This window comes from Scomber japonicus, chromosome 14 (assembly GCF_027409825.1).
Source record: "Scomber japonicus isolate fScoJap1 chromosome 14, fScoJap1.pri, whole genome shotgun sequence".
NCBI classification, from domain to species: Eukaryota; Metazoa; Chordata; class Actinopteri; order Scombriformes; family Scombridae; genus Scomber; species Scomber japonicus.
In genome coordinates, this window is record NC_070591.1 from 15219548 (window position 1) to 15362923 (window position 143376).

At 38.0% G+C, this 143376-nt stretch overlaps 2 protein-coding genes across 2 annotated transcripts; one reads left to right on the top strand and one right to left on the bottom strand.

The window, feature by feature from the left end:
• The first annotated feature begins 32807 nt into the window (after positions 1-32807).
• LOC128372429 (VPS10 domain-containing receptor SorCS1-like) lies at positions 32808-73304 on the top strand. The gene is made up of 27 exons (XM_053332470.1): positions 32808-33527; positions 47515-47582; positions 48189-48288; positions 48507-48665; positions 50656-50729; positions 53353-53417; positions 53996-54114; positions 54455-54544; positions 55464-55643; positions 57379-57525; positions 58869-58971; positions 59285-59361; positions 59991-60082; positions 60221-60328; positions 61100-61217; positions 61368-61501; positions 62549-62662; positions 62919-63090; positions 63422-63608; positions 64472-64605; positions 64714-64837; positions 66059-66171; positions 67077-67211; positions 69909-70008; positions 70317-70425; positions 71455-71609; positions 73246-73304. Exons 1-27 carry the CDS (start codon positions 32808-32810, stop codon positions 73302-73304), a joined length of 3756 nt encoding a protein of 1251 aa, XP_053188445.1.
• Positions 73305-78233: 4929 nt separating this feature from the next.
• On the bottom strand, positions 78234-121139 carry sorcs3b (sortilin related VPS10 domain containing receptor 3b). Its single transcript, XM_053332479.1, has 27 exons — positions 120360-121139; positions 103619-103686; positions 100127-100226; positions 99795-99953; positions 99538-99611; positions 98653-98717; positions 97923-98041; positions 96073-96162; positions 95633-95812; positions 95034-95180; positions 94232-94334; positions 93749-93825; positions 93536-93627; positions 92634-92741; positions 92247-92364; positions 91936-92069; positions 91257-91370; positions 90466-90637; positions 85345-85531; positions 84904-85037; positions 84406-84529; positions 84001-84113; positions 83536-83670; positions 82912-83011; positions 81872-81977; positions 81593-81753; positions 78234-78298 (listed from the first exon to the last, which is right to left on the bottom strand). Exons 1-27 carry the CDS (start codon positions 121062-121064, stop codon positions 78234-78236), a joined length of 3750 nt encoding a protein of 1249 aa, XP_053188454.1. The 5' UTR covers positions 121065-121139.
• Positions 121140-143376: the final 22237 nt, after the last annotated feature.

Genomic DNA, 143376 nt, shown 5'->3' on the forward strand with positions numbered 1-143376 from the left:
CAGATGCTCTGGTACCTTCTGCCAGACGGCAGGTGGGTGAATGGTGTGAGGAGGTTCCGATAAATCCAAGATATGGGATAAATCCGGGAGACACCACCATAAAAAGATCTACATATTAATCGGGTAACTGAAATTTTGCATCACTAAGGAAACGCAAAATAAATCAGTGCATGACAATGATAGAAACACAAGCCTGAGCCATAATGTTCATGGGATCTCAAAGCTGTTTTCATGGTCATAGTCAAGTCAGAAAGAAGCTCTCATCTCTAACGTGGTAAGTCAAGTTAATTTGATCAGTTCCACTTTAGGTTTTACTTGCCATGGGTTGAGATTCTCCTACTTTCAGCAACCTTCCTGGTGCATCAGCACAAAGTAGAAAGCAAGCTAAAGCCAATTGATAACCAACAACTGCGTGGTGGAAACTGAAAAACAAAAGATAACTTAGAAAGAAAAATACTGACAACAGCAAACTGCATTTCTTTGACTAGAGCAGACCCAAGGAAAGATGATGTTAATGGGAGACTTCAAACTATGACAAGGCAGAAAAAAAAGGTTTGGATAAGAGAAGGCGAGAGTTGTCAGCGTATTGTGCTAGATGAAGAAGCATTGTGTGAACAAGAGTAAATCTATGGCACCCACCTATTTTCATGAAATTGACACTGACTTTGACATTTTCTTTTTTTCATTGTTTCTTTCATTTCATTTTTTGTGACTTATTGACAGAAAAATCGCACACAATTAGTATCAAGACCTTCTATTGTATTTTTATGACCCTTCATATTAGTGTTTTTTTTATTTTTGTCATGGTGATGCTGTCTTGACACGTGAATGTGAATAGTTAATTGGATATTTTACTATATATATATATATGTGGGCATTTGCCTGAGGAGTATCTGCAGTTGTTTGAAATGTCTTAGATGAGGAAAAGGGAGCTCTGATTGAGTGTGCAGGTACTCCCTGTATCTAGCCAGAGTAAACCCAATAAAACCCATAAAGTCAATTTATATCTCTTTCAGAGGCACATGTTGCTACTGTTAGTTTCACACACAGATATTGCACATAGATATTACACTAAAAATTAAAGCACAGTATACAAAATATTATGGGAAACCATCAAAGAAAGTCTCAGATGCAGATTTTAGTTTCTTAAAGTAGAGCTAATCGGCTGATCTGATTTAAATTGCTTTACTGATTTCCTTTATGTTAATGAAATGTTGTTACTGCCTTAGTACATTGTGCAGTAGTGTGAAGAAAGGAAAGAATACAAACAAATATTAGATTAGATTTGGTTGGCAGGAACTCAATATTAGAAGACTCTAAGGATCAGGAGCACGAGGAATACAATCAGGACATATATTTTTAACAAGGCTTTGCAACTTTCCAACAAAAAATGTTTTGTTCAATCAGAGAATCAACCTCAGCTGGGCCTTAAAAAGCATGTCAAGTGTGGTTTTTGGGAAGTTGTGAGCAAAGCCAGACATTACATTTTTTTTTCATGCCTCATTTTTCACCATAATTCTGGGCTGTTTCATTCTCAGACCAATAACAGTAATTTCAAGACATTAGCAGTCATTATTTGTATTACAATAACTGGGTGACATCAAAAGTTCTAAGTGATGGTATTTTGGTTCATTGCTTATTATTATACTTAATGACTCCCATTTTAAAGACAGCTTCCAATCCCAAAAACTGATATTTCCATTTGATTGACATCTAGCAGCTGTAGTAATTATGACCCGCAGATTGGAGGGGATTGTTAAATAGATAGATGGCAGAAAGTGGACATAACTGCAGGGGAACACTGTCACTTCCAATGTCATATTGCCAACCACGAGTCAGGACAGTTTTTTAAAATGTGTAACTACGATTGTGATGCAATGACGAAGGAGGCTAACTTAAGTAAGTAGTAGCTAACTTTAAACGACACCACATTTCAAGTTATCATTTTATTAATTTTTTTCAGTGTGGAACTTTTACATATTAATGAACATCCGTTGCATTCAAGCCCTTGAAATGCCAAATGAGTCCACAGCTACTGGAAGCCTATCACCTCCATTCTCACACTGCCTGTTTTGCCATTAGTCATGCAGCTCTGCTAGGCTTCCCAAATGTTATCGGACCGAATGGATCAAATTCTGATAGTGAAACATCTCATTTCATAGAGGCTGTGTGACATTCAAAACAATTTATCCAGTTTGACTGCTGCAATAGTAGGTTACAGCCATTGGCATAGGCTACTGGCCATCAGGCATGCTGGGACAAATCCTGTTGGGCCAGTGGACTGTTTAAAATATCAGTTTTTACCAGCCCTCCCTGGGTGCCTGTCATTCTGGGTGTGCATGAGAGCATGCTGCATGTCTGTGTCAGACAATCACAGCCAAGCAACCCCCTTTACCCACTGTTAGAATTCCTCCACTCCAGTTTTAACCCAAACCATAATCTTTCGCAAACCCTAACAATATGTTTTTGTGTGTCAAAACCTAAACTACAGCATTGTCACACAATAAAACATAATTAGTGATTTGTAATGGTTTTGGAATGTTGCCGGTAGAAGTGGCATATTAAAAAACATTCCCATGGCTCGTTCTTGAGTGCATGGTACGATCGACCTATTTGGTCATTTAATTATGAGGCTGTGGTGTGAAACAGTCTGTCTCTTTCTCTGGAATCTGCAGAATCTCCCGTCTACTGTTCCAGCTGACATGGGGGAAGACGATTATCTAAATTCAGCCTGCATTCTCAGGTACCACAAATGTCACCACAAAGTACTGCAGGATAAAAAAATACAGACTGCTTTCAACTATTGTTCCTGGGAGCACTGCAAAATGTTATCTCTCTCTTTTTTTTGCAGATTTCTTAAAAATGAGAGAGAGATTTATTGAAACACAGCTGAAAGTACTGGTAAAACTCAGAGCTGAACATTTACATTTTTATGATGATTAATTAGCAGCAAAATAACAACAACTTTGTCTGTACTGGCAGGGTTGCCATAGTAACCAATGCTTGTCTGAGGCAAAATTAGGATTGAAGAGTGAAGGGTGCCAGATAACGTCCACTTTTGCAGACAAGAGGATGATGTCTGCAATATGCATGAAAAAGAAAATCTAGTCTAGGAGTTTAGTGAAATACAATGAGGAGACGTTATGCCCTCATAAGTGAATATAACACCAGTTACTCTGCTCCTTGAATGATTGTTCTGTCTGGAGCACAAGGTAAAGGGTCATTGTATTTCCTCATTAGCCAAAGACATTCTGTATTGAGATTGAAATCACCGTTTCCCCTCCAACTATAGACATGTATGAAATATTGGCCATAACCCTTTCAGAGTTTAGCCAGTCCTCCCTGATAGCCATCTCTGGTAATTATACTTTGGCCACTGAGGGGCCTCTTTTTTTAATAAACTCAGTCACCCTTAAACCTGAGTACAAGCTAAATTGTGTGAAGCTGTTGAGATCAAGAGAGATAACTTCACAGTGACCACTGGGAAGCCTAATTTTTGTTTAATTCTGTGTAATTCTATTAAAAATGTCAAAATATTGAAATATTTTGAAGGAACTGCAGTATTTTTCATACCCAAACAGCTGCACGTTGTCTGGACCCCCAAAACCTTGATGTAATCATGGATCACATTTCATATTTTTCTCTTCAATGCTCTAAACATTTCCAGAGATCAAATGTTCCTGACGCTGTTGTCTGTGTGGATATTATCAGTCTGCAGATGATAGAACTGAGTTGATTTTTCTGCTTGCTTGCTCTCTTAGTGTTTACATGATGGACATTTGGACCAGCCATACGGCTGTTCAAAGAATTATGTAAATGCCCACACTGCTGAACTCCTGTGAATGGTTAATTTCCAAACACAAGCAAAAGTTACTGAATACAGAGGAATATAGGTGCTTCTGCAACACTGACAACAAGAATTTCCCTACTCTACTCTTGTTTTTCAAGAATATTGTACATTAAAATGCACATTTGCATTAGACCAAACTTGCATTTAAAGCTTTTGCAACAACCTGACGAGGAAGGTTGGAGGGAAACGTGATGTTGTTTCACAAAGTTATTGTTTTGTATATTCGCACAGAATATATGTCATCACAACTCGCTAAAAATGGTCCCGCCACACTCCCACAGCAGGGTGGGTGGCATAACACAGCACACTTTGAACCTGAAACAATTTACATTATTACAGTTGGAGTGGTGCCTTCACAGCTTTTGGGCGTAGAACTGCATCAGCACACACACGCACGTAATCATGCATGCATGCACACACACATAGATATACACTGCATTGGTGTGGTAAGAGACAGACTTTGTTTACCTAAGTGGAGGAGTTGGCTGTGGTCCCCACAGTTGTTTTCTTTGGATGGCCTCCATGTTGGATATCTAGTGGTTAGTGTGGGGTTCACTTTAACTGAGGCTGAGGTAGTGGTCTGGCTAACAAATCCTTGGTATGTTGTCACATTCAAATCAAGACTGTGGGAAAATGAAGTGGTGATAAACTGCTCACATTTATGCTAAAAGATGACATTTACTACAAACATAAAAAAAATAATCCAAATTCAGCTTTTGGGATTTTATTGAGTGCAATAAAAGAATGCCATTTGTTATGGCATTCAGTCAGTGAGGAGGTGGTTAATGATAAAACTTAATCTAACGTACAATTCACAAAATGAAAACTGTGTAAAAGTGCAAGCTGGAACAGGAACAATCTATTGCTTGGGTGAAAGGGTTTGGGTCACGACCTGCCTTTTCTGTTTTATGGCTGTCTATAACTCACATCACCAGGCACACGTATTATGAAATCCTGTGCTGCCCCAACCCCACACCTAAAGTCAACAAATGCTTGTTGAGAGTAATGTTTCTAGAGGTTGACATTAATAGGAAGCAGCTGTTAGAAGCCTCTGCAGCTGGAGTTGATGGTGCAGCTGCAGACAGGCAGTTGAGCAATGATCTGCTATAATGTTATATCTATTAAAAGTAATGCACCATATACACCATTCATAAACCATTTCTTTTTGATATTATATATTTTTATATGTTTACATGGAAAACATAAAACAAACACATTAGAGCATGCTGCTAAGAAATACCATTCTTATGGAACCTGAAGTGTCCTTTATCTGCTATCAGAATACTGACAATAATCTTGTACTCTCCAAAAGCTTTAGAGCCCACAGATCACAAAATTGCACCATGCCACATAACTTGTTTGCTTTTATCTGAGCTCCAGTGTATGCCTGCTTTAAAGGATAAAAAAGGTTTTAAAAAAGTATACAACTTACAGTTTTGGTGGATTTCACACTTTTCCTGCAGGAGAATTCCCCTCGTTTTACTTCAAACTCCCACAGTTTCACCATTTGCTAGATAGCTGTTTACATTATCACTTTGAAGAGGGTCATCTGGTTTTCCCTGAAGAGAGGCAACTGCTGCTTTGCCTCTGATCTCCTAAACTCTCTCGACTCCTCTGTGACAGGGGCTGCCTATTCTCACAGGAAAGCAAAGGAAACTTGTCAGAGGAGGTTTTAGAGACCAAGCTAGCATGCAGATGGGACTGGACTGAAAATATGGGTGCGTATGTACTTTGTTGCTCCGTCTGTAATTCTGGCTAATTTCCCTAAATCACATGTGATTTAAAGCACTTCCATAACTGGATCTTTTGAAGATAACACTAAAGGTTTTATTAAGCAGAAATGACTCACTGCTTTTGTATCTAACTATAAATGGAGGAAATCTGCAGCAATCTCCTGCCAGTAGCTCTATGAGGCATATTTTTCCTCTGCATATTGAGCAAGGCTCATGTTCTAAATTTTACTGTCGAGGAGGACATTGCACACAGTGAATGCTTGCCCGCTATCACCTCCTCCCACACACTCTCTTACAGTGAATGAGTAAGATATGATTCTCACCCTCTTTACTGTGCCACCTGAATACATCAGGCGTCTGAAGAGTGCATGCTATTGCTGTGGAGAATGTAGAAATGATAATTAAACACATTAGGTGGTGAATTGAGTATAGTAACAAATGCACAATGATGATAAATGACATGACAGTATGGTAGATAGTAAACCTTGCATGTCTATTATAGGTGGATCAGGTTTGTCTTTCACTGACAGCAAGAACCCCCAAAGTATGAAATATGTTAATTTCTTATGCAGATTTCAGTTAGTAGAGTGGCCAAGACTGTGTTGTGATATTGCTCACATTTATGATCTTAATAAACATAGTATCCACTTAATGAAAATCCCAATCTGCTCTGAGGGGGAAACCAACAGGAAACTGTCCACTGATGATTTTATTTGAGTTGGCACCATCTGATGAGATAAATTTAGAGGTTTCTCTTTTCCCACCCACTACGCTGTTGTTGTTGTCTCAGCACGGGCTGATAAAACATTCATTTCCTGAGCTTTCTGTAATCATGGAACCACACCCACAGGACGTCCCCAGTCAAAGAGATCACCCAGTGAGTTCAAAGGTCGTGGTCCAATGAAGACAAGTTATTAAAATAAACATTGAGATGGCGAGGCCTCAAAAACTTCCTCCATACTGCCATAACTTTGAGGAGTTATTGCCTTTCTTAAGCCATATACCTGTCAATACACACACACACACACACACACACACACACACACACACACACACACACACACACACACACACACACACACACACACACACATAGGACTGAGAAAGTTTATGATATGATTGTCAAACAATATTCCTACACTACACTGCCATCTAGTGAGGACACAGCAAACATAATGACAGTAAAAGACGTCCCCTCTCCTCCTGTCACAAACACTTTGTTGCTCTCCCTTTCCCTCCATTTCTCTCTCTCTCTCTCTCTCTCTCTCTCTCTCTCTCTCTCTCTCTCTCTCTTTTTCTTCATCTTGCTCTTTTCTTGTATTCATTTTTGGACAGGCGGAACCAGCTATCTGGAAAATCAAGAAAATAAGAAGCTTGGGGCAGTGGAGGCAGGGAATGTCACTCTCTGGCTGGTAGCTGTGGAGCCAGAGCTCCCTTGCCTCAGATTTTGGCAAAATAAGCGTTTGTTTCAGTGAAGAGCATCTTTCAGATACTCTGTACTGTTGACATGCATATTAGGGTGGAACCATGGGTACACATTTCCATGACTTGATTCTATGGGATCAAGACTCTTGAACTGATTTAATAAAAATAAGACAGAAAATTATTATTTTTTAAACTGACCCATAATCACAACCAATGGTATAAATACAGCATGATATCAGATATTTACAATAAAGGATACACTGGAAAAGTTGACCCTTCAACTGTGTTATGCAGAGAAAAGGTCTTACAAACATCTTGAAACACCTACATAAATTTTTAAGACTTGTTTTCATAGCAACTGTAACACCTGAAAATAGCTTTTATTTACCCCTAGAAACCTTTGAGTATCTGATTTGTGAGTTTGTATGTGTAAACATTGGCTCAATATATAAAGGATCTTTTTCAAGCCACAGAGAAAAATAGTGATATGATCACAAAAATTGGCTACAAGAAAACATCACGCATCAGATAAGGGAACATGTCAGGTATGTTGATGTAACAGATATGACAAAAATGACACATTAACCCTGCTGTGGTTTCATCTGACATAGACTAGTGGTTATATAAGTTCCATGAAACCTTGAAATGCATGTATGAAATGAATGAGAACTCTCTTCAAGGAGTAATTAAGTAATTACTGGCCTAATATTATTTTGCAGTAATAGGTTTAAGTGTGATGAGCAAAAAAACAGAGAGCTGCAAGTCTTTCTATGAGGTATTCACAACTCATGACAAAATGTAATGTCACAGACTTTTAACAGGCTGTGAGACTAAAGAGCAGTCAAAAGAGCCGTGCAAGAGACTTTTCAGCAAGAATTTTAAAGAGGGAAGCATTTGTACTAGTGACTGCGACTTGTCAGAAGCACTGGCATCAGACCTGAGCAGCACGCCACGACGTGAAACCAATTACACACACCTCTGAAAAGGCTGATATGTGTAGTGCATCAACTTATTAATCTAGCAGTGGGAGGATGATCATCTGATAGTTGAGGGTTTTGACAGAGATAGTGTGGGACAAATGAGGCGCCTCTTGTCAGGGAGAAATGGTGGAGATGAGGGTTCTGCTTCTCTCTTGAGCTTCTTTTATTTCAGCACCAGCAGTCTTTGACTCTGCTGCTGTTACTTAGCATGGAGCCCAACAGTTTGTAAATAAATTAAGGCTTCTCCCTCGGGGCTACATACTATGGCCTTTGTATTCAAGACTCTTTGCAGCATGCCATTCTTGTGTTGCCGTCTTGTCATTTAAACACTTGCCAAGATGTGTAATGTTGCTTTGGTCATTTACACCAATGGCTCCTTATACGGCATTTGTACTGAAACACCCAGATAGGATGAAAATGTTAATCAGACTCCCCTCATTGACTGACTGGAGTGCTCTTGGCTCCCTCTACCTCCTAACCAGAGTTCACTTGCGGCATTGCTTGCCACACAGTGAAAGAAGAATGGCTCTTTTCTAAAAAGCAAAGCCCAACTGGAGTTTCACTTAATGCTGGAAGAAGGATACAGTGCTGTCAGACCAAATTCCCAAGTACTTGAAGAGGCTGTCTCAGGCACAAAGCAATTAACTGCTGTTGTGGTTGTGATAGGGCCAACTGGGATGCGCTTTGTCTTTAATTATAGATAGATTTAGTTCTTTATTGATATTATCATAACTGATTCTCAGCCTTCATTGTCTATCATTTCTGCTGTATATTATTTTTTGCCTAGATCCTCCCACAATATTTGGAACTTTTCACTTATGTAATGGGATTCATTACCTGTGTTTCAGGTAATTTTCTTGACAACAGACAGCATCAATGAATTAATATTTTAATAGTAAAAGACCCACTCTTAAAATGACCCAAGGTAGCCTGATGGTTGTTGCAGATACAGTGTAATTTCATTCTGCAGTACCGTAATAAAGACAAAAATAGCCCCTATTTCATCAAACAATTATGCCCTGTCATCTCAGACAATACCAATGAACTTAGACAGTTTCACTCAGGAGGACATGAGGCAATTTCCCTAACTCTAGCACTCTGGCTTATCCTGTCTCTGAATTCTGTAAAAAGCTCTTCATTTCATCACCCACTTCACATCAGGAGCTGCCCTCAAACTCTCCTCATTTAAATGGAGACTCTACCTTCGCAATGCTTGCACATACACTTACAGAGTCACACAAACACGGCCTCGTACATATATTACCCTCTACACTGCGCCTCAGATTGACAAAGGCAGCTAGTTTGAGGAGCCACAATATCTCCTGAGGTGACTCCGAACCTTAATTACCCCAGGAACAGAGGCATAGATGGATATCTGAGACAGTGCCTCACTGAGTGCTGCACTGCCTAAAAATCCCTGTAAGGTAATTACTACCTCTGCAAAGAATCAGGAGGCAGGGGTAAAGAAAGGAAAGCAAACTTCATTATAAAATGAAAAGCATTAAAAGCATATCCCCTCCTGTGATCATCATCTCTTGTCCTGCAGTTCTGCAAACCTGGCCAAAGCCCAGACTCACAGAGGCATTAGACTTAGTGGTATCAAACTGAGAGGTATTTAAAGACCTCAAAGCTTCGCCAACAATTACACCCGTAGACATCATTTCTATCATGTCATTCATGAGTTAAATTGATTCTTCAACCCTGCAAACATACCTTTAGGATTTGGAATGAAGCCTCTATCTCCCTTAAATTCATAGTTATGGATTAAAACAATAACTGTCTAATGGTGGAAATCCTAGATCTGGAGAACTACCAAAATGCAATCAATTGTTCTTTGGCTCAAGGCCTACCTGTCCAGCTAATATCAACTAAATCCATTTGTACATTTGGGGATATCGGGTTGACAGATGAATATAATAACAAAGAGGCAAAGACTTAAGTGTTAGTGAATGTAATAATGAGCATATCGGAGATAAATGTTTAACACATGCTGAGAAACTTTCTACATTTTCTAGGTCAGTGGATGGGCTCTAACATTGTCTTTTAAAATATAATTATTTTCTAGTTATTTCTAGTAGAATAATAAGGGGATGTGTCATTAAAAGTTGCTTTCGCTTACTTTAATGACTGAGATGATGATGTGGATGATCAATCCTCTGAGAGCTGTAATACTTTGATATGGCATATAAGTTAGCTGTAAAAGTGGTACAAGAACTTTCTAATGTAACAGAGTGTTAAGAAAGAAATTTAATGTTGGGATGAGTAAAGCAGATTTTTTCAGAAACTGTGTAATTTGTTACCTTTTTATTGTCCCCAGAGTGCTCAATAATTTGTTTGATCTTCCTGGGGTTTTTTTCAAAGGAACAAAAGTATTTGTGATATGAAACACTACATTGTGTTATTCACATAACATGTCAGGTCATTTTTATTCATATCTGCCAGATCAAAAAAACATTTCAATGGGGTTTCAGTGGATGGAAAAATAATATTTTAGACTTCAGTGTCCTCTCAACACCTAAGCTTTGAATAACTACATCTGTCCTTCTTAGAAGAGGTGTTACTGCAGAGGCAATTACTTTTAAAAAACTAAACTTTGTCTAGTTATTCTCTCTCCAAGATCCTTGGGGAGACTGTTCAGACTATTATTCAACATGTGCGCGTCAGCAGCGTCAACTCGTACCTGAACTTGATCCCTAGGTGGCACTTGACTTGATGATCAGTGAATACTTTCAGGTTTTTCACAGTGCAGGACAACATAATGTCACTGTAGCACAACCATTCAGCTCTGGGCTACATTTTGTGAGAGGGGCACAGATATAAATGACTAATCTAACCTGCAGTGTTTTTTCACAGAAGCATACTTATAGCAACAGTTTTCACTGCTAGGTGTTCAAATAGGACTACTCACCGTTAAGAAAATAAGAAATGTTTTGGAGGTATACTTGACTTTAGTCCCTTTCTGTGGTTCTGATTTACATTAAGAGTCCATATCAGCTCTGTAAGGCCATACACAAGCTGATGCTTTATGATAAATGCCAATTGTCATCATGCCAACATAATTATTCAAAATGACTATTTTGATAAGCTGATGTTTAGCAGGCATAATGTTCAGCGGAGGCTGTTGGGAATGTCATCAGATATCAGATATTTGGTTAGTTATAACAATTCATCCTGAGGGGGGCATGAATGTATGTACCACTTTTCATTGCAGCCCATTCAACAGTGACTGAGACATCATTAAAAAACAAAAATATCAACCTATTGTTATGGTGGCACTAAAGGAAAAATCATGGAATCACCAAAGTTAATAAGATACACCTTCTGGGGACCATGAATATCTGTTAAAATGTTATGGCAGTCTAGACAAAAGTGATAAATGAACCAGCATAACAACACTCCCTATGATCATGCCTCTAGTGTGGCTAAAAATGATGATTATTTGCATTTTTATTTGTGGATCCTCTATCAAACTGGAGTCTGGTGACATCAGGTTGCAACACTAGATGAGTCATTTTGAGATAAAACAGTGTTCTCCTCTGCTGGGTTTTTATGTTTTGACCAACAAAAGCTGCACTGCAGGAGAGGAGGTGCTGGGTCTTTGTAATCAAATTCAGTCTGACTTGTTTACGGCTGTTGCCCATGCAACTTTAAAGATGAAAGAAGAGAGGGAGTCACATACTTTTGAGGTAGAAAATATGACCCTCAATGCAGAATTGAGCAAGCTCAGTCTCCTGACTTCAAACTTCACTTAATTTTGGCCATATTTGACAGTTTAGGTTCCTGGATACAATTAATCTCTAGCAACACAGAGAAATGACACACTCAAGAGGAAATGGGAGAATAGACTTAATGATTTTGTCCTTCGTTGAAAGGATTGTTACACCAAGTGTGAAACCCTTCAGTATCAATATTCTGGAGATTTTTATTATTCACAATGCGTTGATGCAGCTGAATTTTCCATGACGTTATAGATTGCTTTTTCATACAAGATAAAGAGCTGGACATAAGGTTAAAATGTATTCTGAGGTATGGAGAGAGTCAAAACGCAATGTGGATGAATGTATCCGGTGTATTATCAGACAATGCTCAATCATATAGTCCAAGACAACAACAGCAAAATCAGATCTTTTATATGCCATTGTAACTCAGTATTTCAACATATAATGAAATCCTTTCAACGAAAACTAGGTCAGTTTTTAAGAAGGCATCCTCTGTGGCCATATACACGAATTAAAGGACTTCCTCATCAGGATTTACTTGTTCATTCTATTATCATTCATCTTTAATAAGCTAGACTGCTGGCACAGGTGGCACTGGCGTCTTAACAGGCCTCTCTAAAAAGTCCATCAGATAGCTGCAGCTTATTCATAGTGCTGCTGGTAGTGTCCTCACTAAGACCAATAAAGTGAAACATATAATTCCACTTCTCATCTTTTAATTGATTTAAAAAAAATATCTGCTACATTATGAACCGTCTTGGACAGACCTCCCAGAAAACTCTACTCCAACTCTAATTTAAAAAAAAAAAAACAAGACTTTCAGTTTGCCACTTATTGTGCTTTATTAAATCAAATCTGGTACTATTCATTCATAATTTTCATAGTAATTATCCTGTTAAATCTATTAAACTGTATATTATTTTTCTAAATCTTCTATTGTATTTTACTCTTTTTATATCCTGCTTATGTGTCTTGTTACACCACTTTGTGTGTCTTTTAGGCCTTTTCTTGATACCTTTCTATAACTGTTAAGACATGTATTACTTTAATTCACCATTAGTTGCCTAGACACTAATAAAAAAAAGTTTGGAGTAATCAAAAATATATCTTGTATCTTCCTTAGCCTTGGTGCAATTTGGTGTTTTCATAGGGAATATGTCAATATGTTTTGAGATCTTAACTTATTAGCATGAATCTTCATTATCTGACCTTCAGTCAAAATGTAAATTTAAAGTTAATAAAGTTCACATTGATTTTATGATTTACACTATGGATTATTTGTTCCTTATAATGCCTGGCTGCAAACCCAAATGTTGAATTGGTATGATGTTTTCCCAGTGATATTGAGTTGTTTGGCACTGTGGATTATGTTTAATCAACATCTGAAAGATTGTACACTCTGTGTGTTGTGTGTAGTTTACATGTGTATGGTCTGCCTCATGTTACACAGGCGCTCTGAAAATGGATCGAACCTTACATTTACTTCAGCTTTTGTACATGGTCTCCTGCTGCAATCTCCTTTGTTTTTCCGACTGGAAAAGGCAAGATATAAAAACCTGCGAAGATCTTTCCCGATAATTTACAATAATGAATGTAATAGACGGAAATGAAAGCCCTTTTGGCTCATAAAATATAGCCCAGGTACCTTGTGCTCTTGGTTGTCATACTCATTATCACAGGGGAACACGGTTAAATGAAAGAATTAAGGTCATGACTTCAGTATCTTGGCTCTGATTCATGTTGGCCTGCTGTCTTGGGATTTGAGCTGTGGCTCTTTGAAGACCAACTTCAATCATTTTAATGAGTTCATCATATCACTGCTGACTGAGATGTCCCTGATGTCACTGCAGCGTCCACACTAAATATATTCTATTGTTGTAACCATTGATTTTTTCCCCCTCTGATACATTTATTTTTAATGAGGCGAGTCGCCTCCTTGCTCCTCAGAGACAATCAAAAAATTACACACATACAGTACAGTCCTTGGTGGCGCTCACCGCTCACACACAGCAAAGCTCTATAGGTTAAAGGGGAATAAAATCCCAAAAGAAAAACTGCACTCTTCACAATGTGCCCTAGTATCACCAAAACAATGCATTGCTCTCATGGAGATAATCATCATGTTTTTTCTTTATGTTTACTATTTTCTACAGTTGCAAATCGTAAATATTCAACCCCCTCACCTCAAAAGATATTATAGTGATGTGTATCAAGGTTAATGACAATGAATAACTAAAAACCTCATTAAACAACAAAAAATATTTATTGATACATGTTTGAGTTATTTTGACAACACAAATTGACTTAATTTCGAAGTTCAAATGAAAAACGTAACTATCTTTGCAAATGTGCATGCGCAGTATTGTTAAACCCCAGCTTCAGTACTTTGTGGAGCATCCTTTAGCTTTTATAACTTTTAAATAATCATTTTTTAAGTGCTGACAAGTTTCTTACTACCTTCAATCGAAATCTTTGCCCATTCTTCACGTGCAATAGCCTCCAGCTCACTAATGTTTGACAGCATTTGTGCTACAACTGCCTTCGTTAATAAATCCCACCAAAGATTTTCAGTCGGATTTAAATCTGGTGACTGAGAAGGCCACTGCAGGACATTCAAGGATCTATTTCTCAACAAAGCTTTGGTTGACTTGGAGGTGTGCTTGGGATCATTGTCTTGCTGGAAAGTCCAATGATCACCAAAGTTCAATTTCTCAACAGAAGGCATTATATTTTTCTTCAAAATGGCCTGTTATTTCTGGGAATCCATGATGCCTGGTACACGGTCAAGATTGCCAGTCCCTGCCACAGAAAAACAGCCCAACATCATCAATGACCCACCTCCATGCTTAACCATGGGGATGGTATTCTTCTGGTCATAACCCTGGCCTTTTGCACACCAAACATACCACTGGTCCATATGTCCAAACAGTTTTAGTTTAGTTTCATTTGTCCATAGAACTGCCTATCCAGATTCCTCCTGGACTATTCTAGTTGACTTTTGATGTTCCTTGTGGTCAAGAGTGGAATGTGTCTTGGAGTCTGGCCATGAAGTCCTTGTTCATTCAGTGCTCATCTTATAGTTGCCACTGAAGCACTTTCATAAGGTCATCCTGTAGGTGTTTTGCAGTAACACGGGGGAGTTTTCTTAGTTGTCGTGACTAAGTTGCTAAAGACCCTTGATGAAATTTTGCGCTCTCTCCCACAGCCAAGCAGATTTGCAGCTGTTCCATACGTTTTAAACTTCTGTATAATGCTCCCAACGGTGTCTCTTGGAATGTTAAATTTTTGGGAAATCTTTTTATACCCAAGGCCCTTCAGGTACAATGAGATCATCTCCTCTCTTAGCTTTTGTGGAAGCTCCTTTGTCTTACACAATTGCAACTCAACTTGAAAACCTTCATGGGTTAGGTTTATATATGCATCACATCTGAAGCAAATTAAGGATCATGAATGAATAATTGTGACATCTTGACAAAATATACTGTTACATACAAATACTACATCATGGATTTTCTGTGTTGATTTTCTGTATCACTTAACTCATAAAGAAGTCATCCAATGCAAAATATTGCTCTTTGAAAAAAACTTTTAGTGATAAATCCTCACAATCATTGGGGGGTTGAATATTTCTTATTGCAACTGTACATTGTAGAACCAGACTGAAGGACAGACATGAAAACTATTTAATATTTTATATTTCCTTAAAAGACAGAGTGTTTGCTTTGATGACAACTTTGCACACTATTGGCAATATCTCATTCAGCTTCATATGTTAGTAATAATGCAACATGTGGACCCAAATGCAACAGATTGAGACAGGTAAGACGTTTAGAAAGCTTTATTGCAAACCTTAGCTCTGTTGATAGGAATGAAAGGTGGTTGCGGGATGGAAAGGCAGGAGAGCACAAGGGGCTGAATGCAGGCTGAGCAGAGCAGCAGAGAGGGAGTGAACCTATGGCTGAGCAGGCAGGAGTAGAGTTTGTGCTTGGAGGGGAGCAGAGCGGTGAGCAGGTAGACAGAGGGCTGGCTAGTGAGTGTGGCTGTAGAGGAGTCTTGGCAGGCATGCAGATGTCTGTTGAACGGAGTGAGCTGGCTGGCACTCGAGGAGGAGTTCTGGAGCACAAGGAGACACACACACAGACACAGTGAGAATAATTGAAGAGCAATAACACGCTGGAAAGTTGGCCTGAGCATCTAAGTACCACTATGGGTGAAGAAACAATCTGGCAAAGCCTGGAAGACGAGCCTTTTACACGCTGTTTTAACATTTAATAGCTAGACTGGATATATATTGCATATATCTGTAATTACATTTTTCCAAGTCAAAATGAACATTTCAGATATTGACAGTGACATTCTTTCTATCCACAATTGTCATTTCTGATATCCACAATATCAATCTGCGTTATACAAACATCACTTTTGCAATTCATGTGTATTAAGCTTTCAAATTCAGATATCCACAATTACATTTTTGACTAGTCAGCATAGCAATAGAGATATCTGCAATGACATTCTTGCCAGCAGAAATTTTATTTCAAGATATCTAAAGCTTTATTTCTCCTAGTCAAAATTCAATTCATGATATCTTTAAATCTTTAAAAAGTATGAGTGGCCATTTTGACATTCATATGTATTGCATATATCAATAATTCAATTCTTCCTAGTCAAAATGATCATTTCAGATATCCACTACGTCATTCTTCCTAGGACAATGACATCACTTTTGCCATTTATGTGTAATGGGCTTTCAATTTTGGATGTCTACATTTACATTTGTGATATCTAGGATGCATATTCTGGATATCAGCAACATAATTCGTACCAGTAAATACTTCCATTTACTCCCATTCTACCATTTCAGAATATCTGGTATTCCGGATTGTACCTGTTTAGTATCAAATACATCACCATAAAAAATAGGAAAATCTCTGTGTTCTACTGGATAATGGCTGAACTGTTCTGTCTGAATGATTCAGACCAATAGTTCTCCTACGAAGATTCTTACGTGATCACATGATCTTGCAATTTTGCGAATCCAGCTGCCTTGCAAAATAAGACAGTGATTGCCAGTGATAGACGGATGGCTCAGTCAATCACCAGTATTTTTGAAAGTGCTTGCCCTCTTTTCAAAAAGTTTCCAAGGATGACCTCCTAGGTGGTTCTGTCTAACAAACCATCTGGCGTGATTTTTTTATCTGGTATTTTTGGTCAGAAACCAAGGTGTTAGATTTATTAAATGTTGGTCCTGATGACGACAACTGAGGAAACCAACTTCTCAGATGGTTTTATGTGAAAGACCATCTGGTGTGTTAGGTTAGCTAGCATTTGCTAATTAGCACCAAACACAGAGTGCAACTGAGGCTGTTGGGAATATGATTATGTTTGCAGGTATGATTGGTCAGAAACCAAAGTTGTTAGATTCATGAAATTTTGGACCCGATGATGTTTCTTGAGGAAACTATATTCAAATGGTTCTGTGTAACAAACCATCTGGTGCATCAGGTTAGCTAACATTTATTTATTAGCACCAAACACAGAATGCAACTGAGGCTGGTGGTAATATGATTAGCAGGTATTTTTGGTCAGAAACCAAATTGTTAGATTTATCACATTTTGGACCTGATGATGGTGCTTGAGGAAAAGTCAGAGGATAACCAAAGTTATTACAGTTCATGTTGAGAGGGACATAAATGTGCATATTGAAATTTCATGGTAATTCATCAAATAGTTCTCAGGGCATTTAAATGACTACCCCATGATAGGAATCACCATATGGTGACCATGAATGTCTGTATAAAATCTCTACTCAATCATTTTTGAGATTTTTTGGGATACAGTAACATTCAAAAATGTGAACATGCTTTCTTATTCAAGTGAATAAAAAGGTGTGTCCAAACTACTGATTGGTACTTTATGATGGGACCAAAGTGGTGGACCGACTCACATAAAAAAAAAGAATGCATACATTGTTTGTATTCAATTCAATTCAATTCTATTCTATTCAATTGTATTTATTCCCCCATTTATTTGTCCATGAGGAAGCACTTGGTGACAATGACAATTGTTTAATGGAAGGAATACTTGAATCAGGCTCTAGATGGATGGCCATCTACCTTGAGTGGTTGTGTTGAAAGAGAAAGAGGGAGGGGGAGAGTGGAAAGAAATACATAGAGAAGCAACAATAAGAACAATTATAACAAAACAAAACAAAAAAATTATATGATAATAATAATCATAGCAAGCATGGATGTCAAGCAGGATCACAGCAACAATTTATTTATATGTACAAGGCAGCTGGACTGCTCCAACAAAATTACAATTACAATAAAGACTATTCTATTCTATTCTATTCTATTCTATCTATCAGATTCCTTACCGTGGTGCTGGAGGCCAGGTCAATGCCATCTAGAGTAGATATGTCATTAGATAATGTATTTCTAAGGTGTTTAGGGCAACGCATAATAACTTCTGTTTTGTCTCAGTTCAGCAGCAAAAAATTTCTGGTCACTCAGGTCTTTATATCTTTAAGGCATGCTTGGAGTTTAGTAAACTGATTGGTTTCATCTGGCTTTATTGATAGTTATAGTGTGGGTTACATATGATTGTTTCTGAGTAATATTACCCAAAGGAAGCATAGTATTAGCTCAGGCACTGAACCTTGCAGAATACCATATTTTTGAATACGTAATTTTTGAGTGCATAGAGGATTCATCTTTAACATAGACAAACTGAAAGTGATCTGATAAATAGGACATAAACCAGCGTAATGCAGTCGCTTTAATGCTAATTAAATGTTCCGGCCTCTATAATTGGATGTGATGGTCAGTGGTATCAAATGTAGCAATAAGATCTAACAGGACAAGTACAGAGAGAAGTCCGTCTGATGCAAATAGGAGGTCATTTGTAATTTTCACCAGTGCTGTCTCTGTGCTGTGATGTGCTCTAAATGCTGATGGAAAGTCATCAGATATGTTATGCAGAAAGTCACACATGTTTGGTGAATCAAGAGTAGGCTTTTTAAAATGAGGTTTAAATGACTGTGGTACATAGTCTGTTACTAATGACAGATTGATCATATCTAGTAAAGAAGTGCTAAGAGTAAGACTTCTTTAAGCAACCTAGTTGGAGTGGGGTCTAAAAGACGGGTTGATGACCTAAGTTAGTTCAGGAAGGTCTGTTTGAGAAATATATATCATGTTTTACAGCTGTTTCTAGGGTCCCCGTGTTTGGACATAAATCTGTTCCTGTTGAGGGCAGGAGGTGATGAATTTTGTCTCTAATAATTACAAATGTATCATTAAAGAACCTCATTAAGTTATCACCACAGAGAGCTATAGGAATACTTGGATCAAAAGAGTTATGATCCTTTGTTAGCCTGGCCAAAGAACTGAAAAGGACCCTAAGACTGTTTTACTCTCCTCTATTAATGATGAGTAATAAGTGGCTCTGGCATTACAGAGGTCCTTCCCATATATTTTATAACTATCTTGCCAGATTTAGCGAGATTCTTTGAATCTGGTGGAACGCCAAATCCTTTCAACTTTTCATGATATTTGCTTTAATTTGCAGGTTTGGGAATTGTACCATGGAGATAACATCTTTTGTTTTATTATCTTGTTTTTTAAAGGGACAACAGAGTCGGGTGTCCTTCGCAGTGAGCCTGCAGCACCATCAAGAAGATGAGCAATCAATTTGGGAGGGACTAAAGTTAGCATAAAAGTCCTCTGTTGTACTGAGACATAACATTGAATTTAATGCTGATGGAATTGCTTCGTTAAATTCAGCTACAGTGCTATCAGATAGACATCTAGCAAAGACATTTTTGCCCAATGGCTTGTAGTCCAGTAATAGGAATTCAAAAGTTATTAAGTAATGGTCTGACAAAATATGATTTTGTGGAAAAACTATTAAATGTTCAATTTTGATTCCATATGTCAGAACAAGGGTTCTGATGGCTGAAACTCTAGAAGAACGTAAGTATTAACATGACTGTGGGAGTGGATTTGTTCAGACTAACGTATTCTTCATGGCACAGTCAGGTTTCAGTAAGACAAAATAAATCAATATGATAATCTGGTATTAATTATTTATTAATATGTCTTTAGGTGACAGAGATATGATGTTTACGTGTCCACATTTTGCCAACATATTTTGTACTACTGCATTAGTGGTGGTGATCAGACCAGGTCTTCCCCAGAAAGTCCACGAATTGTCTGTAAAGCCCATGTTGTTTGCTGGACACCCCATCGAAAGCCAAAGATTAAATGATGACATGCACCTATACATGTCATCACTGGTCAAACTAGGCAGGGGCCCAGTGAAAATGTTAGTAACCTCGGATTGGCGTAATCAACAGTCAGTTCTGCTTATTTCTAGCCAGCAATTTAAATTTGATTCTATGTCACCCACTCTGACTCCAGGAATACATATGGCTATGGCTGCCGGTGTTGCTAACTTTACATTTCTCACCATGGAGCTGGCAATTATCAGTGTCGGTTTCTCAGCAGGTGTGTTGGTGAGTGGGGAGAACCTGTTAAGGAATGTGAACTGGAGCTTCTACATAGGACTATGCTTCCTTCAGACAGTCACCCAGCCATCAACTGAATGTCTGCATAAATTGACCCCATACATGGTTGTGACCATGTAGGATGACATATGATAATTAAACAGATCAATCACTATCAAATATGAATGTAATATAGTTCATTATAAAGATGATGATTTATTGATGTTATCCATGCTTGTATTAGATCAGACTCATGTAATAAAAGCATGAGTCTGCTTTTATTACTCATGTAATAAAAGCATATTCACGCACAGAGAAGTAAACTAACTTTGCATTTGTAAACTGGTGTGATAGCTACTGTTACTGATCATTTTAAAATAATTAATGTCTTACCTGCCTTTGAATGACGTAATCAAAACCTCCATGTGCCTGGAATCTAACAAACAATAAATTCCAACTTTATCTCAATGCAATAAATAAAATAAACTATAATTATAACTTTAGATTGTTTTTTTTTAATATCTGGGCAGTACACTCAGCACCACTTTAATCATCAAAAGGGCAACATACTTTGACAGTGCCAATGATTTTGTTTGTGTGCCTTTTTTCTCTTCACAAAAGATCTGTTTGATATCACTGTAGAACAACCCAGACAGCATTTCTTTTTGTTGCTTAAGCACACCCATGTGAAAGTCATATTTTATTTATAACATCTGAAAAGTGTGCCACAGAGAAGAATCTGCTTCCTACGTCAGGCTTCTAAAAAACTGGATGGTGCTCATAAAAGTTTCAGCTCCTTTCAGAATGGAGACTTCAGACATGTTGTCTTTAATTATTTCATTTCATATTGAAAGTTTGAAAACATTCACTGCACATCTAAAAAGGGGGAATATTTCTGGGTGCATGCGGAGGGTGTCCCCTTCTGGACCTTCCATCTCCATTCATAAATCATAGAAGAAAGGTTGGCAATTCTCCAAGTTTCTCCCTGATTCAATTGCATTCTTGTTTGTGTCAGATGTAAGCTAACTTGTTACATGCTAGCTTTTCAAACCCCTCACACAGAGTGTAAATGTCAAACAAATACCAGTCTTTTTCACGGTGCCAATGGCTACTTCAAAGTCACACTCTAAGTGCAACCTTCTTCCACAAAACTTGCTGCTAAGGGGTCTCTGAAGATTCTTGTCTGGATTTCAGATTAAATTAGAGTTCTTTCAATTATGAAACCATATGGAAATGTATGCAATACTTGTGAAACTGTTGTTTAGGCTGACACTAATATATCCAATGTTATGTCACACTGGCTTTGTAGAGTTTTAATGTCCACAAATGTATGGTCCATGAGATGTGTATGAACATAACAACGCTGCAATTCATCATTAGGAAGAGTTTGCCCCAAAATTTGTAGCTTTGATGCCAGCAATATTTCCAATGCTGTCACATCAAAAATGTTCTGAGCAGCCACTGAACTCTGATTGTCTCCCATGTGAGATGCTTGTACCTCATTTGTGACATGTTTTTTTTTATTTCAGTCACAACAAAGTGTAGGAATGAAGCTGTATAATGATGAGGTCATACAGTTAAATAAAGTATCAGTGTCATCTGCTTAACACTGAATACTGATGCTTCCATTAATAGAGATTCTATTGACGTCACAGTGCGACACCTCACACAGATTAATTTGAACATACATAAGATTTGTGAATACATTTCTGATGGCCTTAGCAACTATCTCTTCTCTCACACCTCCGATAAAATTCATCCGAGGAGTCTGCAAGCCTTTGTGTGTGCTTTTCACAGAGACAAATCTCAGAGGAGCAGCGGCACGTTGTGCTATGACAGTTGAGCTTGGGACGTCGAAGTCTTGCACTCAGTCTTCTTTTTTTCTTCATCTTTCCTTTTTTTTCTTCCCTTGGCTACTGAGAATAGGCTGAGTCTTCCCAATTAGCAGATTTCTGAAAAGGTGTTGTGACAGTCAGGGAATACAATTTACAGTTGTTAAAGCTTACTGTATCTGAAGACGCTGTCAGTGTCTCACAAAGATAATATTAAGCTTAATAATAATCCAGAAAACCGTATGAAGTAAAGTGTTGCGATGATTGATTGGACATGTTTGGATCAAAGGTGGTCTAATCCTTACAGCACATCTGTCCAAGCTGCTTAAACACCCCTCCTGAAATTGCTGTCTGCTGCCAGATAATGTAGACCAGTCGCAAATCACACCTGCCTACTTTAAACTGGTGGGGGACCTGCAGCGCTTAGCCAAAAGCAGGAAGAAAATTTACAATAGAGAGAGTGAAAAAAAGAAACAAGAGATTGGTGCAGCTGTTTCCAAGAAGTACTGTGACTCCATTTATTATTACCTAACAGGAGACAATGAACAATGCATGGATGAAAAGTTGAATATTGAAATTTCACCCATCTCACAAAGTTATCTTATGGAGTGTCTTCATTAAAACTGTGTTCACTACTTGTAGCAAATTAAAATTGCTTTATCATACTGGTAATTTCTCAACATTTGTCAGAGAAAAAAACATTTCATCTTCCACACACACCATCTCTGAATCAAATATGAAAGTGGTCTCATCATACCTCCCAGGCCATGCTGTGAGGCAGCTGCTATAACATCCTGCCAGTGGCATCGGAAGCAAAAAACTCTGAAGTATTGATTTCTAATGGTGGCTTTAATCTTGAATGGCAGCTCTCTGTGAATGCTATTATGTGAAAGCTGCTCCAATGAACTCCATTGATTAATTTGGGCCTTTGAAGTGGCAGCTGTGGGTCCAGTAAGTATATTTCTTTTAATACTGATACAGAGTCAATATGTGGCCTTTTCCACTATTGTCCACAGCTTTTTTTCTCCATTCAGGGCTCAGCGTGTCTTGGCAATGATGTAGCGATATAAAACAGGTCTGTCAATGTAACACAGAATGACATGTCCTCAATAGTTACTTCCTCTTATAGATTTGTGTTGCCAAAGAATTGTAAATGCGAGCACATATTAGTTAGAGTTTGGCAAAGTATGCTGCAGTGCAGACCAGTTCTTTCTAAGAGCTGGGAGTAGCAGTGAAGGGACTGACCTATATGAAACCAGCTGTGTTGTTTAGACCTTCAAGGCACAAAATTAAAACCTTCATAAGTGAAGATTGACAGCACAGTTTTTGTCTGTGCTTGGGGATTCTTGGCAAAGTGCTGCCAAATGCTGTACCTGTGTCCCTGAGCTGCAATGAAGGGTCAGTGTTGGAGGTGGCCACCTCAGCTCAGTGTAAAATGGCCAGTAAATCACAGGCGATACAAGACAGCATGTGTGTGTGTAAGTGTGTGTGCGCACCAGAATATGTGTTCAATCTTTTACAATCCATCTACACAATGAATGCAGGATCAGCCAGGAGATTGTGCATCCAGGTATCAGGGTAGTCTTTGCGCACTGGTGAATGTTTATGTTTGCCAACATTTGCATGTGCATGTCTTTGTGCAGGTCACCCTGAAGCTACTAGACCAGATGTGCAGGAGTCTGTATTGTGGGGAGTGTTGAGTGGCTCCCTCGCTGACTCTGCAGACTTGGAACAATGCACACAGGTCTCTCCAACTAATGAGCTCTCTATATAGAGAGCACATAGAGAGAGCCTCCACTCTGCCTACAGTTTCAATCAGGGCCTCCATATCTGGGGAGCAGAGCTTTTTATGCTTGTGCTGGCACTGGACCAAGGAACTTGATACAAAATGCAAATCAGCATTGAGTACCTGAGGTGGTTTCAGTTTGTTTGTGTCACAAGGTGGAGAGTGACAGGTTCATACTTAGGAATGCAGGGACAGCACTGTTATTTTTGCTTTAGACAAATAGATGTGGATTCACGGGTTTGCTTCTACAGGATTTTATTACAAAGTACTTCCATTTTCATTTCTGTGACTACAACCAAAAGTATATAAAACATGTTTGAAACAACTTCATAGATAAGTTGTGTGGATGAACATACTGGATCACATTTTCGCATCACAGCACAAAGACAAAAATGAATAATCTGTTTTAAAGTTGCATGCTCGTTGTATTGGAAAGTGCCACTCCCCAATAGGCTGTTAAAACCGTCTCAAACAAATATAGGTTACAGGGGCTTAGAGAGTGACGCAGCACCCCTTGGGGCAAGTGTCCAGACTTCTTACTGAGAAATGACTCTACATTATTCATTTCACCTCTAATGTCTTTGTTGTGCAACAGCGCTTAAAGCAGAATAGGACTTCTCTACCTTAACTCATGAGATGCCTAACTTTCAATTGGAAGCTGCCAAAACAATCAGATAAAGTTCACTCAGTGCATTTAAAAAATCTGAAAATAGATTTTTGTGTCAGCTGGAAATATATGATAAAATTGCTATGGCAACCCTGTCTCATCATTATTAGATGCACCACAAGGGGAGGGGGAAATTTTTTTATCACTAACTATCTACCACCAACAGGAGAATGAAACCCAGCATATGCTGAAATCTAGTCTTCCAAATACTGAATATGGCTCTAATGAGTCAGGAAATTGTTGGCTTTTAACCTAGGGTAAATATTTTTACCTGCCTAGTGTTTTTAACCTCAGGTGAAACAATACAAAACACCACACCAAATGTTTTTGGACTAGTGGATACATTAAGACTCACCTAAGGTTGGTAATGATGAATTTTCTGCACAGCAGGCAGTTTGGAATGCAAATCCACTCTTATGCTACCAATCATAGCCTGGTAGCAAAATCATAAAATATTCATTTTCACAGGAACCCTATTCTGTGGTGGTGCAAAATCCTCTGCCTCTGATGGAGAAGTACAAAGATAGACTCACATACCCTACAGTGTTCCTCTGCCATAACGCGTACCTGTCAGGGAAATTACAAAGACTCGTAAGCTTGTGTCAGATTTCAAACGCCTAACCTTTCTGTCTTAGGTTTGTGTTTCTCTGGCAGCGCTAAATATATGAGATGCCCTCTAGTATCTTACAAGCTTGCTGTTTTGATCTATGAGGTTATGATATAAGCTTTGGTTAATAATTGATGTCTGGAAGGATGTCTCTCTCCGACTCCTTCATACGACTCAAAAATGACATTCCTGAAAATAAGAGGGGTCTTCTGCAGGATGAAATATTTCACTTTGTGAATCACTGATGCTCTGTGTGGGAGTTCCCACCCCTCCTGGCTCCCTTGTTATTGTGCAAAGTTCAGTGTTTTTAAGTTTCTTGTGGCCTTTAGACTAGTAAAGGCTTTAGAAAGGCTGCGCTGACCTCATTAGTGGTTACTGGCTAGCACATGAAGCTAGTGATCTCTGTCCAGAAGTTTCTATCTGTATGCTAAACAACATAAATGACCTTCCCCTTTTCTCATATGTGTCTCTCCATGACTAATTAAGTTAGGGAAAAGGGGACTCAAATACAACTGCTTTGTGAGGAGAAACATGAGAACAGTATGGTGCTGCCAAGGGATACTACCAAAGAGTGTGTCAGCCAGTTTAAAGAAATTATCTGACATTTATGGGAATGCACTTCTCTGCTTACTGGCTGGGAGTTAGATGAAAAGATCAACACCACTCTTATGTTTGGTCGGTAAATTTGAAGCTACCACCAGCAGCAAGATTGCTTAGCTTAGCATAAAGACTGGAAGCAAGAAGAAACAGCTGGCCCAGCTCTGTCCAGAGATAACAAAATGCACCTACCAGCACCTCAAGCCTAGAGTTCTCTAATTAATACAATATATCTCAAATGTTTAACTATTGAGCAAAAAGCAGACACCACACTAGATAGCATATCTATGGGATAGGATGTTCCGTATGTATGAATTTATATTTACAGGAAAAGGTGGATACCATCTGAAGGATGAGAAAATAGGCAAAGTTGCAGTAAATATGGGGAATACTGGTAGTATATGAAACAGATTTGTGATGTTATACATAGATAGATTAGGATGTCGCAAAAGAAAATGGACTTGATGGGAAAAAGCTCAACCATTATTTAACATCAAGTGAACCATTGCCATCTGATGAATATGTCAAACTCATAATTGTATTGATTTTTATTCAGTTATCAATAGCACAACAGAGCACTGCAGCTTTTATGACTTTCTCTTATTTGCAAATTGAGGAAACAGTTTGCATGGGGACATTTATAATTTATAATTACAAGTCTGTGCATCATGGTTGTGGTTCTGTAGCTGTGGGTTGATGGAAAGTTGATATGAAGTGAAACTCCCACTGTGCAGAAAATTGTTTTACTCATTCAGCTGAAGGATGTTTGGGTTTATCCTGAATATCTCTTAAATACAGCCTGAGAATACTTTTCAAATGTTTATCCAGTTTATTGTAATGTTTATGTGTGGAGTTAATGCTGAGTTTTCAATAAGGCAATAATTTTAAATATGAGCATGATCGTCATCACATAACCTTTAATGATGGACTTCTCAAAGTTTTAATTACAAGCTACTTCAGGAATTTTTTGGCCGGCTGTGCAAACATTTCAATACTTCTCTCAGATATTAATGTTTACAGACAGGGTGTCTTCAACTACAGGTTCAGTTTTTTTCTTCTTTTTCCTCTTTTCAGGGATTCAAACACCTGAAGTCATTTCTCAGGGAATTAAATTTGTTAATCTAATAAAGAGATGAATCACCTTGCCATCATTTCCCAAGGTGTCCATTTTTATAGAGCACAATAAGACATGGAGCAATCTGCAAACTCTTCAATTACTTTTTCCTATATGGAGCACTGAATAAATGAGTTAAACGACTTCATGCACTTATTCAGAGAAATCTATCAGCACTAACATATACTCTAGCTCTATTGTACAGGTTCACAAATTTGTTTTACAAAAATTGTAACAATTGTAAGAACATTTCATCTCTGAGAATTGATGCATGTGGTATAGAAATGGGATATTACGATGGGACATACCTCAGAATGATGAAGTGTGTCAACCGCTGGGATATTACAGACTGTTTTATTTTAATAGTAATTAAGGTTTTGGCTCAGACATCTGTAATAGGTTTATTTGTTTTTTCATATATTATTCGCATAAAAGGTATTAACTATAAAAGGTATTTGCAGAAAGCAAATATAATGACATTTAGTTTTTTTAATAAGGCCATATTATGCTAATATTGTGACATTTTTAATTTATTAGGGACTAGAAAATATTTAATTTACTCAAGAGAAATGTATTCAGGCTTATTTTATTTTACTTACTTTTAATTATGTCCTCTGCAAACAAAATTCATCTATGCTTAATCCAATAATCCATTATATCATGTTTCGTGCTAGACTTTATCAAGATTCATTCCCCACTGAGTCTTTTTTAAAATTTATTTATTTTTTAGAACACCAAGTTGGCAGTCAAACACACAGACACCAACCAACACAACAAATGCAATACAATTTAATTGGTGTGTTTCTATATGATATACAGTAGCTTACCTAAAAATATGCAGAAGCTATAAATGGATCTGAGGGAGTCAGTTGGTAATGCTGGCAGATGTGATTATCAATAACAGCAGCACTGATGCTGTGAATAATCAATACCTTTAATATGGAATCACTGTTGTGCTATATTTGATCCTGTGCTAAAATGACCTCTGCTTATTATCAAAAACCATATATATAAGTAGTTCATGTTGGATACATAATGTGAAAACCTTTAAAGGATAGTTTGAAGTCTGTTTTAAAACAACAGTCAAGTGCCCATATGAATACTGAAAGAGGTTTTCCTTGCTGTTATCATTCCTCCTGTCCATACTGACCTTTAGAAGATATGCATACAATGTAAGCAATTGGGGGTCAAAATTCACAGTCCTCATTATGACCCAAAATGTATTTTTAAAAAACCATATCTGGTCAAATAAAGTTGATATCTTCCCCAATTCTTCCACAAGTCTTTTTAGTAAAAACATCCCTCTTCGTGTCTCAACTGAAGTTTTTTTCCTGTTCAGCTGTGGTGGAAGTATATATTTTGTCCCCCCATTACTTGTATTGACAGTGAAACATGAAGGTGGTCAGTATGAAAAGAAGGAATGATTACAACATGAAAACATGTGTTAGTGTTCACATGAGGACCTGACTGTTGTTTTAGGACAGACTTGTGAAATTGTGAACCTGCCCTTAAATGTACTTTGCTTTTACTTTACTTGGCAGAAAAATTCATGCAATGATAAACAAGGTAGGGAAGTGTGTCATCTATAAAAATATCACAGGAATACAGTAGTTGCAAGCTGCTCTAATCTTATTTGTTTGTTACATGACCAGTAAACTTGCTTATACTTGTACTGTACAGCATTAAAGGTACCTTTTTAAAAAAAAAAAAAAAAAAATGCCCTAAATACATAATTTGATATATTTTACTATTATTCTGCTCATAGTTAAAAATTGTTCATACCTGGCACCCCAGGCAAAATTGAATTTCTTCTGATTTTATAAGCAGGACAGACCTTTAATGAGCTCAGACCTTACACACTAATTTAATAGGTGTGCTAAGGTCATCGCATTTGGCTTCTTGACAGAAGTGTAGCTTGTGAAACCTTAATTTTCTTATAATTTCTTAAAATTATGTGAAGAATTTGCCCTTTTAAATGTGGATCAAGAGGACTTTGCAATAATATTAAGCTTCTGTTGTTATTCTGAGCTACTCTGAGGCAAATTCGGACAAATACAGACTATTAATAAATATATTATTAGTGTATAATCACTTGAAAATAAGAATCATGTTTTCATTACCTTAGATTGAGCTCTCTATATCTACATAGTGAGCAGGTCCTCTTCCACAGAACCCGCCAGGTTGCATCGCCATGTCTGGAGTTTTGCGGCCAACCCCACCCTTGTTCAGTTGATTGTAATCTGCAACCTCACACTGGACCTTTAAGCAAAAGAATTGATATTAATGTGATGGTGAAGCAGTACTTGTATGGGGAATCCCACCTCACTGTGCTGAATAAATTATGAATGAAAGGTCAGTGTATTAAAGCTACATCTACTGTATAAAATGAACAAAATGAATTGAAGCAGAAACTATATGAAGTATTTCAGTTACTCAGTAGCAAGTTACCATTCAGCAGACAACAAACCTTTCACATATATGAAGGTGTAACAAAAGAGTCATAGGAGTCTTATCAAATGGATACAGTCTGCAGCATTTCACTGGGTCAGAGTATTTAACCTGCTGCCTGTATTGCTTTTCACCGTATCTCTCAATAATATAATTGAAATCATTATTTGAAAAGGAGAAGGATTTTGTCTGTGGAAGCCCCAAAGGTGTGTTCAACACTAATTGAAGTGGATGTCTCAGGTTTTCATCATTAAATTGAGCTAAGCTATTGCAGGGTTGGATTTAGTGATTTGAGCGCCACAGGCAAACTATGTCTTGTTTTATTTTCACCCTTTCTCTAACTAGGAATGTTGACATTGGCAGTAGTAGAAATACTCAAAATGTTTTTTATCAAGTAAAACTATTAAACCACACAGTAAAAATACTTAAAAGTGAAGCATTACAGAGAAGTATTATCAGCACAGTGTACCTACATTTACTTAAGTTGTGTTCAAGGTGGAGCTTTTAATCATCATATAATGCTGAATAGTTTAATGAACAATAATGCATCATATTTTATTTGTTATATTTTGTGAGTGAAATCTGAATCTGCAGTGTAACCACTCAAGTAAATGTAGTAGTACATTGTCTTCCTCTGTAGCAGAAGTATACAGTATACACACTTTGTTATTTCAGGATACAATGAGTATAAATTGTATTATATATATTTAGATATTTCATATGTAAACATCATCATAAATCATAATCATCTCTAGATGTTTGGTGCCCTTTTAGTTGCCTACCTTGCTTAATGGTAAAGTGTTTTCCCTGTACTGTTTTTTTTTAAAGAAACAAGAGGATTAGATGTTTGAATACTGAAAAGAAAGAAGACTTTTCTGTGGCAACATTATGTGGCTTTTGTCATTCACATGTGGCTGCTGCCTCTTCTCAATGCTAAGCCACATTGAAGGCAGATGTTAGCTTTTTAGTTGGAGCACAAGGGCGAGACAATGCACTGTGCATGACTAATGTCCTGAGTGTCTTTGGTTCTTTTTTATTTTAATGTTGTGGGCATCAGGGCAGCTGTAAGAGTGAACAGACATTAGAGTGGAAAAGGTCTAATTTCAGACATATTTGGTGCTCTTTTCACTGAATTCTATTTAATTATAAAAACACAGAGCGATCCAACAACATTGAACACCATCTTCTCGTCCCTTTGTGTGCTTTTCACGTGTCTTCTCACAAGTTTCCATCATAGAAGTATGAGCTCAGGGAGCATAACACAGTTTGTATTCAGCCTGTGTGACAGGCGGCAAAGCAGCATTCTTGTCTGTCGAAAGACAATGATTCTGCTCAGCTGCCATGTTGTGCACACAAATGTGTTATACTACATCAGTCCTGAGATCTGTCACCTTGCACAGTGAAATGTAAAATGTGTGAACAAGTAAAAAACATCCTCCATGGGTAATTTATTTCTAATCCACACTTGTCCCAATTTCTGCTTGTACTCCTCTGTGACTACTGTTAAAACATAAATAAATAAATAATAAATACAAATAATAAATAATAATTGTATATATACACACACACATAAATTGTAACATGATTTCTAAATCAAAGTTTAGTTTGCTTGGAAATCAATTACTGATTTAACATATGACAGGATTGACAAACTTCATCCTCCCATTGTGGCTTCCAAGATAAATGTACAGTAGTCTATCAATAAAATAAAACATTGGATCTTCATTTAGATGATTAATTGACTACTCATTTAGTCAAAACTGCAGCTATTGTGATAATTGGTTATTCATTACACTAATTTTTGTAAGAAAAAATGCATTTTCTGGTTCAAGATTTTGTCCCTGCCAACTGTGATGGACCTTTTTCTACTATTTTCTGAAATGCTATTGTATAAATGACTATAACTGCAGCCCTACTTCGTTCCACCTTTGTGAAATTATTTTTTATCACAGAAATATTACAAGAAAAGCAAGACAAACAAGTCATTCACAAACAGCATGTGCATGACCATCCATGTCTAAACTACACAGACAGGCCGGGCAAAAATCCATTATGATCACTCCATAATGTCATTGCAGATGTACCCGACAAAGTCACAGCAAGTAGAAATACATGTAAAAAATCTTGCATTGGTACCACACACATGCATTACTTAAAAAGTCTTCTGCATTCTAATAGCTGATGCTTTAGGTTTGCATTACAGTCAAGATTTGAGCTTTTTAGCCGGTGTTCCCCATGATTGAAATTCTCAGTCAGCCATCAATCTGCATTATAGACTGGTTTCCCCTTGTCTGGTGGGGGCTAACTGAAACAGATTGAGACAGCTCTTGCTCACTGCATCACTAATGGCTGCCAATGAAAGACGTCTCTGTGCAGTTGACCCGTGTGTGGAACAGGATCACGTCGCAGCTCAGAGCGATGGGGAGAACACAGCTCAATATAGGGAGTCTCTTCGGCATCAGTCAACAGTCAACAGCATCCTCATCCTATTGACTAAATGTTACCCAGAAATAGAATCTAATCACAGGGTTTGGACAGGCACTAGTGCCCCTAATGGTTTACCATTAGCTGACTGGAACAAAGCCCAAAGTATAGAGAAATATAACAATATATTCCAGGGTGTCCGCATTGCATGGCAATAATGGGTTCTTAATTATTTATATGGCAGTGCAGACACCTGCATGCTCTTATATACAACAGGAGAGACCAGAAAGGGTGGAGAGAGAAAATTATTACATGCTCATCTCTTGTTTGAATCTTTCTCATTATTTTCTGTCAGACAACTCCTTGTTAACCTGAGAAAAAGGGAACAAGGAGGATAAAAGGATAACATTTGGGGGATATACATCTCCTCCACTCAGCTACATTGAATGGATAGTGCAGCTTTTGTTAAACAATTTTAAAGCCATTTTGCAGCCAACACAACAGAGTCATTACCTGCATGGCATAATTGACAGTGAATGCAGGCAATCCTGTTAATTGATTACCTAGGCCTGCACTAATGGAAAATGTAAAGCCTCATTGTATCTTCCATAAAGCCCCTGTCAGGAACATTTCCACAGAAAGACTACCAAAGTCTTCCCCAGGGACCCCAACATGACAATACCGTTCAGACCGTTTTAATCTGATCAGTAATTTCTTATAAGATGATGATGCAGTCAAATGTTTCATAGAAGAAGTAAAATCTGGCACACTGCTGATCAAAATCAGACTAAAGAATGCAAGGGGACCACGTGTCTCTAGAGTTAATACTTTAACTTAATGAAATGCACAAACGCTATTCAGTCGCTATTTTTTTCATCGGGGTTGAGATAAGGATGCGGGGGTTTGGGCCCCTCTCCCCTCTCGTGCAGGATTCAGCCTCCAGCTCCTCCTCTGATGCATCGTTTGCATCAGTACTTGGGAACACTTGTCCGCGCGCTGCTGTACCTCCCCACAGTGCATTCACGGACTCCACTCGGCCAGGTGATGACAGACAAACGCTCAAGTGTGAAAATGATATGTTTCTAACAGCTGGCTCGAAGTCGGAATTAACGTAGAATGGAGACGCGCCTCAATCACTGCCTTTTTCTAATTTTCTCTGAGTGGATTTGTCTCTTCAGCCTAACTTCCATCCTGGGTGGAACAAAAGCGGAGGTAAGGTGCATTCCCTCGTGCCAGCTGCCGCTCATCAGAGCATTTCCCCGGGAAGTCTCGGCGCTGGATATGACGGATTTTGCCGAGGCACCAGCTGATGAATTTATTGGATTTACTGAGGGGTCACCAGGCACCGAATCCACCACCGGAGTGGACGAAACCCACTACATTGCGGAATTACCCACGAGCGAAGAAAGTTCGTTCAAAGTACAGCAACCTTTGGGAGGGGGGGACACAAGTTGTCTCCAGGACGACGCATCAAACGGTCAGCACAAACTTTCCAACCCGAAAGTGTTCCCTCAGAGTGCTTCACCTGCGGCTGCCCCCTCTCCCGGTGACGGTAACTTCACCGAGAATAGCAGCAGCAGTGATGGAGAGAATAACAGCTTTAACGGGGAAAATAGGGCGCAGGTCGATGGGACGGTGAACGAGGATGTGGCCAGTAGGAGACGAACACGAAGTGCGAGGAGCGCAGAGACTTGGTCCGCTGTCAGTGCTGAGGGCGGGGAGGATGCTTCGTTTTTGGACCAGGAGGAGTTTCAGCTAACAAGTTCGACATTTGCTCTCACCGGTGACACGGCTCATAACCAGGCAATGGTACACTGGTCCGGACAGAACAGTAGCGTAAGTGGTTAATGTGCTCCAGATTTACGCACGGGCATGCTTTGACGCAGTGTGGTCAGTGTTCACTCATGAATCTTGTGTGTCCATTTGGGTGACTGAAAGCATTAGTTTTCACTGACCAGACAGACCAGACTTAATAAAGATGAACTGTGAGACGGCTGAGAGGTTGCAGAGTTTGAGGGAATCAGTCTCGATTGGATGTCTTCTCTCTCTCTCTCTCTCTCTCTCTCTCTCTCTCTCTCTCTCTCTCTCTCTCTCACACACACACACACACACACACACACACACACACACACACACACACACACACACTCTCTCTCTCTCTCTCACACACACACACACACACACACACACACTGTCTATGCTATCGATGCTATTGATTAGCTCACTTGGAAGGTAGGCTTTCATTTCAAGGGGTGAAAAAAGGCAAAATAATACAAGTTTAATGTCCTGCATAGACTTTAAAGAAAATCCTTTGTCATTCTCTGTCCCATGTACACCTGCTCAATTTAATCACTTTTTCCCCCAATTGCTTATATGCATATGTTGTGCATACATTACATCAATAAATGTACAGTGTGTAAATATATGTCACTGGAGCCTAATACCCTACCAGATAATAGAAAGTGGATGCTGAAAAGGTAATGTGATGATGATGATAATAATAATAATAGAATTAACAACACTTATGATAATCATAATATGAATTCACGTATGGCACCTTTCATAGAATGAATGTAAAGTGATTTACAATAAAGAGAAACATAGTACAGTAATAAAATACTAAATATAGGTAAAGAGATAGAAAAATAAAACATTACAGCTGAAAGCTGACAGAAATAGATGTGTTTTAATATCTTGCTTAAAAATGCTCATATAGGTTGCCACACTAATACCCAGGGAACTGGTATTCCAGTTTGGAAAACGGTTCATCTCAAATGTTCTTATTTGTCTGCGGTTTTGAACATCTAACAACCCACCTTGGAGGATCCGAGTGAACGTGAAATGCACATAAAACAACAGGGAGTCTGGCGTGTAAGCTGGACCTAAGCCATTTAGAGCTTTCTGTTCAAGCATAGGGACTTTGAAATCAGCTCTGAAAGATGCAAGGAGAAAATGATAAGTTCATCTACACTGATATGTTTTTCTTTTGGTCAGAAGTGTGACAGCAGAATTAGAAGGTAGTTGTCTCAAGCAGCAAGATGCAATCTAGGCTGCTTGAGAGAAGCATATGACATTAGCTGGTTTAAGAAGGATTGTTTCCTGGAATTATTTCTGAAGTGAATGAGTGATTTTAAACTGTAACTAGATTGTAACACACTAACAACAGGCTCTATGGAAACTTCTTGATTTATTGTGGTGGACCAGAGGAGTTTTTGACAGTGCACTTCTTTAGGCCTCAAACCAAGCGCAGATTCATTACTCACCGATTTATTGACTGTGTGTCATTGGCACAGGTGTGGAAATTGGCATTATGTTGATATGGTATTTGGTTGTTTAACTGATTGGTTGCCAATTACTATTTTGATAAATGGCTAATTCTTTTAAGTCTTTTTTCAAGAAGAAAATGTCCAAATTATCTGGCTGTAGCTTCTCAAACGTGAATATTTTCTGGTTGCTTCAGTTCTCTGTAACAGTAAACTGAATATTTTTAGGTTGACATTTGAGTATGTCATCCTGGGCTTTCAGAAACAGTGATTGACATTTTCCCTTTTTCCTGACATTTCAAGAATCAAACAACTGATCAATTAATCAAGAAAATAATCAACAGATGAATGAATGATTATTGTCGCACTAGTTGCTGCCCTACAAATGTATCTGAATGTAGCATTTTCACAAAAAACATTTTAAAACACGTTTAGCAAGACCAATCCTTTTCACAAGGTGAGATGTGAAAATTTTGAAACAATACATTGAATGCAGCATTAGATTTAAAAGAACTTAATCTAGAACTATCACAGCACATTTTCATATGTATATGTATGCTAAATATGAAGCTAGATCGAAGAGATGTCAGTTTAGCTCAGTATAAAGACTGGACACGTTGGGAAATACCTAGCTTGGCTCTGTCTGCAGTTAACATGTGCATAGTATCACCTCTAGATTTGACTAATTAGCACATTACAACTTTTTTGTTTAATCCATTTACGCAGTTAGCTAGTTACATGCTGGCATAACTTCTTAGCTGTCTTTTTCTTTCCCCTTGCTTGCTTTTTCTATGCTAGGCTAAGCTAATTGCTTTCTGGCCCTAGCTTTATATGTGTTGTACAGAAATGTGAGTGGTGTATCGATCTTCTCCTCCCACTCTTGGCAAGAAAGCTAAGAAGCATTTCCCACAATGTTGAGTTACTCCTTTGATAATTCATTTTTAAAGGAAAGTAAAAAACACAATGTGACACTTTAAGAGTGGCTGTATTCCAGGGGCACTACGTAAAGGATAACGTTAGCAACTCAAATAATAAAAAAAGTATTATCACATATTCAGGAAAATGTTTATAATTAGTAACTATCAACATGTTTATGTAAATTATATGCATGAACCTATTAGTCAGACATTTGTCTTACAGATTCAGATAATTATCACCAGGATTTGGCATTATCTTTTTCACAGTTACATGGCAAAATTTAGAGTCCTGCTTTGATAAATTTCCCCCTGATGGCAGAGAGTCTCATCCCACCCACTCACAGTGTAATGTGTGTGTGTTCCTACTTCAGCTACATACCACACCCTGGCAGGCACCTACACCGTCTGTGTAGGTTCCTGCTGGGTCAGCAAGGAAGCCTGCAGTGTTTCTCAGCTCAGCTGCTGTTCTTTTATAAATCTATTTTAAAAAGTAATCTCTTAAGTTACACTTTTCAATCAGTTACAGTTCAGTCATAATGACTGCAAACAGCTTCCATTAACATAAGAAGATTTGAAAGAGGTTTAAGGCAGCCAGTCACACATCAATAGACAACCTTATCTTACAGGCTTATGAGCGGGAGACAATTTGTAATTGGACAACAAATATAAAAAATGTAAAAAAGACAGAAGAAAGGTTAGGGTCTTGTGAAATGCTTACAGCAATCTGCATAATTCTGTTTGTGTGTATAAGGGCTGCTGTCAAACCATGTTTTGACAGTGCAGGCAGTTGTCCTCACATGTTGACTCCATGAAATCAAGCCAAGACTTTTGTTCTTGTAAAGCCTGTGATGATGTGCTTGTTGCAAATTCTGAAATCTCATAATTGGTTTAGTATCAGGATACCAGCCAATTTGTCTTCCTGTTATTGATTTGTCTAGATATTTAGTTTTCCTGGCAGTCTTTGGTTGCTGAAGCCTAGTTGGTGGATGTTCTTTTATCATTTGTCCAATTATCACAGTTTGAAAACTAAGCTGTGCTGTCATTTCAGTGTTTCAGTCAACATGAAAACCTAGAAAAATGCAAGACAGTGCTCAATACATGTGCTGCTGTCACCACACTGATTCATGCCGGTTATCATACAACATTGTATGTCCTCTTACTCTAGTTGTACAGTTAAACTGCAGCATTTAATTTACATATTCAAGACTTAGATTACAATTAAATAAATAATAATAAGCATTTAATACTAATACTATTATTTTGAGCAACTGCATTTAATAGTGTATCACTGAGAAGATGTGTTTGAGTATTTGTGTTATTCAGCAAGCCTTGAATGGTTTACCAATGGTAGCATATCAAATTTTTCTTCTTGCCAAAAGGGTGTTATAATCTTTCTCTATATTGAGCTTAATGTCCAGCTCCTGGGTTCTCAAAACCTCCCATGTCTGGAGCATTTGTTAAGTTTGTCCATCTGTGGTGAGGAGGCTCTTCTTCACTTGGGGAAAGACTTATTTTTTTGTGCTTTGAGCAACCTCGAAAAGCAGCTGCTCAATTCTAGATATGCGTCCTTCATCTCATCGCCCTTGAACATTTGCATCCTGCTCTTGGGTTTTTAAATCCAACTTCTGTTGTGTTTCAATCACATTTATTGTCTGGTAGAGGGCCTGCTTGGTGTTTGGCTTCTCCTCATCTGCTTCACTGAGCTGTTAGTAGATTGTCTCATCTGCCCTTTGCAAATTGGAGACAGGCCAGGTACAGTCAGTTTCATCTAAATTGTTGGTTGCCTCTCTGACTCATTGACTTATGGTGGATAAACTGCTGTATTCTGTTGTATTCTCCAATTCCACTTTAGGATCCTCATCAAGGTCCATGAGAGCATCTCTAAAGTGTCTGTTGTTGAGTTTTAGCATGTATTGGAGACTGATATGCTGTGAAAGCTATGAAAATGGAAACATTTATCCTTTTCTACTAAAATAAATCAGCTCTCTTCAATTATTAATCTCTACTGTCACGTGTAAAGCGCGAGGCTGTCATATTTCGACTATACATACTTGAGAAAATCTCCATTTAAGATAGCACTTGGCACTAGACAAATGTTATGTTGTTATTGCTGTAATTATACAGAGACATTCACATTTGTGAACGCCAGTGTCATTTGTTTCAGGCAAACAGAGGTAAATGATCCGTTAGAGATCTAACAGAGCAGCGATTATGAACATTTAATTCAAGAATTTATCTTGACTCAATATTTGTACACAAGCATAGAAAAGATAACTGTATGTACAGTATGTCCCACATAATTGTGCAGCATGACTCAAGGATGTCAGTAACATCTTTGTTGAGGTTTTAATTTAGTCTATTGCAGCAGCACATGGTACATGGTATGCAAAACTGGTTTTCAACATTATACTGTCAAATTACATTTAGGAATTAAATTAAATTAAATTATTTTTGGGGTGTGCAAAATAGCTATAGTACAGCAAAAGTAAGGCTTAAAATATACTGAATTTGCATTTATTTTAAGAACTTCAGTCATTCCTGCTCCCTTTGTGACTTGCAGGTTCTCTTTTCTGCCAGAGATACCGTTGAACAAAAAGTGTGGGAGTCATATTAACTATGCTATATTTGAAGTTGGTTCTATATTCAACGGCAGTGTGGAAACACACACATTTTTTTTTTCATTTTGAGTGTCAAGTTGGCTTACTCAAAGAAAACTGTAATGTATGTTATATAGGTGTTTGAAAAAAAAAAATTAAATGTATGCATGATAAAGTAGGTTTAGACAAAAATAAAGAATACTGTGCAAATTCATGAGGAAAGGTAAAATAAAAACAGGAAAAATCTATGAAGGAAATGTTACAGAAGTGTTCAGGTCAAAAAAGTAGTAAGGGTTAACCAAGGGAATGAAAAAATATGCCTCATATAATCATTGATAGTTTTGCAATAAAAGCAACAACATTTATTGTGTGTTTCATCCATAAAAAATGCACTGCACTTACTGAATAAACCAGAGCCAAGTTTTGAAACCACATTTATATTGATTGGTCGCTCCGTTTTTCACCACAGTTAATAATTCTCAAACTAAGGATTTTGTCTTGAGGAGATTTCTTAAAAAGATTCATCACTAAAGGCCAATCATCCAATACAGGATATAAACATAGTACAGTATCTGAATATTTATCTGCTGGATACACGCAATGTATTTGTTTTGTTAGAATTTCTTATTATACCAGCCTTAGAAGAAAGCAGTATGAAACAATAACTGCAGAAAATTCAGGAGATGGAAACTGAAAGTGATCCATAGGTTCAATCAATTAAGCCTTCAACACCTTTATACAGTTTTATCTTGCCTGCCTTCCCTGCCTTGATTTCAACTCCTCAGCACATCATCATAAGTAAGCCTGTTATGGACACCGTGATGCATGCAGCCTGCTGCATACAGCATGTTGACATGCTCAGACAAGCCTGTGGTTCTGTCAGTGTGGACCTCCACCAGCTCCTTTCTGTGACGGATGTCATGGACAAGCTGTGGAGGAGGGAGGGTTTCTGTGGAGCAGGGAGTGAGCATCACATCACACATCCTGCTAAAGAAATATAAATAAATTCATGAAATACATAACGATAGGAATTGTAACACCCTGACCTAAGACAACATAAGACAAAGAATTTATTTTTCTTGACAAATAACAGGATGTGGCATTGCCTACATTGCATGGATAAACATCAGGGCTGGGTTTTTTCTTTTAAAGCTCAGCACTGCGCAGAAACAACTGGCAGCCTGAGTTCAGCTCTGCCAAGCCACCAAGCCTTCCTGTGGTGAAGTTCTTTAACGCCTTGAAATCCTGCAGAGTGTGTTTTTTTCTTTTTTTATCAGCAAGCTGTGTTCCCCTCCTGGCTTAGCTTTCTTCTCCACCGAATTCAGTCTAATAGAGCAAAAATCCAATAAAAATCAGGATAAATTTTTTTATCTTAGAATAGGATGACATTAATTTGATTAGAACAATGCATTCATGAGATATCACCTTTTTTGGGACTGTTGTAGACATGTCTTTGTGTGTGCACTTCTTTGCTCTTGTGTGTTTGTTATGCGGTTCCACATTTTTGCTCTACGTGTTGCCTCTATTTTCAGTATGAGTCAGTGTTATTACATGAACAGCTGCAGTAGCTTCAGAATAATTGCAGCAGCAGTTGGGAAGCAGAGTCAGTTTGGTAATTTTTGCGTGAGTTAATGTCGTATCCGTAAACAAAACAATAACCACTGCATTTCAAACATGTAATGATCTCAGTTAATTGGTGTTTTTAAATCCAAGCACATAATTTGACATACATGTATTTTATAACTTTTAAACCACAGAGTTCACGACTGATGGGCAGAAACAGGATGATACACAAACATTAGTGCCAAGCTGAATTTAAACAGGTCACCTTACAGTAAGAGGGCAGGTTGTTGACCACTGGAACATCAGGACATCATAGCTGTCATTGACAGATGTTGATATTAAACATTAACTTAATTATGCATACAATTAGTGTAGTATTAATTAAATGCATTCAAATCAATGAGAATGAATAACTTATTGATGTGTTGGAGATACATCATAATGATTTTGTAACTTTTGTAACTGCCAGACTATCAGCTCTGCTGTCAAAGAAGCTGCCTCTTGTTTTCACAACGTCAGCACTGAACATAACAAAGGTCTAATGGAATTAATACAGCCAAAGTTACACATTTACGATTAATCACACAAAACCTTTCAACAAAAAATGTGTTCATATATTTTCATGAAGTTTGATCACACATTTGCAAATTTAAGATATTTTGTTTGCACAATACATTTGCACAAAAATATTTATTGACACTGCATCATAGATTTTGAACGTATTTCAAAACTTTTTACATAATTTCATCTGCACACACTAAACAATGACTCAAGGTTGCATGTAATTGTTGTTGTAATAAGAGTTAATTGATTTTTCAGATAAAAAAAGAGTGAGGGAGTTCACGATTAAGCATTAGTTGCAGTGAAGCAACGCGTTACTTCACATGATGGGCTGCAAAACAATGAAGTCTCAACGACTGCATCTGGTGATTTTTGACATTTTTTTGACTGGGACCATGAATTATGTCCTCTGAATTTCCAGAACAAAAAAATGTGCGGTCAATAATGTGATATACAAATTTCAAGCTTTTAGCACCCCCTAGTGGCAGAATATCTCAGGACTGTGCAGCAAATCTGGGACCTAGCATCCGAACACATGCACCCAGTTTGGTCACAATAGCTCCAATTTTGATTTATGAACATTGATGTAAAACTGAACGTAAAGACACAGGTTTGAAAATGTATAGTTTTGCAATGGACTAATGAATAGAAATTTCTTTAACAACTTTAGTATATCAGTATAGATGATTGTGACTCAGTTTTGGGACCATTGGTTTCTGTCGGAAATAGAGAATTATTAAAATTTAAATAAAATGAGACCTGCGGAGCAAAGATGCAGGTGACTTGAGGGATTCAAATGATGGGAGAATATTGACCACCCTAGGTCATACTGTTTTTTAGATAATTATGGAAAGGTAAACTTGATCATTACAATGCCACCTCGAAGTCAAAGAGTGTCATTATATGTGCGTGGGTAGTGGGTGGAATTTACAACCCACCTACCAATTTTGCTGTTTCTAGGTCTTACAGTTTTTGCTGTACAAACACTTTTTGTGTTAATGAAACAAAAACAATAGCTTTGCTGTTTGGACCCCTAAAAAATAATACAGTCAGTGTCTCAGGGTTCCATCTATGAATCAGGGACCACTGTTTGGCTGCTGTCATCAGTGTTCTTTTTTGGCTGTTGTGCACCACATTTTGTGATTCAGGCTTTCATTTTACAGTGGGCACCTTGAGTTACATGATCTGGCTACTGTAAGAGAAGCCTCACATTCAAAACCTTAACTCACTGAAGTTCTCGTTTTGGATTTATAGTGATGCATTTTGGCAAACAGAGGGTTTCAAGCACTATTGAGAATAAGAAGATGTATGGGTGAGAGAAATCCTTCCCCAGCATATTTCTCTGATCAGCTGTTTTACTTTATTTATGTCAGGGGAAATGTAATGTCGTGAGAGCTTTTACTTTGTCAACATGCAACTAATCTTTTACCATTTCACTCAGCACTTCTACATTTCAGATGGAGTGCTTAGGAGTTAAAAGTTGTTTAGAAAAAAACCCATCCTTACAGAGTGGGTGCAACTTTTTGGTTGGGCTGAAAAAACCTGCCCACTTGCTGTCTAATCTTGCCCGCATTGATCAGACCCCCTGCTTGTGCACGCTGAAGCTTCCAGGCTCAGCAGGTTACTGCAGCCTAGCAGCAGAACTAGCCTGGGCTTTCATTTATGGTGTGGAAGCAAATGATGCGAGAATATAAGCCCAAAGAAGAAGGATGCCGTTTCAGATGGCTTATCAACCGAGCTGCTGTTTCCACACAGGGCCTTGTCTCAACATGAGGATCCCAATAAAGTCAGACACTTGCTGTTCTGTTCAAAAGGCATGGCTGTAACATGGAGTATCTACTTGCTGTCCATGTGAGGTGCTGGCGATTTAATGTTCACAGATTGCTGGTATTACATTCTGCCACGGTAACAGAATGTCACCATCCGTCACTTTATAGCTGAGCTTTATGACTTTACATTTCAAGAACTACATATTTTAAAAATGTACTGAATCACTCTAATACCCTACAAGTACTTGAAAGCAATGACAGAAGATGTTTGAATCTCATATCCCAATCTTCAGAGAAATTATTCACTGTGATTTCACACCCTCCTTGTATATCAGGTTTTATTGGGACACCAATAGTTTATTTTCTGCAAAGTGAAATTGTGAAGTTGCTTTATAATTTATGACTACAGTGACCTGTTCTCCATGGGAGAGCCAACAGCTCTGACTTCAAACAACCCAGCTTTAGCACAACATCTGGTCTATGAGGAAATGTTGCCTTTGTTATTGAAGTGATATAAATTGATCTGGCAGACAAAAGCCTCTGTACATTACATGTCTCACTGAGGTGGTATTGAAGCACACGAGGATGTGCTCTCCTGCAGGCTTTTGTTGCTCTGGAGTGAGTTGCAGGACAGTGTAATAGAAATAGACAAGTCTTTCTTTATTAAATGTGCTAAATGATGCTGTTTAATGTGGTGATTTTATCAAGTGAAGTTTCATACTATAATGCTATACCGGCCCTCGGGGTCTTTGAATTTTCTTGCTAAGCTTGCTTTTTTTAAATCGGGAGTGTTTTTTTATTCCTTGAAAGGCATTCGCTACCACATTGTCAATACTTCTGTGGCGTTACCATCTTGTAGGCAGATGTTCTCACACACAATGAGTTCGTCTCACAGTAGGCATGACATTTAATGACTCACACATTATTTAATTATTACACCAAATCTTGATCTTCTATGAAAATGTGAAATTCAAATCTTCAGGCTGCTATAATACATTTTCTTACAATACAAATGGATCACAGGTACTTCAATGGGTTGCATGTGGTGACAAGCCCTGTACTGTTTTGCTTCATCCTAACTGCTCTTGTCAACATCATTTCCAGATGCGGCAGGCTGCGAAAAATCTCAAGCTGGTGAACACAGTAAAACATTTAGCTGTTAAAGAGCCAGATATTTCCCTCTGGAGTTAGCACAGATCAAAACAGAGCTAAAAGGAAAGTCAGTATTAGACTTAGACTCATCATGTAGACACAAACAGCTTAGAATGAATGCTGATATTTCTCATGCTGGTAACATGTTCACCGTATCAACTCTGAAAGGTGATATATTAGTGTTGTGTACAGCTGTTGTGAAAGTGGTGAAAAAATCAATTAATGTCGAGTTAAGGAAAACAAGGCATGAATACATTTTTTATCTCAGTTAATCTGTATAGCTATGAGTTTTTAAATGTTTTAATGTAAAACAAAATTATACATTCACGTTTACAGAGAGTGTCCCCATTACTTTGGATTATCCATAAACACTGAGAGTGAGGTCAACAACACTGTGCTGTTTTTGCAGAAACAAAGTAGTTTCAGTTGTTAAAGCTGTTTTAGGAAGGACACTGTTGAATTTTTAACAGTACATTTCCAATGCTGTGTGAGCCACAAGCTAGACTCCATTTACCTCCATCAAATGGGTACAAGCAGATATCTCAGAGTTGCATATAAATAGAACCAAAACTATGGCAAAATACCAATGTAAAAATATGATTTGAACATGTTTTACATAAATAAACTATTCCCAAATTCCTGTACTCGGTCAAAGGAGAGCATATGGCAAAAAGTCAGGGAAACACCTTAGACACATGACCAGCTTTTAATGTGTCATATTTGTCTTTTTTATTAATATTCCAGTCAGTAGCTCCTGTAACAATTGCTTTTATGGAATCATCCATCTGTTTAATTGCAGTGGCTAAATGTGATGACAGTTTTATTGATGAGGCAACTTAATTCCAACAGCTGATAAGGCCGGATCAACGGGTTGGTGAGAGTGGGAATGAATTGCAATGTGTGCTCTGTTGCTCCTTTCATTTGTCTCAGGTTTTCATCCTTCAATAACAGCAACCCCCCCCCACCCCCCACCTCCCCCACACCCGCTCCTTTTCTCCCCGTTGCTTTCTTGACACCCGTACCCCACCCAGTCTCCTCTTCATACAACACCTTCATTTCACATCAGTAATCTCTTCAACCTAAGCCCTTTAAGTCACCATTAAGCCTCCATTCATTCTTACATAATGATCGAATTCATCCCAGTCCATTTACCTCCAAGGTTTAAGATTTACAAAGGATTAGAGGTTGGAAAATCAATTTGCTTGCTCTTGGATGTCAAGTAATCCAGTTTGGAGATATGTTGGTGCTATACTGCAGCCTAATGGGATATGCACCACATGGTAGCTGACATCAAATATGACACTGTTGTTGAAATTCAAAGGGAAAGATATGCTAATTTAGATGGCATTATTATTTAAATTCAGAGGGTAAGTTATGCCATTATCTGGTGTATGGTGCAATATTTAAAAGAAGAGCCTTTGTCCAGTCATTTCAAATAGTGATTTAATGGCTCCGGTCACATGTTGAACTTCAAACACCTGTTTCACACAGAAATATCTACAAAGTGAATATTGTATCACTGTATTGATGTGTTAACTGCTGCCATGGAGCTTCACCTGACACTTTCAATGTCCCACAGAAACTTTTTTGGCCTGCAATTTGCTGGATTCAAATTACATATGACTGTAATCCTGGATCCTACCCAAGTAAATGTATAAAGTTAATTGTTATACAGACGGGGAGTATAATTGTCCTAATTTTCAGCCTGCTGTGGGTTGTTTCATTGTGTATGACAACGTCCATGAGGGCATGACTTTTGGAAGGTGTAAAGGCCATTTTACTGGAAGACCATAAATCTCTGCAACCAAGTCTGGACACTCCGCACCGCTGTTATAACCGAACTAGCCTCATATAAAGGATTTCATACATTCAGCACAAAGTAATTGCAGAGTGGGAGTTTCATTAGTCAGCTTATTCACAAAGAGTGCAAACAATAAGGAAATAAACTAAAACTGTAAAATTTAAATTGCATTATGTCATTGAGGACACACGCCTGCATGTACAAATGGCGCATACACTTTAAACAATAGGGACCAAAACTACACATAATAATGAATATAGAGCAAATGTAAGACCTGCAAGGACATTTATATTTATATTACTGAAAATATAATATACTGTAAGAACATAAGGAGTTATGTACTAATTAGTTAGTTATGCGGTTATTTTATTGATACTGGAATAAACTATTTCAAGAAAGACAGTCAAAAGGTGATTAGCCAATATTTAAGGTGGACTACTTGTGGAATGGCATTTTTGTATATTGTATATATTTTATGAATGGTATAAAACAGAGGTCTTCAAAGTCTGAGACTGTGGGCCCTCCCTCAGACAAAGCTTGGAAAAAAGTGCCCCCCCCCCTCCCCCTTCACCTTCTTTGTTTACTTGCTCAGTTTCACTCAATTTCTGGATGCCTATGGGATTATGTTATTTGATCCCATAGACACTTAACAACGGAGTCAAGATAGCCCAATATTGCTGTTTGACTTACTTCAGACTACACCAAATACATAAAGAATGTCTGTCTGAAGGCATTATTTGTTTCTGACTCTGGGAAAGTGGGAAAAACAGTAAAATGACCCCAAACTACAGAATCTCTGAACTATTCCAAATGTTACACATTTGGCTATTCTGTGTGATCTCTCTTTGATAACTATAGTAAACTAATTTTTTCCCCCATTCCCTCTGCCTCCCCTGAAACTGTTTGGAGCCCTGTCGGGGAAACAGGCCTATCACTTTGAAAACCTCTGGTATGAAACACACATCCTACATCAACATCATAAATCTGAGTTACTGTTATTGTATTTTGGGGTGTGGCATCATTGCAGTATATCTATTGGTTTCAGCCAATTAGGCCTTTAAAAAATCCCAGAGGATATAGTTTTTGAATGTGTCTTTACAGCCAAATGCTGGAATCAATTGCACGTAAGTCACCTGGAAGTCCCTAATGTGTGCTCAGTGTGTGTATATCACTGAGGTAATTAGTTTCAAGATGGGCCAAGCTTTTATCTAGCAGAGATGAGGACTGATTTGTTTGATTTGATTGAAAGCTTTGAATACGATGCTTCAAGGAATGCTACAAACTATGTGAGAAGAGTTTTCAAAAGAAATAAAAATTTCTTGTTTACATGATAGAGTCTTTGCTCTTGACAGAATGTTACCCTGAACACTCATAACACTTGATAATTAGAAGATGGGCATGAAAAAGCTGAACAAGATGCCCAGAGCGGACTCCCAAGAGAGCTATATGATCTGCAGATTTTATGATTGCACAGTGCAAGCAGGGCATTGCTTGAGCAATTAACTTGTGTAAAGGGTGAAGGGTGATGAAACTGTTTTTGTGTGAAGGACTTCTGAGATATTTTACATTACAATGAAAATGCATTGGAATTGTGTGTTTGAAATTGATGTGTAAAAGAAATACGTTTTGCAGTTGTTTCTCATTTCATTGTCTCTCTAAGGGAAAACTATTTAAAAATGTACATAAACAAAAGGAAAATAGAAGATTCCACAATAAGCCATTCATTATTATGTAGAATCATTTACAAGACATCTTGAGATCAACAGCTTGTCATGTGCATTAAGGAAAAGCCTGTGTATTATAAACCATATATGACTATGACCTTTTTATGACCCTCTTCAAAAAAAGATGTCCATGATACTTATGAGGCCTGTCTGTCTGTGCCTGGAACAAATGATAATGTTAATAACTTACTAACTTATTCATTTAGTCATAGCTTACCAGTGGTAGCATTTGCATGTACTCCATTGGGCTTTAAAACCCATTGTATACATATGCTTTACATCTGCTTATCCTCTGAGAATATGCACACGGCTTTATGACAAATGGGGCAGTGGGGTTTTAATAAAGCTGTGTCTGTCAGTTAGTTTAAAGGACATGAGCATGGACGTCTCAGTGCTTTGTTTTCACTATGTGACTTGTTTTCAAAACTGGCATTGTGCATATTTGAAGCTAGCAATCTGTTTTATCTGTATTGTAGGTGATCCTCATGTTGACAAAATATTATGACTTCAACTCCGGCAGAGTGACGGAGAGTTCTTTATGGAGGTAAGATCTTCTGCTACTCTGTGTGGTAAAACAAAAGATCTTGTAAGCAAAAAAAACCCTGTTTAAAAAAATCAAAGAATATGTGTTTTTTCTCATATAAACCATTTTGTACCATGTTATGTTTGTGATGTCACCAAGCAACTGTGACCAGTGCCTATTTTGTTGACAATGAATGAAGTGAGAAAAGCAGTTCAATTTTTAGGAGGGCAATCAGTAATTTTGGAGGGCAGCTCTGTAAGAGTTTCATAAATGCTGCTATTGTAGATTTTTTTTAAGCCCACAAAGGAATAAGTCCTCAGTCCTCCATTAAAGTTATAAAACACCAAAATCACAAACATTAGAATTACAATGTGACCCAAAGCATCAATAATGATAATAATAACTCATCCACTCGCCATACATGCCACACAGGATATTCTTGTTTGTTTTGATAATTACAGAAATCTCCATTCATCTAGCAAATTGCTTTATGACTTCTGCTGTTGCAATTTTCCGCCTGCCTGATATGCTTAATGATACTATTAGCATCCCAACTAGTAGGTGTTTCTCCATTCTCCTTTACTTGCCATGAAAGCCTGTTTACTTTATCCTATAATTGAATTTTAGGTCAACTGATTATGGGACCACGTATGAGAAACTTAATGAGAAAGTTGGGCCAAAAACCATACTGAGCTACTTGTATGTGAGTCCAAACAACAAGAGGAAGGTAAGTTGCCACATGCATAATATGAAAAATCCTGCCTGTGTTGAATATATCTGTGACATATATCTGTCACTGTATAGCAGAGTTACTGTCATTTTCACTAAGTAGCAGCCCTGCAGGAGTGTGCGTCTGTTGTAAGCAGCTCACGCTTAAGCCTTGTGGAGTGGTTGCTGTCAAGGTGGGCTGCTGAATCCCCCGTCTCCTTTCTTGTCTCCTCTCAGATCATGTTACTGACTGACCCAGAGGTGGAGAGCAGTCTGCTCATTAGCCTTGACGAGGGGGCGTCCTATCAGAAGCACAGCTTAGCGTTTGATATCCTCAGCCTGCTTTTTCACCCTGAGCAAGAGGACTGGATCCTGGCTTACAGCCACGACCAAAAGGTAACGCCTTGCTGTCAGACAGCATGAGATAAAAACTGAAAATATGATGATAAAAGCTCTGGGTGGGAGTAAGTGTTGTTGTGTGTGGTTTATTTGCTGCTTGTCATGTTCTTGTTAGCTCAGTATGAGTGTTCTGTCCGTCTCTGTGATTATACTATATCAAAAGCCTGCTAGATTACAACAAAAGTCTACATAACATGAACAGGTTGTTGTCATGGTTGAAAGCATTAATTTTGATAATAGCGTTTGGCCCCTATCGTCATCATGACCAGACACATCTGCCACTTAAGCCCAGGCTACAGTTGCCAAAGCAGATGCAGATGATCACCTGCTCCACTAAACAAGTCATAAGGTCTGGCTACGGACTCCAAGTTTAAATGGATGTGTCCTAGACAACACAGGGCAAAGTTAACAAGGGAGACATGCCCAAACAACCCGCAAGCTCACACACACACACGCACACACACACACACACACACGCACACACAGATAACAGTGAGTATAAAACTCACAACTTCATTACTGTGTGTTAGAACCCTACTGTCTGCTTTGGCCAACACTACAGACATCAAACTTGGCCTCCCCTATTGGAAGTCTTGATTTCAGAGAGAAAAACAGTCAAGGTCTGAGAAATGAGATAAATGGTGCAGGGAGGAAGATGAAAGCTCAGTTAAGGACCATTGACGGGTCAACATAAAGATGCTCCAGAGAGTTTGCCTTCAGGTCATTCTGTATGTCTCTGTAAAGCTACATTTCATCTGTCTTTTGTTTTTTCTTTTATCGCTGCTAGAATTGAATTAATCTCAGCTTTGTTTGATTTTCCATTTATTGATTGTCTGTCAGGTCTTTTAAAAGTTGTAAGCTTGTAGATAAGTCAAAATGATGTTGCTAATCCTTGTAAAACTCAGAGCTTAAGATGTTTGCTGCTCGATCATTACAGTATGGCAAGGTGACAGGCCCTCTGAATCCTTGGACAAAAGTCCAATTTTGCTATAAAAAGAGACTAATGGTTTATTGAGGAAAAAGTTTAGTTTACAACAGTTTAATTATTTATTTCATAATGCCAATTAGGCAAGAATCCTACTAAATAACTGTAAGTGTAAGGAGACACTCAAGAGTCCATTTACACCTTCCGGTAAAAAGCATCTTGTATCCAGATTGCATCTAGATATGATTTAACCTATTTACATTTACCCCTGGTATTAATATGTGTCTCCAGTGTCCACATTAAGATCTCATCTGGTCGCTTTGTCCAGCTCAAACAACCAAATGCCACATCCTCCTCTTGTTTGCTTCCAATAGAATGAAAAAAAGGAAAAAAAAGATGGTAGCCATCTGTAAAAACTGAGCTATTGTATGGACTTGGGCTTGCTTTTCCAAGCAGTGCAAGACCATATCATCTTGACTTCATTCATGAATGTCTTGAGTATCCATAGCTTTCTTGCTAATAGCTTAGCTTGCTTATTGGCTAATGCCTGCTGCTTCACTGTTTTGGGATATTATGTATTTCCTCCCACATATTTGTTGTATGTGGACTGACAATACAGTTGCATTTACACTTGTATTCATTGTGGTCACAATGCATCCCTGGGGATGGAGGAGGTTTGACTGAAGCGATCACAATTGGTCCTCCGTGCGTCTTGGGTGCATTTACCTCTATTTTTTCAGGGATCAAAACAGATCATCTTAACTATTTTCTCTTTTCTTTTTTATTACAAAACCTTGCTTTAGCATATCATTGTATTCACTCAATTTTTACAGGAACTGATGGATTTTTTCAGAACATACATTTTCTCATAAAATATGCGCTCAGTAGTGCAGTATTCAAAACAACGTCAACATATTGACTCCACAAAATCTACAATCTGACAGCTGCTTGATAATACAGTTGTGTATAAATCAGTAAATAATTCCCTTGGATATTCTGACTTGGAAAATGTATCTTTCTACTGTAACTCATTTTGGTTAATGCTTCCCTCTCCTTTTTCAGCTCTATGTCTCTGTTGAGTTTGGGAGGAGATGGCAGCTTGTGCATGACAGTGTCGTCCCCAACAGATTCTACTGGTGAGATCAACAATCAGTCATTTGGAGAGAGTTTGTCTTTCTGGGAGAGAAATACTGCAACATGTTGATATGCTCTGGAAAAACTATGAATAATAGACAGACACGAAACCATTAAAATACATTAATAATTTATTAATAAATGTACGTGAATAGATTTTTAGCACTCACAGAACAGTGGTACAGATCGGAGATGCTTTCACTATACATACTTACATACGCCATAAAATGTTGGAACAACTTTTCACAGATTGTGTTTAGAGCTCTGACTCACTGCAGGAACATAACATTCTGATCAGTCAGTAGCTCATTTAAAGTCAACAAACACATTACTGTAAATGTTATTGAGTCAGTTTTGAGTGTCAGATACATTTGAGACATTTTCATGAAATTTCTCAAATTGGTGACATCTATTATTAAAAGTTGAAGGAAATTAAATGCTATCCAATCTTAAGTAAGTAATCACACATTTTAAAGCCACTGCTTGTATTATTGAATGCTGAGTTAGGTTTTGTAGGAGGCAAATCTTGTATTGATCAATAATTTATATTATTTGTTTTACATAATGCACTAAGCATCTAGTTTACACATACCGATTAATATTTCATCTGTTGAAGGAATTCTGCTCTTGAAATATTGTTGGGATAGATGGGATGGGCTGGCATGTAACAGTGTATTAAACCGTATCCATCAGTCTTTCATTTACTTTGGATTATATATTTTGTATATTGCACAGAATCACAACTGATGGTGTGATTTAAGTTGGAAAGATAGATTCTGGGTGTCACTTTGAGTGTTTTAGGGTTATTAGCTGTTCGGTGCAAGTACAGGAATACATGTTTAATTTATAATGTTTTTTTTATAGATGTTGGCTATAAAATCCTCTTCATGCACTTTTCCATAGCATTAAAAAAAGCAAAACCTCAGATTAATCAAGGAGGTTAGAGAGACCTACAGTAAATATTCTTATGCAGATATTGCCTTGATCTCAGAAAAATACTATTACATTAGCAATGTTACAGTACATAGGGGATGACTAGGTAGATGTTAAGCAAAAACTAAAAGACTGGGTCTCCTTTTTTATTTATATTCTCAAAGAGATATGTGTGTGTATATGACACTCTTCACACTCTCCTTTTGTTGGGGTTTAGGAGTAATGTATAATTGCTTCTCCACTAGTACCTATTTACTGCATCCTCCATCTTACAAATGATTACTGTTAAAATATGTTAACCTCTTGTCTTTTTGCAAATAAGTTGACGAAAACATGCCACAAAAAAAAACAAAAAAACAAAAACACACATACATACAGACATATACATATACATATATACATATATGACAAACATGATTTACAAAAACATAGTAACTTGCAACCTCGCTAGGCCGATATAGCGTTATGTATTAGTTATGGGGGAACAGACTGTAACATTGCAGGGGGTTTATTTAAGAGCAAGGGCTGCTGTTCACTGATAGAATTGGATGAAGTATTTGACAGAAAGTCCATTAAAAGAGATGGAGCTGTGAGGCAATTACAGAGTGCTGAGGGAAGCAGGACGGGGGCTTTTTATATTATAGTTCAGACACAGTATGGAAAATGAGAAGAAACCCATCTTCTGTTACAACCGCTGCTATTAATACAGCAAGTGGTCACTCCTGTCAGTCTGTACTTAGCAGCTATCATGAAGAATCTCTGTTAAAAGTAAATGAAATGGCCAAACACACCTTACCCATAAAGTGCAGTTCAGGTCAGATGTCCTTCAGGCCAGTGATAAGATTTTTGTATTATTGCTCCTGAGAGAACAGTGGAGATCCTTTATTTCCCATGTTCCCCTACAAAATCAAAAAATCAAGTCCAAAAGTAAACCATACTGCACCTCTTCTAAGAGAAAAACAGAAAGTGTTACTGTGAGTTAAATGCATGTATTGTGTGAATATTTTTCTTTGTTTTTGTTTTAAATTGGTTGCTCTGATTTACAATATCAAAATATGCTTTATTGGGGAATAGTTGGTTTTCTGCCTGAATGCCTTATTAAGCCACCTTATATGTAATAAAAATAAAAAGGAATGACTTTACCCCCCCTCCCCACTTCCCCCCTTGAAAACTGGGTTATTATGTTAACGCTATTTAGCCAGCTAGTCACCTGGTCAGACAATATTTGAGGTATATTGTGTTACTTTTGTGAAATATAATTTAAAATGTTCCTAATTAACATTGTTATTAAAGTGTAATGTCAAATAAGTAGATCATATTTCATATTAACTACCTCTTTAACTCTTCAGTCTACTATAAACAAGGAGTAAGCTGTTGCTTTTGTCTGTTAGTTTGACAGTTACACTCAGCAGTTATTTGGCTGTAAAAATTTCATAACAGCGGATCTTTAGGGAAATAAGTAAAATAAATCTAATGTAAACATCTTTCAAATGAAACAGTTTTAGATGGAAAAGAAGGTCATAAACTGTGTTGGGGCGTCACAAGCACAATTGTGCCCACAAAAAGTGGGCACAATCGAGAAAGACTGAAAACCACTTAAATGTAGGTATATGATATTTTTACTAATGCTCAGACGATCATTTGCATGAGTAGAAATATAATGTTTCACAGATGTTTGTCACAATGTTGCAGGTCCAGACTGGGCTTAGACAAAGAACAAGGAATGATCCACCTTGAGATCAGCGTCAGTGATGGACGTGAGTAATATAATTATGTTACCTTGGCGACCCAAAGAGAAGCAAATGGTCAGAAAATACCATATTAAATCACATACATTCAGACCACCTTCTTTCACTCATGTGTTAGGGTATATTATTCAATATTAAAATGAGAGCCAACATCACATCAAATGACCAACCTTTGTTTTAAAAATTGAGTGAGAGATTATAGCTATTTTTCATTCTATGCACCAAAGCTCTCCTCTCCATTTGAATTGGCTGTGTGGAGACACTTCATACGATTAAGTTAATTCATTTTACAAGGGCCAGGCGATGACTTGGCTCTCTTCTTGGCCACAGTGCAGAGAGGGGGGCACTTCCATAAGGCCTTCTGTGTTAATGCCCTGTCCCCAGGGAGATCGCCTCATTTGGCTGATGCTAACACATTGGGACAGCTACTTTATCTATTAGTGAGAATAAGGATTGGCCTTTAAAATTTTTGCCTCTGTAGCCTCTTAATACCATCAGCTTTTGCTAAACCTTGATTGTGCACTACAGAAGGATGTTTGTTTTTCTCTTTGTTGTATTTTTAGCATTCATTTCTTGCTTACCCACAGGGTCACAGTACATAACTTGTAAACTTCAGAATTGCTCTGATGGAAACAAGGGCAAGCCTTTCCCTGGATTTATCATCCCTGATACTCTGGTGGTTCAAGATGAATATGTTTTCATCCAGGTGGGTTTTTATTGCAAGGTCTGGCTTCATTAAAAGACAATTAAAAGCTGTAAAACCACTACATCCAATCACATCTTAATGTACAGTCATGTTTTTCATTAACTTAAAGGGGCCATTATCCTGGGAAAGGACGGCATGAAATTGAAATCACAGTGTTGTGTATTACTTTAACTCCACTCTGCCATAGTGCCGAACATCCTAATTAGTAGCAAGCCCAGAGTTTTTGATCATGGTTTAAATTATTTGATACATGCTGCTAGCAATCAGCATGCACAGCGAAGTTTATGAATATTTATCTGAAATGTGATGAACTGCAAATTGCACTTTATTGCTTTTCTAGGTGCCAGTAGGTGGCCAATCTGTCCATTATGTGTCCTATAAAAGAAATGCTTTCTACCCAATGAAGCTTCCCAAGTACACTCTACCAAAGGTAAGATTACTGGAAAGGATGAAGTGTTTGATCAGCTGGTCACCTGCAGAGGTGCAAGTAGCATAACAAGTGCAACATTAATTTGACTGTGAACCACTCTATTTATTTCTTCAGGCTATTCTGCAATGTCATAATGACTTACTGTGGGTGATTTTACAAATGATTTAAAGTAGGGTTGTTCCCAGTTACTCATAATGCTTGCTGACAAATCCATTAAATTGTTTTCCTCACATTATTATCCCCCTGAAACTTGATCATTTATGCATAATTATATGTTCAGACCATTTGCTTATTTAAGACTCATGCATAGTTTTTAATCAGTTTTTCCTTCCATCTGTATCAAGAGATATTTACTTACTGGAGTTGCACATTTAGTGTCCCTCAGAACTCCAAAGGAACTTTTTTGAAGCTGAAAAGACCATTTGCATTTGCACAAAACAGTGTTCTGTGCTGAACTCCATTTAGTAAAAGCACAGCAGGTTGGCTTAGTGATTTGAGAGACTGTGTCATAACAACAGGAGAGATTTAGTGCCCACAGTCTTGTTTCGATCAATCTGTCCATTCATCCGTCCACCCATGTATGCTGTCAAAAATTTCATTGAAAAGGGGACACATCCTCTACCTCGTCTCACCCTGGATAAGGCATTCAGTAAAATTAAATGAAGCCTGCCTTCATTTTAAGTGCATGGCATGACACGCCTGAGGTCTAAGCACTGCTGATCCTGACTGAATAATGTCAAGAAGTGATAAATCAATAGCTTGCTGCACTGGCTCTGTGGCTACTGTCATGCACGCTACTAGTCAGAGCTGCCCTTTTTAGTCAACTAAAGGGTTATTGGCTGCAGTTGACTAATTTAAGACTTCAGGCCTTGTTCTCAGCAACCTGCATGTTCTGTACTCATGAATTTCATACATTTAGGACTTGCAGATAATCAGCACGGATGATAACCAGGTGGTGGCAGCAATTCAGGACTGGCACCAGAATGACTCCTACAACCTGTACATGTCTGAGTCCAGAGGGCTGTTCTTCACCCTGATGCTAGAGAACGTTGTGAGCAGTGGAGGACCAGAGGGCAACATCATGATAGACCTCTATGAGGTAGGCAGTGACTGCGCTGTTGGGGTGGTGCTGTCATCTGCTTGCATGTTTTCAGGTTATTCAGGCATGCAGAGCTGGACCAAACCAAATCACTGACCTGGTTTCACAACTGCTGCTGTTTACAATGTGTCATTCTCAAGTTACCTACTAAACTAATCAATTGTTGTGCTCTTTGCCCCTTCAAAATGCTATAATTAATTTGTGCAATAATAAATTCAATTAAACATGCATAAGTATTTTCTATTGTACAAACTGATATACTTTCAAAACTTAATTCTATATTTGTGTAAACACATTCAGTGCATTTCAACACTTCCAGGACTTCCATTTAATTAGTGCAGAAAAGATTACTGTAATTAATAAATTCACAGAAAATCACTCAGTTATATTTTATATAATTAAGATATCATTCAAATAACTTTTCAAGCAAAAACACCAAGCATTTTCTGGTTGAAGTGTTGAACTGTCGATCAAACAGCAAAGAGAAAACGGAATAGGTTCTAATGGCTGATTTTTCATTGCTTTCTGACATTTTTGGGACTAAATGATTAATGTAAAATTATTAACTTTGCAACCCTACAGTGAATGAATGTATCTCTTAGCTTTATCCATCAATCTGCATTGATCTGGGCTAACACCTGTAGACAAATAACACATTAATTCTTACCATGCAATCTCCCAACTTTATGTCTTTTCAGTATGATAGAAAACTGGAGAAAATTAGCAATAACATGCACACAAAGGGGTTCATTCACCATGTCTATAAAGGAGCACTATGTCTCATTTACATTTCTGTTTTTTGGATAATAAAATGGACAGACTTTGACAAGTAATGTACCAACAGACAGTCTAAGACTTTCCTCAGAGTTATTCTTGGTTTTCTGCTGTACTTTCGTTAAGTGTACTCTGCACTTAAAGGTCTTGGATGTCTTGAGTCACCATAATGGAACAGATGCTGGCATGTTGCATCTCATTCTGCCACATCTGATCGTCTCTCTCTCACAGTCACATTCTGGATATTTTCATTATCTTTTATTATTAACATTTATTTGTGACATTTTGACTACCAAGAAACCCCAAACATTAATTAAGTTTATATAAGCCACTGTCTGTACACTAGTTTAGGAAACACTAGTGTCACTTACAGCCCGTGGTCACAAGGCAGGCAAAATAGCAGCTTTAATATGTGCTCTGAGCATGTTATATCTGTGTTGACAGATGTGCTATGAGGTTGCAGTGACTGCACATGTATGCCTCGCTTTAAATTATCCTCATGTGCAGCAAGCAGCAAGAGCATCACACACACCTAAGACAGCCATCAGCAGTGGTTACTCTCACTGATCACTGACCTCCACACATATTTCATGCCCACAAATATTTAGTTGCTATGACTGACCAGTAGAGGATATAAAACAGTCATTCTTCCCTTGACAAGCATTTGTACTTTCTAAATAGAAGAGCAATGTGAACTCAAAGTGATAGCTGCATGAGTGTCTGCAAACTCCATGCACATAAACACAAAGGAGAAGAAATATCTCAGGGCTGCACCATATGTTGTTTTCTGCAGATGGTCCAAAATAGTGTTCCCTGTCAGAAAAACTAGCACTTTCAGACATCTCTTCTTCCCGGAACTAGGCCTTCAGCTTTACTTAAGTTTGAATAATTTAAGGTTATTTTTTTCCTCCCTTTTTTGTTATTTTTCCCCCGTACCACTCTTCGTCTCTCATGTTTGCAGGTTGCTGGGATTAAAGGGGTGTTCCTGTCAAATAAAGTTGTTGAGAACCAAGTGAAAACTTATATCACATACAACAAAGGGAGAGACTGGCGTCTTCTTCAGGCTCCAACAACCGATCTCCAGGGAAACAAGGTCTATTGTGAACAGGTAAGTGGGCCACTGACAATGGATAAATTTGGTTATTTGGATTTCCATTATCTGTTCAAAAAGTGCTTCACTGCACTTACACAACATACACTGGTCAAAGAAAGCAAATACATCTGTATCAAGCTTGTTAGAGTATCAGATGGGTGGGAGTTAACAGAGCAAGACAGTTCAGAATGTGTCAGACTCTGAAAAGACTTATAAACACACAACTAAATAATAAAGATCCCCTCCAGACATTTAAGACGTATAACAATACGCTGCTTTGAATAACAATTTGTGTCCAATCTCTGCAGTCTGCACATACATCATTATGCAAAGTGAAGCTCAAATGATAACTGAAACACTTTTTGAGTTGAGATGGGCTTTAAATGAAAAAAAAATAATTTAACTCAGCTTGGTGGTCTAAACCAGCTGTAGGTATATAGCTGCCCACGGGCCAAATCCGGCCCTACAAGCAAAAATATTCATCCCTTTGATAAAAGTTGAAGTTTTGACTTTCATAGTTTACAATAAAACTTTCTTTGCAACTCTATTAAGTAGATTAAAATAAATACTACTCATATAAGACGGTTAATTGTAATACTTTCCACGGACAGTGAGAGGCATCCAAGGTTGTTTCATGCTATTTGAACAATGCATGGTGCTTAAATTTAGTTTAATTAACCAACCAGAAATTATATTTTAATGTGTAAATTCTAGTTGTTTTAATTCCACAAGTTTTTGTTTGTTGTTGATGCCATTTTTTCTAAGATCAGAGCCATAAATTATTCAATATCAGGAAAATCAATAAAGCATGTCTCTTGTCTCAAAGTGCAATGTACTTTGTGTATGAGTAATGCTGCTAACATTCTCTTACTAATGTGAAAAATCAATCAATTATATTTTGAAAAGAATTAAAAGAAATAAACTTTCTGTCATCAATTCACAACCCTACTCATATATATCAAGCACTTTAAAACATTTTCATTTTATTTCAATTTAGCTGTCCTAAATGAAACATAATAAATGATTAAATCAGTATTCTGCTATTGTTAATTTTATTAGTATTATTGATATTAGTTGTAGTATGTATTTTAATAGTTTAATAAAGATTAACCGATAACACAATGTATTATATAGCATGTTTTATCTTAACTACTGTGATGATAACAGTACATTGATGCAGTTTTTGTACACAGTGATACTTTTTTCTTTTGTGTGTCTAAAGAATACAATACATATCATTTATGTTTTTATCAGGATACAGTCATGGTGTATTCACAACAGTAATTACTTATATTGTTTGTGAAACTTTAATTTTCACATTCTTACCTCAGTCAACTAATCTTCTGTGTGTTTCTCAGCCGTTCTGCTCACTACATCTGCACCTTCACGTGTCAGAGAATCCGTACACCTCGGGAAACATTGTCAGCAAAGACTCAGCTCCAGGAATTATAATAGCGTCAGGTGAGGAGATTATTTGATTTGCACATCCATACTGCTGTTTACTCTAAACTTTTAATGCTGGTTATCAGAGGGCCCTCAATCATTTCCCTCAACACTCCCAGTCATTCTGTTCTTTAGTTGTGTTCCCAGCACAAATAAAGGAATGGCTTTCTCAGCTGGCAACAGTTTTGCAAAATTAAATTAAATGAATCCTCTCTGCACATCTGTTACATGTTGAAAAACTACCACAGCTAAACAGATATAACTACACTCTTTTTACAGTATGTAACATGTTTGAACTAATAGATTGCACTACTTTACCATTTGTATCCAGGTGTCGTTGGACCAGAACTGACCAGTAGTAACGTCAGCATTTTCATCACATCTGATGCTGGAAACACCTGGAAAGAGGTGCAGTATGATGGCTCTAAAAATAGGATTGAATATACCTTTGGTGACGCTGGTATCTGTACTATTACTGCGCTTCTGAATCAATACTTCTGTATATTACTTATTAAAAAAACACATCCTCTACAAAGGCTTTTTTATTGAACAAAATAAAGAAACTCATCTTTTATTTGAACTTTCCTTCAGTAAAATACAGCGAATACAGCAATACAACAAAATGAAAAAATATGCCTTGAGTCAGTCTTTGTATGAATAAAGAATAAGTAAGCAAGAATCTGACTGAGCATTCAATGCCAGCTTTCAGTTCTCGCTTTTCAGTTCTTGGTGACACAAACACAATTTATTTGTTGCCAAAAAGAATATTGAGGTTTGACACTCAGCTTTGTGCAGCTCTGATCTGTAAAACAAATAAACCAAAGGGAGCACACAGATTTTGCCATCGGCTTAAGACTCAGTAAATCAACGAAGAGAGAAATTCTTGATTGACGCTTTTGTTTGTTCAAACGACTGAGTTTCTTGTATAAAGAACAGTTGTGGTTTCTACTCCATACTACTAGTATGCATGTCACCAGTGGATCCTTCACGTTGAATTTATCTCTTGTGCAATGAAGTGAAGCTGGTCGTGTCTGCAGGTTTTTCAGGAAGAGTACAGTGTGTTTTTCCTGAATCAAGGAGGATCTCTGGTGGCCATCCGACACACACCTCTGCCAATTAGACATATTTGGTAAGGCTCTCCAAGGATGTGCCTCATCTTTTTGAAACTATACTCAATCTTCAAAATGAGGAGAGGGAATTTTCTTACTCAATTCAATTCTATTTGTGGTTGGTCTGTCTGTGATCCAAGCATTGTTCTCTCCCTCAGGCTGAGTTTCGATGAGGGCAGAAACTGGGACAAATATAGCTTCACCATATCTCCACTCTATGTTGATGGGGTGCTGGGGGAGCCTGGAGAGGACACCCTCATAATGACGTAAGATATGAAGGAACTATAAAGAGCTGATATGTCTCTCTAGTTTAGTTAATTACTGGATTGGGTAATTATATATGACCCTGATGAAGACTTAGAAGTGTACATATGGTCTTAAATTTAGGTCATGGTTATATCTTGCTTTTAATAGACTGACACCCATTAAATGGTGACTGACCGGCTAATTTTTAAGAAAAAGTATAATGTAGTTTTTTCATTTTGTGAGAGATATCCAGCAGTCAGTGCTCAAAGCTAACTTGTCTGCCCTGATTTATTTGACTTATAGTTTATCATTCTTCACCTCAAAGTATTTAGCACTTAGTCTTAGTACCTCTTAATGGTATAATGAACACAGTCTTGAAGTACTGAACTAGCTCTTTCAGTCCTTCACCCTCTACCACACTCTGACACTGGCACTGACAATTTGTAACACCAACTGGTTTTCACCTATAGTAGTATTTAAACTTTCAGAAACTTAAATGTATTCATACAAAATGTTTTCACACATTCAGTTATGGTGGTACACAGCTAAAATACATATGAGCCTAATTAAACCCATTCATGTACAGTGTTGAGTGTATTTAATGGGGTTTTAAAAGTGTTTCATTCACCCAAGATATCTCTTAACCCACAGAGAAACATAGATTAAAGTCAGTAATTTAAAATTGCCCAAAGCAAAGTTACAGGGCTTTCACACAGCAAGTTTTTAAAAATCTTGAATCTGCCCCATATACTGAGTGTTTTTGACCTCCTTTTTCTGAAATGTTTGTGCAGGATATTTGGTCATTTCAGTCATAGATCTGAGTGGCAACTGGTCAAGATTGACTTCCGGTCAATTTTTCAACATCGCTGCACATCTGAAGATTATCTGACGTGGCAGTTACATGATGAGGTAAGTAGAAATCCATGCTACTCTAACATGAAAGATTCGGTTGTTGATTAAGTTTAACTGAATCTCTTTGACTGAATAACACAATAAAAGCAAGATGGTAAAAAGAAAAAAAGAACATCTCAAATGTTTATGATGCATTATTCATTACAGGGCGAAGTGTGCATCATGGGAATGAAGAGAATCTTCCAAAAACTGAAAGCAAACGTTCGATGTGTCAAGGCCAGAGATCAGTATATTTCCCAGATGTCAGACTCCTGCCTGTGCACAGAAGCAGATTTTGAGTGGTGAGTTTCCCACTCTGCAGCTACTCTTTTCACTTCATTAAATCCAGTGCAACACTTTATCAATCTCCAGAGGCGGAGTCTATGAAGCAAACCTAAGGTATAACAACAGTGCCCGAAGAGTTATATTTCAGAAATCACACCTTGTTTTTATCTTTGTGTCAACAAAAGATATAAGTTAGTCACTGTAATTAAATGCCATTGGTTATTTTAAGGTCTTAGGTGTAAAAGCATTTTTCAGTTTTCAATATACATCAGAATGTGGTAAATGTATGCAATTACATTTACCAAAGACTGAGGTTTCAAAAAAATTGTCATCAAATAATTGATCTGGAGAACATAATTGTATAAATCAATAACACTCTATAATCATATCACTACTACACAGTTTAAATGACAGAACATTACATATAATATTGAATAACTGCCAGCCCCAACACCCAAATAATCAGTACATTGCTGCAAATTTTTCACTCATATCAAGTGCACTTGAAGAGATTTGCATAAAGACTAAGACTAATAGCTCACTCTAGACTCTATTATAAGCTACTTCTGTATGACTGACAAGTATTGCTTCATGTTAGAACATCATGTACATTACTTAAGTCCTTTACAGACGCTATCTCACACTTTCTTTATCCTTCTGATCTAGTGCTAATTGAACAGCAGTGACTAGTATATTTAACAAGATTAATACCAAATGTATTATTAAAAGACTGACCAAACTTTCCAACTCTGGGCTTTTGAAGCTGTTTTCCTGATTATGATGAAAGAAATCTGATAGATCCCTTTGACATTGCCAAGGTATAATTACAGTTTGTGTAAACATGGACAATGATTTTTTTTCTCAGCTTCAGATGTTTGATACATAAAACATCAAATCTCAAGTACTCGGAGCTGCCGTGACATAAAAACTTTCACAGTAGACATTCACTTATTATGCATTATTCTGTTTGAGCTAAGTAATTATATTTGAGATTTTTTAATAAAACATCTAATCTTTATAACAACCTGTGTATCTTTTCTGTACTTGTGTTTGAAATGAAACAGCGACTATGGATTTGAGAGGCAGAGTGATGGGAGCTGCACTCCAGCCTTTTGGTTTGTTCCTTCAGCAATATTGAGAGACTGCATCACCGGAGACAGCTTCCTCAACACGACAGGGTACATAAATTCACTTGTATTGTCAAGAACTAAGGGAGTAGTGGGTTCACAAATGCCCTTAGTTGAACCGCAACTTCAACTTTCTTGAAAAAATCATAACTGATACTAAATATCTAAATGACTGACCATTTTTTTAATATCATATGCCTTATAAAGAATTCCAGACCCCTTTTTTCTAGATGAATGTGTGTGTATGTGCCTGTGTTTGCTGTAGTGCTCATCTGTTGTCTTTTTGTGCTTTTTTGGTGAATTCCAGATATCGCAGGGCTTTGTTTAACAACTGCACAGAGGGAACTATGTTGCAGTACACTCCTAGACGGCAGAAGTGTCCCAGTCAGGTTCCCAGGGGCCTCCAGCTCTTCACCTCTGAGGGAACACTTATAGCAACGCTGGGCAAGAATGTCACCTTCTTGGTCTTTCTGGAAGAGGTGCTGACTTCACTTTAATAAAAATAATAGTTGTGTGTATTATAGGTTGTATTATAGGTTGGTATATATCTAGCTTGTATATATATATATATAGCTTGTATGCTCTTTTTGTTTTGTTTAGTGCATTATCTGGATATTGAGACACTGTCAGAAATGCAGCACACAGGCTAGAGCACCAGACTATCACATACATATGCAGTGCCATGATTTACAACTTGACCTTGTCTTTGTAGATAATATGAAAAAAGGCACTCGGTTAAGTGTCAGTGAGGACATACTCAAACAACTGAGCATACAATGTGAGTGACAGTATTTTGTTCTCTTTCTGAAGGGTCTCAGCTCCACGACAAGTGTAAGAGTGGACTTTGGTGACGGGACTGCTATATCTTACGTTAACATAAGCTCCATTGATGATGGGGTCAAGCATACCTACAGTAAAGTCGGCATCTACCAAGTCTCTGCTACAGCGAGCAACACTCTGGGCTTTGACAGAGTGATACTCTACCTCCATGTCTCCTGTGAGTAACTTAAAAAAAGTCAGGATGAGTAACAGACCACAGTTAATAGTTGCCGCTGAAGCATAAACAGGATCCAATTATTTTTTAATGTGTTAATTTGAGAAAATTGGCCCTTTTTCCGCTATAATTCAACATAGCTTACTGTCAGCATTACTTTAATCACTTGTTAAATACCCCTTTGCTATAAGTGTGGATTTAGTGTAAAAGGGTCATCACTTGCAGTGGCTGACAGCACAGTTTCCCTGCATCATATCATGATAAGGAGAACTCAGAACTAACTTAATTTTGGTTGATATCATAAAGCACCTATATTATAAGCTATTGTCTTGATCCTTTATAACATTTAAATATAGGCTATAAGATTGAACAGTCTTCAAATAGGTTGAAACACTTCAACTTGTGAGCCCAAAGAAAGAAAAAAGTCATACAAAAGAATGGGGCCAAACATGCTTGCAACTGTTCTGTAACTTCAAATTGGCTCATAAAAACTTAGACTCCATCCAGTGTCTCCATCCAAACTTTTGAGTATCACTCATACTGCGTAGGCAGGAAAGACGACTGTTTGTTGTTTCCTCATTGACAGAGAAGAGCAGCAACGGTCAGTTTGAATTCAGCTCATTATAAGTGATTCCAATGGTGACATTTTCATGGCAGCAAAATGATCAAAACATCCACAGACATTTCTCAAACCACTCCTGCCATGCAATCAACTTCTCCACTACACCCATATACTCAGTATGTTCCAGTCATGATTGTACCAGAGTATGGTTGAAAACACAACTTCTGTCAGGGTGCAATATTACATGGAGGTAGTATATTTAGCCAGATGTGGATTTCTATCATTGTGTGTTTTCTCTTCCAAGGTCAACTTGAACAGATCCAGCTCTCAGCTCCTTCAGTGGTGGTCAAGAACAAAGTGGTGAACCTCACAACAGTGTTACGCCCCAGCAATGTGGGAACAGTCACCTACTATTGGTGGTTTGATAACAAAACGGAGGTGAGCTTTATGTTCTTGTTCTCTACCATGCTGTTTAATATCTGAATATAACGTGATGGCTTCACAAGTCACATCTTTTTCTCTACTGTCTGTGTCTTTGCCTTTTAGCCTTTGGTGACCTTGGAAGGAGAGATGTCCTTCACTTTCTCCAAGGAAGGAAGTCACACTATCACAGTTCAGGCTTCAGTTGGCAATACTGTCCACCAGGACCAAATGACTGTGACAGTTTATGGTGAGCCATATTTTTGTTTTTGATTCTCATTTTACTTTTCTAAACATACTCCAACAGCCATGTACTGTAATGTTCATTCCAGCTTTTCGTAAAGACTCAAGGACTTCATACACTTGTACTCTGGTCATTTTTCCCCAAGTAAGGCCAGTATTCTGGAGAATGGATGAAAGTGGATATTCTGGATTTGAAGCCATGGAGCAGGAACACTGTGATAGTTAAAATTCATGGGTAGATTTCCTCCCACCACCTGCAAAAGTTTTTAACCTTTGAAGTTTTTTGACAAAACATATCAGGAGTTTGAGCCATATCTCATGGTCTTTATCAGTGGATAGAGGTTGCTCAGTTGTCATGGTGATGGTTTAGTTGTTATCACATGACCTAACTGTGGGATTTGGAGGATGTGAAAATGCCATCCTCAATCAGATGTGGCTGAAAGCACTGTACAGAGTGTATCAAAGGGAATCCATAATTGTATATGCACAGATACAAACACACACATATATATACATGCATCATTATTATTATCACTAGGGCTGTTATGTCAAAATTCAGATACAGTTTTTTGTTTCTGTTTTGAATAGTTTCTAAATATTTCCAAACATGAAAATTCATGTAAAAATGCAACATTTTGTAAATTTACTAGGGTTTTTCTTTGATGTTAATGAAGTAGTTGGCAAAATACTAGATCTCCATTGAATAGAAAGGATTTTTCTAATTACCAGTAGTGTGAGATCAATATATTTCATCATGCGAACTCCAACTGCCTAAAAGTGCCTAATAAACAAAGTGAATGTGTAATGATGCATGCACAGACATAAAATATCAAAAACAGATTTAAAAAATAAGTTTAGAAAGGCAAAACATAAAAAAAACCCATGTCTTTACTGCACAACATGAGCATAATAATAACATGTCACTCATCATATGTATTTTCTCTAGGTTATAATACATCCCATGCAGCATCTTAACAAGCTTAATTGAAGTTGTGAATTATGTGAACATTTCTGAACTCGTTATCAATTTGTATTGGGCAATTTTATAACCATGTAAGCCTATCGTTTCCATTTTATGTGATAAAAATACAGATTGCACAGACTCTGTACAGGCGACCTCACAATTAGGGGGAGGCTTATTTGTTAACTGAACTGGATTTTTGTGAAGAGTGCTCCCACATCATGAATAAAAATAATATAAAGTCTGATTCAAATTTCTGCATTTCAGATTATTTCCGGTCACATGTTTTGGCCTTTTCTTCTAATTTGGATGAGCTGAACCCCGGGGTGTCTGAGTGGAGAGAGGACATCGGGAGAGTGGTGAAGAACTCTGTGGTTCAGGTCAGTTCTACAGCTGCTCATTCATATTATAAAAACCATAACATAATCAGAAATGAGCTAAATTCCAGAGGACCTCATTCAGATTCTGGCAGTTAACAGCTTTGCACTAGCCTGGAGTGAAAAATTCAAGTCTCTGTTTAGTGAAGCAATAACATTCCCATTCTTGGTTCTGCTGCATTAGTAATATATGCATATGGTCTTGTCTCAAGTGTTGCACTCCACTACTTGCAGTGACTTTAATCTGACTCGCTGTATAATTAGTTGTTAACCTCGACGCACTGATGGTACATCACCTGAAATCATTATTACCAGTACATACCTTCAGCTGAACTTGTCAAAACACTAAAGGGCAGTAAAAGCACTGCCATGGCAGTTGCCATTTGCTCTCTGAAGAGTTGAATGCCATTGCCTCAAGAGAACACCAAAACCTCATGTAAAGGGAGCCTAACTGTGGTTAAGTGCATCTGGTTTTCTCTCTCAGACTGTCTGAGGATGTCAAAAACGCAGCATGTTATGTAAAAGACCTGGATACTGAGCTATATATATATCCTACAGTAGCCTTCAGTATGAAACATTCACTTTGACCTTCTGTCTTGTCAGATATTACTATGGTTTACACCAGGAAACTGACAGGAGACCCCTGGTTATGGCATAAATGCACTAAAAGCCCTGGCCTTTACCAAAGACTGTCAAATTGAACTTGCATGTTTCACGTGATTTGTGCATTATATGTTGACAGTGACTGGTACTTAGGCAAATGATATATGAAGCAGAAAGCCAACACTACTTACTTATTTATATAGTCGACCCCCAAGAATCGTATCTCAGGACCGAAGCGTAGCATATCAACCAAAACAGTGTCAATTAAAAAGCCCTTTAATGAGCTTTTGTTGTTATAATTAAAGGTCACAGGAATCAGTGAAGATCAGCTCCTGGTCACAGTGCTTCCAGGTATACCAACCACAGCAGAGATTTACATTGTGCCTGAGAGGACATCAAGGCAGAGAGCTGTGGATGAAAAGTGGGCACACCTGGATCAGGTACAGCCTTGTCAAAGTCTTATTTTTAATATTCTGTGGCAGATGTTCAGTGCAATGTGGTTTTCTACCATAATTAAAAGTGCACAAATGTACGCTGAGGAAGTCAAGAGACTCTCTAGAGAAACCATCCCTGGAGAATATGTCCTTTACTTTGTCATGCAATACTACTGAGTTCTTGTTTTAAAGAGAGCATATTTTATGATTTTTGGACATTTGTCTCAGCAGGAGGTGCATTTTAACAACACTGTCTCTCTGTTTGTGCACGGCATTTAAAGTATTTGTGTGCAGTATTCAAAATAAAGTGAACAGATAAAAGTGGCTACCCCTGTCATTTCAACCCCTACCTAAGCCATACAACTATTACATTACTATACAGATGCATATGGACCAAATCTTGTATTTACATTGTGTAACCCATTGTATTGTTTACTCATGTGTTCAATTTAACTACACAGTCACTTGAGATATGGAATTTCTACCAGAAGTTCTTTGACATAGTGTCGTACATTTTATATACACCTCCAGGAAGCCATTGGTCTTCATTCATTTCAGGACACAGAATTGTACTTTTAGAGACTAAAGATTAGCTTAAAACTTCTTTCGGTGAGGTAATACATCACAATAAGCATAATGTCTGCATTTGTTTTTGTCAAAGTTTGATTATTGTTGCATGGTAATGCAGTTTTAAGAGCAACTTGATTTGGAAAGTCTGCACTCCATCGCCACGCAACAATAAGGTTAACTTTGACAAAAACAAATGCAGACATGATACTCATTGTGATGGATTACCCAAGTCAGCCAAGTTTAAAGTCTTTGCAAATGTATTTTCATACTGCAGTGAAAAGAATGGACAACACTGGCTGCCTGGTAGGTAGGGAAATCACTATAGTATGTCAAGGAAAAGGTCAGCGGAAATGAAGAGTGTACTTCTTTTTTTTTGCACTAATTGGGCTAAAACATGTAGAAACTCTGGTGTGGTCTATTAAGAGGAAACAAAAAGAAGAAGAAGAATATGTTTTGTGTAGCCTCACTGTTATTGGTGTGCAGGCACAAAAGACATCCTCCTCATTTAGATTCCTAAAGTATACACTTTAGATTCCCTGTAGAGTCATTCAATTGAAGAGCATGTTCTTATTGTTATTGATTTTACTGTATTCATCACTTTATAATGATTTTATCATGCAATACAAACTATAATTGTTCATTTCATTTGGTCCCCCTCCCCGCCATTTGAGCAGCTCAAGTTATTATATTTTGTGTCTTCATGGCCTAAGTGCTTGACTTTACATTCCAACACATGCTCTCTGTATTTCAATCTCTTCTGAAGAGTAATACATAATGTCAACACTAGAGGGCAATGTCTTCCCATATAAAAGCACCAAACCAGCATCAGCAATGAAATAATACACAGCATCTCAGTACGTTATATATCCACTGTCACCTTTTCAGAAGTTTTGAGGCTTGCATAAACCTTTACATAGTAATAACTTCATAATCATATCAAGTCACAATGCTGCATGCATGCCACTGTTTTCTTACAGCAGAATAAGATACCGGTGTCTTCCATGGTGCACTCACAACTGATCTTTTATCATATTATAAAAAGCTATTAAACATGTAAACAAAACATTAAAATAGGATTGTTTTGGAAACCTCGGCTAGACAAGCTAATTTGTTCATCATGAGAGATAGGGCAGCAATGTATCACAAGTAAACATAATTTTGCTGGCTCACAGTCAGTCTTGAACTAAGTTAATAGGTATTTAATTACATTGATGCATCATATAATTGGCACCATCGAGGAAGGAGACACACTGGGGCAGGTGGCCTGGATTGGGAATTAAAGAGATGTATTTATCTAAAGCCTGTCTGATTACCTGGCAGAACCACACAGACAATAGGGGTAATAAATCTTCAGTTCACTGTTCTAATCTCCTGTGAATGAGTTGCAGTGTGGATGTATTGAGTAAGTGTGTGCCCAAACACACGTGCATGTGTTGAGTGTATGTGTGGAGCAGCTTATTAAAATGTGTAATAGATTTACTGACCCTGATATGCCACGAGAACAAAAAGTAATTATTCATACTGTGTAGAGCAGTCTAATTTTAACCAGTGGAAAGATTTTAGAAAGAGCGAGATGGAATTAGTGAGGCATGGCTAAGGACTCAAATGGGCTCTGGGAAGGAATTTTGGTCTCTTGTTAAACTACTGCTTCATCTAGGTGTGAAAATCAGCGTAACGTCAGGTACCTCAGGGAAAAAAATTAAAACAGCAATTTTATGATATTAGAAAATACTTTGATTTCCAATAGCTCTGCCTCACTGAACTTTTAAATCAGTGCTTTTTTTGAAAATAGGTATTGAAAAGAATCAGAGGTGAAAAAAGTCCCTGTTGTGATAGAAAGAGCAAAAGATTTAATTTCTTTAAATGTCACAGCCACATCATAAGCAGAGTGCCCTTTTACCTGCTAGGGTTTCCATCGGCATTAAAAGCCTGCTTGGTTTTTGCTTTGGGTGCAGCAGGTTTGGCTTTTCTGTGTCATATCAACATTTGCTCCTCTTTAGAGGGGAGCAAAAATTCTGATTCATAATTCAGGCTGTTAGATGAAATGACTGCGGCTGAAATATTGATGACAGTGGAATATTGCTGTGCAGCCGCCGCTAACTGTCTTCTCTGCTCTGTCACTCCTCCTCATAGCTTTCTCAGGTTCTGCTAAGTGCTCTGAACCAAGACCTCATCCAGTTCACACTCAGACCAGGAGTGCAGGTGAACGTCTATGCCACGCGGCTGTCTCCAGGTCAGTCTGCTGTCTCTGCCACACACCTACCTGAATTTATGACTGTCCCATCCATTTTTAGAAAAAAGACAGGCTGTGTACTTCTTCCAGTTTAGAGATAAAGATGAAGAATTGTAAGGTATTGCTTGACAATTGCTGTCTCAGTCAGCTACACAAGACAGCTGTGATTCTTCATTTTTATATAATAAGATTAAATGTAATTATATGCATACATGTACATATTAATTTCATACATAAGATAAAAAAAACATTGGTTTTCATTTGGCCTGCATGTGCACTCATCTTCTTTCTGTCTTTGTCCTTCAAAGCTCCTCTTGTGGACAGCAGTCACAGTGGCCACAGCAGCACTGCAGTCATCATGCTTGTATCTGTCGTGGTGATGGGCTTGGCTGTCTTTGTAATATATAAATTTAAAAGGTACGTTATACTGGATATATTATATCATAACTGTAGCCTATTGAGCACAGTCAAAGGGAAATTGTTTTTCATACTCATATCATTGCAAAAATATATGATGTTGTTTTGTATGTACGTGTGTTTGCATAACGGCCCTGTTTACAGTCGGCCCCATTATCTACAAGTAAGCACCTCACCGCTGAGCTCCTAAAACTTTCCCAAAGTATTCAGACTCCATATATCTCTGAGTTATGGACAGCCACAACACAATAATAGCTCGAGAAATGAGACAATTCCCCTCTGTCTCAATCTGCAGAATATTACAGGGAATGACAGTCTAATCAATTCTCACAGAGTGCTGAATGGGTGTCAGAGACCTGCAGTTATCAATATTCATCTATCTGACAATGTGAGGGTTGACCTTTTGGAAATGCTAAACACAACCATTCAAGGTGAGGGATACTCTGCAGAATGGCAGGAAAGGTTGAGGAGATAAGTCCTGATACAACATATATTATACAGTGAGAGGCATACAGTAAATAGCATCCTCTACAGGTAATCCTCATGCCAATCACATGGAAATGCTGTAGCATTACTTCTGTAATTTGCAGAATTTTACTCATCATCAAGTAAAAACATGACGTGACATTCAGAATCATAATTACTGCATTAAGAAATCAACTCTGAGTTTGAAAATCAGCCTCAAATATCATAGCACCAGCTGCAGCACAAAACCACGAGGGGAGAATCTGAAATTAGAAATGCAAGATGCTAGTTTTAAGCAGAATTGGGGGTGCATCTGAGGGGATGAAAAATTGATTGAAAACTGAGGTGAACAATATGAAATTGAAAGTGCAATGCCCAGTGGAATGCAAAATGCCCTAGTTTCTAGCTTTCAAGCAATCCTCTCCCATACTTAACTGTTAAAAATAGTTTGACACATTATGCTTAGTGAAAGCATTAGTGAAACAGACCTGATGGCAGGTCACCATTAACTTGCCTTTTTTTCTTTTCTTTTTTTTCTTTTTCTTTCCTCTGCACAACCTGAAGGAAGATCCCAGGCATCAACACATATACGGCGGAGCAGCCTGACAAAGAACAAGAGGTCATCCCAACAGTGACCTCCATAGCCGTCCCAAACCCTGAGGGGGATAAGCTGACCTCGCTGGATCATGTGGATGTACAGTTGGACTCAAAAAGCAGAGGTATTGGTGTGTCTATTTCCTCTTTAAAGCTGCAGGCATTCTTCACAATTTTTTCAGTTTATGTTGGAAGATAAATCTCTGATATTTATCTAGTGTTGTTTCTATCACTCTAATCACCATCTGCATTGGATATGTCGGTTTTTAAAGCAACAAAACAAGTAGCCAATCATTTGATGTGATAACAACTGCAGAATTACTGAAAGGGTCAGTTCACACATCTTATAAAAGCAAATAGCAAATATTTACTCATTCACCTCAGTTGGTATTTAGCTGTCCACATAGTTTTGGATTTATTTATCAAGGTTTTGAAATCTCCATGTTTACTTCCTCTACCCCTGTGCAATGAAGGAGAATTATTGTCTGGTATTTTTCATTTCTGAAACCTTTTCTTCATTACTCTCAATAATCCACAGAACACACTGTGAACAATTTTCATACAGACGAGGTAGTAGAAACTGTTCCAATGTTTGTGGATTATCTAGAATAGTCACATCACATCCTGTGATTATTCACAGGATAATAAATGCGTTTCCTGCCTTTGTGTAATCACCTGCCCACCTCTGACAGAATAGTCTGTCACATTTTTCTTTGTTCAACTTTTTTTTTTTTTTCACAGGAAAGTCAGTCATGCCCTGTTTGTGTGTGTGTAATTGTACTCATCACTCTAGCTGACCCACATACTTAGTCACCTATTCACATACAAAATAATAAGTTTGGTTAAGACAATTATTTGGAGGAAGCCAAGAAAAAAAATTCTTAGGATATACTGAAGGCTTACAGCATTTCTTGCCTTTCTTCTATTTGGTGTACAATTGAACAGCAGTACATTTAATCTGTATGTTTTACCCAAAGATTTATTTTGACAGTTTTGAGGTGTCCTGTAATTCTCGGTGGGATGGGTCAAACCAGCAATTTGCCATCAGCTTGTTTTGTACAATATTACACAATCAGACTACAAAATGCTTCGCTTGCATTCACCGCCTACAATTTGTGTCTCTCTGCTCATGTTTATGTACTGATATCTTAAATCTTCAGCTCAGAAACCACACTGTACACTGTTCCACAAGGGATAAGTTAGAACATGTGTTAAGTAAAGTTGGTGAACTGACTCTTTTGCAAAGAAAGTTGTCACAAAAGTCATGACAGTATATTAAAAACAGAATCTCTAAAGAGGGACAGAGGTCACACGTTGAAGCTCACTGACGGGAGGAAAACTTTATATTTACTCATTGTGAAGTGCCCATGCTCACCCCTCCCCATATTACTTCATGAGTTGTCAAGATATAGTTATTATTATGTGCTGTATATTTATGTATTTGCCAACTTGAGTTTGTCATAGCGACGTATTAGTATTCTCAGGTAAGTGAGGCACAATCGAGTGCGAGCTAAAGTGATGAGAATGTCTAGGTGAATTATTTGACCCAATAAAATAATTTGTGCATCAGGAAAGTAGCAGAGTGGTGAAAGCATTTTCATCAAGAAATATCTATGAAGTTCCAGTTGATTTACTTCCACCCGTAGCTAAACAATCGACCCATCCAAGATAAATGTGTTTGCCTGCAAAAAATACACCTCTATGCAAATAGCTACATAAAATTCCTCCTCTGTCTTTTTTTCCTTTCTTCTCCCTTGCCAGGCTACCTGCCATCTCACACAGACATCAAGCTCTCTGATGAAGCGCCCCATGTGTTTTAATGTTGAGAGTCTATGACCGACTCGAAAGCAATACATCTTCTTTGGCAGTTACTTCCAGCAAGCTATGAAACCACGGTCACAATGAATGGTCTCGAGTGTTTTGCTACCCATGCATGGATGGACCAGTTCACACTGTGCTGCCTAATCCCTCTGAGGAGACTGTACAGATTTATACTTGCTTCTTGAAAAGGGACACTTTTTGACTGAAAATACTTGTATTTTTGCAAGGACATTGATCTTTTTATGTAAATAATGTACATCCATAATGGAAAAGTAAAAGTTATTTGTCTTGGCTGGTTACAGCTGTGTCTGCTCAAATATGAAAATATCAAACAGCAGAACAGAAGCGATGTATAATAATATCTCCAAATATGCTCATATTTCTGTTCTTCAGGCTTGTGTTTGTGAAGTTTCCTTTGTTTAACTGTGTGGAAACAGCTTATCTGAGTAAGACAGTGAGGGAACCAGATTCATTAAGCTCTGTACAATCAGTAAATCTTATCACGAGATTCTCATCAAATGAAAGCTTGCAATATCCAGGAGATGAAGGATGGCTTCGAATCCCAGATCTGTGTATTCCATCAAGCCTGTCTCTTTGTCGCTCAAAATGTTATATATGTCACAACAAAAATAAGCGCAGAAGATCAAAGTACTGGATATAGTGGATAGGTATATGAGCATCTTGTTTGTGCTGAGCAATCCTTCTTATGTTGGGGACTCAAATAAGTTGTTTTTAGTGGCACCGGAATGATTAATGTTAAACCTACTCTAAAACAGATTATACACAAATCTTCTGTCTCATGTAAATTATGCATATGGATTATTGTTGGAGCAACAATCTTATATTTGATTGTTTTCAGTTTGATTGTTGCCAGGAGCATTCCTTGTACATTCTGGTTTCTATAAAGAGAACAAAATGTAAATTTTCTGAATAATTCCTGTGTAAACGACAGTGCAGCAAACACTTGCTGTAATGCAGTAAAAAGTATTACAGTGCCACATCCATATTTTAAACAATTACTCATTAGTTCAAGATTTATTAGCTATTCTTTTGACGCAGATATTAGATTTACCAACACAGAGTAAGACTCCTTGACACAGTTACACATTTGTTTTGTTGCTTTTCTTTGAACTGATCACTGTGAAGGTTGTGCCGCCTCGTTTAAGGATCTTTAACAACACTGAAACTATAACTGATTTCAATGGAAACATATTCTTTATTCAGGTTGTTTTAAATGTACTGTTTTATTTATTCTGGACTGTTTATCTACCATGGTGATAACATCATCAACAAATGGCATTTCCTCCATTTACAGTGATGCAGAGGAGCCTGCAGTCTGTTCTAGGTTTGCCCCCAAGGACTCAGCGGACAAAAGGCTGTGAATTTGTTCATCTCCTTAGCTGCGAGGGACACAGAGATAGATAAGACATATCTCCTGTCAACAAGGCTCAGCCTACGCGCACAGCTTTGGTCAGCTGATGTCTCTTTGGTATAAGTACTGAAGTTCTTCTTCATCAAACTTTTCTTTTTAAGTGTTGTCAGCATCATATGTCAGTGAGACAAATTGACTAGAGGCTTCTCCACACTTCCTCCCTGCAATCCTCCGAAGCATAATTAACTCGTCATCAGATGCTCGCTCTCTCTGCACCGATATCAGTGGAGTTTTATTTTATGCTTGTTATTTATTTAACAGATTTTTGTTAAGCCCCAATAATCAACCTGTGAATACAGTTGTGAACATATTTGCATGATGTTATTTTTCCTCTTTCAAGATACTGAAAATCTGTCTTAATTAGGAAAAAATGAAGTATTAGAAGATGTTTCTCAGAGGCTAGGCTACTTATTCATTAAAAGTGATGTGATTATTCAGTGGGTCGTTAGTATGTTTTTCATCTGATATTGCAGAAGTAACCATGGCTGCAGAATAAAACAGAAACACAAAAATAAACAGCAAAATGTTGCTTCTTCATTGTATTGGAATCTGTGTGGTTGACTGCAGCTGTTATGTGTGTCTGACCTTTGATTTAGTCAATCACTGGACTCCATGAGGGGCAAAACTATGACTTCACTTCAGCTGGCTGTGAGAAACTGGTAGTTTTGATCGACACCTGCTTTCACTTTGTCAAATGTGTTGCTTTTTCTGCTTTATCACTAACGAGTGTTGCTTAGCGTGCCAAAGTTTCAGTGCAGCCATTTGCATGATACAATGGGGCCAAGCGGGAGGACAATGAAAAGCACCAAGTAGCCTGGAGTGATTCTAATGGGCTGGTTTCTTGACTCACTGTGCAACAAATTAATTATCCCCTCTCCAGGAAATCAACACACACACACACAATCAGGGAAGATTTTCCCCGACTGAGTAACACCTTGAATGAAAAATGTCCCACAACAACAACCCACAGCAATATTGTGTTAGCCACAGTGTGAAATTGATGAGCATGTTTCCTTTCATTGAGTGCTACATTACAGTGTCTGCCTGCAACGAATCATCCATTAGTGATTGTCACCGTTCAATTTGATTGTGCAATGCGGAACATCCCAGGGCAGTTAGAGAAAGGCCTTGGTGTTAATTTAGACTGAGAGCAGGAGCGAGAATAAGACTCTCGGGGCGTTGATAGCTGTTGGAGTGATGAAGATTGGTGTGTGATATGAAGCTGTTGAAGTGGCAAACAAAATGCAAAACAGAGGAACAAGGGCCTTGTTGCAGCGGCTTTGTGTGTGAAGAGTTATTTCAGCCAATCAGCCACACAGTGCTGTCCTCCAACCTAACCGTCTCTTTGCCATTTTAATGTGCAACACCTTTTTTTGCTCTGTCTGAGGACAGAGAAGAAGCAATACTCAGGTTAGTAGTTCTTTTACAAAATCATCTGTTTCTCATCGTTCGACTACAGCCTCAGTAATTGTTCCCATTAAATAGAAACCACCTGTAATTGGCAACTTGAGTGATAGAGTGATAGAGGTAAAGTGAAGCTCAGTCTGAGTGTCAGATGGGAATCTTCACATGCGTGTTATCACACTTCTACCCATTAAATTCTACTTCAGAGCCTTTGAGGGATCATTAAAAGAGGTATGCAGAGATTGATACACTGGCTGCTACAAGGCACGAGTGTTTCAGATAAGACCAACAGCAACATTGTAAAAGCAAAGCTCGATGAACCCATTTGTTTTCAGGTTTATGTCATGACAATGCAGACATTTCTCATTCACTGACAGCCATTGCTGATGACCAAACAATCTGTCTCATCAACCTTTTGCTTTGAGAAAAACAAGAGTGTAAACCATGTTATAATCTTGTCTAATCATATTCCATTACTACACATACTGTAGGTGCACGCAAAATAGAAAAACATGATTCCATATAAAAATACATTTATTTAGTACAATTTCAAAATGGCAATTTATTCACAGTAAGAAATATGATCCAAAACAAGACGATTTTATATCATTGACAAAAATGAGCAATATTATAGACCATGCACAACTTTTGGCAACTAGACTATTAGACAAGGTGTTTAATAATTAGTTTAATGTGTAAACTTTGAAATCACCACAGTACTTGCTCACCCTAATGTAAGTCTTACGTTTTTTTATCACAGTTAATTAGGGCATGCTACTGTTGAAAACAAACTATAAAAAAAAAAAATTAAATAAAAACATACAGCTTATTGTTGGACTGAAGGTCATGGAAACATACTACTGCCTGTTCAGTGGGTTTCTTTACAAGGATGAAGCTACTGTATAGATATACATTCCTTCTTATTCTATATACAAGTTTTCAGTATTTCCACTTCTAAGGCCAGACTTTCATGTCCATAGAGCTTCAAACCACATTCTGCTGTGTACCATCATCTGAGAAACAGTTGTTGAAAGCACCATGTTATCTTACAGAGCAAAACCAATAACTACATATTTCAGTCTTATAAGCATTCACAACAGTCAGATTTAGAAATTATTATATATTCATTACATTTAAAACTCAAAGGCCTCTAGTTATAGGGCGGTAAATACTGATGTTAATGCAGAGCGTGAAGTGGTTTATTTAACAAATCCCATCTCCCTTGTGATGATGAAATGATAATTAAGCCTATGATTACTTTTTACTTATATTTCTGTTTTATGGACAGACATATAAGCAGCCAACTATTCGTTATTTGAGTGGCCCAGAAAAGAGAAAATTACAAAAACAAAATAAACAGGTTACACTTGACAAACTTCATGATTCAATTTCTGCAAACATTATGCTGAGAGGGAGACATTATAAGTGCTGTCACATTTTTATTACGTTAAATTAGTGTATCATTTCAAACCCTCTACAATAGCATCCATGTGGGCCTAAATATTAGTAAGTCATGATAATGTTTAAATGTTGAATTTAAAGTTACTTTACCAAATTTTATCAAAAACTATACAATATGTATGCAGTAAAACGTATGAATATAATATATATTTTCCTTACAAGTGCATAAATGGTATTGATGGTGATGCACATTGTATGTATTACAGCTCATTGTGTTTTATTAAAGCTACTCACTCTGTGCTTCCTATCTTCACATTATCCAAATAAATAAGATACTGTATGTCACAGGCAGTAAAGCATCCATCCAAATTGCACAATGTCAGCTGAGCATTGCTAACATAATTGGACATATTGTGAGCATCTGTGAGAAAATGCTGCTGGACACTGCAGTTATCATCTGATTGTGGTATATCACCGCATTCAAAATAGAGGCCCTCAAGTCTGGCTTAATAGATTAATCATTGTATTGTAAAGTAAATACTTCATCTATCCATGTGAGTTAATAAACATGACTTTGAACGATAGCAGCTAACAGCATGAAATATAAAGAAAAACAATGCCAACAAAGCAGACTATTTCAGCACGATTGAAACACAACAATCTGTACTTACTCAGTAACAGAGTTCATGTCTTAGACATTAGTACAGTTTGGGAATTCCCTTGTTACAATTCTTTCCATATTTCTTCCAATTCCTCCTGAAAACATGCAAACAAATAATAAAACAGACTAAATATAGGGACAGTCAAATGCTTGGACATCATGCACATCACAAGATGCTTGTTTTGTTTTAAGGATTTGATAATAAAATATTTAATTTGAGTCTGTGATGATATATGGCTTTGAGTGTAAAGCTGGGATATTTGGGACAGCAATCTTGAAAAGTAATACATGGTTGTAACATAAACCAAACAATTCAAAGTTCAATCTTCTTCTTTAATCTTTCTACTTTCTACACAGCCTATCCAGGAAGGGATGTGCTGCTGATGGAGGGGTGATAAGATTTCATTCAGATTGTGCAGATACTGGTCTATCCAAAGGTGGAACTTTTATCTCTCACCTATGTCCTAAGTAGTTTAAAGTCAGTGATCGGTATGAAGCCAATTTCATGTTTGACCATATAACTAATAAGATAGCAGTACATTCATTAAGGTAAAGGTCAGTTCAGATTTGCCAAAGAAAACGTGATCAATTTGATTGAACTTGCTTTTACATGGGGCATATTTTAAGACTAGAATAGTTCTGCTTGGAGTAGTAGCAAAATCACAACTGTTAAGATAAGGTTTAAAAGTAAAGGTAGAGTCGGTGATTCTAATCCAATATACTTCTTGTCAAATTCAGCAACTATCATCTCACAGTCTACTGGCTGTCCATTTTTTGAGTGGGCTGAAAAAAAATCATTGTCCATACACAGCCCTGGATTTCTAAATGAGCATGTAACTACAGTGGCTGGGGACAAGCCACACTACACTATTCAGGCCAATCAGCAGCAGGGGGCATTCATGATCTTGCACAGGACAGGGAGAAGCCATCAGAGCAGCTGTCTGTGTGAAAACATAACACTGTCCTGTTTCCAGCACCTGTTGAATGGTGATGGAGGGCTGGTGAACTGGAGAAGGAAGCCATGGCCATTTGATATAGAAAGAGTTTCTCATGGAACAGATATTCTTCCATTTTATTAAACATATTAATCCACACCGAATCCAAGAAAATCTCACAGAGACTGCTATGCTTTGAGTCTGTTTCTGTGGTGTTTAGTGAAGTGTAATCTGAGCAGGCAGCTGTTTAAATCACACAAATTTCCCACTGTATATGTGCTGAACTTATTAACCAAATTAATAAATCAAGTACAAAAACTGTTGATTTCTTCCTGTGGAGCTGACATACAAAATACTGTATTTTGGCTGTCAGTCAGCCTGGTGAAGGCAGTTTGTCCAGCCGCTGTCTTCTTAGCTCTCAGTGTGTGGATGCACTGTTGTGCTCACATGAAACCATTTTTTACATTTTTTTTCCCCCAGCTCATGATAAAGTGAGAGAGAAACAGAAGTGACTGCACAGCTGATGCATCACTCTAAATTCCGCCACATTTCTCTTTTGGTTGTTGTCTTGCCAGTGCGCATCCATGAATTTTGGAGGCGGAGCTTCTGATGGAGCATGATGGGAGGGGTGTATCTGTTTGGGTGTTTAGTTCAAATATCAACAATCTTTCTCAAGAATGACTGACTCCACCTTTAGGATCTGAAAGATTAAATCTGTTAAGATGTCTCAGGAGCTTCAGAAGCTCATCTATCACACTACGCCAGCCCAGACTGGCTCACAGAGCTGATCACGGGGAAGGGAAGAGAACTGCCCTCTGTATACTTGGCTGACATTACACCGTCCTTAATTAAAAGAAAAAGTTAACTTCTTCCTCACAGAAGCAAGAGACTGATTCATGCTTTTCAGGGAACTGTGGTTATGTAAATAAAATATTTTTTTCCTAGCATTAATGTTGTGTCTGAGGTTGGGAAATACTAACTTGATTGCTAGACCTGTTCTTAAAACCTCCTGTCATGTGCAACCCACCATACAGGACAGTCCTGAATGTTACTTATGTTAATTAGCAGTGACATGAATTAAATGAATAATTCTCTGTCAAATCCAGTTTTAAATGTTCAAAATCTTCATTTTAATGTTTATGAATTCTGATTTTACTTCCTAAGTTTGGCAATGTTGTGAGAACTATCAATGACCATCAAGTTTTTCCTCTTCTTGTGAATCAATTTGGGATAAAATGAGAACACATAAAATCACTGAACTCAGACATTAATTAAATTCAAACCAGCTAATGTTTTTCCCTTGGTAAGACGTATGTATCAGATTGGCTGGAGCAAGACCTACCGTGAAGGCAATGAAATATTCTGGCAGGGATATTCTGCTCATAATATTCATTATTTAAATACACTTCACATTACTCATAGTGAAATTGTAACAAATAAGTCACAAGTCATACCTTCCATATTTTATAACTCTGCACATAAACAAATGAAGGCAATATTCAAAATTCAAAATGGATGAATGATTTATCCTGTGGTGAGCTGGAGAGTAACCTGCAAAAGTGAGTTCATTTGAAAACAGATTATAGATCTAGACCTTAGTGGATACTTGGATGTAAAATGGATTGGGAGCATTTGTATCCCAGCCACAGTCAGACTGCATGAAAATGAAATCAAGCCTCAGACTTTTAATCAAGTCTTTAAACAGCAGGATGTGAATTAATTTAATCTAGAATGCCTGAAATTAAAGGTCCCATGCTGCTCTGCCCTTTTGTAAATAAACACTCTCAAAAACCAAAAAGGAGTTCATTTGTTTCCAATCAGCATGGACTTTGAAAGGTAGAAACAGCTGAGAAATGAGGAATAGCCAAAGTGCTGAGTGACCAGAAAAAAGCGTGCAGCCCACATGTCTGTGTCAGGAGTACTGCAACTCTACTTTTGTCAAACAGTCCACACTGTCTGCGGGGATTGAAAAGTGCTAATCTGAACAACGTCGTAGTGAATGCCAGCCACAGCAATCAAAAAGTTAACTTGTCATTGTGATACGTGGTTACCGTGCAGGCACTGAAGTTGTGCGATTTGCACCTCAGATGTGTGCTGCACATAGCATCAGTCAAAGAAAAGCTTCTACATGTATTTTATTGTAATCAAATCACTGGCATCACTACACCAAATACAGTTAAAATGTATTCAAAGCAGATGCTCAGTGACATGTTTTTTATGGCAATAAAAAGTGGATTAGTATCAGTAATTCTTTAAATCTTAATGTGACTGAGTTGTACACAGATATTAATATTCTGTATTTAATTTAGTTTTGGCATAAAAAATTGCATCACAGCTGTCATGCAGTTTTTTTCAAAATCCTGAAAATACATCCACTTAAAATACTGTATTTACTGTGTAACACATACACATAGTAAATTATAGTAAAAGTAAGTAAATATGTTTCTGATATACCTCTGCTCCTGGCCTCCAGCTCCTTTTCCATGAGTTCTTTCTGAGAGGGAAACTCACTGAGCTTGACTTTAGATATGTTGTCATTCTGGCCGACTGTACTGATCACTTCCGGTTCCTTCTCATGACTGTCCTCAGTCTGGACATGGATCCAAGGGATTTTCCTGATGACAAGAAAATAGAAGAGCAACTATGAAAGGTTTTCACCAGTGACAAACATTTACAGTTTCTAATTTGTAGGCTAACTCAAGAAAATGTTCTTTTGTATTCCAGTGATCACACCTTTTGAACTTGTAGATGAAAAATGCAGCTAAACCAACAAACACCACTGTGAGCAGCATCAGCATGGCTGAACCACTGTGGATGGAGTTTGTATCCACAAGTGGTGCTGAAAGACAAAACGCACCAAATGAACCTCACATTTTGACATTACATAAAATAACAGAGACAAATGCTGATACGTCCTCCTTTTTTCTAAGCTGTGTTTTATTTCAAGGAGATCATTACCCTATGTCATGTAACAATTGCAGATTGAAGAGCTACTCTCTGCATGTTATCCCTGCAGGATATTAAAAAGAACCTTTAGGAGGTCCACTGATCCTCCCTTGGTTCTGTCATGCAGGTACCTTATGCATAGTCATAGCTTTTTAAATGCTGAGATGCAATATTCAAAGTATTTCCCCTTGCTGTCTATCTTTCTCTCCTTCAGAAAGAAGCCTATGAAGTCTATGACCTTTCTGGATCATTTTAAAGGCAACCCAGACCTTTGTATGCAGACACAAATGAAGACAGATCCGTTGGTGGATGAAAAGGGTAAAGCCACGCAGGGTTGATCGACACGTTTTTGCGATATGCTAATGACACAGTGACCCTGCCGATTTCCTCAGTGCATACCAAATGCCTTCTTTGTCAATCATGTCATTGATCTGCTAATTTCAAACAGCAACAACTACTGTCTAACCACCTCAGGTGCAAAACTGATGCACTGTGAAAGATATTTAAATCCTGTGATATACTGTATGATAGAAATCTCACACTGGAAATCTGTTTGCTTTGTTTTTTTCAGGGTCTGGGCAGAACTCAATGTCAAATCATCCCAAGAAAGACACATGGCTTATCTTTTGCACATCAGCAAGCACAAGCAGCAGAACAAACGCACTGTGGATGTTAAGACATACTATACTAACAAGGCATAAATTTAGCCTGAGCCCTGTTTGAAAGCTTTGTTTTTTGTTGTTTTTCATGCACCTGCAAAAGTTTGCAAAATCCAACAATTGCATTGGTCCAAATGAGCAGAAATAATTGGTTACAAACAAACTTACCCAGAGTTTGCTGAGTGATGTACACAATAATGCGAATATCAGCTTTCAGCTCAAACTGGATAAGGCCTTGGTTCAGAGCAGTGACAAAAATATCTGATATCTGTTTGAGGTATTTAACAAAAACACAAAAATAAACAGAGAACAGTATGAGACATTATGCTAAAATAAACAAAAATAAACATATCTAAGGCTAAAAGTTTGAGTGACATTTCGGGAAATACACTTTTTTACTCTCTTGACAAGGGTTTGATATGTCATGTTTGCCCAAGGCAATTAGTTTATTTTGGCATGATGAGTGAGAGGTGGGTGTGAACAACTAGTTTATCTCTGTGGCAAAAAAAAATACAAATCTATAAATAAACATTTTTAATTTGACTAATTATCACTTCATAATGTGTTGATAGTTTGATAGTTTCCAAAATGTTGTACTATTGCTGGCTTCTTTGCATAGAAGCTACTGTAGTATAAAACATACATAGAGAACATCACATTGTTTGCTGGGCTGGATATGTTTTGGGGGAAGAAATCATACTGTATATATTTTTTCATACCTAATCATATATCAGATTATATAATTTTATGTTTCATATCAGTGAAAGTGAAACATGGTTTCATGGTTCTTACGGTGTCCAGTGCCTCCTCACGCTGTCTCTTGTGCTCACTTGACGTATGCTCATCAGGCAGGATAAAGAGCTCAGCTGTGGTTGGAAGTCCAGGGTACAGAGAAACAAGCAGCTGATCATCAGTAACCCCAGAAACCTGCAGCCACAGGAAGATACAACAAGTACTGTAGGAGTAAATCCTCCAAGGAGGTTAAAGTTTCTGTTGTTACTTTTAAACTTTGGACAATAAAATCCCATGACAAATATTTTGACATCAGCTTCTGTTAAAATTCACACTGGACATCTGTGTCTGGTTACCGTCATCATGGGTCAACTAAAAATGGGCAAATTTCTCACATGGGCCATAAAACATCATGACTGTTGTATCAATACTGCACACAGGTATAAAAGAGTAATGACCCTGAAAGCCACTGGTGTCACGTATTGGCTCCAGGAGAGATCTCACAGCAATAGGGATGTGATGTACCTGTGACAGCGCTGTCCGCACAACACGGCCTATGTCCTCCCTCCACTCTGGGATGTCAGGATTGTGCTCGTCAAGAGCTGGTGAGAACGACAACAGCAGCGACCTGAAGAACTCTGGAAAAAAAAGGTGAAGTGATGTCTGTTAGAATATTAATGCTACTTCTAGTTTCCATTTTGATTTATCCGATGTGCAGTTTTGTCTTTTTTCATTTGGCAACATACGCCTTGAAGTTAATTGCTCCTCAAGATTTCATGTTCAGTTACCGTGACATTTTATTCATTAGATAAGTCCACGTTAACATAGACGTACCGCCGCATGCAGCATGGACCAAGATACCATATTGCATATTCATGTAACATGCGTCACACTAATTAAACTGCTTTGAAGACTGTCCTGCTCACTCACCTTTAACTGTTATAACTTTGGAATCCTGCATCACGGTGTTCCCAGAAGCAACTTGGACCGTGACCTTCTTTTTTCCCTCTCTCTGAAACGTGTATGAGATGCTTCCTTCCAAGGTTATAATGGGCTGGATTTCAGAAGTAAAAACACAGACAATTACACAGAAAAACCTGCATCATCTCAGTGGAATATAGAATACTATGTACGTGTAGCCCTTGACATACTGTATAATGAGGCGGTGCTGCAGTGAACATAATCAGCATGATAAATAAATATGACCAACCTAGCTACATTCTCTGGAAAGACATAGGTCACGTGGAGTCACATTTTACATGATTTGTGTGAAAAGAGCTGTAAATTTACACATTGAAATTGTAAACAACACAAGGACATCAAGAAAAGAGTGGGATAATGGAAAATATTGCAATAAACAGGATAAAATGTGTTTGTGGAACAATAGTGAGGGAAGGAGGAGGAGGAGGAAGAGGAGAGGCTTCTCACCTCGGAGCTGTTGTCAAACCACCAGAAGAAGGTCAATGTTCTGGTGTGGCTGGGCCAAACCACCGCAGTCAGATTAGCCTCCTTCCCCCTGATGGTTACAATAGGAGCGGAGAGATATACACGCTCCACTGGACCTGAGGCAGGAACACATACACCAGCACACATCCATCCATACATGCATGCACATGTGTGCATACAAATAAGTGCACACACACAAAAAACACATCTAAATTCAGCAAACAATATTGTAATCACAGCTGATGTACATTTAGCTCCAGGTGTATGCGTTTGAATTTTCCAACGCTAAGATGCATAAAAGTAACACAACCATGACTGAAATGAAATTCAGCAGAGTGCGGATGTGACTATCCATGAAAGAGAGGAGGTTCATGCTATATGCACTGCCACAGGAATGAGTAATGATGTTTCTTATTCACATACTGGTGATGTGTAAAAACAGCGTGCTGCTGTCAGATCCCTGGTTGTTTTCAGCAGAAGCTGTCACTCTGTAAATCCCAGTCGTTCTGTAGATGTGCTTGATGCCATCATCAGTCCTGCTCAGGTTAGAGTATGTGATCCTGATGCCGTCCCCAAAGTCTAGCTGGATGCTGGTCTTCAGCAAATCTCCCTGTGGACAGACAGTAAGACGTGGCATCTGTCACATCGGCTTAGGTCCGGATACATCTATCAGACCACATACGAGTGAAGTAAGCACAGTCCACTATTAAAGTGCTTGAACCTTAGATGTCCTATGAGCTATGTCACAAATACTTGGTAGGTGAGTATGAATCAAGGGAGACAGAAACTCAACAGAGAAAAGAACAGGGGAAGTAAACAGAGAACTACAGAGGCAAGAGAGGTCATGAAAGGTTTTAGTCTGGCACTGTCTTGCCAATGATAAGATCACCAAAAATTTAGAAACATGTTCCCATTATTAAAGTGATTTTCACCCATCTTACTTTTATATCTACTCCACCCCTGGATATATCTCGCCATGCAGAACAGTTTTGGTCTTATTTACCCGGCTGTGAGATATCTGTTCTTGGAGATTCCTGCTGCTACAGTCACACAATAGGTCAAGGGAATTTCATTTGTGCTGCTCACAGCATTGAAAAATTACATTTTAAAAAATCAACAGGAACTTCTCTTTCCCAAGGCAGTGTCCCAGTTATTCTGGATAATCCACAGAACACCCTGTCAACAGTGTTTATAGAAACTATTTCTTTAGTAGAAAGAAATTGCAGTAAAAACTGCTCACAGTTAAGTATGTGATTATTTAGTGTAACAAAGACAGACTTTGTTTTATTCTCCACAAAGAAATTATATTCGCCAACTTAGTAATTGGGTGGAGGCAGGCATCTCGCGGATATATCAGCACCTAAGCAAATAAACATTGAAATTATGTAAATATAAGATACCGCTAAAGATTAGTGGGAAAATATATGTTTAGGCATTTATAGGGGTGGCAATATTGGTGAGTCTACCACTTTGATCCAAACTGAAATATCTAAACTAACAGGTGGATAACCATGACATTTTCTACACGTGTTCATGGCTCATAGACAATTTATCCAGATGACCTAATGATCCCCTTGCACCACAATGATATTGGCCCTTTCGTTTTTTTGTAAAATATCTCAACAAATATTGAAGGGATTGCCATGACATTTGGTGCAGATATTCATGGCCCCCAAGGAAAGGAATCTTAATGACTTTGCTGACATCCTGTCTAACTGATATCCAATATAGTGCCACTCCTCTAATCAAATATCACCACCTCTGCTTGATGAATTGGTACACAATTCTGTACAGATATTAATTGTTACCAGTGGATGAATCCGTCTCACTCCGGTGACTTCCTGACTCTTCCTCTGATACTACCATGAGGTTGACATTTGTGATGTGAACTGTGTAGAATGCAATTATATAAAATAGTTTTACATGATCAAATAAAAACATTAGGTTAAATTCTATATACAACACATTAATGAAAAAAAGAAAAACCCAACACATTTTCAAGCAAGTATGCAACATCATTTGAAGTTATGGCCAAAGTTTAATCAGATCTCTTGAGTATGAGGACATAAAAGCACATATTTTATCCTGTATTCAAGTTCATGCAGAAGTTGTATACACCACCCTGTGTATAGGCATCTACTGTGTACAGTGAATGGACAGTTAATTCAAGGTTTGGTCCAAAATATGTCTATTATATTATTTTATATTTGCTGATCTACATAACCTTACAGATCACCATGCAACATTTTCTACCAGTGGCCATCAAACTGTATAACTCCTCCCCCTTCTGCAGAAAGGACAGCTGAAAGATCAGTTATTATTATTCTATTAGGCGCTGGTTTTAGCATTTACTCCTTATACACTTCACATTTATTACTCTGTGGTTTTCATTTTTATGTAGTTGTCATTTTTTAGCAATCTCTGGTACTAGAATTGTCCTTCAGGATTAATAAAGTTATATCTTATCTTGTCTTACATCAAGTCAATGCTTCATCTTCCGTAGGAATTGGGCCGATTTGTCTTTCTAAAGCATACACTGATGGGAGCCCTGCCTCTGATTTAAAAAAAATTCAAGCTGGGTGTGGAGGTCCTCACTCCAAGCAAAACATTCACCAGGGCCATGTAGTATCTCAGTGGATTTTAGAAACACTTAAAGCCAAGCCTCACAGCCATACAAAATAGCAGAAAAGGAGGCAAGCTTCAAACACTTTTTGAAGTGAACTTTTTTTCACACTGAATGGGGCATCATAATTTGCACCTAAGAAGATCATTAGTCTGTTTAATTGTTTTGCTTTCATCTCAGTATCTAGTTTCAATGAGACCAGGACATTTGCATCAGAGGTAAATATAACACCAAGATAAGTGTACCAATTACAATGCCTAACTGTAAAAAATCCAAGGTCTGTTTGGTGTTGATCTTTGGCAGAGCCCATAATTACCATAAACTTTGTTTTCTTCTCATTTACAACCGTGTCACATTTGCTACGAAAGGTTTCAAACTATTCAAGTTTTTCAATAAATTTATATATTGCTGTTGCCATGATGTCATCCATTAGTTTTCACACATGAAGTCATTTAGGAATCCATTTCATCTACATCGTTGTGTAACGTGTTCTTATTAGTATTATAGTACTTAGTATTTAATACAAGTAGTAGCAGCACAAAGAAGAAATATTAAAACCTTGTTGCGTACATCTTGTGGACTGGAGAAGGCTTGTTCTGGCATTGTATGTTAAGCATAACAATACAGAAGCCAATGCCTTTTAATATTACAAACGTGGTTTAGATGCAATATGCATTTTTTCTTTTTTCATACAATAATCTATGAGCAGCACAAGTGTCTAAACTTGTTCAATTCAACCTCTCTGGGGCTGGGTCTCTGCTTGTTATCCAGAGGGTTTGTACTAGAACACAAGTCTATTATTTAAAATGTAATCATATACCTTTGCCAAACTGTTAATCACACTTATGCCAGGATAGTTATTACAGTCTGAAGAGACACATTTTTACAATAATAGTATTATCAAACAGAGTTCCAGCACAGAGGATGGCTCAGCTGCTGGACCGTCTGGACCAGCAGCTTTTCCAGGCTTCATTTGTTTGTCGATAACATGTCTATTCCCTTTAATGAGTACAAACATTCATATTCCCCTCAGGATGAATTCCCAAACATTGGTGATCATCTGAATTTTCATGTAGTTCCATCATTAGGTCAAAAATTCAATTTGTCTCATACTTTGGTGAATGATTAAATACCTGCAAAACTAATACCATTCCCATGGGCCTGAGCTGCACTGTGTTTAGTGCTAATTAGCAAGTGCTAGCGTGCTAAAATTTCCAAAATAAAGCCCCTTTCACACATACACTTCAACCCTTTTCAAGTTCAAGTTATGTAACAAATGTCCGAATCATTTGGACCAGACATTAAATGGACGTTACCCTGAAAGTTCTAGTACAAAGTACATGTAATGTCTGATTGGGCTCATGGGTTAAAAATAATGTGCTGTGCTGTATTCATAATACAGCACAGCACATTATTTTTTGGAGAATTCACAGCGAGCGAGTGAGATGTTTTTATCTGCAGGCAGTGACGGACTATGGTAATGTGGCAGACCAGGCGAATGCCAGGAAGGCTGCGAGACTCTACACCACTGGGCCACTCAGAGTGGATTATTAAATTGATCTAATAAAATAGAATAAAATAAAAAAGAAGAAATAAACAATTGTATCTTTTATTTTAGACTGTTTATTTCAATGGCCCAAAACATTTTACACTGCCAGTGTAAAATGGTTTGGCCGGCCCTTTTCAATTCACACACACCTTTCCCATAAGCTACGTTTCATTGCGGTGAGTTGACAACCGGTCCACTGAAGACAGAAAGTTTAGCCTATAGCAGCTTAAAAAAGAACATAATGAATCAGGGCACCAAGCAGTAAAACAAACAAAAGAAAGCTCTGCTGGTGGAGGGCAGCAAAAAAACGGACCTATTTTCGAAACAGGCCTAGGCAACATTAGCAGCAGCAGCCTCTGTGCTGAGAAAACTGAACTTGTGGCAAAGCAGAGTGACTAGACAGTCCTGAATGTTGAGCAGTCGTCCTGAATCCTGTCCTGTTTGTAAAAAAAATAAACTGTTAGCATACACACGCTAGTGTTATCTTGTCTTATCATTGTCTTGTAGTGTCATACATAGTGACAAAATAATTACCTTCGCGAGACAAATGTGAAGGACACTGAACCTTCTGTGCCATCACTTGCAGTAAAAACCAGACCAGCTGACCAACACACACTGCAGCACTTAAACAACTTTGAGGTAAAGAAAATAACTGTTCAGTCTGTCTCACCTCAGAGAGGCTGCTCTCCACTACTGGCAATGTAATGTTAATAACATAGCAGAGAACTCTTCTTTGCACTCATTTTGTTATATCTCACAGGAGCCCATAAGATGCTTTCGAATTAATTAATTAATTAATTGTTGCAGTTAATAAAAAGGCTGCAGACCATTAAACTTAGCTTCAACAAGAGATAAAAATAGTGCACCATTTTCTATTCCTTCCATCGAGAACTGCTTTTGAATCGAGAATTGTTTTGAATAGAGAATCGATTTGGACACCCATGAATCAGAATCAAATCAATGTGTGAAATTCCCAAAGATTCACACTTCTACCCCTCACCTAAACCAATCGGAGGAATTTCCAGTAGGTGGGAACGCATCTGATTCAGACAGTCTCCTGTTGTGTGCTACATCTGTGAAAGGGCAATTAAAGAAAATGTCTGGACCTGATTCCCCAGACACTGTCTGGACTTAATATGAAAAAACAGCTTGGGATGTTGACAATGGTAAGCACACTGTGAACATATTAGCATGCTGAGAGTAGCATTTAGCCCCACGGTGACTGAGTGCAGTCACACAGAGCAGCTAGCATGGCTGTAGACTCATGTTTTAAATGTAATTTAGTTGGACCTACCCTTTAAAACAAATATCAGTACCACAATATTCAGCTACATGTAACACTACAGCAACAGTTTGAGGTGATATGACTCACATCATCCAGGTAGACCATGAAAGTAACATTGCTTCCAACAGTTGCGCTAAGCTCTCCTTGACTGGTGGACAACCGGAGGCCTCTGGGTGGTCTGGGACGACACGCCTGCCTTCTGGGTGAGTACACGTTCTTCCCTCCCTCCTTACAGTTATTGGACAAAACCTTTCGATACCTTGGAAGCATAAAGTTTCAAAAATAAGTGAGAAAGTGTCATGTCCCAGTTCCATTTTAGCTATACAGTATGTACTATGGTATATTGTTTTTGCAGATGTCTACATCAGTGTTTTATACTAAGACAAAATGACATATGATCTGTGTTAATGCACATCAAATCAAACTGCAATGTTGCAAAGCCACTGTCAAGAGAAAGCTAAATATTGTTCCAGAGATGTGATCATTTTAAAGGTGTGTCTCTGGAGCTGTTTCATCATCCACCATCCACAATTTGTGCTGATTTTTGTCGAGCTGTGAATGGCTCATCATTTATGCAATTCATTGAAGGACAATAATGTCCATCACCAGCACACTGATATGCATACTGGCGTTAAGTATACCCAATGATGTCACTTTTTGAGTGTGAACATGCTGCAGAGACAAACCCGGCCCAGCATGATGATGTATTATGGATTTGGGACACAGTTCAGGTTACTTTTTCAGTCCTACTCAGAGCCATTTTCTGAACCATGAGGGAGTAAATTATTATTTTCTGTTTGTGTCATAGATGACAAGACAAAAAAGCTGGAATGGAATAACATTGTTCTGTGATGGATTGAACATTTGAGGCCACTTACCCTGTGCTGTTAAGAAAGCTTTGGCTGTTGCTGCAGCTTTTAGCTGCACCGTTTGGATTAAACCAAAAAGCAGGGGAGCACTTCCCGTCCGCCTGGCGTTCCCACCCATAGTCACTGCCAAAAAACACGGCACTTCATAAAATGATAAACACTGCTACTCAAATCATCTAGCTTCTACATGCTTTTGTAGTGGGGAAAATGCTTCGCAATTTGAGTTCCATGGCATATATTAAGACCATAACTAGAGACATGATTGTCAGACAAGCAGGATCAAACAGAATTTTATACAGATGGATAAAAGATATTTAAAATTCATTTAGCGATTCATTATTAATTGAATTCTAATAAGTCACTTGACATGCAAATTACAGTGCTATGATGAAAAGTTCCCAACTCCCATCTACAATTTCCAAACTATAATTAGATTTGATGAATACAGTCATATTGGTTATCCAGTAAATATGCAATGTATGGTGGATATTAAGTTATAAGTTCTGGATACTGATACTTCTGTTTTTGATTACAAATGTCTACAAGCAGGCATAATTAAGTACAATTGAATTAGATGTTCAAAGGAGAGGCGCTGTTTGGTAAACATATAATGAAGGAAATTAAGGATCACTCAGGATAAAAGCACATTATAGTCCCTGTTGGGAAAGCTGAGAAAAGAAGTCATTACCATTCAAAATCATAGGCTGTGCAGAGGCAAGGCTCGGAGGAATAGATCCTCGAATAGTCTTGCGCCAACATGCAACGGTTGCCTGGCCTGCGCTTCATATAGATCTGCTTCTCGCCCATCACACACAGCTCTCCCTATCAAAGACAGAAAAAAATATAGTTTTTCACAAGATTGAAAGACACCCTGCAAAGAAACAAGAGTGACAGAAAGACAGATTCTTGTTCATGCATTATACGAGAGTACTGTGTTTAGTGACAGTGGGCGTCACTTGAAGTTGACAATAAATCAATAATGTTTAATATTGCTGATACCTTGTTTAGCAAGTGCCACGTCTGATAATCTCCATCCATGCATCTCCTACTAAAGAGGCCCTTGTAGTCGATCTTAATCAGCTGCCACTCTGACCGATGGCTGAAATGTCCAAAGAAACTGGAGGACAATTCAAAATGCAAAATTCAGATCTATCTATCATGAGATGCAGATATACAGGTTTCTGATATGATATTGTTACAACAGCACATGAAAAATCTGAATGCCATTCATGCTCACTGACAAGATAACATTGTCTTTGATTTAAAGTTGGAGCTAGTTTTAGTCACTGGGGAAAATCAAGTGGACCTTTATTTGTTTACATCAACAGAAGAGCTAATTGTCCCAGCCTTATATTTGTTTTACTCCTCATGGATTGCACTGCTTACGTGATAATATGATTGTCAGATTCTGGCTCCATTAAAACTCCATCCACATATAGAGGTGCCAAGGAGAAACTGTGGCGGTCCCATTTTTTTCCTTCATCAAGGCTGATCCTGCATTTAAAAGAACAATGCAACTGTCAATTCAAAAACATCTGTCTGCCCTTCTAGCTATCCATGCTGATTTATCTGGGCAGATGATATACTATATTTTGTATGCATATAACATTAAACATTACAAGCACACAAGTTAAGTGATGGAAAAACAAAGTAAAAAATATGATAAACGATTTCAGGTCATTTAGTTTTCTCCACAGTTGAAAAATGGATTCTCTCAAATGTGAAAGATTATCTGCACAACAGGCTGAACAATAGAACAAATGTTCCTTGGTCCAGGTAAATTTTTTGAAGATGACAGAACAACAGAAAGAAGAGATGTGACTCAGGTTGTCGCATTAGAAAATAGATTTGGGGGGTTTCAAATCACCTTTGTCAGAGCTTAATCACTTTTGACAGGGTTGTAGTGTGCAGGGACATCACAGTAGATAGTGTTACAAAGCTCCCACAATATGAGGGACTTATGAGGGCATGCTCAGTCTCATATTTCCACCCGGCTCTACTTCTGATTTACATAAAAGCACTCAAACCATCATATCCAACCAAGAGTACAAAGCTGTAACAGACTCTCTTATGTTGGAAATGATTCTGTCAGTTCTGAAGCTGCACTGCCGATACAATAATCATGCAAACTTGGTCCATCAGCATTTCAAAACATTAAATGTAATCATATGCTGCATCAAACCCGAAAAAAGGAAATTATATGCATGTAATTTCCCACTACACCTCCAACACCTCCACTATCTATACCTCCAGTACAGTAATTATGATGTCAACTAACAGACACCTACCACAAGTGTCGAATCGGTGTTGCTGCGTGCAACACTGCCAGCAAAGCCCCTCCATTGTCAAGAAACCAAATGTTGTGTTCTTCATCAAAGATCTACAGTTGGTGCACACAGAAAAAACAACATTTCTTCCACTAGTGACAGAACACTTTCAATATGAATGTATCATCTGTTTAAGGTAAACAAGTGATGTGTATAGACCCAGATGGGTCTCACCTGTCTCCAGCTATTTCCTGCATCAGATGTTAAAAACATTCCAAGGTTGGTAGAGGACAGCTCTGTTCCAATATTCCCTGAGTACAAAAACATGAATAATTTCACCCACTTTGTATTTACATAGCAAAGGCTTGGCTAACTGCGGAGCCATACCACATCTAAATGCACAATCACCTAATCAAACTGTTAAGGGTTATTTTGTGAATCTGTGTATGTCCTTATTCTCCACCAGAGGACAGATTTGTTGCTTACTGTAACCTAATCATCACACCCTAAATATGAGATTGAGGGGTTGAAGTTTCAGTATCAGATTTCAATGACAGAAAGAGGGCACTGTGTGATTAGTTGTGTCTGTTTTTGAGGTTGCACTGCTGCAATGCATTTACATGAGAACGAAAGATACTTCATTTGATGAAAAAATAGCTAGTCTAACCACCTCTGTTAGATCTATAAAACAAATACATGTCCTTCGTGTTACTCTACCTGTAGCCACAATGATTCCTGGTACAGACTTTTTGCTTGTGATTGGTCCAGATGTATAGGGATTCTCTGACATCTCCAGATGAAGATGCAGCGAACAAAATGGCTGTCAACAAAAATGGATTCCAATATAGCACAGGTTGAGACAATACGTATCAGACAGATCTTAACAAAAGCAATTATAATTGGCTCTGCCATCAAACTTCCCATTGAGAGAACATTTTCACAGGCCATTTATAAAACAAAGACTTTGTTCCTCCCATCTCCTCTGCTAGGAAAGAAAAGAAAATGCCTGAGAGGACACAGAGGGCATTTGAATTGTTTCATTCTAAAGCAAACAAGGCATGTAATTAAAATTCCCCAAGATGCACTGATAAAACTGGCAAAATTGATTCAAATCATTTTCACTCATCTCTCCAACTAAAGCGCACTGAAAAACATCAATAAGGCTTTTCAAACAGCTGAGGTTGGAGAAGGGTCAGAAAGAGACAAGAACATAGTGGTCATTTGTATGGCATGGGGAACGATTGTAACTAACTATTAACTAAACAACATACATTACTTCAGACACTCTCTAAAGAACATAATGACTGGAGTAGATGCATCTCCTGTTCCATTCAAGAAGCTAAAACAGCTAACTAGTGCTAAATCTGGCATCTGGCAAATGTGGCTCTAAATCAAAGAATATCCAAAGCACAGCTGATGAGGTTGAAATATTTGATGAATGATATGTGCAGTATATCATAAGCTTCATTTCCCTTGAATAACAGCATTTACTCATTCCTGCCCAAAGGCTCAAGCTTACCAGAATGCAGTGAATGTTATTTCCAACCACATCCGTGGCAGGAGCTGGCAGTAGCGCCCATGTTTGTCCCTTGTTGTATGTGATAAACGTCTTAATGTGATGGTCCACCATTTTGTTGGCTAGATACATGCCGTGTATCCCCTCAACCTGTAAAGTAAGACAGAAAGAAGTCTATAATTTAATGCATTGTTAAAGTTATGTGCAATATACATGCACGTTTTATAAAATGCATTGATATCTAAGGTACTTTCCGGATGTAACAATCATGATGCTTTTATTTGCAGTTAATTGACAAAGTGAATCTACAACTATTATGAGAACCAATTTATTGTTAAACATTTGTTTTCAGCAGCTACTTACATGTTTTTAAAATTAATATATTTTGATTTTGGACTGTTCGTCAGACAAAATGAGCAATTTCAAGCATTTTATTGCTGGAGAAAATAATCCTCTGATTATGATCAATAATGAGAACTTTAGTTGCAGTCTTTGATTATAATCACAGCTCAGTGAACTGACTACTACCATGTGTTACAACTTGAAAGGGGAATTAGTGTCACAGTGACAGCAGCAGCCCACAACCAAGACTAACTACGCACCTTATAAAAGTCAACCAGTAGGTTACCGGCAGGTCCTCTGCTGGTTCTCAGATTCTCTAATGAAAGGGTAAAGTAGACCCCGGGGGAATCTGAGATATACAGACTGTAAGTGTTGTTCTGATTCCACTCCTGGACAGCAGCAAATACCTGTTTCTCATCTGTACTGATAATGTGCATGTCCTAAAGGAAAATTTGGGTAAGAGGAAGTGAGACAGACAGAAAGAGAGAATTGGAGAGAATGACTGGTGCAAAGCAAACAAAAGCAATTTAAAAGACAGTATTTGATAAAGTGTGACAATTCTCGACAAAAGAACGCTGGTGTAAAACTCAGATCTGACAAAAAAGGGAAAAAAAGCATTTCAGAGCAAACACAATAATCCTGTTTCTTTATGAGAATACATCTTTCATTATTTGACACTCATTGTGTTTTTGGTGCTTACCTTTGGTAGACAATATTTGGGTAATTTCATTCGCTTGAAGGATTCTCTCATGTAGGACACAAAGTAGCTGGCTCGTCCCGTCTTAGTTACCTTGACAATGAAATGAAAGAAGCTTTGTCACTTTCTAAGGAGCCCACATATACAGTGCATCACTATATCTTACATCTAATTTTTACTATTTTTAGTACTGTTTACTATTTTAGGATTGTGACTCTCTTAACATTATTGATTGATGCCATGAGTATGATACTGTCCTACATAGAGATGACTATGTAGGCTGTCTGCAAAATGTGTGAAAAAATCAAATGGGTTGGAGGTTTTTACAAGACATAATGTATGTAAGAGAATTTGCCAGCATCCTAAATGTGACTCTATGGTGGAATTAGGACATCTCCTGAAGGAGGTATATTAATTCACAACGCATGAATGACGCTGACTAAAACACTTGTAATTTTACTCAGTTTTCCACAGTGCCAAATGAGGACTGAAATTACAAGCACAACAGACATTATTATCATTATCTCAATTAGTCTAAAGCTAAGAGGCACTGAAAATTGTGTTGGTTTTATCTACAGTGTGTCTTGAAGATCTTAATGCACTACCACTTACCCATCCACTTATAGGCAGAGCAACACTACTTGATTGCTTATTTTCTAATCAACTAGAATGATGGTGTTTGTCCCCCAACACACTACATTAGGGCTCTAATGGAATAATCTATCGAAAATCAATGAGCTGCATTTTCCCAGGCCACATTTTTGAGGATGTTGCACTTGGCTGTTCCTTCTCTCCCATGAGACTATGGAGGTGTTGAAGACTGCTTATTTCATTGTAGCCCAATCGATAACCTCATTACTCTTTGTCAAGTTAAATCCAACTGCCCCAAGCAATGAAAGTCAGAAGAAAGTCATCTGTGCCACCACAGCTCCGCGCAGACACTCTGTGTCCAGTTATTTTCACCAGCATCTTCCTCGGTGCCTGCCTCATCCTTGACGGTCAATCTCATCTCAGCTAAATGCAATTTGTGCATTTTATTGAATCACCATTTCTGAATCACGCTGTGATATATTTTTTCTCCACACATTTTCATTCTTACATCGCAGCCATTTCAATCAAGTCTGTGGATTAAGTGTGTTGAAAGTGAAACTGGGTCGCTGCTAAAGTATTGCTGCTGCAACATCATATCATATCAAAAGATTAAATCTGTATGTCTGGATAAATAAATTAAAAATAAACAGTAAACATTTAGGAGTATTTATTCAAATGATTGTAGAATGATTTACTACAAACATTGAGCCCCAGAAAAAACTACTGTCACTCTATTTTTCTTTTGCTGAAATGCATCAAGGCTGACCAACTGAAAATTACTTAGCTGTGGATGGAAATCAATGACAGTGGAGGGCATTTGAAAATTACATTTCTAATAATGACCCTGACTGCTGCTGTCTAATTGGAGTCAAAGTCAGAGTGAATAGTAATCAGGACACCAACCTGTCTATTCACAGTTCCTGTGTGCTCTCAGCTAGCAAACACATTTTTCAGGCACGGAGAATGTCTGTGCGGAAACTCAAAGACTGAGTGTGCCTTGACATGAACAAGACAAAACATAATCAAAACACACATCGGGGAAGTGGGGAACAGGTGTGCTGGGGAAAACCATTATGTGGGTTTTGATGGAAAAGCATGAATTGGATGCAAGATGAACAGAACCGAAAGAAAAAACAAAATCCAAAAAATAAGAAAATCAAAATTCTATGAGACAGCACACTTTGTATGAAAAGATGAACTAGTCTAAATTAATATTGCCTTACAAAACCTGAAAAATACAGGTCAGCTATAACTATGCAAACCTGTGTGAAAACATATTCATCCTGCACAACCAGTGAGTTGGTGTCTACATGTCCAGGAAAGAGGTACTGTCTGTTGGCTTCTGTGCATCGCTGGGCTCTGCACTTGACGTACTTGGCGCCTGGAAAGAGGAAAAAAGGAAATCAATCAGAAATAAATTACAACCATTTACCTTGAAGCAGTGCTTTGTATGCACTGGAGCTGTTATACAATATGCATGTGCTAAATATACTTCAAGTTCACAGTCCTGAAACAACTTGAAAGTTGAGTAACTGTATTACTAATTAAGAAAATACAGACCACTGATATTACACAGTCTGCCCTTTTGCAACCCAAATTAGTTGAGATTCAAGACTAAAAAAGTGTGAGCTCTTGCGGTGGGTCAAACCACAACACGTTGAGACAAAAAGAGTATAGTGATTGTATGTTAGTATGTATACTAATTCAGATACAGATTTACCACAGGAGGAAGATGAGTATTTCCTCCAAATATACCATGCTGTTTAGAAGGGTTTGTCTATAAGACACAGGGGATAGATTAAGGAGAAGAAACATCCATCAACTTGCTAAACTCTCTGTTTTTGTCATGAGACACCTATTCTGCTATACTAGACTTCAGGGACCAATCTGAACAGCAGAACAGGTCTCATCTTCCCGGTGACCTCACTCAAAATGAGAGGTAAGGGGTCCTGTGGGTCTTGCTACTGCTGCAAATAGTAGTGTAGCACTCACAGCCTTTTGCGATGCGCGTTTCGATGTGGACCACATCTGATTCTCTGTCCAGCCCCATTACCGCCCTTGAAAGAGTGGGAGGAGGAGAAGATAGAGAGGAGCAGAAAGAAGTGAGGAATGAGGGCGAGAGAGTAAAAATGAGAATGAGAAGAGGAGATTGAAAGGCCAGGTTAAGTATCACAGCTGTAAATGGACAGTAATGTTTTATGAAACATGTTTTTTTATCTCCTGTGGATCAGTCAGTGTAGAATTTGTGCCACCAGTGGCAATTAATCTCAATTCACAAAAAAGCATTGACAGAGAAAACAACAAGGTAGAGGTGTTGCAAAACATCAGCTATTCCATTAAATACCTACTGCAGAAAATTTGTGTTGTTATGAAATTGTAGGTGGCTGAAATACCATTTTGAGAAATAGCTATTTTTCAAGAGCACAAATAATGCATTGTTTTGGGCGCCACTATGCCTGCTGCGCTATTCTTATTTATCAAAACGTCTGGCTGTTCATGCATGTGGAGAGGATGTCCTCCAACCAATGTCCTTTCTTTCTCTGCTAAAAAACACACTCTGGTTTGACACATACCATGACAAACAGGGATAAACGGGCTCACATCAATATTCAACGCCTTGTGCCCGAGCAGTTGAGATTACTAAATGACAGCAACAACAAAAACAGCATGTCATATTTGTGCTATAGAAAAAGAAGCAGGTCTACGTGACATGGATTTAATCAGTTTTATGCTTGACTGGAATGAAAGAGATCTGTTTTTGACAAGAGGTCACTGGATCCTTCTGACAGCATAGGGTCATGAACACTATCATTATGCAAATTACAATCAATCACTGTGCAAAACAGTTTTTAAAAAATAGGATCCCTATAATCATACCAGTAGAATCGGCCTGGCATCACATTGTCGTGAACAAGCTGCCACTTCTTCCCAAAGTCCATTGAACTGTACAGCTGCAAGACAAAATTAGGCTGATCTTCATGTCACACATGGTTTTAGGAGAAAGTCAGTATCAATGAGCTTCACAGCTATCATCACATCCTCATCCGAATCCAATAAAAACTACATTCAAAAAATGCTACAGTATATGAATAATAAACACCTAAAAGTTCATTGTTGATTTACTCAGAATCTACCTTGCTGTCATGACTGTAAGCGAGTATCCAGTTCTCCTGTGCAGGGTGGAAGAGCAGACTCAGGATGTTGAAGTTAATGAGATGCTTCTCAAAGCTTGCCCCTTCATCTGAACTGATGAGAACAGCGCTCTCTACCTCTGGGTCGCTAAGCATCATTATCTAAAGTACAGAGGGCCACACGAGGGATATGGCATTAGAGAGAGAGAGGAAGAGAGACACAGATACTGCCATTTCACAGCAATTTAAAAAAAACAAAAAAACACTATAATTTGATGTCAGGACTAAGCTTGAAGGAGATCAGACAGAGATAAAAGCAACAAGAAAATGCTGACCTTCTGTTTGTTGGTAGGGCAGACATACAGGTAACTTAAAACTGTCCTTGAACCCACTTTGTCATTGAGCTTAGTGTAGGTGCTTCCATAATCAGTGGATCTAGACACAAACGAAAAAAACATGTTACATGAAAAAGAAAATTAGAATATTGTGATTTATGAGACCTGCTTGAAACAAATTTTAAAGCCCTGTGCCAGTGATTTGGCATGTGTTAGCCCATTAACTGCAAATCAATTATTCTTTACATGACTGCATCTTTAAAGCATACCATGCAATTTCAGATTGATTTTCTACCACTGATACTGCCTTTTGCTTTAAATTCATAGCCAGGTTTGGAAAGAAAATTAACACACAGAGTCTAGCTTTAGACTAATGTATTATTTTGCTTCTCGTTTAAAGCACTTAGTTGCAGCCCTGCAAGAAATGTGCTGTACCTAAAATAACACAATGCAAACTCACATCTGGAAGAGTCTATTCTTTATTCAACCAGCACATTTCGGCACAGGGTGTTGACTGAATAAACAGCAGAAGCTTTCAGTAGTCATTTAGAGTTACAGAGAATGTGTTTTTAAAAAACTGTGCTAGTCAAACAGAATGATTAAATTCATCACTGTTAAAGAAGCCTTGTGGTAGTTTTGATCATAAGTGATGTTTGTATCTTGTGCTCTACTAGCATGAGGAGGCACACGTACAAGCACACGTGTGGCAAGATATAAATTACTACCTACTGCAGAAGACAGTGATGGAAATGTGTCGTGCATGCAAATTGTAAAATGCATAGAAGAACAAGATGAAGAAGAGAAATAATATGTATGGAAGGGCGGTGTCAGCTGGTGAAGGTGAAGCAGTAGTCAAAGCAAGATAGGAACACATTTATCTCAAAGATTGCCATTGTCTATGAAATAAAAGGGACGCTATTTGATGAATCTTACACCACTGATCAAGAATTGGTGGCAATGATCTACAAAGAAACGTAGCAGTGTGACAGCAAAAGACAGGAAACACTACTGCTACTAAAGTAAACATGGATGTAAACAATGCAGGAAAACATTTTCAAAATGTTTTGCAAATGTTTTATGAGAAAGTTAATATATTCAGCACATACACGCAATGCATTTTGGTGAGAAACAGTGACACTGAGTAGCTGTGGCTTAGAGTAAAGTAAATATGTTAAGGGCTTTAAAAAATGTCTTTATAAAAAGTGTCGAGTGTTGCATTCACATTTTGACAACAAGATATTTTGACAAGAAAATATGGACATCAAGAGAACCATAATGCAAGTCTGGTAACTTCCTGAATAAAAAAGGGTGAGATAGTCATTAGGCAGTTTTCCCACAAACAACAATAATGTAGCTTTAACAAACAGTAATACAGTCCAAGCCTTTACTTTATACTACTTGTCAAGCAAGTTTGAAGTCTTTGTAGGATGATTTTCATGTCATGCTGACATGTAATTAAAGCAGTGGCTGCCTACATAGTATGAAATCAATTTATGATATTCAGATACACTTTTGAAAATGGTCAGCAGTAATGAATGACACATCCAGCATGGACATAGTGCTTTAGTAGACCAATGAACACATTGTAAGCTTATATAAGGTTTTATCCCTAATTCATGCTGGTAGAAGCTTTAACACTGAAGACAGTGACTGAGGAATATAATAGTCATCCTTTTCAACGCAGTGATGAAATACCCTTTCATATATTTTTTATCTTTAATTAGTGCTAGAATGTCTTTTTTTCTCAAACTGATTTAGATGTTTAATTCCGTCCTCTGGTATTCAGTTGTCTTTTCAGCAATGACGAGCTTAAATGTGTCATCACGTTGCAGTACAACAAATTAACATTACAAAGGTGACTTATACAGGTTTAAGGTGGAATAATTTATTAAAAAGCAGACCAAGAGGAAAATTAATTACTCTAATTAATTAAATGGCCTGTGTTTAAATATAATAAGACATTTAGATCTTGCAACATACAGTACTAAATGACAGCAGGAATAAACATGTACATGTATAGACACTGGCACTTCACAAAATTGCCTGTCCCTTACAAGTCCATGCATCCTATGACATTGTAGATGTGTTTGTCATGACAATTTTCATATTTCTCCTCGCCACAAACATCCAATCCACACTCTCAGTTCTACCTGAGTGCCTCCAAATGTAATTTCACTGCATAATTGGATAGATACCCAGTGTCTGCTATCATTGTCTGTACATTAATCTGAATGGTTCCATTTACCATTGACATTGTTTTCAAAGACTTTCTCCTAAACACATTTGTATTTGTGCTTAAGTACTCCTTTCAGTTTGGCATATCACTCTTTGATTGTGGCTGTGGAAGAAAGCCTCTTAAAAGGTGTTATTACATTGTAAAGTTCTTTAGAACAGAAGGCGAGTCATCTAAAACACAAAGAGACTTGATGTGTATTAAGATAGCTTCTGCAAGTCATCCATTGATCTGCACATTGCTTTTTGCCACCAACAGTGGCTCAGAGCTGTAGTCATAAATCATTTATTGTGTTATCACAGGAATCATTTACTCCCGTTTCTTTTCATAACATTCAAAGCTCTGCTTTTCTAATACCCATACTAAGAGCCTTCATGCACCCCCTGAGGTACACTCTAATTTACTCGTGGTGCTATTGTTAAGTAGACACCTTGATGATGGAAGACCTCCTGTACACAATATGGGATTTCAAAATGTGTCAAGTCGGGTGTAAATCTTAGCAGCCCCTCTGGTGAAACAGATATTAATTTCAAACTCTATGCTTGGCGGACTGATGGTCTCTTTTTCACGTGTATTTCAAAATGAAATGAGTTCTCTGCAGGCTATGTGAGAGGTGAGAAAAAAGGCTTATCAACGGCTGGATTGGGCTCTATGTTATAATCCTTAATGAATTCCATTCTTATTTATGGCCTGACAGAGCCCTGTAACTCACCTCTCAATACATACTGAATGGAATTACTACAGCTATACAGTAGCAATTGCATGTCAATTGCTTCTGAAACAAAAGGTTACAGCTGAAAATCAATCAAAAACTCCATCAAAAAAGTTTCTACGTCAGAAGAAAAGAACCACAGATTTAAACCCCTCAGATAACCCTTCCAGTTTATCTTTCAAAAAAAGAAAAAATATGCAGATGATGGACAGTCAACCAGTTGGACCTTTTCTAAAAGGTTGCTACAGTCTTAGTTGTGTTATTTATGGTACTGCAGGAAGTAAAGAGGAGCACGCTTCATTGTGAACTACTTCAGATTGTTTTATTAAAACATGCTTCATATTGGCTTCCAGAGTAACTTGATTGTTCATATCCTAGCAAGGGAGAGCACCATAAATCATACTTAGAGTATACTGCAGCCTCTATGAATATATTAATCTTATTGTTTTTAGGGCTATGGCTTTGCATTTTTATAAAATCCTTGCAGTGATGTCACAACCTTTCTATTTAGGTGAAAAGGTAACAATAATTAACACAAGATACTTACCTCCAGAGAGAACTCTCAGTAACAGCCCCAAGGTTGAAGTCATACAGCTTAGTCAAGATCAGGATCACCTACAACATAACACCGACAAACACATTTAATTACATGGAAAGGACTGCACTAAAAAGCCCTTGCGTAAGTGCCTCACCAACATACATCACCTGTCTACACCATAAACTGTACAAAAATAATGGATATAGCCACCATGACGTCACCCATTGGTTTGTGGATTCCTGTTTTGAAGCTTCATGTTTGGCATTTTTACCATTTCCATCTTATTTTTTTGGAGCCAGGAGTGATGAGAAGTGACCATATTTGGATGAGCACGCAGAGTTAGGGAGGAGCTCCCCAGGGTCCAACTGCAGCACCTCACAAACCACATTGATAGCAACTTGTCAATCACAAGTAAGCAACACCCTGACGTGCTTTATTGTCAAATAAAGCTAGCTAACCAAGTAACGGACCAAATGTGAGTCGAAAGTCAAAGTCCAAGTCAAAGTTACTGCTAATTGCTAGCTCTCAGCAGCATTAATTTGTTAGCTAAATAGATAGGTTATAAGAGCAAGTAGCTGTTAATCAAGTATAAAGTAAACATACAAGAGCCCGTTCTCACATCTAAATCCAAGACAAATCCAGCATGCCAGCTACTTGAAAAAGTGAAGTCCAGGCAAATCAACACAACAGCAATGTTAGCCACACATAGTTATTAAAGGTCAAGGGGAGTTCTGCTTTATCAACAAACGCAACTCCTCATTAACAGTTAGCAATACCCTTCAACCTCTGTGTGTGTGTGTGTGTGTGTATATGTGTGTGTGTGCGTGTGTGTGCATGTGTATGCTTGTGTGACAGAGAGAGAGAGAGAGGGAGATCTCTTGTCTTGTTTAAAATTTATGATATTCATAAATAGGTCTGTTTCTCTCTCTAGTGATTCTGATCATAATTGCCTGTCAATATAGGCCACAATTTTATTTATGATTTCTACATAAAAATATTGCTTAATGTAGTATATTAGACATTTAAAATACCAAAGACAGTTCTTACCATAGATTCCAATTACAAGAAGTTTGAAACTGGACCCAAAGACGGCTGCCATATGGTTCTATCCCAGGATGGCAAGTCACTATGACATGTTGCATCTAGTGTTTTATATCGTTGGGAATGTTATCCCAATGACAAGAGATTCTCATGTTGTCACGAGATGTCAGTCGGCTGGTGGCAAGATCTGAAAAAATCCATGTGGGCTGTCAAGAGTTGTGCTTGTATCTCATGTGGAATGATACCTACATGACAGCAAAACCTGAACATAATTGTTCAGTGAACAATGAAAAGAGATGCAGTGCAGTAGCTTCACCACATTACACACCCCCACCTTTTTTTTTTTTTTTTTTTAGCTTTTAGCATCAAAATTGTAAAGTACTGTAGTTGCAAAAGCACCAACAAATGTTTATCTCAAATGTTGATGAAAGATGAAGTGTTATGTAATGTATTTAACTCACTGGAAGCTGTCCAGTTCCAGTTTGGGCTAAATGCTTTTGCATGTTCTCCAAGGATGGTTGGACAATGTTTTTCTGGGGAAACAAAAATGTGGCCCATAAAAGCCTGCCAAGGCACGGAGGGCAGAATGAAATGGTGTGCAAACACATTATTGTCACTCCAATGGCATTATAAATGACTTCCCATGGGGATGCTCATAACTCAGGATAGAAAGGGGGTAGGGTGGAGAGTTCGGGGCAGGGCATGGAGGAAGGGAGAGGGAATAACAATCAAGGAGCAGAAACATGGCATATTATGATTTTTTTAAAAACCCTGAAAGATGGGTCAAAGGCTCAATTACAGTGAGTTTAAACACATTAACCTTACGGGACCCACAGAGCGAGTCATTAAACTGAGAAAAGCCACACAAGACTAGATGGAACAAAGACATGCCTCTAAGTCTGCTTTGAAAATGTTAAAAACCCAATTGACCCACAATTTAGCCATCAAATGGCCACTGTGCATGGGTAGGACTATCTGCATTACAGGTTAATTAACCAATCACACAGAGAGATAAGCATTTGCATAAGTAAATGCACCATGTCTGCAAGGTCCAACGCTTGAGTCTGAATCAATTTGGTGTACAGACTTAGTTAAATGGCTGTGATGTTAGGCCTAATTGCCTGCTTTGAAAAATAGATAGGAGAGAAAAACTCCACCAAACTGTTGATCGTTTGTCTCCTCAGTTCTTTTTAGCTAACAACAATGAATCTGTGACACGGGAAGTCATGAATACTACAAGGTAAATTGAATTTGGGTTGATTTTATCAGTGTCTAACAGCAGCTCATTCACAACCAAAGGGATTCAAATATCCAGCACTGCAAATTAATTGAGTGAACAGAGAATAAATGTTCACAGTTTTATGGGTTTCAATCACTTGCGCCATTTTGCACATAGATCCAATTTAATGAAACACTCACAAATTTACTTTAAGATGCAAAACAACCTCTACAAATAGCCCCAAACAACAAAACGTGATGACTAAATGCCTCTCAGCACCCAAGCTATAATTGCCATTAGGAGCTCGGTCTTTTCTGTTGTCAACGTTGTTTGTGCTGTTGGCTCATTAACAAAAGCTAACCCATTGAAATGGGTCAGTGAAGAGCTACCTAAGGGACCAACAGACTAGTGAGGCAGATGACTGTTTGGATGATTTGTCCCTAAGTGGATACATCAAGAGTACATCACTGGAGACTATGTGTTCCCACGTCTTCAACATTATTGATAGGTTGTGCATCTGTGGCTCAAGTCAATAGGGAGGAACTACTATACATGCAAATGCTGAGACCGGTGGGGAGAATGCATGACTCGCACCACAAGAACCCCACAAATGAAGCTGCACTAACGCACAATTCTAAGAGTTTATGGTGCAGCCTTGCATTTATGTAAATACAGGGCACAAACAAACACAAAATGGCTTCCAGAATTATTTTGAGCCTTCTAGGTAAATACAATTTTCCATGCATATCATCGCTCACTTGCATACATGAAATTAAGTAAGGACCTTGGAAGGCCGAAAGCGGTGGATATATTCATGTTTATGTTTTATTGATGCGAGCAACGAGAGTTTGCCCCGGGAAAGTCAACCAATCATTTTTCAGATTGGCTCTCACACTCTGAGGAGTTGGGTTTAGTCATCCTAGCATTCTATTCTTGTCGCCCTCTTTCTCTTCTTTGCTTCCTTTTTTTCATTCCTTCTTTGCTTTTGCTCTTTTTTTCATCTTTTCATCCTCTGTCTTCCTGTCTCTGTCTCGCTCATCAGGCTCTCCAGGTGCTCTCTCTAGCTGTTTTTTTTTCTCCTTTTTTTCCTCTTTTGCATCCAGTGATTTTATGAGGAACCCACGCATAGAGAAGATTAAAAACAAAAACATTTCAGGCATGTCATAGTCAGGTGCTGTTGGACCATGCAAAGATTTTGACTCTTTCAGATGGTTTAATAGACAGCCTCCATGGAAACTGATGTGTTACAGCCATAATGTCATTGTGATATACTTTATCAGCTCTATGCAAATGCCTCATGCATGCTGAGACCTACACACTCCACTTCCACAAGCATTCAAGCATGGAGCCTATACATGTACTGTACATTCACAGACACGGACTGTTGGGCAAAGTCAAATCTTCAGAATTCCTTCTCAATCTGTTATTTAAAGAGAAATGCAGAAATTTTAAAAGTACTTCACTGGGACATGAGAGGCATCTTAGCACCACTTTGGTAGGCAGAAGATTGTCTAAGCCTGTACTGCAATATTGCTGTTAATAAAATGAGAGTGTTGATGCAAATCAACACACTTTCATTAAAATGGAACCTGTTGCTTTTACCACCCCCAGTAAAGCATCATCAAGACAGCACCCTTTCAATATTATTTCTGTCTAATTGGGTAGACAGGGAGAAAAAACGACCTTTACTCTGAACAACACACCTCAGGAATATTGTTTCTTTTCTGCTCAGGAGTAACACATCATGGGAAGTAAGGAACAATCTTTAGAAATGTAAGAAATGCAGCCACTTTCATGTAGAGCTGCCACTGTTTCTGAACCTCACCGGAGGGGACAAGTGAAGGATCTAAATTAATTTCCAAGGGACCCCAAGCTGCTAACAGTGAATGATGTAAGGTTCTTGGTAAGAACACGGCTAACAGCTCTTTCTCAGAAAGGATTGACACATATTTCTATTTTATTTACCTTTACTGTCCTCTGAAAAGTTCACCACTAAAATGAGACACATTTACATTCTCATGAATACACATAAGCTATTGTACTGTAGAGTAAACACATCCATACAGAGAGCCAACTCTTTGGAATAACCTTGTCTATTTACCTCCTCTGATTCTCACCAGAAAATCTAAATGTCTGACAACTCACAGAAATGTGTCGACAATAATTAAAAGATTTTCTTAAAAAGCTTTTATAAGCTGATTTTAACCAAAATATGCCACATTCCTATGTCAGCTATCTGGAGGTCATTTTTTGTGACCTTGTCAGATTTAATAAACAGAATAAAAGTGGGTTTTGAATCCTTCAAGTGAATGATTAAACGTAATCCGATAAGCCTTGATCACAGATGTTCTTTTATTTGCCCGTGCTGTGTGTATACAAGATGTATGTGTACAGTGAGCCTACTGTAAGTGTACATTTTAGGAGTACTTTTGTGTTTTTTTGTGTGCTATTATACAACTAGATGGTCAAGTTAAACTTAGTATTCTACAGTAAAGGTTGCATGGTCAAAAGTTGGTACTCACCACTTCTGGCTATCCATGGACACAAATGTCCTACACATGCTGCCCAAAGACAAGCCTTACTTGCAGTCTTACTTGCCACAATTGGAACAGAGTGGGAGCTCAATTCACCCAAAGAAGAAGATAGCACAGCCCAAAGAGCACTCCCTAGGGGATTGATCAGAGAAGGCCCTCCACCCACCAGTCGCTTCCTTGTGATTCCAGGGGTCTTCCGCAGCATGATACCTGACTGTTTAATTTGCCTGCAGATGCCAACAGGGTTGGAGGAGTAAGGTGTGCTGACTTTTAAAAGGACTGTAGTTAGAAGGCATGCTTTTGGTCCTGGAGGAAGCTAATGGCGCTTTTCCACTATACAGTTCTGGCACCACTCGGCTCGTCTCCACTCAGTACAGTTCCAGGAACGACCTTTTCCATTACAAAAAAGTACCTACTTAACGCGGGTGGGGTCGTCATAGCACGGTTCCGCGAAACTGCCGTGACTGGACAATGGAGGACATTGAGGCAGTGGTGTATTGCTGCTGTATGTGGCTTTCTGTCACACACAAAGCAAGAGAAGAGAAACGATTGACTGTAACGCGGTTGCCGGTATTTAAAAATGCCGGGTTTGAATAGTTTAAGTTACTCAAGTGATTCCAGTCAAATCTAAAAAGAGGAGGTTTGGCTTGTTGGGATCAGCCATGAGAAAAAATGACAGGATTTTCAAGGATCCACAAATGGTCAGAAATATTGTAAGGGGAAAAACTTGGAGTAGTAGTGTGATCGATCAGGTTAACTAGAAGTGGGGTAGTTATTATAGATTGTGTCTCAAAGCACCACATAGATAGAGCCCTTAAGATTCATGCATTTGAAGATGGTTGCAGTGTGAATTGCTTCCCACTTGGATTAGAAGCAAAGATGAAGGGAGTGGTACAGTAAGTGCCATGCCACTGTCAGTAGAGCCTGAGTCATTTTGGGGTGATGCAGGTCTGTTAGAATGACTAGATTCAGAGAGGGGAAGAAGGAGGACTGTAATTCTGTGTGTTTGAGTTTTGAAGGCGAATTGCAGGAAAGAGTGTACCCTGATTATGTGTGTTACAGAGTGAGGCGATATGAGAGAGCTCCTCTCAGATAATTTTGTTGCCAGGAATATGGACATGTTGCTGCAATACATAGAGGATTAGAACATGTGGGAACTGTGGGAAGGACAATTGCAATGTAGAGATGTGTAAAGTAGAGAAAGTGCAAGCAAAGTGCCTGAACTGCAAGATAAATCACAATGTGAGGAAGATTTTTTGCATTCATTGCCATGGTCATTCATTGCCATGGTCATTAACTGTGCTGCCGAAATACAGGGGAAGTTGGAAAGAATCAAGATGGTGCTGGACGCTGCCAAGAAAGACTTGAACGTTATAGACATATCTGAAGAAGATAAAGTTCACTCTGCAGGAAGGATTTTCATCAACTCAAGAAACTGGATCTAGGTTTTAGAATGGAAAATGTTGTGAATGGGATCATTTTGGATGGACACTGTAAATAGTTTTCACAATGAATTTGTTACATTTCAGCAGATGGCAGTAATGCAACATTTATGATTGCCAACCACTGTAAATTGTTCAGTTCAAGTTCAAGTTCAGTGAGGCCCTGGGTATCACTGGCCAACAGCAGGGTTGCCATCAGGTAGAGAATCTCTCAATATGGTCAATTTGTTCTCTTTGTCCACTTGTCCTGACTGTCAGAGTAGCTAGGCTAGTATTTAGAAGAGCGGTGTAGGTTGCATGTTGGCTTCATGTATTGAGAATGGTACAATACTGATCTCGGTTATTGGGTTGATTTGCAATAGGATGAGAACAGCAAGAATAGTGTAAACACATAACTTAAACATTCTTTGAGCAATATTACAAGTGATCTACCATTGTAATGTCTTGCTTTTGTGTAGATGTTTGAAACACAAACTGGATTTTAGTAGAAAGGTGAGATTGACAAATATGGTGAGGTTGCTTGTGTGCGCTCCAGCAGCACATGCCTGACTGCTGGTATGCACCCCCATCTTGCTGATGGCACAACATATTTCATGTGTAATTGTTGCAGCTCTATAAAAAATGGACAAAACAACCGATGACCCTAAATATCCTACATTTTCTACAGAATAAAAACATTTAGGAGCACTGGCAGCGAGACAGACTCTACTCTAAACCATAAAAATATAATTTTTGAGAGCAAAAGAAGTCTCAAGAGGGCCAGGTGAGGGTGATGCCCAGCTTTTACATACCTTTTCATTATTTCATAGTGTAAAAACTCACTCTCGGCTGTTGAATAAAAAGCAGAAGTGCTTTGTAAGAGGAAACAGGGTGAAAAATTAAGAACACCAAAAGCTGGAAAAGGAATATGAGAAAAGCAAGCTGGGAATCCATTGTTCACATCACTACTCTGCATTTCAGTGGCCTGCTCATGCAGATGCAATCCTGAGGACATAAAAATAAAACCTGTTTCATTTGTTGTTAAGCTCATTACAATCTCAACTTCATTAAATGAGGAAAGACAGATGCCAAGGGCAAGACAGAGTCGTTTCAGTAATTTGACAAACACTGTTTTTTTTTAAGTCAACCAGCTAATTAATGTCCTAGATCTTCTACTCACATTTCAGAACATTTCAGGCTTGTTGTAGCACCGCACCTTTTAATTTTCATTTATTGTGCTATAAGGGAAAGAAAATACCTGCCAAGCACAGGAAACAAGATTGTTTTGAGTCCTTTCTGAAAAACTTACGAAAAACGCATTAAAAATATAGACTACCAGTATAGATGTAGAGAGAAATCTGTATCTGCAGATTGTAGCCGTATTTTGCAACTTCTTTTTTCCCCCTGTAAGATTATAGATAAATATATTTGTGCATCAATTAGAAATTATCTGGTGCAAACACCTGCAGAGAAAAGAAACACAGTATTGGTTGCAAATTTGCATACGTTTCTTTAAGGCTTGAAAGAAGTGAGGGTAAAATCAAGATGCACTGCAAGTGGGCGGAGGGATAAAAACACAACATCCCGATTGTGGCTCTGTGAGGACATCTCTAAAGTAGAGCACTTAGCAGGAAAGACAAATGTCTTTCAAGAGAAATGGCGCGGTCGAAGAGAGGCCTTACTCTGTCCTCATCTTATCTGTGGAACAAATTGATTGTTTGTTCTTTTGCAGGTGAAAACATACTCTAGGGATCCAGCTTTCATCAAGTAAACCCCAGTGAAATGTCCCTTTTGCATTAGTCTGCTGTCTGTATGTTTGCTTATCCTTGCGACTCCTGAGCTTTGGTCATATAGCCCCGATGCTTTTGAGCTTGAGAGGCTTCAGCAATCAATTCAGTCCATAATGGGGGGAAATTAATGAAATGGGCCGAATGTAATAGGGTTTCACTTCAGATACAGCTCTATTGTGAAGAGATTTTGTTGGGTATAGAATGTCTCTCTGCTGCTAGCAACAAAGTACAATAAACTATGTTGTTTACCATTAGTGGGATAAAACATCGTGATTGGTCTACTTCATTTCTTTAAAGAAAGCTTGGGGCCAATAGTCGGAGAATATGTTTAATGGACTGTGTATTGAAACATGCACACAGCTCAGTCCATATATTTTTTCTTCTGTGTCTTGATGTCTCAGCACATGTGGTTTGCACAAAAGGTGAAAAACAAGTGTAGCAGCATACAAGGACACATTTGATGGAAATTTCAGAAGTCATTTAAATGTTTCGACACATTTGACAAAGTTTTAGTCACATCCCATGCAATTTAAAATTAATTTTATGCATTGTAAGCAGTGTGAGAGCCAAAAATTAAGCATTAGTATTCTACCCATAAAGGTTTCTTGTTCTGTGGCTCTCTCATTTGCTCATATTTAGCGTTCAGAGGTTGAAGATATAGTAGCATGACTGCATTTATTCATTCTTGTTCCAGGTGTAATGCCAGTGTGTAATTCTGTTATTCACTAAGACATTGTCTACAGCAGACATTGGAAATTTACCAGGATGACATTTTTATACTATAAAATCTTGGGAAAATTAACATGTTTTGTTTTTGGGTTTTTTTTGATAAGTTTTAAAAGTAGTTAGCATTTTGGATAACTTTAAGCAATATGACACCATTCAGACATTTATTCCACTTCACTTCTATTCCTTCACAGTTTTGGCTCCTAATGGCTCGGCTTCTGCCCGAGGGGCTGTGAGCCGGAGCCAAAGGCGGTAGTGAGTCCAAATTGAGATTTTGGAAGAGGAAAGTCCTCCACCTTAAATGACCCCCTTGCAGCCAAATGTTCTGTGAGAATCAGATCATGAGTTAAATGTGCTCCACTTATTTGCATTTTTCATAATGTGGGGAGGAAATTGGCTACTCTTACAAATTTAGTTAACATCGGTTTTGATGAACTACTCTAAGTATCCGGAAGTGTAAAATATCAACCCTGACTCCTAGAAATTACACGTTAATAATAGGCTACATATTGCTTTAGGCAGTTATGTTTTAAAGGAAAAATATAAACTTTTAGGATTATGTTTGGTGGCAAGATTTAGCTTCGTTTTTTTCCAGGGAACAATAAGTATGATGTTCTTGTAACAAACTGAAGTCATACAGAGGTGGTCAAAGTGTTGCCACAGTGGATAATTTTAATCCAAACTGGGCCCATTAATATTTATGTGGCAGGTAAAAAATGTTTTACTACTTTTACTACTTTTTGTACGATCTAGACGGTTATGGATACAGTTTAGTGAATTGGCTCCTTTTCCTTTCCAGGTATCATGACATTGAGTGACAGGGAAGTGGGTTCAGGCTTGACATAGAGTGACTGATAACTGATAAAACCAAATGTAATTTCAGTTCATATAAGTTGAGACTTTTTTCGATTTTTCGAACCATTAATAAGTTAAAAAATCATAGCAGTGTGATAAAACCCTACATACATGCAATAGAATCTATGCAATCAATTTACATACTCTCTGCTAATGGCTGAATAATTACGTGTTCATAACATCACATATTCTTTTTGAATTAATAAAATACCAGTGCATACTTGACTCCTACATACATACTGCATTATGGGTTGTTAGGAAGTGTCTTAAAGTGTGTTTATAGTGATTATGTCAGAGTCAGTACTGGCACTATGCAGTACCACATTAAGAAAACGCACCCGGCGGTCTAAGGGCCATCACTCAGTTGATGTACCGAATGATTGAGTCTGATATGCTGCCAATAGGAGTGTTGGAGGGCAAGGAATTGAAAGAGCTAGTTCTGTACCATAAGCCTGAGCACGTTATGCCATTGAGAGCAACTACATGCCTTGAAAATACATTGAGGAGAAGAAGGATGAGCTAAAAGTCAAGCTAGCAGTGCAGACAAGCTAACTCTGACTACCGACTGCTGGACAGCTCTCACAAATGAAAGCTACGTCGCAACTTCTCTTAAAAGTGAACCAGTTAGTATTAACATTAGAGACATATGAGACTTAGTGGCAGTTAACACCTTTATGATCATGAGGGATGTTGCCTCCCAGTTTGAATTTGAATTTTATGAATTCAAAGCACAATAGTTTCAATAAAATAAAATAATATATATATATATTTTTTTTTCTAATTTAAACTTTAAAATATATATATATTATGTGTATGTATTATTTATTTATTTTTTTACATTATTCTCAATTAATCGATCAATGAATACAATTGAACATTTAAACATAAAATGTTCTGTTTTGTCCTAAAAAAAAAAAAACACAGATGTATTGAATTTGTGACATGTATATCGTAAGACAAGGAAAAGCAGCCAATTCACTTAATTGACAGGCCTGAAAAATGACTTTCACAATAAAGTTACTATCAAAATTGTTGCCAATTAGATGTAAGAAAACAGTAAGTGAACATTTTGTGACTTGCCAGATATGTTAATTAACAACATTTCTTAATTTTGATAATAGAAAACATAATCCAGGTATCATTAAGTTTCCTTCAAAACTGCTGTTGCAAATTAGTACTATGAATTTTATTTCTGCAAGACTGGGTTAATAATGTCATGTCAGTTCAATATTGGCTTTTTGATTACGATATAAGGCTTATTTTAATACATGTTCATTGAAAATGTTATGCTATTCAGTGATTTTCTAGGCAGATACCCTTTAACCTGAATTGTGTATGTGACATTTTGAGCCATTAAATTCAATTAAATTTAAGGGTGCTTAATTATAACATTATATGTGACCTACCACTTTCCAATCCTATCAATTTCAGTGACCAGTAAATCCCTATTTGTCACACAAAGTTTAATTTTATTTTTTTGGTTGCAGTGGGTCCAAAATTATTCCAGAGCATCTCCAGGTCAGAAAGAGACATGTTTGGGAAACTGGAAGTGACAGAAGCACACACAACCAAATACATATGATACCAATACCAATAAGATGAAATTTAAATGACCTATATGTGGAAAACTGAGTCACTGAGCAAAATAGCCACAATATACAGCAAAGAAATATAGAAATGATAAGATAGAAAAGCATGAAAGCAAGAATGATATCTTACTAGAGCTTTAGATCTATAAAGTCTATAAAATGGGAACAGTAGTAAAGCAAGAATACACATTGATGTTATTTTAAATCCAATGTTTATTTGTTAAAGTAATTCTCTCATAGCATTCTTACTATTTGCTCCAATATAATCATTAGCTCATGCAAATTATATGTGGTGTCTGTCAGGTCTTACCTCCTCAAAGATTTTGATGAATATTTTGTAATAATTTCTAAATAAATGCCAAAATTTGATATTTTTTTGCTCAATTGATTTTTATTTTATTTTTATTTTTTTTCAAAGCCAGAGCAACCAGTCATTTTAAAGGATTTGTTCCGGGAAAGTCATTGAATGAGTATTCTATTTTCTAAATGTGTCATTTTGTGTTTGGAAGTTTTCCATCATCTCCACTGATTGGACCCATCCCCCCTGTGTGTGTACGCGTGTTATGCTTTATGTCAGACCTTTTGTATCTCACTAGATAGGAAAAACCATTTCCACTGCAACTAATACATCTAATACATTCCTGTCACTATAAACTGCCGAGTCAAACCATTATTTAACTGCCACCTGAGCAGTCCCAGTCATCTTTAAACATGATCATTTATGTTGCTTCAAGGCCCAGTGAGTCTCAACATATAACGTTAACAAACCAGGGTCACTTGGATTGCCTAATTTTAGAGGTGATGAAACTAAAGACAACAAAATCAGCCATGACATTTACACATAACAACTTCTTTCATTCAGAAGCACACTTTATCTCCATGATAATGAATAAAGTCATCTCTCAATTTGAATTGTATTATTTTCCCAATCAGAAAATGCATAAATTTGTTTTCATAACCTAATCACAGCTATAGTATGTGTCTACCACACTGCGACAGTTATTAAACTAATTAATCACATGCAAACCTGTCAAATATAAGACTGCACCCGCTTTGTCACTTTGATTAAAATTTAAACATAAAAGTGGGCATATTCATGTGTGTGTGTTAAAAAGAGAGAGGCTGAGATAGACAGGAAGGCAAAAAGATATCAAACAATGACAGTGTGCTTGAACATACAACTAAAGGGAGACCTTTATTTGCTACTTAAAATGCACTTTGTGAGGCAAAACTACAGTCTAAGTGGTGAGGAAGTGCTGAGAGCCCATGTTGATGTGATGCATTATGGTCCCTGAGCACAAATGATTCATGAAAAAAAGACACAAATGCATGTCATTTGAGGAGTAAAAACTGGGATTTCACTGAATTATTACAACAGAGAGGGTGAAGCTTGAATCCTGTGTGCCGTAAAATAAAATCAAAGCCAAAAAAACCCCCAAAAATAACAATGTAGAGTGCTTCCTTTTTCTCAGCGAAGGTTTAAAAATTGCCCATCCAGGCTCCCGAACAATTGCTTTTGCTGTAGTACCAGCAGTCTACCTCTTACATACCACATAGGATTGCTGCAATTTCTATCACCATCTCACAATCACATCAGTGGACAGTGCACCCCTAAAGGCTTGAGACCGGCTGGATTAATGAACAGACGTATGGTGCTGACACCCTGAGGGATTAGCAGGTGGAGGATGAAAATGTCTGGTGAAAAAGAAATTATCTTGATTTGTTTTTTCCCCCCATTGGCTATTACTTTAACATCCATATTTAGTAAGACATCTGAAACATAAATATCCAACTGAGCCTAGGTTGTGTCAGATAGTGTTTTAATGCTAACATACACAAAGACTCTGGAAGGGTTTTGTGTATACTAGAAATTTCCAGCTGATGAGGAGCTACAAAATATTCTAATACAAAGTACCACAGGAGGGAAACAATTTGTACTGAAATGTTAAAACGTGGACCACTTTTGATTTTCATCAAATGTTGTATGCATGGATCAAAAACCCCTTCAGCTAGAGACCAGGGGACCAGAGAATGACGAAAAGTGCATGAATAAAAGATTCTACAAGGTCACATATCAGCCTTTTTTTTTATTAAATCAAACTATAACTACAATACCAGGAGAAATACAACGACAAATCCCTCTGTTGTACCTGTAAACCTCAACAGTGGCAGCCTTTTAATGCACTTTTCATCATCCTGAACACCCACAAACTCTGGTCAAATGCCTCTGTGAACTGGGAACCCATTCCATTTGATTTTATGGATCAAGGAGTTTCTATGCAACCAGTTCTGGCATGTTAAATGGAATGGCTGTCTATCTAATGAACCGGTTTTAAACACAGGTGTCCCCTAGGGCCGTGCCATTTCCTCTTTTTTTATTGTCTATTTATACCAATGAGATTATGTGCAACAATAGCCACCTCATTCTGATTAAGTATGCTGGCAATGCAGCCCGGGAGGTCTCTGTGATTCCCAGTTGCAGCAAAAAAGACGATGTGACGGAGGTGACAGATTGATTTGACTCTCGCCACCTCCAAGACGAAATGTAACATAAAAAAAAAAAAAGATTTTGCTCCACGATCATAAAAAACAGCTGGTCCCATCGGTGCCCCCCGGAGCCAGATTCAAGCTAGACCCTTTTCTCAAGGTGTATGGACATTATTTACACCAAAATACAATATTATTTCAGCAGCAGAAGCTCAGGGGATGTTAGGTCAATGAGGACATTCATTAGTTGTCTTCCGCTTCAACACAGTGTCCTAGTTTGGTCAGCTTTCTCTGAGGAGAAAAACACACTTGCAAAAATGGTCAATGAGGAGCCTCAAATCATTTGGCTGCCAATAACTCCCTGATCACCAGTCAGCTGGCTTGCACACTAAGACTTTTGCCTTCAGGGGTATGGGAGGGGGGCTCTGTATCCCTTGAGTGTGGGATGTGCTGCCTGTACTGTTTAAAAAGATTACCCACATAGTCATATCACAGCAGATATCCAAAGCAAAGTGTAGATAACATTTTTTAATGAGTTTAATGACTATATTTGTGGCACACATCATCATAAATCATGAATCTTTATATTTTCAACCCCTATTCACATTCAGGACAGATTTAAGAAGCAAGAAACATGCACAGTCAATCAATACCACATGTAGTTAAGAAACATGAATTTAAAAGGGAATTCATGCAGTGTATGTTTTATTCCCATGGTCGAGTCCAATCAATGTTTGCTCTCTTAAAGTCACAGACCAGAGAGTTATGACTCCAGGTTTTGATGTCTCAGACAATCACAGAAATCGAATAATAGTTGGGAGGCTGATTTCTCAACAGATGTGATGCTTTAAACAATGAAATTCTTGATCAAATCTGAACTTGGGAGATCCTCCCTGGTGCTTTCACCATCACCTTACACATCTCTCTCATTTCACTCCCTTTGGAATATTACATCTTGGTCAGATCATAGGCAAAATCTTGAAGAGAATATTTGATAGAACTACCGAATGAAGTAATTTTCCTTCAAATGTCCCTTTTAGATTGGATTTATTATCAGTCATTTACATCTAATAAAAAATCTGATATAGCCTGAGCTCTAACATCTAGTCATAAAATGCTATCAATTTTATCTCTGCAGTTTCAGCTGTACTTTTGGGACCACAGAAAGGGTTCTGACTGTATAAATCTCAAATGTTGACTGGCCACAGTGACAAGCCCATCAGGGATGATCCAGTGAACAGTGTCCTACAGTACAAAATACTATCTTTGGTGAGGAAATCCCAACCCAACAATGTATTTGAAGCATGCCCAAAAAATCACATTTTATGAGGTGCATTTCTGGTTTATTACTGGAGAAATGTCTACAGTGGTGTATCAACATGACCAAAGGCTGGGATGCCCTGGAATACAGAGCTGTTCTATTTATCTTTTTCATTGATATCATATCTTAATATTATCTTAATTTTTGCATTTACTCCCTGCTATACAATGAAGTATTTAATTTGAATTGCAGTGGAAGTGATTTGATGTTGTGCTACAATTACATATAGTACTTGACACACACACACACACACACACACACACACACACACACACACACACATACATATGTATGTGTGTGGTATATCTGCTGTAATTTTTATATTTATATTTGTCTTTGTGATGTAAATTATATGTTATGTGGTTTTGTGTAAGTGCTGTATATGTATTTTACGTTTGTATTAAATAAAAATAAAACAACACTGGGATGCCTCTAACCCTATGACATTAATTAAAATGAATAAACTGTAACAGATGAGAAATGCACTTGGAATGATATAAACATTCAGCAAAAATATATCTGCATTTTTAGATAATATATCACTATTTTCACTGTTCCGGGGACACAAAGATGTGGTCCCAGATTAAGTTGCTGTTACACGCCCTTTTACACAGCAAACTGATGTGATCATACCTGAAGTAAAGAGGAAGATAGGCTCTTTTCTTACTAGGCTGTTTCTGGTTTTGAGATCCCTGTGCCTGATAAATGCTGCAGATTTAAATATGTTTGCATGCTGTACGTGTAAAGTCAAAGATAAAATCTCCATGGCTTTGTTTCATTGAGGATAAAATGTTGTGCAGTGACAAAGGGCACACGCATGTGTCAGCAGCCCTGGTGTGTGTGTGCAGCCATAGTGTGCATGTGTGTGCGTGTGTGTGTGTGTGTGTGCGTGTGTGCAAGCGTATATGGTGGTGGTGGGGTGATCTTGGTGATTACTGCAATGTCTTATCATCCATTTAAGTTTGCGTATTCCCATCAATCTACTCTGAAGTGCGAAGCTTGGTACCATTTCTTGAACCAACATATTGCAATGCTGTATTCGTCCAGGCAATTAGACAACTACCAACTAGGTGTGAGTCAAATGTCACTGACAAAGGCATGGCTCATTTGCCAAAAGGTCAGGCTGTGTCTCGTCAGCGTCACATCAAGAGCCAGGTTGGACACAGTCTCTTTTAATTGTAGCTATGCACCTTCCTGAGAGACATTACTTGATTATTTCATAAATAATTAATGTGTTGTGATTGCTGCCAAAATACCTGCGCTTTCCCATACCTCAGTGTCACCATAAATTTACCTGTGGGGTTCAATGTTAATTTAAAGATCAGATGACACACAGTTTGTTGAAATAAATGATTATACTCTAGTTTGAAAAGCGAGAGGGAATCCCGCATGAGCACAACCATGTCCATCAGGCGTCAACACAAACAGGCGCGCAATGCGCACACAGTTATGACCTCTCTATACACAATAACAGGAAATGTAATGATTCATATAAAAATAGAAAAATGCATTGTCCAATTCAAGGGTGTGTTAGACTGACAGAACTGTTAGTATAATTCATTTCCTGGAGCGAAATTCCCTCCTATGCGCCGAGACAGGTGTGCGTAAAATTGTGGCCAATACATGTAGTTATATTAAATATATTAAGATTATGCATTTTAGACTTAAAATAGTAATTTGCATATATAATCAGTGTGTGGGCCATTTTTATGTTGTCGACAACCTTTATTATATGATGAAATGTGTTTTGGCAAAACTGAAACTCACGCTGCTGTTGTGTCCGGACCAATGCACCATCGCCTGGTTGTGTGCCGAGTCTCCAGACAGAGCAAAAGTAGAAGTGTCCAGATGCGGCTCACTTTGCCTCGGGTTAGACCCTTTGACTTCCTCCCCAGTCCGCCGGTACTCGGCTCTGGAGTTGGAAACACCTTGGACAGTCTCCACAAACCTTCCTCTTGGCTGCGCGTCTCCATGTATACTCCTATCCACATTTTCAGTGTATGTTGAACCCACACTCCGCTTGACTCTCTTTCTGGTGTCAGGAAATGTTCTCTCTAACATTTTAATCGCTGTAGGTCGCCTCTGGTTATCCTCGGAAATGTCATCATATTGTTTACTAGGTATTTTGGGGTAGTTTGGTACCGTTATGATGCCGATATGTGCCTCATGTCCAAGTCCACCCTGTATTTCATTCCCCTCTTGGTTGCCATTGTTCGGATTTAAAGCACCAACGACGACTGATTCCGTCTCAAAATCGCTTAAAACTTTAGCGTTATTGTCGACTTTGAATGAGACTTCATCCTCCGTTGATTTTCGGGTTACGCTTGCCTCCAGCGGTGTTATCTCCAGGCGATAAAATCTGTTGTCTGTTGTAGGAGAACTTATTTCCGCTTGAGCCACAAACTTTGGGTGAAAGGGGTACAGCAACACAAAAGCCAAAAGGGAAAAACTAAAAAATGACCACAGTCCCATTGTGTTCTTCCAAACTGATAGTCTATCAGCAGGGAGAAAAATATAGTGTGGCGGAGCTATTCAACTTCTAAAATATTCAGGGTATCATCTGTACGAGCAAGAAGCCATTCAGCAGACCCGTTCACGTCCAGGAATTTGTTAAAGTGAGGGACCAGTTGGGGAGGCGCTGCGCATCAGGCAAACGCGCCGACGGAGAGTGACTGCAGGAGCCGTAAGAGCTCATTGTTCATGAGGATGTTTGGAGGAAAAACGGATTTAAACATACCGAAATCAGACATGACAAAAAATTAAAATGAAATGAAATTGAAATTATTCCACCATTTAATTTCCGTGTGGGACGACAGAGTTTGTATCCAGTAACACCTTCGTCTATTTGTGTAAACCCATAAAAGTTATCCAAAACATTAATTGATTAACTGGGAGCAGATGAACCCAGAACACGCTGTGGTTACATTTTTTTCCTCTGATACCACAGAAGAAGAAGAAAAATTCTTGCATCAATCAACATCGTATTCACCTGTCAACTGCATGCAAGCGCTTACGCATATGTGTTAGGGTAGATTTTGAGAATTCAGATGGACTTCCTGATAAAGCTCCAAACTGATACTGATATCTTTCTGATGTGCAGAGCAGCAGCATTTGCCACCTGTATTTCTGGTGACACTGTGAGACTTTTTTAATTAAAACACTAATACACCATGCCTCAGGATTTCTAAAAGAAGCAATTAAAGTAATTTCTAAGATATGTTTTATGTTATCCTAATCAATTGTGTCACACAGCTTCCAACAAGTCTGTTTTAAACTTAGCACCTTCACATTTTATACTATTCATTTATTTTAGAGTGTGGATTTGAAAAATGGCGCCTTCTCCAAATCAATATGCTATTTGAAAGGTATTAGTTTCAATTAGTGGAACCAAATAAATCCTGAAAAGCAATTCCTACTTCCTGCTGACGGAGCTTTCTCTGTGTTGTTGCAGAAACTGTCCATCAGTCTAGTTAAAAAGGATTTAAAATAAAAAATGTTTTAACTTCAAGAAATTATTATGATGCCTGGTGATAAGCAGCTAAAACACAAGTTAGATACATTTGTATCAGCGGCCAGCCAGCCGCCCAAGGGAGAACCATGGAGAGAGGGATTTCCATCTCCTTCAAGGGCGACTAGCATAACTTTGAATGATAAGAACAGGACAAGGAATATACCCAGAATTGCCCTTGTTATGTGGGAGCAGATATCACATATATTCTAGGATAACGAGTGCAATTACTCCTCTCCACCAGGGTTAAACCAATCCAGGACCTGAGGATACTCAGTGCAAACTTCCACACTTCCATGAACATGTCAAATAGTGACTGTTAGTTATGAGATGAACTGTAAAAGCAAAGAAAGGAATATTACTCTGCTGACAGCTCTCCTGTCTTCTTCTTAATCTTCATTTGTTGTGAACGCAGATTTTGAACAGGTAAAACCATATCACATGCATTTTCAGAATACACATTAAAGACTACATCTTGGTACTGTTCTGTGGATGACCTCTCAACCACAAAATCATGCATCTAGTGAGCTGTAAAACATAGTGTAGAGGGGGAATGGAGAAATTCACCGTCCTTGAAAGCTGCACAGCAGGAACCAAGCACAAAACAATCCAGTGGAAGGACTGACATTGACATGAGTTCATTGCTGAGAAAAGCACCTTCTGATCTTATACTCATCCACAGTCAGAGCAGTGAAAACAACAATCCAAAAGGTAGCCAATGCCATCCTCCTCAGTGGGCTCACTTCTTGGTCACCATTTTTGGCACGGCTGTACAAACAAATTGAGATTCATACAAGTGAGGGCTCTGGGCAGCAGGTGTTACTGTTGCAACTCCGCCGCATGGCAGACAGCTCACTCTCTCTACAGGCCATTCCCGCCAGAACGCCTCTACAATGAGGAGGTAATTGGACTGATCACATTCTGTTTACCCATTATGCTGCTAAAATGAAGTGGGTTGCTCCCAAACACACTCTGACAGGCGGATGGAGAAAGGAGGAGCTTCCTCCATCAATAAGACATCTTTTAATCTGTGCTAACCTTGGGCTGAGAATGCATTGTGAAGATTTTGGTAAGTTTGTGTCTCTCCCTCTGTGAGTATATTTGTCTGTGAAAGAGAAAAAAAAAGAAAGAGGTGTTTATGTGTGAAAAAATATCTGGGGGGATAGTTTTAATGTGTCTGTGTGTGTTGGCGCGTGCATGTGTGTGTGTGTGTCTGTGCATTTCTGTGTCCTACATCCTGGGTGTGCTTAAACTATGACAAGGAATATTGCATATTTTCCTGGGTGGAGAACATCTCAGATTCTGCATATATCTGAGCCACAGCAAAAGAGAATAAGAAAAAAAGAGAGATGAGAGTATGAGACTGAAAACTGTGTACATCGGTGTAGCTCATTCAATTTTATGTGCTCTCCTCCCCAGTGTAGATCATTAGCAAGATTATCAGATGTAATCATCTCATTCTGGTGGCGCATAACTCAGACGGTCCCTGCAAACGGCAGTACCCTCTCTCCTGTTTCTACTGACTGAAGACAGGGAGCAAACTCTAAAGCTTTCAGGACAAAATCCCATTTGTGCATCCACTGTCTGCATCCACAGCTTGTTAGTTCCAACACTTCAGTGATCCCGGTGGAGCAGACGCACAGGCAGTAGCAGGAACCATAATGGCCATCACCCAGACAGCTAACACTTGCATGCAGGAGATGAACAGCAAGGTGCACTCCCCGCTCAGCTATACCCATGCCATTAAAAAGAGAAACTTTCTTTTATTGCAGATGGCAAAACACTTATTTTGTACTCCTTCATCGTCTAGATGAAAGAAAGGCGTTTTAAAATCACAGTGGGAGGAGTAGTTTAGGACAGTTTGCCACTGCAATAAACTGGCCCTGTCACTGAAAATACAAGTCTCCTCATTGGTGAATCAGTGTATTACTATAATCTCTTTGATGTCTTTGTTCTCTAGCCTTTTCCTGCACATGATGAACAGAGGGACGAGCCTGTCAAGATATCAATACAATTTACTTGATCTCCCACAGCTGCAGCTCATCTTTCCAATAGCTGTAATGCAGCACTTTTCAGAAGATTCTCAGATGTGCTGGGTCAATTAGAGTGTTTGTTCTTTCATCTATATTCTTTAAAATGTTAAAATATTGGATGTAATATTCAACATTCTGGATTTTTCCAGTTTCTTACAAGTTGGATCTGTCGTTTGGCCATTGTATCACTGCTCACCTAAGTACAGTAAATGCTGAGATCTGGGCAGGCAGCACATCACTACAATAAAGGCAGATGGAACAAAAAGTCGGATGATCACACAGTTGTTAAGCAAACAGTGCCAGCTAATCTAACAGTTTAGCTACATTATAAAAAACAAAGGGAGCACATCTAAAATACAGTAATCCCTCATGGCAACCTTGTGATCTAGAAATTATTTTTTGAATTGTAAATTGCAACAGCAAATACATTTTAAGAAAGAATGTGATACCACCTGAATTACATTTTGTTTTAACAATATGAGAAGATGACATCAAGATCACAAAATATTGATTCCAAATATGTTTCCATTCAAAAAGTTTCAACTTCTCTCTAGAAATACTAAGTCTTTTTTTTCAGAGAATCCTCAATCACTAAATTCAAACCCTCTAATAAGTGTGCTGGTGGTCATTTTAGAAATTATTGCTACATTAATATGATTTGAAGACCTTAAGTAGGCTTTAATGTCTGCTGTGTGGGTGCTGATTTACTGCTGTGATTGACAGTTGGCTCACCTGCTCCTCTACAGTTTTGGGACTATTATTGCAAAATTTCAGCAACTTTAATGTTACTTGATTACGATACCTGCCCTGTTAGCACAGTTCTGCAAAAGTAGGGTTAGCTAACATTAGCCCAAGTGTGCACAAAAACTAGCATTCACTTCAGTCTGAAGTGGCAGAGTGTATTTCCATGGCACTGAATGGCAACTCTGGGCATCAAACTGGCAATCAAAATGTTGCTACGTACATTTGTACAGTCTATGGTTGAAACCAATGCATGATAGATGTTATTTATGATAATGTTTAAATGCTCAGGGCACTTGGTTAAGATGAGGGGAAGATCATGGTATCAATCTATTAATATTGAAAAAAGTAGAACAAAAGACACAGCATTTGAACTGTATTAACATTTAACTGAAACCACAATCTTTTGCTAACTAAAGAGCTTTTGCTGCCTAATTATCACCACAAACGAAGTGAACCCCACTTCCAGTTCTGTGTACACCAGTCACCTCCTATGACACACATAAGGCTGCCAGGAAACATGATCCGGGCAGCAATTACATTTGGAGAGGAAGTGTTCCCAGATCTCAGCAATTAACTTAGTGAGTACAATTTTGATATCACCAATAGCATTGATGGCGGAAACAACTCAAATGAGATCCAAGTTGTGAAAAAAACAAAATTATCCTTAAACTCAGGATGGCGCTGTGCCTTTACAGGGTTGTTGGCTTGTTTCTAATTTATATAGCATTCTGCGTGTTCCTACTCCCACATGCAAGTTGGATGAAAGGCACCCTCAAAATTTACAAGCCTAGCTGTGAATGTGTGTGACTGTCAACCATGTGATGGACTGACAACTTTCACAGGCTGGTTGGATTCCTGTCTTGTGTCAAACTTATCATTGGAAAGGCAGCCGTCTTCCAAAACCCTGAGCAGGGTTAAGGAAAGATTAATTAATGAATTATTTCTCCTATTTAAGCACTTCTGAGAGAATATGTGCATGTGAGCATATGTGGCTCCAAATGCTTTTGAATCCCTTTTTACTCAAATATATCACCACACTCTGGCCAGTAATTATGACCAACAGATATAATAACGCAATTATGAAGCCGGTCTGTTAATTTCTAATGAACACGTTTGTTTATTGCCACTGGAGAGCAAACACCATCTGCTATCAAACAGAAATTCTTTGACCCACTTTGAAAACACCAGATCAGTCTCTTAAAGGGGAAAGACAAGCAATTTCAGGCAGTTTGACTTGTATAAATGAACATTTCATCTCTTTCGAACCTCAGCCTAATTGTTAGCACAATGCCGCTCACTTTTTTTCCCCCACAGGAGACACTTTGGTGCACATTTCACCCACTGAAAAGAACTTCTAGTTAATGTCTCTCATTGTCAGGCAGACAAAGGATTTGAGAATCAGTTCAAATCTGTAAAGCCATACTTACTGTATGTATAATGAAGATATCCATACAATGTGGAGCTATACTTATGTATAATTGCATTACAGTATGTTGAAGAGTGAAATTAAGATGGGATTGGTGAGGAGAAACATGGTGGCTATGCTAATTTGGTGCCAGTTCCTAAAGTAGAAGGATGACTTTTCTGACCAATTTCTACAATGCAGTGCCGGTGCAGCTCATTTAATTTTAATACAAATCTCATTTCTTAATGTGCGTTAAGGCAAATATTCCCTGAATCTGGGACCACCGTTTTCAGTTATGTGCTGGATATCAGCAAGTCATCATTATACAGCATGGACAAAATCTTGATTCTCAGGTTTCTGCTGCAGCTAAGGGACAATTCATGTTCACAAATACTGCTTAGTATGTCAGACCATATTGTAGGAATAATATATGCATGCATAGATTGTTTTGTGTATTCTTCTTTGAGTTAGTTCCAGTAGCACTGGATGGCAAACAACAACAGAAAAAAAGATTAAAAAAGAGGTAAAAACCAGCATGACAAAGTTCATCCAAATCCCTTCTCTCCTTGTTAGCTTTAGTATGATGCCGGGGCAGATTTATAGCAGTGTAACATGGCAAATTAAAAGGCACAAGTACGTGTTTGGAATGAAAACTGATATCTATATAAAAAATAAAAAAAGCTCCCCCTGTCTTCCCCTCCCAACATCATAAACAAGTAATGGTTGTATCAGTTTACTGTCGTGTTATATTTTATGCTGACAAGAGTGAAGCCAGAGGAAAGAAACATATTCCCCATTATAGATTTTGTCCGACATTTACACATCGACTGTTTGGGCTAACTGGGACTTTTGGTGGGGGTTCCTTTAGGCTTTCCACACAGACTGAAATGAAAGTCAATACTGCTTAAAACCCCCTGCAACTTCCCTGAGATTTTTTAAATGAGCACTTTAGAACACAGTAAAAGGTGGGGTGGTCTTTACTCCCTCACCTTTTGGGGTCTATTGCCAGACAGTTGCTTACCGCCAACAGCCCTTTTCCTTCCACCACACATGCCCACACACACAAACACACATCTCCTTTTTTGTTTCCATCTCATTCTTGGTCTCTCTGTCTTCCTTTCAAGTACATTCCCACTACCCTCTACCCCACCCCATCTCTCTGCCTATGTGTCTCCACTTGCGCTTCTTCTTTCCCATCTCACCCCTTTTGAAGTCTGAGACAGCTCAAAATCCAACGTGGTTCTTTTTGGACAGCCGAGGGGAAATGGCTCAGAAAGAGGGGCTCAAGTTCGATTACAGCTGTTAATCAAAAATCTACACTACCCAGAATTGCGTGATGTGAAAAATGATTTTGGTTTCGATCTGTCAAAGCCACTATATGTTACATGCGCAGACCTATATGAAGATATATTTTACATTTTACATACACTCACACCATGGGGAGAATTAGAAAAATGGAAACTTGGTAGGACTATAGAAAACACACCACCGTGAAGATATGCAAGAGTGGACAAATGAAACTGAAAACAGTGTAAATACACCCCCACAAGTATCCCAAGCTCAGGCTACTATATCTTCTCTGGTTCAGTGCAACTCATTCACTACAGACATAATATGATTCTGCAAACCCTGGATTATGGTCTATAGCAATGTTATTGAACAATCACTCCCAGCAGCTTTTAAAGCCACTGTGTGTAGAATTTTAATGGGATTATAACATCTTCCAAATCATCCTGACGCCATGTTGTTGTTTCTAAATAAATGAAAAGAACCAGGGGAGCAATATGTATGCTGTCTATCACATTTTCTTTTTTCGATACTACCACTTGGAGGTGTCAGAGTTCAAACTCTATACATAGAGGTGTCAAAGGATAATTTGAGTCTATTACAGTATATTATATGAATTGTCAGTGATGGGCAAATTACTTAAAAAAATATAAAATATTCTCATTGGCAATAACTAAGTGAAATTGAAATAACTTACTTAAATTAATTACTTACTTTACTTTTCATTATTCTCCTCTACACCCACATATCACATCTTTAACCTTTAAAGTACAGAAAATTAGACATTGTACAGCTGTTTCTTTTATTAACATACAGTAAATAGCTATTTTAAAGTGAGCTGCAGTTACTGAATACAGCTCTAAATAAGCTGAAAATGCATGAGGATCCTTTTTAAAAAAAAACATTGCTCTGTTAAATCAAATTAGTTTCAAGCTATCAGTGCTGTATCAGTGCTGTTCTGCAGTGTTATCATAATCAGTAGAAATGAGAACTAATTTGCAATAAACTGGCATTATCCCTCAACTTTGACTGACTGAAACTTCTTGGTGAAGAAGCTTCAACACTTTTCAGCACCAAGCTATCACTTCAGGATCAATAATTCATCAGGATGTTAATATGACACAAGCTGTTTACATGTTTCTAACACCCTAAAATACAAATAGCACAAATATGCAACTAATAAACTCATTAAAAAAGGTGTGTGTGTGTGTGTGTGTGCGCTTGTGATTATTTTTTCTTTTCATTTGACTGTCATGGGAATGAACACTTTTTCAAGTTTCAAGGTGTCAGTATTCATCCACTAGCCACTGCCTTTACTTGTTGCATCTGCATCATTATCCCATCTGGCATGGTGGGATAGACTGATGGCAATGAATTGCATGCCATGAGACACACTTAATAGTCAGACTTGGGTTATTTTTTTTAACTTTTCATTTGGAATACGAAGCTGTCACATTTACAGGCTTCGCTGTAAATCTAATAATAAACTATGAGAATGATGTATTAAACTTTTTCATTTCTCACAGCAATTCTCGAAGTAAAAATGTACAGTAGAAGACCAGAGCAGACAGGTAATTATAAAGCCATGGTCAATTTAGACCAGTATATAGAGACAAATGAAATGTGAAGAAGGATGTGAGAGACCAGGGGACTACAACAGATAAAAGGATGGAGTGAGATATGCTACCAGTTAATATGAAACTGTACAGATAATAACACTGAATCAGTATTTAAAAGTTAGTATGATAGCATGTGAACATGTTGACAATATGGTATTAGTAAGACAATTAATAGATATATTTCTTCATCATTAAATATCCAATCAGTATTTTTCTACACATGTTGCCAAAAGTATGAAGACACCTCTGTTTATATACTTTTTTAAGTTACATTCAAGGCATATAATTACATTTTAGACGGTAGTGCTTATGACTTTGTGACCACAGCTTGAGGAAAGCCATTTTCTGTTCCAACATGACAATGCCTGCATCCACAAAGCCAGGTCCTTAAAGAAATAGCTTCCTGAAGTTTGGAGTAGAAGTACTGTTGAACTGGCCTTGTGCAGAACCCTGACCTCAACTACAGCCACTACAGCTGTTGGATGAACTGGAACGCTGCCTGCGAGCCAGGGCTTAATGCTCAACATCACTGGCCATCCTCACTAATGCTCTGTGTGGCTGAATGGGATAAAATCCCTGCAGCCGGGTTCTGTGTTCCCAGAAGGTTGGAGGCTGTTATGGCAGCATATTAATGCCCATGGTTTTGGCATGAAATATTCAGCAATTTAATATACGTGATAATTAGGTGTATACTTTGTTTTAGCCGTGTAGTTTAAATTCACAGTCCATGGCAATTATTAATTTATGTCCAGCATCAAATCCAAATAGAGGACTGATTATTACTCTTGGTGTACTTCTCTTGGATAATGTCCCATTTTTCAGACAAAAGATTTAACCTTTGAAGCTTTTAAGGCACCTGTATACTCCACCAGAACTTCTTGTCGGATGGTCGAGCAGCCTCGGAAACCCCCTCCCCCCACACCTTTACCAACAGAATTGTGAGGGCTGCATCTAACAATTTCTTTCCAAAACCAACAATCTGACATTTAAACTCACTCCATGCAGTGATTGGCCAGGTAGAAAGTAAGCAAGGTTCAATCTTTTCTCTTTTTTTCATTTTCTACACAACAATTTCTGTCACTTTTTAATGAGTACAACCAGGAGAGACTGTCTGACAATAAACACCATTATACCAATATTTAAACATATTTTTGAGTGTGGTTGTTCAATAACAGCTATAAACACTTTTACCTTTCGCTGTGGTCGAACAACACGTCACACAAATTTGATATTTTCCAGCATAACCCAGCCTTTTCTATCATAAAATCCATTGCAAGACAATCAATTGTGTAATGGTGCATTCAGGTTGTCCTCATCAACTTATAAAGCCAAGAATGTGACCACATCATGTATTTGTGCTCAGCTGGTGGTCTATCACTAATAAATATATCACAAAACAGCATAGATATAAACAATGGAAAATTCATAAGTCCACAATTGGTCTGCTTGTTAATCTCAGGTCATTATAGACTTTATGACTTGACAAGGATTGCCCGAATCCACCATTAGTTTTGTCTCTGGGAGGTTACACTGTCATTTGAAGTGGAGATACAGGTTCAGTATGGCCTTCACTTCCTTTGAAGGTCACAGCTTTTTTGGGCCACATCCTTTAATGGATGCAGGTGTCTGAACTGGGATACAGCAAGAGGCTTTTTCCAGCAGTTGTTAATATAAAATTGGAAGAAAATATATCTTAAAGTATTTTTGAACCTTTGAAACCCATCCAAGGCCTTGAATAAAAGCACAGATTAAAGAGACTTTAAAACATGAGAAGAAATGAAATATGTATGCCTTCCATCTGTAGTCCAAGTTGCATCACTCTGTTAAGGTACACTCAACATATATAGCTTTTTAGTCTTTATCAAAAGGTTTAAACATTTACTTTGAGTGAACAATTTCTAGCACACTGACTTCAGTGATGTATCTGACTTTAATGATTTACCAATAATTCATAAAACTAACAAGCATTTCTAATGAACTGAATAAATATACATGCATACATTTTATACTCATGATGCAAGTCCATTTCCTACATTTAATTAATGTATAAGTGACAAATCCCCACTTAATATTCTGATGAGACAGCTTGTTTTTCCATGCAGCTGCACTAGACTCTGTCTCTTGACTCTCTGCTTCTCTACTACTTATTATTTTATTTTATTTGTTGGACTGTATTCTTTAGGATGTATTAAAAAAAACTAAAACTGCCCCAACCAATGTATTAAAATGAATCAATTGCTGATGTCTAATGTGAAAGGTGTCCCTCATAATGACAAGTCCATAAAGAATTGTTATTGTATCTCCAGCATCATCTGCAGTTCACCTCTCTACAGCATCTTCAACTCCTTCATTTGGTATTACAGTTTTGGTTCAGTCACATCACTTTCATTAGCATTTTTAGGTGAAGCAGGCAGCTGTTTTTATTAAAAACTTCAATAAACCCACTGTAGACCTCCTGCCCACCACCAAACAACAAACAGACAGAGTTAGCTACTGGCTGGTGAAGAAAGTGACGCATTAGATGCTGAAGAAATAGAGAATTTCCTCAAGGACTAGAGAGCTAACACAGAGAGAGAGAGAGAGAGAGAGAGAGAGAGAGAGAGAGAGAGAGAGAGAGAGAGAGAGAGAGAGAGAGAGAGAGAGAGAGAGAGAGAGAGAGAGAGAGAGAGAGAGAGAGAGAGAGAGAGAGAGAGAGAGAGAGAGAGAGAGAGAGAGAGAGAGAGAGAGAGAGAGAGAGAGAGAGAGAGAGAGAGAGAGAGAGAGAGAGAGAGTATGGAAGTTAGTTACTTATGCAAGGTGACCAGAAACATAACTCCACATGAATGCTAATGGTGCTCTGTGTTTCCTGGATATGTAAATAGGTACTTTGTCATATCAACTTTATATAATGTGAATGCTGTGTTTACGGCTTGTTGTGATGCCTTCGACAACCAATCCAGAAAATTTGAAAGCCAGGTGTAAAGTACCAAAACCTTAAGATTGACATTTTGACATTTACCAGCATAAGAAAACCTTAATATATGTATTTGCAGTCTGTTGATTGTTGTGTTAAAAGGCTTGTCCATTTCAGAATGGAATCAGTTTCCAGCACTAGTACCAGTGATTTGTCTGGTGTTTTATACCTTTAAATAATTCATATTTATACCCTTATTAGATACTATACATTTCTAAAACAATCATGACTAAAACACTCTTTGCCTGCAGTACATTTGCCTGAAGCATGTAAGACAACTTCATTAGGGACCTATTTGGATGCACAATTTAAAAAAAAAAAAATCTCATGAATAAATGAAGGATCACATTTAATTTGGTGTTTTACCAAAGTACTGGCATTGCTATTGTAAGCTAGTGGAGCAAAAAGGAATCCTAGAGCACAGCTTTTCAAACTAAGGGTACAAACATGGTATAAAAGTCTTGTGGGCATTCATAATTTCCAAAGTTTAAACTGCCTCCTGTTGGGCTAGAGGCTGAGTCTTATCAGGGATGACACGACTTTTACTCTCTGGATACCCCGACTGCTCACTGTTGTTAACTCTAATGCTTTACATTTTTATTCCACACTGAGAGGAAAACTTGCAAGTTAAGCTGCACAATGGTTACAGAGCAAGGATACTGGCAAAGAGGGTATATGTTCATACCTATTACACAACCACTCATCTTCACAGCGGATTTGATGGAGGTGCTGTGATGGAATTGAGCGATGTGAGAGGGCAACGTAAGGCTGCAGAGCTTCACGCTGTGCTCTACCTCACAGGTGGGATAGAGGCTTAACGCTTTCCTGTGAGACTAAATGAAAGGATCTTCCCCCTGTGCCCCGGCTCTTCTGTGTTCCTCGCCAGCTCTGTTGGGTGGCTTTCACCACAATGAGATGGAAATGTGACACAGTTAGGTGGGACTCCTGCCTGGGCCTATACAGAGGAGTGGAAGTGTGTGTGACATATTTCCAGCGACTCCTAGCTGCTCCCAGAACAGCTGCCGAGGACTGTTATGACAGCTTTCCACTGAGAGCACAGGAATCCATCTTCTCTCCACGACACTTCTATTCCAGTTCAGTCACTCTCATTTTTCCTTTTTCCAGTTTTTGCAATGCTGTCATTCAAGCAGCTTCAAGATTGGGTTTTTTTTTTTCGAGGTTGAAAAAGTAGCGGAAAGCATTACTTTTTTTGAAAAACACTTGGCAGGTGTAATTACTCAGTTCTGTGAAAACTTCATACAGTATCAGGAAACAGAGCTCCTGAATGCTCTCACTACTTGCTGACAGATATTAGAAAGACACCCTTTGATCAGGCATCATCTCTACCCATCCTTTCATGTGACTGTTGACAGCTTTATCAAATCAGAGGTAATGCCTTTGGACAAATCTGGGATCAGGATACAAGAAGAACAAAACAGAGCTCTTGTGTTTCCTTGTTTCTTTTTAGTTCATGCCATGGTGCAGTATTTAATTTGATATGGGTAAAAATCACATATTTTATACTTTCTGTGAACTCCGCAGAAAAGCAGACATGTGAGCAGTTCAGCTCCAAATGGTCCACTTACACTGAATTATCTCAAAACGGGCACCTGTTTAAACTGGCTTTACTTTGCAATACCAGCAAGAGACCAGAAGGAGACATGATTTCTGAGCACCAGCTTATGCATAAAGCTCTGCTGCAAGAAACAAAACCTAAAAGTAAAAATTAAAATCCTCCTCCCAGAAAAAAAGAGCCTAGAAAACAATAGAATAGGATTTTTGTCTATGTTTGCTTTGAGTCATACTGAGGGCACAATGCAAATTTTTATTTCTTTTAATAATCTCTCTGAAACAGATGACATTCATGTTCCACTGATATTGTCTTGCTTGGGGTAAAAAGGCTGAAATATTCATTGAATGTTGCATATATATGAGTGCAGATGAGTGAGCTAAACAGTCAACCATGGGGTAGTTGAGCAGGCGAGTTCCGAGGTAGAGTGATAATAGACTAGTGGGGATTTGTTTTCAATCAACGGAAGAAACTGCAGAAGTACAAAGAATTTGAATCTGACCATTTATGTGGCAACCAGTAGTACACACACAAAAAAATGATAACGTACGGTGGCGAGGAATTTGGCACATTCATTAAATACAGATGCCAAGAGCTCCTGTAATATATTTACAAGTTTCCAGCTTGAGTATCTGCTTTGGACATTAACCTGTAGGTCTGTGGGAACCCTAACCCTCACCCTCTGGTGCTGGTGGATAACAAAAGATAAAGATTACACTTGAGAGCAATTCCTGCCTTACGGAGCACTGAATTAAAATGTGGTTTTAGGTGACCTTGCAGTCAGGTGAGCATAAGGCAATACTTAGGCGGTTGATTCTAAATACTGTCGAGCAGGGGCAGATCAAACTCTGCCTAAAGCCTTTCTAAGCTCCAAACTCTCAAATCACCACTTCTCAACCAGCAGACCACAGTGCGTGGCCTTCCAGGCTCTCCTTAGTTCATGTGTATGTATTTCTGTCACTTTGTTCTGAGCCTTTATGCCTCACACCATTAGCAAGCCACCTCTCTCTCCCTGTTTCTTTCTGTCTCTCTCTCCCCCTCTGTTTCCTGCACACGCCAGCAGGATTTAGATACCCTATGTATTATGGATGGGAAAAATAAACAGAATGCGCCAGCCATTTATATGACACACTTGTGAGATCACAGGACAGGAGCGATTAGAATGGTCAAATAAAGCTTCAGCGGGAGACGTGGGGAAAAAAAAGGAAACAGATAGAGCAGGTCTTATAAATCTGCTTCATTTTTCGTGATGCTTTCCTCTGCATGTCGTCTCATAACCAATTACATTAAGCTACCACTCCCACTCTTGCTGGGAGTCTATTAAAGTGGGCCTTAATCTAATAGAGGACTTATGTATGTGTTGTTGTGATAATTATTCCTCTCATTGAGGGTGATAGCACCTTCATCAACCACAGCCTGGCTCCAGAGGACCTGCCTATGCACAAGTAAATTAAAAGAGCTACATACACAACATTGTCTTGCACTGCAGCGTTACGCTTATGAGTATAATCGTTCCCAAGGTTAGTAAGGGGCACTTTTCTATTAAATGGTACCTAACTTTATGGCTCATGTTGTACGTCTATACAGGAATCCACTGAACACTGGACTCAAATGATCATAAAGGCTAAACTCCATATATTGAATGTTTCACACTGTATATGTTAGGTTAAGGATAATGGCACATTTGTATGTTATGAAGGTCAGTGGTTTAAGTTCATATCTGTATCAGGAGAAATCACTTTAATAACAGCTGCTCCTGTGTGTTTTGTCAGAACGTTTTTTATCTTCTACTCATGCAGTCATCACTCACTGGCTTTGTGTGGATGTAATATTTTCATTAAAAGCAATGAAAACCTTTTTCACAGTCAGGCCCTTACTATGAACAATGGGGTTCTGCTTTACATGAACTCATAATTTTCTACGCAAGTGAGAGAAGTTCACAGGACACTGTCTTCAAGGTTTTAAGTATTCAGTGCAACAATATGAATGTGGCTCTACTGGCTTGATGGATTGGAACATATCTGTGCAAGTTTCACTGTCTCTGAGCAGTGACTGTCCCTGAGCTCACAATCCCCCCTGGCAGAGTCTGATATACATGATATTTGATGAACATGAACACACATTAAAAAGAAACGTTTTTCAAACTAAACCAGTAGCCGAAGGAGGCAGTAGAGGTTGATGGAGTTAAACATTTTGAGGTGGACAGTAATAGGAGAAAGGGCAGAGCTCAAAGTTGTTGTCAGACTGAATGAACAGCAAATGTTAAACATGACTATAAACTGTGACTATAAACAGACTTTTATGCATGCCCAAACTACATAAGGGTCCTTATTTGGTTATTTCACATGACAGGTTTCTGTATTTTTGTTTGTTTTACACGTTGTTTTACAAGTATTGTTCTGCACCATTAAGGATTCAGCAAAATGTGAATAAAAATGAGATGACAGCTGTGTCTACTGTCAGTCAAATCTGATCAAATCACATCCACACAGGTCTGATGTAGCAGATCAGATGAGTTTTTGTGTATCTTTGATAAATAACAGCTACGGGTGAATATTTAATGTTATTGAAAAATACAAAGTATTTAAAACCAGCAGCAGGAGGAGGTTTTCAAGGACTTTATTATTTATGTTGTCCTTTAAAAGCTGTTTGTCCAGCATACATTATAAAAAAAAGATAACAGTTTAAATATAGTTGTCCTAAATGAAAACAAACTCAGGTCATTAGTCAAGTCAATTTTATACATAAAGCTCAATATAACAAATCTTAAATTGTCTCAAGGGGCTTTAAATTCGGCACAACATATGACACTCTATCTTTATGAGCCTCTATCCTTACACCTTCAGCTCAAATAAGGAAAAACTTACCTAACCCTAACCCCAAAACATGAAAAAAGTATTTTGTGTTTTTTCCACAATCAGACAGAGATTTAAACTCAGGATAATCTATTGTTTGAAAACAAAATGTACACCAACAAACTTATACTTTTTCACCCTTATTCACTACTGCTTATTTGGGGTGTTTGTGCAGCCCGCTGTGGTGGGCAGCAGATATAATGAGACTTCAACACCTCTGAATCTCAGCCGTTCACCTGTGGCCTTTATACACACACACACACACACACTGCATGCATCCAACACAGAAAGTTGTGTGAATGTTTTCTAGAAACAATTTGTAGCGACACAAAGCCACCTTTCATATCATGCTCAAAAGTTCATAATATCAAAGGGCACTGGCTGATGATAAGATATCCAGGATATTCGAAGACCTGGGGAGAAAATTACACACATCCCAACAGCAATATCTTGGCCAAAATGAAAGTGATAAGTGTGTAACTTGGGTGAAAATAAAGCTATGAATACATCACTGTTAGGTATTCGGTATGATTGTCCAAGATCTTGTGGTTTGGACATTATTGATATGGAAATGGAAAAAGACATAATATATGACCTCTGACTAAGGCTACAATGCAGTAGATCAGACATGCTTAAGACAAAACAGTAAGATGCCACTGCTGTAGGCAGTCCTAATCTCTGTAAATGTCTGCTGCTTTTCTGTATCTCAGTAGACTCCTCATCTAGTATCACAGGCTGTGTTGTCTCTCTTTTCAGAAATGAAAACTCAATTGTGGCTTTATCCTAGAGTATCAGATAGCTAGCTATAGACAGAGTGTGATAAACTAGCCTAAAAATAAAATGTGCCAGTATTGTATTTTTAACTTGTATTTCACCTGTTTTGTATTTCTTGTTTTGTCTTTCTTACATTCGGGATTAAAACAAACTGGGTACTTCACCACTGTTATACGGAGGATTACAAAGAAAGCAGAAAATGTTTTTTTTTTTTTTTCATTGTAAGACGTTTTATGACCCTCCCAAAGTCAACGAGGATCAGGATCAGGGTCCACGACACTGCAAAACATTGTTCTCTTTGGCACAGGCACTCAGCCCATTTTTACAACCACCATCTGCAGTGTTTCCTGTCAGCTGTGTGACAAATAACACTCAGGGGTCCTCAAATGCACCAACTTTCCGAAGTTGGATAAAGATAAATTCAAGTTCTCATTTATGCATAATTCATTATCATTATTCTTTCTCTCCTGTCAGTTGGCAATGTGTTTGAGTTCAAGGGCAAAGATGAAATGATAGTACAAAGGGGTTGGATAACTCACAATGGTAAAATGGCATTATATCTCTTCCTTAATGTTTAATCAACGCTGTCACTGAGCCTTGTGTGGGCTCAGTCAGACTACTCAATTTCAATGACTACTCTGTCTGTGTGTGTGTGTGTGTGTGTGTGTGTGTGTGTGTGTTTGTGTCAGTGTGCATGATTGTGTATGTGGCCAGCTTAGAAGCTAACATTCTTTCTAAAATGTCCTAGAAACTTTGTCTGCCGTCAGTGTATTTTTGGTGCAGAATGAGAGCTGAAAATCACCAATTAAAATGTCAATGCTAAAACCAGCAGTCAGGACAATGACAGACTTTCATCGCACTGATGCAATGTGTTCCACATACATATTTCATAATTGCTTTACCAGCTAAATTAATGAATTCTCTCCTTTCATCCAGAGTAGCTGCGCCAAACCTGGTCATCTCATTCACATGCCCAGATGATTTGAAGAAGAACTGGACCAATGACAATTTTAATTAAATATAACTAGCTAAAAATACTCTGTGCTCTTTTAATGAACAGCTGGCCACTGTCAGCTACTTCTAATAGGTGTAAAAACACAAGACAAACCTTTTAGAAATGTTGTTTGCAGTAACTTATTATATAGTCTTTTTAAAATAAAAGGAGAAGCTCACATTGTTAAAAAATATTTTAAAAATGTTATTCAAGGGGAAAATGGTCAAACAGTAATGCTATATCTGACCCAGATGTAGCTAAGTAACTCTTTTTTTTGACTATTTGTGTTTTTGTTCTTTTGGCTTCCTAAATTGTACTTCTGTTGTCAAGATTGTTTTAGTCATATTATTTGTTATATCTTTAAAAGACCACTTCAGAAATGATCACAGAACTCAACATTGACTCTTGTTGGAACTAAGTGCCCTCTGAACTATAACACTAGTTATATATTTGGTGTCTTTCAGTTCAATTTATGATTATTTTTGTTTTTGTCAAAAGCAATATATGCTGAAGTGTATTTTTCTGTGTGCTTGTTGTGCACTTATTTTACTTGTGTTGTGTTAATTTGTGCACGGTTAAATTGTGTTTTCTGTAGTTTTTTCCTTTTCATTCTGTTTCCCCTCAGTCTTCCTGTGCTCCACATCTGCCCTGTATCAGCCTGGTTAGCCCTGCCCTGCTCCCTGAGTTTACCTCAGCCTATCAGCTCCTTGCATGTTCATCACCTGTTCCCCATTCCCTCATTAATTATGTTTGTGTTTTAATCCTGGTTTTCAGCCCGGTCTTATTGGATTATTTGTTCGGTTTTGTGCTGTTCCGTTTAGTCTGCCTGCCTGCACTTCTGTGTCCTGTTCCTTGTTGGTTAATACACATGTACTTCACTGCCTGCCATGACCTGCATTTGGAGCCACCTGCTCCACATCAGCTGACACCATCATCTCTAGTTGGAGAAAACATCATCAACTCAATGTCGCGCTTCAAATCAAAAACAGGGGAACTCTCCTTTAAAATGGAATTTAAAAGACACTTCTTATACTAAAGAAGAAGTGGCTGGTAGCTCTAGTTGTAGATGTACAGTATATCCATGGTAATCAGGTGCTCTTGGATAATGGGGATCAATCAATGACAAGAAAAAGATATATCCAGACACTCCAAAAAACTGTGATAGCGAACAAATCTTTTTATCGTCACACTTTTTATACTATGTCCCTTTTATACTATTTTCTTTTGTAGCTGAAGTTTCCTGCTGTACAGTAACTGCTTGAAATTCTAACTTTGACCAAAATACAGTTTGTTATGGTAAAATGGTGAAATATCAGTAACGTCAGCTGCTCATGAAAAACAGAACTTCAGTCACAACAAAGACTCTACAGGCTTCTCAATAGTCCAAAAGGCAGTGATGGTTTACTGTATTCTGACTCTATAGGTACCCTGGACCAACATGAAGAAATACTGAGTCTGCTTCTGAAGTTTGCATACTGTACTATTTTGGAGCCACTGAAATTCCTATTTTACACAGGAAAAAATAGCATTTAGTGAACAGTAAATGGAGTCTGAAGTTTTGATGTTGGAAATGTTGAAAATCTGTCTAAGATCTGAAGAGATGTTGCTGCTGTTGTGTGATGACTTCAGGTATTTGATCCACTGAACGGGATTAACCTTACAACTCACTTGTGGAAGGTGTTTGTGTTTAAGTCTCCCTCCTCAAAAAATACTTGTTGTTCCTTCTCTTGGATGTTTGACCTTCACTGTGCAGAATGATATATGTGCAGACTTTCAGAAAGCTGTTTTCAAATCCATCTTCTGAAGAGAGAAAGTTTGTCTGTTCTCACCAACACGTGTATGTGCGAGCATGATTTATGACATTACAACAAGCTTTGAAACTATGGTGGTCCAAAGGTGCAAAATTCATTTTTTTACCAATTAGAAATTAAAACTACAAAAAGGAAAACAAAAGATCTTAGAAACCAAACTATATTTTTTATAATTTAAAACATGTACAGCAAAATTGATGACAAAGTAAATGATGCAGTGTTTTATAATCTTAAACAAAGAGCATTTTGACAGTTGATTAATTCTTCAATGATCAAATTGACACAATGAAGTGTATTATAAATGTTATATATTGATTCAGCTAGATCATAAAATGTGCAAATGATGCAGCTTCAATTAATAATTTTCTTTATCTTTGATGCTAAAAAGGATCTATATCTGTCACATTATTTTGTAATCATGAACACTTAAGTCTCCAGTGAATAAAGCCCTTGTGGGCCCAAAGCTTATCTTGATGCACAATGTCCCTCTGTTGCACACTTTTAAGATCTCTTAAATGAAAGTCATTACATTTGACAAGAAAATATCACTATCATTTATTTCCCTTTCAAAGCACCCCCTTGAACGCAAAACAAAACACCAAGGCATCACAATATACAAGGCATCATGGGAAGAGAAGATTATGTTCTCTTGACGCGTCTTATTTAGATGTGTGTACTAAAACACGTCAGGCTCTTTATTTACTCTCCCAAGACATCAGAAACACTTTGTGGCCCAAAACGCCTGCCAGATCTATGGTTTGCTGATGCATGTTTTAAAATTCTGTGCTGGAAGTGGGCCCAATTTTCATCTCAAATCACACTATCGCCAATTTGAGGATTCACGCGTAAACAAAATAATCTTTGTTTTTTTAAGTGCATGTAATTCCCCATCACATCCTCTAAAAATAAAAATCATTCATTATAAGATGTTAGATTTATGAGATTAATCATGCATGAAACTCTCCCACGCTCTTCAAAAGAGGGGGAGGGAGGAGAGAGTTCCTTTACCAGGCAGATCCCATATTGCTTCTGTTTAATGTCATGTAAAGTACATCCATCTGAGTGGAAGCAAATAATCTACTACTACAAGAAGCGCCTCTGGCATCAGACCTCTCTCATGGTAACAGATCATGCTGGGGTGTTCAATCAGCAGTCAGGAGTGTAACAAGAGTGAAATCCTTTCCTGTGGTGTCTAATAGCATAAGTCCTTCCATCATCAACATGGGAGGGAGTCGGGGCAAAGGTGATTCCGCCTCTCGTTTTATCAGAACCACAGCGACAGATCTTCAGCAAATGCGTGTGCCGAATACAAAAATAGCTTATGTTTAATGACTGTGGCCCGGTTCCAAAAATGTGTCCCTCTCTGTGTCTATGAACTGTGAAAGCAATCTGACTGGAGAAGAGGTGCTCTTGCCTGCACCCCCAGTCAATTTGTGTCTTGAGTCAGGGCCTTTACAGATCAAACAGTTGGATCTGGCTCCATTGGCTCTGCCGTCTGCTCCTGTGCTTGCTTGTGGAGTCCATGAGCAGCTCTGGCCTATTGACCGAGGCAGCTGTGTCACATGTAGAATCTGATGCTGCTGAATTTCCATTTAGTTCATTTCAGAGTTTGGAGGGGAAAAAAAGCCTCAGCTCTGGAAATAAGAACATGTCAACATTGATCCATGTCAAAAAACGATTGTATCCTTGTCCCTAAAGAGCGTGTATGTTTGTGAGACTGTGGCAGTGTGTATTTCTATCTGTGTGTCTTCCTTAAATTGTCCCTTGTGTTGATATATAACCACTGGTCTTATACTACAAAAAACAAGCATTGCACTGTATCCCTTGAGCTGAGGCTCCCTTTAAAATTTCCAAGCCCTATACAAAATAAATCTGCACAATGAAAGCAGTAAAGTCAGTAATTTTCAGATTCATCTGTAATTATAGTATTTAGGTATCCATGTTTCTGCCCCTCTTTGTCTTCATTTGCTTCTAATTTCATCAAACTTTTAGATTCTCTTAATTTGACCGAACATGTGAAGCACCCTAGCCATGACAAAGGGCAAATACTTGACCTCATGCTCTCCCATTGCTTCTGTGTGAATAATGTGAATTTTACGTTTACCGTCATACCTCTCTCTTGACCCCCAAACCCACCACTCTAATTTGCTCCTGCTCAATAAATTCACATTCTGTACCTCAAACACATTTTAAATAACAATGAACAACATGGCCTCACCACAGAGGAGCTTGTCAGTGTTTTTAACAGCTGCAGCAGAAGTATTTTGGATTCTGTAGCTCCAGTGAGATATAAAAAAGCTGAAACCTTCTTTTTGCCTTCTTAAGGATTTTAAAGAGACAATGCAGAGAGGCAGAGCAGAAATGGAAAAAGGATACACTCAGTGTCTCTCTTGCTTCTCTAAAAATTCTAATGTTCACTTATCAGTGTAAAATCAAAGAAGCCAGGAACACCTATTTTTCTGAGCTGGTCGTTAAACGGGGTCATAATCCCAGAATCCTTTTTAAACCATAAATTCTGTAATTGGTCCCTTGCTCAGCCAATCAGTTGAATCCTCCCCAGAGAGATGTGAAGGATTTCTTAATTACTTTTTTAGCAAAAAAGGGGAGATTCGGCAGCACTTTAACACTGAATTCAGGGAGCTTGATGTTAACTCCTGTCCGCCTTCAACATTAATCCACTTCTGTGAAATCTCTCTCTGTCAACCCTGTTGCACTTTCAAAATCATCCACCTGTCCTTCAGCCTGCTTTCTCACTTGGTTTTTAAAAGCTGTATTTCAGATGGTTGGTCTGGCTATTTTAGACATTATTAACTGCTCTTTCTCTTTTGGTATTTTTCCCTCCTATTTTAAAAATGCCAGTGTTTACTCATTCTTAAAGACAATCTCTGTGGTTTGAGTAATTGTAGACCTATCTCCAAGCTGCAATTGCATTGAAGATCACATTTTTGACAAATTTCAATCTGGTTTCCATTACCTACATAGCACTGAGACTGTTCTGGTCAAGGTCACCAGTAACTTACTGCTCACAGTTGACAGAGGCCTGTATTCCATTTGAATTCTCCTTGACCTCAGCTCCGCTTTTAACACATTGGACCATAATGACTTAATCAGCTGTATGAACAACTTTGCTGGCTTCAGTGATGTAGTTCTGGATTGATTTATCTCCTATACAAACAACAGGTCCTTCTCTGGTGCTTTGAGAGGCCTCCTCCTCTTGTGCTCCTCTTTTGT

What these genes read in the sequence shown, in the direction of transcription:
- LOC128372429 (XM_053332470.1), top strand. Translation starts at nt 32,808, where the DNA reads ATGGAGACGCGCCTCAATCACTGCCTTTTTCTAATTTTCTCTGAGTGG. An exon ending in TCATGATAGACCTCTATGAG is followed by an intron (nt 55,644 to 57,378) that starts GTAGGCAGTGAC and finishes TCATGTTTGCAG; the next exon opens with GTTGCTGGGATTAAAGGGGT. An exon ending in GAGGACACCCTCATAATGAC is followed by an intron (nt 60,329 to 61,099) that starts GTAAGATATGAA and finishes ATGTTTGTGCAG; the next exon opens with GATATTTGGTCATTTCAGTC.
- sorcs3b (XM_053332479.1), bottom strand. Translation starts at nt 121,064, where the DNA reads ATGGGACTGTGGTCATTTTTTAGTTTTTCCCTTTTGGCTTTTGTGTTG. An exon ending in CTTACAGTCATGACAGCAAG is followed by an intron (nt 99,612 to 99,794) that starts GTAGATTCTGAG and finishes TTTGTCTTGCAG; the next exon opens with CTGTACAGTTCAATGGACTT. An exon ending in ACAGCCTATGATTTTGAATG is followed by an intron (nt 91,371 to 91,935) that starts GTAATGACTTCT and finishes GTTTTTTGGCAG; the next exon opens with TGACTATGGGTGGGAACGCC.